This window comes from Adiantum capillus-veneris, chromosome 23 (assembly GCF_014529385.1).
Source record: "Adiantum capillus-veneris isolate H3 chromosome 23, ASM1452938v2, whole genome shotgun sequence".
Taxonomy (NCBI): domain Eukaryota; kingdom Viridiplantae; phylum Streptophyta; class Polypodiopsida; order Polypodiales; family Pteridaceae; genus Adiantum; species Adiantum capillus-veneris.
This window is the reverse complement of record NC_140953.1, coordinates 80,282,323-80,426,501: the sequence shown is the minus strand read 5'-3', so window position 1 is coordinate 80,426,501 and position 144,179 is coordinate 80,282,323. Positions and strand designations below refer to the sequence as shown.

Here is a 144,179-nt window from a genome sequence, read left to right as displayed (position 1 = left end):
AGCCGGTGTAGAAAGCTTCTTCGAATGTTTGCATGTGGAAGCTAGGCAAAAACATAATTCTTTGGTACAAGAGATGTAACACCTTTGGTGAAGGTTGCAATGAAAGATCATACATCATATCCGTCACTGTGTCGGCCGTCGATAGTAGACTCGAGGTCGTGGCTTTATCTGGCGCGAACACTTCAATGCATGCTAAGAGAGTCCTGCAGATTTTCTTTAGCATCTGACACGAAAGGTCAGGAGAGCCAGTAAAGAGTTTGATGGTGCCCGTTAGGGTTTTCACCATGTAGGCTTTACCTATTCTCTCTCCTTCCTTTGGTCCTGGCATCCTTGGGTAATTAAGCCAATTTGGCTTCTTTTCTGCAATCCTGCCATGCTCTTTCCAGCTTCTGACTCTTGGCACCGGGCAGAAGGTTGCATCCTCCCGAATCTCCTTTGGAGCCTCTACCAAGTAGATGAGGTAGGCTGGGTATTTGTTTAGCCAACCTTTCCTCCATCTAGGTTGAGAATCTACAATCTTCTTTGATTGTTCATCCTTCGTGATGTCGCCTTCATAAAGAGCGACATACTGCTCCTCCTCTATTCTCTTTTTCGTCTTTATCACTTCAAATTTCATGAGAGGGAAAGGCAGGCTTGGTTGCATCCACTCTTCGTGGAGCACTTTTGTGTCTAAACCTTGAAGTCTAATGGAGATGAGGAGTCTCCTTTCCCATTCCATTTCCGCCTTGGCACTTTCCTCTGTTGACTTTTCTATTTGGTCCTGGAGCCTTTGTTCTTCTTCTTCAGAGATTTCTGAAGTCGAGGCCACTTCTTGAACTGGGGCTGGATCTTCGATTGTGGTTGCCTCTCCGGTTTCTGGTAGCTCTATGGCTGCTCCCCCTGCTTCTTCTTGTGGTGTCTCTGTTTCTCTTCTTTGTTGCTCTTGGAGGTCTTGGAGCTGTTTGCGGAGGGCCTCATTTTCTGTCCTTAGTGTTTGGTTTTCTGATGTGAGCCTCTCCTCTGCAGCCAATGATCCCTCTGCCATGTGCAATCTTTGCACTTGCTCTAACCTCAGCTCTCTTTGCAGACTTCTTACCTGCTCCTCCAGAGCTGGTACGAGGGCTCCCTCTTGTTCTGTTCCTGCTCTGCTAGCTCTAGGGGTGGTCCTGAGTCTCATGATTGTCCTTTCTTGAAGTTCGACTCTTTCCCTTAGCTCAATGAGCTCATCCTTGGCTGCCTCCAGCTCATCTTCTATTCGCTCCTTTGCTTCCTGTGAGCTTGTTACCTCTCTTGAAGCTTCAGCTAGTTGGAGTATCAAGCCGTCTCTCTCGTTTTCTGCGTCGTAGAGTGATGCTTTATGACTTTCAGATTCAGTCATAGCATTCTCTAACTTCTTCTGCAACTCTGCTTCCTTTTGTTTTGCTGTCTCAAGTGCTACTTCCTTTGCTCTGGATCTTTCTTTAATCTTGCTGAGCAGTTCATGCACCATGTGCATGTCTTTTTCATCTTCATCTGTCAACTTGACAGCTCTTTCTGCCACCACCTCCAATGGCTTCGGCTCGACCATTTTTTCTTCACTCTCCATTGTACCCTTTTTCTTTTCTTTCGTCCCTTTCCGATCATCTTGTTTCCGTAGGGATATCCCATAAACTGCCTCCAGGGCCTCTTCTTCACTGTATCCGATCGCAACCAGATCCTCATAATCATCTTTCTTTTGCTGAACTGGATCTATCCTCTTTTCCTTGGTCCCGGCCTCCGGCTTTTCCATAATTTCTGTTTCTATTTCTATTGTGGTTTCCTCCACAATAATTTCCATCTTCTTCGGGCTTGGTACAACAATAAAAGAGGGCTGATTGTCTTCAGTCATCTTGGCTTTCCCTTTGTTTGCTTGCCCGTCTTTCTCTTTAGGTTCAGTAGACTCATCTATTTTTTTCTTCCCCTTGTCGTCCTTTTGCAGCTCAGCTTTTAAAAGCTGTACTTCCTCTTCGGTATAAGGTTCGACAGGTTGTTGCTCCAGTATGGCCTCCGACTCCTCATAAGCTCTAATATATTGATCATATTGATCAACATGTGGCCTGGCTGAGCTGGTTCCGACTTTACTGGGGTCTGGCACCCACATTTCTTCGAAGTCCCCCTTTAGAGCTCTTTCCGCTCTAAACTGCTCCACCAGCCTTTCCATTCTTGCGGCTTTTTGACTTTTGGTTTGCTTGGGATCGGCCTTCTTCTTCGCTTTCTTCTTGAGCGGCTCGTCCACGGCCTCCTCAGGTTCTGAAACTATTTCTAGTTTTCGGCGTGCTCTTGTGGACGCCCTCTTGGCTACTTCTTGCTGTTCTTCCTCCTCATCGGCTTCTCTAAACCACTCATTTTGGGAGGGAACCTGTGGCCCTTGATCCCTAGCTCCAATAGCTTCATAAGCTATTCTTGTTAGGATTTCTCCTCCTCCTATGTACTTTGGTTTCTGGTTGTGCATGGCGATTACTTGCTCGTGGATGTATTGAGCATAATTCACCTCTTTTGGCACGTTGCTCTTCAGTGCCCATGTGATGGTTGTGGCAATGGCATGGGGTGGTGTAGTATACTTCTGCGGTCTTTTGCTGCACACATGGAAAAACTGGTTGTATAATCGGCAAAGGGTTGCCACTCGTTGATCTGCCATATCTCCGTAGGTTGTATTTTGTTTCTTTGATCCATAGACCTCTATGGCTTCCCTTCTTTCTCTGACAGAACTCCCTTTGTTGTGCAGCTTCAGTGCATCTGCAATGAGCTGTGGAGTGATCTGTACTTCAACTGTTTCTCCATCCATGGCTGTCAACGTGGCTTTCCCATCCTTCTGAATGGATGTTGCCAACTCATACACTCTTCTTGTGTCTACACCTGATGGTCTCGAGGTGAAGAACCTGTGTAAGTCAGCCTTTTCCAGGTATCTGCTTATGTTCTCTGATCTGCTATAGTCCACTAATTCTCGTGGGATCATAGGTACATCGACCGATTGCCCTTGAGGATCTCTGAAAGTCCCCTGGTAGATCTTTATTCCTTCTTTTTCTAGTACTGCTTCCTCCATCCAAGTCTTGGTTGGCTTGAGGGTTTCTGTTGGAATATCAAAAGGTTCTGCTTCTGCAAGAGCATCCTTGATGGTTGGTCTTTTTCTCTTAGTTGCCGATGACTTAGCGGAATCCATGGATCCTGTAACTCCAATTTCAGAAGTTAGCGTCTTTTTAGTACTGAAAGCCGAAATGAAGCTTTTAACTATTCAAATGACTTTGAAAATTGAAACATGAGCTATTCAGGGCCTAAGAATGCAATGTAGGTGAAAAAATATGCAAACTTGGCTCAAAAACATGCTTGAGACATCATACGCGTATGATGTCTTTTGTGTCAGAATGACTTCATATTGGTTGTGCTTGTAGGTGATAGTGTATACATGAGTGTCATATGCTTGGATTTGAGTTTGGATCCCATTTGGTCAAGTTTTGGCCAGTTTACTCCAGTTCAGGCTCTTGGCAAAATTTTGAAAGGGAATTGGATTTTACGATCCAAATTGGGTAAAACTTGGTGGATTACTTTCAAATGGCCTGTGGAACACTTCTGTTTGGTGGTTGAAGCCCTGAGGTGCCAAAATCACATAGTGAGACATCATACGCGTATGATGTCTTTTGGTGCATTTTTGGACCAATTTTCTCTATAAGCTTGGATTTGGCTTTAGATAGGCTTATTCAGTGGATTTATGAAGTTTGGATAGATTTTGGGCTAAAAATGGCTCTGGAGACATCATACGCGTATGATGTCTTTTTCATCAATTTTTCATGGGATTGGTTCTGTGGACTCTCCATGTGCTAGTGAAGGACTGTTTATACTCAAATCTTGGTTTGGACTTGAATATGTTGGATTTGGGACAAAATAGGCTTTGTATGAAGGATTTTCTCTTAATTGGGCTAATGGGGTGATCCACTTGACCAAATGGTTCCAAACTTCATATGTAGCATGTATTAGATATATATAATGGATGTATGATGACAAATGAGCATTTTTGGCTCTTTAAGTGCAAATAGACATCATACGCGTATGATGTCTTTTGTGTCAAAATGGTGCTTTTTGGTTCCAGATAGCTTGTAGATGTGTTAATCAACAATCCTACAAAGTTTCAATGAGTTTGGAGTTATTTTGACAAAATTAGGACCAAAAATCAATTTTATGGCCTACTTTGCGTCTTTTTGGTTTTCCTTGGGTTTTCTAACTCCAATTCTCATGATACTTGGTTCATAGGATGTGATTAACATGTGGAATGAGGCTATGCACTCAAATGTTGAAATGGATGTGAAAATCATGCTGTGAGACATCATACGCGTATGATGTCTTTTCTTGAAATGTTGGTCTTTTTGTGCAAAGAATGCTTTGTGCTAGTGCCCTAAGCCCTGCTAACTAGTTTTCAACTTAAAAAGTCATCAGTTTAGCTAAAAAGCCCCCTTATAGGCATTTCAGTCTCCGAAGTCGTCTTTTTGCCTTGGAGTTGAATTTCTTCAACTTTTCTTCTTGAGAGTTGCATTTCCAGCTCATTGGATATGTTGTGAAGCCATCCAATTGGTTGAACTTGACTTTGGCTCCCCGTTCTCCATCTTTCTCCATTTGGTTGCCCGAAAGCGTCTTTTTCACCATCGGTAAGTGAATCAGCTTTCTTTTGGGTTTTGCTTGCAACATAAGTCATCCATGTATAGTTGAAACTGCTTGTGAAGTTTCATGTCATTTGGTCGTCAATTTTAGCTGTTATGCCAAAATGACGCTTTGTGTGTCCGCAGTCGAATCTGTTGTTCCGACCTACTTTTGGTGATCCAATCCTGGAGATACTCCATGGTTGCATTGCCCTCGATGTTGTTAAGCTTCCTGAGAAGTTTTGTGTCGTTCCGACAACTTTTTTCTGTTTGCCTCTTGCAGGCTCTGTTGACCTAGGGTTTTTCCAGTCGTTCTTTCTCGAGCTTTGAGTGCTAGAAACTCATCCTCTATGTTAGGGTAACCCACCTCTAAGTTCTTGCAAAGTTTGGTTAGGCGGTTGTGCCCCTACCTAGCGTTCTTCCCCATTCCCTGTCTGCTCTTGTTTCTTGGTTTTGGTGAGTTTTCGCGACAAAAGTTAACGATAAGCATCAAAAGCTTATGGCAGCGAGTCTACCTCTCATGTCTGGTGTCCTCTGAGCTCTCGTAGCAGTCGTAGAAGGCGGTAGAAGGCCGGATGCTCCTGTGTGCTCTTTGCTCTCTCCAAGAAGGTAATAGTGGAAATGAGCTTGATAGTGAAGTGAAAAATACTTAACTTCGGGCTTCCCGGATCACTTGTTACCAAATTTGACATGTGCTCCTATCTCGTCGTGAAATGCACTTTAGGATTTGAAATTCCTCAATTTGGACTCCATTTGACCTGTTTCTGAGAAATCTGTCCACTTTGCCAAAATTCTGTCATTTCGGGCTTTCCGCAACTTTTTCAGAATTGTACCCAATTTTTATCCTGGGTTTCCCTTGTCATGAGGATCATCACCATCTATTCTTTTCTTTTTTCCGATCTCATTTCACCTGCTTTTTTATTTTTCTTTTATTTTTATTAAGAAAATCATAAAAAATAAAGGAAAATAGCAAATTGAAGCCAAAAAATTCCAAACATACATGATAAATAGCTGGTAACCCTGTGTATATGAATATACACTTCTTTGTGATTTTTGGACTTGGATTACCACTTTTTTCCACTTTTTAGCTCCAAAAACACTCTTATTTAGTGATATTTACACATCTAGAGACCCAAATTCATCATTTGATCTCTTCTTGTTGCAAAACAAGGTATATAAGGGCATAAATATTATCAATATCCGCAATCAAACATAAAAAATTGCAAAATCATGTAAGACACTGCCTTGTAATATAATTTTTGTTTTTCTTTGTTTTTCCCGCTTGTAGCTGCTTTGTAGCTCCTGTATACCTCCCCCCCTCCTAGTCTGAGTCCTCCCGGACGACTATGAAGTGTCTGTGGGTGAAGCATTGTAGTTGTTTTGGTCATAAGTTCCCAATGCAATTGTAGAGCGACGATACAACATTCTTTCCAATAAAGCTGCTCTTTGTTTGATTGAAGGATTGGTGGTCGGGTTTTGGGTTGGTCTTGGCACTTCGGTAGTAGAATCAGTAGATGGATTCTTCGTTACCTTGTTGTCTTTTTTCACAATCCAAATCTGCTTCCGCTTTGCTTGTGCTTGCCACAAACTCTTTGCGACCCAAACCTGCTTTGTTCTGTGTGTTGATTTCCTCGCCTTGAAATACCTAGGAGTTTCCGTTGATTGTCTTGAAGGGAGTTCCTGTTTATAAATCTTTGGGATCCAAATTTGCTGGCTGTAGCTTTGTGCTGTCATGAACTTCTTTGGAATCCAGATCTGTTTCACTTTCCTTGATTGTCGGGGATCACTCTGTTGTCTGGTATTGAAGACTCTGTTTGTTTTTTCTGGCACCACCTTTTTTGGTCTCCATACCAATGTTGACTCCGTTTTATCCCAAGTTTGAGCTGTTATATTATTGCTTGTCTTCCTTATCCACTGTTGAGAATTCCTCGTCGAAGAGTACTCCGGTTGTATAGAAACTTTTGGTTGCCATTGCTTCTTCTTTTCCTCTGTTTGTTGTTTGCCCTTGTCCGTGGATTCTTCCTTTGGAGTTGGCTCTGCTCCTTTGGTGAACTTAACTGATTGACTTTCACCTTCGTATTTGATAAGCACTGATTTAGAACTCCAGTCAATCATTGCATTGTATTTTTTCTGCCATGGTTGTCCTAGCAATAATGGATGTTGTGTAGCTTGGTCTTCAACCACGTAAAACATATGAGGATACACATATTGGTTAATCTGTATATGTAAAACTGTGCATCCGACAATTTTGATTGCATTCTCAGAGTAACTTTTTAACTCTTGCTTGGCAGTTTGTAGTTTAGTGTCATTTGTCAATTGTCTATACAAACTGAGTGAAAGTAGGTTAGCTTGAGCTCCTGAATCCAATAGTGCTCTGGCTTTGATTTGGTTGGTTCCTACTTTGCATTCAATGATGGGTTCTTCTTTGTCATTATCCATTTCTGTTATACTAACTGCGTTTATTCGCATTGCTCCTTCATTGCGCTGTTTCTGACGCAGTAGTCTTCTTTTCTCCATTCTTTCCTTCGCCTCGGCTTGCGCTTCCTCCACAATCTTTTTCTTTTTCTGGACACGCAGCTTTTCTTGATGTATTTTGAGAAGCATGTCTTGTGTTAGCGGCAACAGATACTTTTTCACTCTGCATCCACTAATCCAATTGGGCATTTCTTCTCCGTCTAATGTAGCAAGCTTGACGGCTCCACTTGGTGATAGATCTTTAATCACCAGAGGTCCCATCCCTCGCTTTTTAAGCTTCTTAGCATGCTGTTTCAGAGTGTAAACTAGGACATAGTCCCCAACTTTAAACTCTTTAGTCCGCACATGCTTATCAAAAAATTCCTTTTGTCGCTTTTTTTGAGCGTAGATAGAAGCTACTGCTTTTAGGCGAAGCTCATCTAGCTTTTCCAGGTCATCTATTCTATCAGAGAGCTCGTGCCCTGTCCACTCTAGATCCTTAGCCACCCTTAAGGTTGAAATCAAGAATTCTATTGGTAAGATAGCATTTAGCCCAAAAACCATGTTATATGGGGTCGTTCCTATGGATGTTTTATACGCCACCCTATATGCCCATAATGTTGAATGCAACTTTTGGTCCCAGTCAGTTCCGACTTAGATACAATCTTCGTGAGGACCGTGCATATGGTTTTGTTTGTTGCTTCAGCTTGTCCGTTTGCTTGTGGATGATACGGGGCTGATTTCCTATGGATTACCATGAATTCATCTAGAAGGATCTCTATCACTTCATTTATGAAATGTGTGCCTCGATCACTCACAATTTCTATTGGCAATCCATATCGTACAAAGACGTATTCATACAGAAATTGTGCCGTGGTCCTGGCATCTGCTTTTTGAGTTGCCTTTGCTTCGACCCACTTTGTTAGATAGTCTGTAGCCACAATGATGTATTGTGCATGAGTCTTATATGCAGGAGGTGAAATGGGTCCAACATAATCAATCCCCCATTTTGCAAAAGCTCTTGCCCCCATCATTGGTCTAAGCGGCATATCATCTCTTTTAAGTGGTACTTTGGTCCGCTGACAGTCATCACACCTTTTAACGTATTCCTCAGCGTCCATATGTAATGTTGGCCACCATATTCCTGCGGCTAAGACAAGTTTTGCTGTCTTATCACCTGAGAAATGGCCTCCACCTACTCCTCCATGAGCTTGCTCTAGGATTATCACATACTCAGACTCTGATGCGCAAATCCTAAGCTGGTTGTCTTTACCTCTCTTATAGAGTTGATCTCCTATTAAAGCGTAATCTCTAGCTTCTGTCTCTACAGATTTCTGACGAGCTTTTGACGTTCCTTCTGGGAAAGTTCTATTTGTGAGATATTCAACAATATACTGACTCCATTCTGGAGCGATCATTATCTGATATAATGTTGAATACTCGGCTGGCGGTTTTGATGAACATACAATACATACTGTGACATATTCATGTACGCTTTCTTTCATTCCTGGCCAATAGACTCCCAATTGTAACAAATTCCTATATGTGTTCCTTCTTGAACAATGAAATGCACATTCCTGAACATGTGCTTCGCACAGATATATATTATATTCCTCAGGATTGATGCATAGTCGTAAAACATGATCATTTCCCAATTGATACAACCTTCCTGCAATCAATTGAAGATTCTTGGATTGCTGAATAGCAATATGTTTCAGGTTGTATTCTCTTCTATCGAACTCTCCTCCATAGGTTAATAGGTCAACGACATTTTGAGACCACTTAGGTATCATTTCTATGTTGAACAAGTACGCGTCTGGCATGTCGTCATCTACTCCTATAGGGTCTTCTCCATTCGTCAATCGCGAAAGATGATCAGCTCTAAGATGTGTTTTTCCTTTCTTTACTACTACCGTGAAGTCGAATTCCAGTAAGATAATGAACCATCTCACTATTCTCCCGGTATTGCATGGTTTATTCACTAGGTAGAGCAAGGCTTGGTGATCCGTAAAAAACACAAACTTGTTGGCTAGAAGATAATGCCGAAATTTCTTCACAGCATAGATCATTCCTAATCCTTCTCGCTCTGTTGTGGTGTAATTCTTCTCTGCATTGTTGAGCTGTCGACTGGCGTAACAGATAGGAAAATCCATGTTTCCTTCTTCTGGCTGAGCCAGAATACATCCTATTGCATATGCCGAAGCATCTATATGCACATGGAATATCTTCTTCCAATCTGGTGATTTCAAGACTGGAGCAGTAATGAGTGCCTCTTTCAATTTCTTGAACGATTCCTCACACTCCTCTGTCCATTCAAAGTTCACTATTAGCCTGTAAAGTGGTTGACCTATTATAGCGTACATGTAAATGAATCGTCTATAATATCCACAATGTCCCATAAAGCTCTGTACTTGTTTCGCATTGGTTGGTCTAGGCATATCCACTATAACTTTTATCTTCTCTAAATCCGTGGATATTCCGTTTTGTGAGACAATATGTCCCAGAATTCTGCCCTGTCGGACCATAAACACACATTTCTCAGGATTGAGACAAATGCGATATGTCCTACATTTCTCAAATACTTTTCTTAGGTGTTCTAGATGCTCATCTCTCAGTAGAGAATGTACACATAAGTCATCCATGTAGATTTCTAGAAACAACCTTAAGTATTCTTTTAAAGCATGCGTCATCAGCCTCTGGAAGGTTGCGGGAGCATTGGTTAGACCAAAAGGCATAACCCGATAAGCATAAATTCCCCACTCCGTTGCAAAAGCTGTTTTATGTTGATCTTCCAGTGCTATGGATAGCTGGTTATATCCTGAAAAACCATCAAGAAAGGAGTATGCTGTTTTCCCTGATACACGCTCTAGAACATGATCAGTGATCGGCAGGGGATAATTGTCCCTGATTGTTGCAGCATTCACTTTCTTTAAGTTGACACACACTCGGAGTTTTTCGTTCTTCTTAGGTACTACCACAATCGGAGATACCCAATCAGTGTGTTCAATCTCGTATATGAATTCAGCTTCCATTAGCTTATCTATCTCTTCCTTGATTCGCTTAGCAAAAGTATCATTATATGTGTATGGTCTCTGTCTGCTAGGCTTTGCGTCTTGTTTCAGTGGGATTGAGTGTTGGCATATCGATGGGTCAACTCCCTTTAAGTCCTTATAAGACCATGCAAACACATCCCTATACTCTCTGAGAAGACTCAAAAGTCTCTCTTCCTCGCTTGGAGACAAATCTGTGGCTATGTACACCGGTCTAGGCGTCTCACCTGGAGCTGCTAAATCAACTTTTTTTGCATCCTCCGGTCCGTCATAAGATTCGTTCTCCTTCCTCTCTCGAATAGGTGGGGTTAATATCACCTTCCTATCCTCTATTGTGAATTTCCTATAGTGAGAGGGAACATCCATGTTTTCCTTGATTTTGACGTTTTCGTCCTCTCCACTCTCAATTTCAGTCGTCCAAACTTCCTTCAGAGTTTTCTTGAGCTCTCTGTACTTGTTTCTACGTTCTAACTTGGACTCCGTGTATTCTCTGTTGCGCTTGTTCTTTTCTGATTTTTCTGTTTCAGTTTTCGTTCCATTATTTTGAACTTGATTTCTTGAGCCTCTTTTGTCTTTTCGTAAGCTCTTTTGATCACTGCCTCTCATTCTTCCAGAAATCTTATCCTTAACACAATCTTCAGCCTTTACTAGCATTAGGAATTGATTTTTTCCTCTTATTCTAGGCATCGGATTGGTTCTAACCCCTTTTGTTTTTTTCTTTGCTCTATAGTGTTTCTGGCGTTGTTTAGTTTGGTTCGGAAAATCATAAAATCGGACATCCGTTATAGTTTCTTCGTTTCCGCTTGAATTGTCCGTTGACTCGTTGTCTGCTTCATTTCCCCACTCTGGATGATTGGGAATGTCGTGAAACACCTCTTCTTCATCTTCCTTTTCCAGTGTATCGTTCTTTTCAGTTTCTTTTTCGAGCACAGTTCTCAACATGAAATACGGAACCACGTCGTACCCGTCCTTGTCGCAAAATTTCGTTGTGGGACCATCCGGAATTGCACAAACATCTAGGGTTGCTAGAATGTGTGTCCATTCTAATGGTTCAAACGTGTCCTCTGGAAAGGGTTCTCCTACATAAGTTTCGTCTTCGATAGCCCTTTCTAAAACACATTCTTCTCGTTTCAGACTTCCACATTTCGAAGCTCCACACATCCATAACTCCTTGGGTTTACCTAACCAAGCTGGAAATTCGGATCCCGCCAAAGTAGCTGAATCAAACTCCTCTACCGGTGTTCGGTTCACATCTTTGTAGCTATGGTCTTTCAGGTTCACACGTGTAGTGGTTTCCATATTTCTCAGGTATATGTGATCGTAGCCCCAATCCTGGACCATTTTCAACTGTCTCATGAATGGTCTTCCCAGTATGATATCATAGTTATTCTCCTTGCCAAAATCGACAATAGCGAAAGTATGTTCGTATTCAATGCCGCAAGAAGTCACTACAACTTTCTCTAATAACCCCATAGGTTTCTCCATGTGTCCATCTGCTAATTGGAGTTTCAACCTAGTCTTCCTTATTGCTGGTTTCCCCCATTTTTTCCAGATTTCTTTTGTAGCTATGGCTACCCCAGCTCCGCTGTCTAGTATTGCCATTGTGTTCACTCCTTGGAATTCAACTGGTAAGGTTGTATTCCCCTCTTCACCTTCGCAATACTCTCCGACCTTGTTTAAGGGTACAGGCTTAGCGTTCTTTTGTGGCTTGCTCAGCTCCTCAATGCTCTCTTGCAATCTCGATGTTGGATCTTTTATCCCGAATTTCTCCAAGCATTTTCCTACAGTGGTCCACATATGTGGTCTTAGCCTCAAAAGCTCAGCTAGAGTGATAGTGCATGTCACTGGTGTTGACAAAATCTCTATCAATCCTTGCGAGTCCATGACTTTTTCTGATGAGATTTTCGTGAGGGAAGTGCTCTAATCTCGGATTTTGCTTCATACTCTCCTAAGTATGAAGGTAAGGTTTTCAGTGAATGAGGTTTGCTCTCCATTGTTCTAACAGAGCCCCCATCTCCCCAGTAAGATTGCAGATCCAAGTCTACTTGAGATCCTGCCTCAAATTCCACTATGGGAGGATTCCTGATGTCCTTTTCCCAATTTGTCTGATTAGCTTGGCAACTTAGCTCGTTTGCAAAGTTTGCCTCTCTCACTTGTTTCCAAAATTCATTGTAATCCTCATCTTTTCCGTAAATCCTCTGTATGACTGGATGAGAACTCTCTATCTCCTGATCGGTTGTGTTCAATACTATGCGGTCATCCTTTTGTGTATCTTCAGGCTTTTGTGCACTAGGAGTCTTTTCAGCTACCCGTGAAACGATAGTCTCTTGCTGAATTGGGTTTTCCTTTCCACAATTCATTGTTTCTTTTGGTGGTTCTAATAAGGCTTGTGCAGTCTCGATCATTCTCTGGCACATTTCGAGTCTCTGCTTTTTCAATTCCGCGTTTGGGTATGTCATCCACCTCTGTTCTTGTGTTTGGTTGTTCCTTAACCTAGCTTCGTAAGCTCTCATCAGTGCGTCCAATGGTTCGTGTACCTTGTCTACTAGCACTGATCCCCCGGAGCTTAAGCTCGTTGTTTCTTTGATACTCTTTTGTTTCGTTCTTTCCGGGCTCATCTCTCGTTTCCCGTTTTGACTCTCAAGTTTTTCTAATCTAGCTTTAGTTTGCTTTAGTTCCTCAGCTAGAATAGCGTCTTCACGTTCTTTTCTCAACTTCATGCGTGCTTTTCTAGCTTTCCATGTGTTTTTCTGACTCCGCGGTCCTTGACTAACTACGTCAGTCGCTAACTTTCCATTCTCAGGTTCTCTAGTGGTTTTCTTAGCTTGAGCTCTAGTAACAACTTGCGTTGGTATCAGAGTTTCATTTTCAGACCCACTGCTGGTAGGAATAGTTTCTAGCATATTCAATGTCGTCTTTTGCACTTTGTTTGGATTCTTTGAACAATCCTCAATGAAGTGAGTAACCCCACACTCAGTGCAATAACGCGTTAATTCTAATGATTTCCGTATGTGGGCAAACATTCATCAGATGGTCACCTCCACACTTGTAACAAGGTCCTAGTGCTGGTCTTGGTCCCGCTTGATTCGTCCTTTGTGGATAGGATGGTCTTTGTCCTGTTAACCCTCCATGAGCTATGAACATCAAGGTTCTTGCGTCCAAATTGTATCTCTCTTCATCAGAAGCACTTGTAATTGTTGGTATTCCAACATTCCCCATCATGCCCCATGGTTCTGGTTGTTTTGGTTCTTCTGGTGGGTAATAAACTGTCGGAGACATGTGTGCACCCGATTCTTCATAATAGGCTTGAACAGGCACTAAGGCTTGTTCTTCTTGATTCTCTAAGGTTGGTGCATATCTAATGCCCACTGGTCTTGCTCCTGGTAAAGGTGGTTGTTGTCCCAATACCGGTTGCGGTCTTTCTATCCCCATAGGTCCAGGTACATTTCCCGTTGGGTATCGAGGTACTGGATGTATTTGAGGTGGTGCTAATTGAGCAGGAGGTGCATACTGGCGCTCCCTTACATACCCTTTGTTGTAATAACACTCCTCTGTTGGATGATTTGTCCATTTTTGTTCAATAGCACACCATTTAAGTGTTTTTGGCAGTGGTTTTTGGTATGGTGCCATCCTTTTTAGAGCATCTTCTATCATTTGCTCTACATTTGGCATGGTTGTTGTTTGAACATTCTTTTTAGTGGTAGTCTCGCTCGCTATGGATGAGGAGCTACTAGATGAAAAATTTGTATCCGCTGACACCTCTCCATAAACCGTACAGTTATCCACTAAGTACAATGCCTCCCTCGTTACTTGCTCGAAACTTGTACAAGCTTTCAAGTGCAAGTCCTTCTTGAGAGTGTCGTTCCTCAGTCCCTCAATAAAGAGAACAGATAGTCTGTCATCTTGTGGTCGTTCACGTACTGGACATCTCTCAATGTATTGTTTGAAGCGAAGTGAAGCTTCCTTCACCTTTTCGTGTTCTCTCTGTTTAAAAGCATATATTTGTGAGACCGTATTGTGCTTAATCCCTCGTTTTGAGAATTCCTCAGCAAACTCTCTTAGCAAATGGTCAATGTCATAGAATCCCCCAATGTTCATTGGTTGAAACCATGTCAATGCGGTACCTTCTAGAGTAAGACCAAATCCCTCGTATTGTGTATGGAAATCTGTTATCTGCTCAGCTCTTAAGACTTGCTTAAAGAGTGACACATGTGCATACGGATCTCCTGAACCACCATACTTCTTTGGCATACACTTGGCTACTTGAGATGGTCTCATACGTCTATGATCTGCTACCAATCTCATTGCTCCTGTGTCTCGGCTAAAGCTTTCTCTAGCATCATAGACTTCATGGGTTACCCTTGTCGGTTCCCCCGCCCTGAATCTACTACTAGGAGGTAAATGTGATGGTTCAGCTTCAAACCTTGGACCTGGAGTGGTATAGGTGGGGATTGGAACTGCACTACCTCGATTCGTCTCCATTGACTCTCTGGAATGTAATGATCCCATTGGTCCGAGCTTCGAGTCCCAAGGTTGATTGAAAGAGTCAGCAACCTGAGTTCTTTGTCCTCCTGTTGTCATTGAGTTTTGCACTCCATTTGTTGGTGCTGGTCTATGTGAGCTAGAAGTAACATAATACTTATGTAGTGGTCCCCCAAAGTATGTATATCCTTCTAATTCTTTCTTGCCCATTGTTGAGTATTGCCTGCCATACTTATCGTAAGCGGCAATTTTCACTTCCGATCCCTCTGTGTAGGTAAAGACATAGAGTTTTTTTTGGTCTGTCAACTCTCCGGTGTAGGGTTCTTCACATCTATAATAGAGATCTTGCTCCCCATTATTATATTTGTACAGCCCCACATAGATGTTATCAGTGTTGATCCTTGTAGTTTCATTCTCTCTTCTTAACCTCGCATTAGGGAAGTTCATTATTGGTGCTTTCTCCTCGAGTTCTTCATCTATTTTGGCTTTGGTGCCCATCAATCCCCACTTGTCCACAATGTTAGGGTTTAGGACTACCAAGTACATGGTACCCTCGTCATCTAGATATCTATCTCCGCTATAGCTCACAGGCACTAAGTCCTTGAACTCACTAGGTCTATCTTCTATCTTTACACAATAGCGGTCCATTCCATCTTTGTAGATCTTGGCACCTTGCTCATTGTCGTACTGGTATTTTATGAACAATAGCTTCATGGTGGCGGAAGGGTTTGATGATCCTGCTGCCATATTTTCTCTGTTGTTCAGCTTCAAGTGTTCCAAGTTTTCGGTGAAAATCTCGTAAGATCTCTCCGAAGAAGTATCAGAAACACTTCCTTCAAAGATCGGCTCTAATGGTTGCACCCAACTTTGGTTTACACTTCCCTCGGTTGATATGACACTTGCTGGTTCCCCTTGTTTTGGTTGATTATTCCGGAGATTCCTGCCCGATCTCAAATTCATCAATTCCCCTAAAGGACTGTAACTTTTCCTTCTCGGCAATTTGTTTTCCCCAAGTTTTTGTGGTCAGAATTGATCCAAACTGATTGATACTTGGTCAATTGTTTAATCTTGTCAGTCGGACAACTTCTGTTTCATCAAGTGAGAATTTTGTTGCAGTTATGCTGAAAAAGACATTATACGCGTATGATGTCTTTTTTCACAGATTTGGACTATTTTGGTTATGCTCACTCTCAGTGACCCCTTTATGCTCTGTTCACTCACAAAATTCAGTTTGAACTCTGCTTGAGCAAGTTATGGCTAGTTCAGGCTTTTCTTGGCAATTTTCTGCTTTTGACTTGTTTTCTGGGTCAATTGTGATCCAAATGGGATGAAACTTGAAATATAACCTCTAGACAGCTATTACAATGGATCTGGGTTAGCAAAGTATCAAAATATGTCCAAAATTAGGTCAAAGACATCATACGCGTATGATGTCTTTTTCATCAATTTGGGTCCAAACTTGATATTTATGCTTTCTACAGTGTTTGTAACAATCTTGTCAGGTCAGATATCAAAAATAAGCAGTGGAAGTGCCAAAAGACATTATACGCGTATGATGTCTTTTTTCACAGATTTTGACTATTTTTGGTTTTAAGCCTTCTCCAATGTTTATAATTGAGTTTCAAGTGTTTTTGTCAGGTTTGAATGTAAAATCAAGATCTGAATCCAAAATTTCCTATTCCTTGCGTTTCTTGGACTCCGACTTGTCTTTTTGGGTTTCTTTGAGTGTAAATGCTCTTGTTTTAAGTTGATCTTAGGGTAAAACCCCCCTTCTAAACACTCTGGCAATGTCAAATTTTCAATTTTAGTCTCTGTTTAGGTCCTAAGACATCATACGCGTATGATGTCTAAAGTTGCAGATTTCCAGTTTTTCAACACAGAACTCTTCCAATAGCTCTTTTAAGTGCTCAGCAACAATCAGTTACACAGAAAATTTTTCTGAACTTTGCTTATTGCATATTTCACTACCAAAGAGACTTTTTCAGTGATCTAACATGCAATCAAACACATCAAGCAAATAGAACACCAATTGATAGCTCTAGATCAGGATCAAATCAGGCCCTACCTAAGCTACTTCTAATCATAAAATGGATTTTTTGCAATTGAAAATATAAAGAGATTTACTACCACACCAGGAGTAGCAAATGCTTTTTATGTCAACAACCACTTAAACACCATCAAAAACAATCTAATCTAAGCTAAACTAAAAATACTGTCAACACGGAAGACCCAGGAATACCCCACTTCCTAGTATCTCTCGAGACCTTCGGAGTCCACCACTCCTAGATCTTTTCTAACTAAAGTATACAAAATAGTTTATACGACTCACCTCGTAGGATTAGTCTAAGGTCACCTACTTAGGGCTCTCGTCCCCGGCAGTGGCGCCAAATGTTAAGGCGGTTACGCCGCTAGCGGAAGCTAAATAGCGAGAACTCAACCAACAACAGAATTTGTTAGACGAGGACGGAGCTTGACCCGCAGGCGCATGGAAACAACTAGGTGGGTGTCAAATCACCTACTCGACCTTCTAATGACAATCACTACTAAGGAAATCAAATCTAAGTTCTAAAATACGCAAGTGACTGAAATCCGTACTACGAACGAATGCTATACGAAACAGGATCTAGAATCATCGAATCGATCTCAAACTCAAGGGGAAGTCTATGCACTAGGTAAGAACAACACCCTAAAGACTTGAACTGCAAAATCAACCTATAACCACTCCATGTGGTAAACGCGTATGAAGACAGGCCGAAAAATACAGGTGACCGAAACTTGACCCCGATGGTACTAATGTGTAGCTCTACTCGTTGTGGTTCTATAGATATGCTGCACACTCTATTCCGACACACGAGTTGGAAGAAAACTCACACCGAAGCTCGTAGGAACTTACCACACGTAGAAGCCGATAGCGCGCACTCTTGGTATCTGTGCGTAGCTCTCACCGTTGCTAACACAATGGCGGTGTCGCTTCTCCAATGGCAGCCCCGTAGCTCGTGTAGCAAGGAGATAAGACTCTCTCTCTCTCTCTCTTAGACACAGTCACGACGCTCAAAAACTCACTTTGATTAATAATTGAATCCCCCTTTAGGTTACAAAACTTTGGCTTATATACCTCAGCCTTGGAGGTGAAAACATCTCTAATTATTTACATCAGAAGGTGACATTACGTCGGAATTACAAGCTGGAAACTCAATTGAGTCCCGTTACTTAATGAATGGCTCAAATCAAAATTAATGTCGGAAAGACATTTATTACAATCAATGGTTACAAAATGATGGGTGGGTGTGAGCAAAAATGTGGGTGTGATCCTCTGCTGGCTCAACACTCAGCCCAACACAAATGGGGCAAATAGTTCACATAGTATTGAGGAAATACACAAGATACAACCACAAAGTTAAGCAGAGGCTTCACTCATCGAAGAAGATTACACAAAAAAGCGGCAGAAAATCTGTGAGGAATTTGACAAAATGGATAGCACCATTGCGTCCGGAACGGCCAAAAACCCCACCCTACAATGTCACAGTGCTCAAATCCGATCTCGGACGACCTCGGATGAGCTGTTTAGGGCCAAAAAATGCTCCAAAATGAGCAAAAATTGAGCTGCGGGTATTGCTCCTCTTCTCCACGTTTTTTCTTGTCTTTCTCTCAGGTTTTTTAGTGTCCACACTTCACTTTATCCCTTGGGCACCTTTGGTCTTTTACTTGATCTCAAACGGACCCCAAACAAGCCAAAAAGTGGCCTCGCAATGCATAGTTGTCACCCTGCAGCATCCATCCGCATACCTGGCACTCAACTTTTTCCAGTAATGCATCCCACAATCGCGTGAAGTGGCCCCCAAATGCAATTCTCATGATGACCTTTTTGCATAATTATCACAAGAAAACACCCACGTTGTGTCCGTACTTATCCACGTGCAAGACTTGATCCCATCTGATCTCCTGACGCCACTAGATGCCATCTAACGCACCTGCTTACCTCATGGCGTGGGCCCGTCGATAGCTTCCTCGAGAAGTTTTACACGCTACAACTCCTCATTATTATAGAAAAAACACATTGGTACTCTTGATAGTGAAAATCGTGTTACCCTATACATGTGGTAGTGATGTGTGTGAACACACTAGGACCGCCGCGGCATTTTTTCCCTGTTTAGGAGGTTTTTTTCCCCGTGCATTGTATATACGCCCATCACTCTAGGGCTATCAATTTTTCCATTTCATACTAAGAAACACACTCTCAATTGTGTGCCTTGAGCTTCCTTCGTCTTCTCCAAGCTGTGTGTGTTTCTCTGCAACCCTAATTCCAACAATTGGTATCAGAGCAAGTCACGTCCTCCCGGGCTTAGTCGCTACCTGCTCTAGCACATGCCTGCTCACTTTCTTTGATTTCAGTGAGCTTTGGCAAGCGTTCGCAGGTCGACAAATATTTTGGGTGAGCTCGAAGAGCTCGGTCTACTCAGAATTTTGATTTGGGCTCATTTCGGCCTCCGTTTCCACTACACGCAGTACTGAACATGCTATTTCATCATTTTGTGCAGAATTTCTGTCAGTGCCGTTTTCTGCATAACAAGTGCCTTATAGTCTTCTATGGTTTGTGCTATATAGCACAGATTGTTCCCGCTCCATTTCTCCTATTTTCGGGCAGTTTTCACATTAGTTGCAACATTTGCCATCGCTGACAACAACAACACAGATGTGTTCAAGATGTTTGTTGTTGAGGACAGGTTGGATGGGGACAACTACCCTATGTGGGCTTATATGATGCAACATGTTCTTGTGTCAAAGGGTGTCTGGAACATTGTGCAGGGCATTGATGTACGTCCTGGTTCTGAGGATGTAAGCGATGTTGAGGATGTTGCAGGTCCTACTGCAAGGATTGCAGCTGTTAGAGTTGTTTTGCCTACAGCAAAACAAGCTCATTGGGATGTTAAGGATGCGCAGACTCATGCATTGATCGCATTGTCTGTGAAGCGCACCATTGTTCCTCACATCCGTTCAGCAAAATCTGCAAAACAGGCTTGGGATATTTTAGCAGGTCTTTATGCAAGCCGCAATGAGGCTAAAATTGCTTTGCTGCGTAAAGAGCTAGAGTCGAAGATTATGCATGAGGAAGATGATATGGACACTTTCCTTGCTAGTGCCAAGGATATCAATGAGCATCTTATTTCTGCAGGTGAAGTCATTTCAGACAGTATCCTTGTGCAGACTGTTCTTGATGCCTTACCAGATTCTTACCAGACTTTTGCTAGTACTTGGAGACTTATGACCCAAGGAAATCTAGAAGTTGTCAAGTTTGATGCATTATGCACATTGCTGTTGCAAGATTCACTTTCCAGAAAAAACCGGACTAGGCAGGGTGCAGTTGAACAGGCTTTTATTGCTTCTCAAAGAAAGGGTGGTAACAGCAATGCAGCCACTTCTTATGGTTCTGCTACGAGTGGCAAAAATTCTGTTCCTAATGCTTTTGCTGGCAGCAATTCGTCTGGAAATTCTGGTGATAAGGGCAAAAAGAAGATGCGTTGCCATTATTGTAAAGCCAATGATCACTTGATCAGTCATGTCCTAAGTTGAAGGCCAAAGAGGCTAAGAATAAAGAGGGTGGTTCCACTGCAAATGCTGGTTCCACTACAAATGCAGCCATTGTTGAGTCTTCTGTGAAAGGAGACTGTGTTGCTAATGTTGATGCAGAATGGGCTTCTAGCGTAGAGTGCACTTACAATCCTGCTGTCCATGATGCATGCTTGTCAGTTACTGCAGATTCACATGTGTGGTATTTCGACAGTGGTGCTACAAAGCGAATTACCTCACATCCTGAATTGTTTACCTCTCTCGAGTCAGTCCCTCATGGGAATTCAGTCACTTGTGCCAACAATGCCTCTTATCCAGTTCAGGGAGTTGGAAAGATTGTGCTCACTGCTGCTAATGGCAGTTCCTTCACACTTGTTGATGCACTTTATGTACCTGGGATCAAGAAGAATCTCTTGTCTGTATCTGCACTTGCTAGACTTGGACTTGTAGTCAAATTTGTGGATGACAGATGTACAGTTCGTGATCTCAGTTTCGGTGATGAAATTGTTGCATCTGGGCTTTTGTGCCGTGGGCTGTATAAGCTCACTTTGTATGACAAGTGTGGACAAAATTTTGCAAATGCTGTTGTAGATTCAAGGGCTATTTTAGATGCAAAACTTTGGCATGCACGTTTTGGTCATCTGAATTTTGCCAGTTTGCTGCGTTTGCAGAAATCTGATATGGTTGCTTCTTTGCTGCCTCTTGAAGCACCTGTCAAACATGTTTGTGAAGGCTGTATTTTGGGTAAGATGCAGCGTTCTAAGTTTCCAAAGGATGGTTCAGTTCGGGCCACATGCAGGTTGTGCATAGTGATGTTTGTGGGCCCATGCAAACTCCGTCCTTGGTCAATTACCTGTACTTCGTGACTTTCATTGATGACTACTCCAGGCATGCATGGGTATTTCCGCTTAAAGCGAAGTCCGAAGTTTTCATGTGATTCAAACAATTTTTTGCTATGGCTGAAAATGTCTCGAAATGTACTATGGGCACCCTCCGTTCCGATCGAGGGGGGGAGTATATGTCTCATGAATTTAATGCATTTCTGGCTAGTCGTGGGATAAAACACCAATGTACAGTGCCTTATACGCCTCAGCAAAATGGTGTTGCTGAGAGGAAAAACAGGTCACTAACGGAAATGGCACGATGTATGGTCAAAAGTCAAGCTTTACCGCATTCTTTTTGGCTTGAGGCCATCACGTGTTCCACTTATGTACTTAACAGGTGTCCTACGAAATCTTTGTAGTCTGTTACTCCATATGAAGCATGGCATGATAGAAAGCCTTCTATTGAGCACATGCGTGGTTTTGGCTGTTTGGCATATGCTTTGGTGCCACAAGTGCAACGCAGAAAATTGGATGATAAGGCTATCAAATGTATTTTTGTTGGTTATAGTGTTGAAAGCAAAGGTTACAGGTTATATCATCCGCAAACAAAACGTATTCTGGTTTCTCGGGATGTAGTGTTTGTGGAAGATTCTGTTCAGCCCTTGTTGTCATGTACTAGAGACAGTAATGTAAGCTCACAGGACATTTATGACACTTTGTTGCCTCTTTTCAGTGGTGGAAATACGAATGTAAGTTCCAATGAGGCAAATGTACAGCCTATGGGGGTTTCTTAAAATGTTTTAGATCAGCCTATTACTGATGCAGATGTACATGATGTACTTGATAAGGAAAGGACTGAAAATGAGCAGGCTAGGGGTATGCCAAAATGGCTGGTGCACACTTTGTGTGACAGTAAATTGGATGCACCTTTATCTAGTCGTACTCCTTCAGGCTCTCGCCATGCATCTTATGCATCAGATTGTTATGCTTTGGCTATGTCTAGCTTACATGTTGTTGAGGAGCCTCTGTCTTTTTATGAAGCACAGAATTCAAAAAATTGGATGGCTGCCATGCAATTAGAATATGATGCACTTATAGAGAATGACACATGGACTTTATGTGATTTGCCTCCTGGCAAAAAGGCCATTGGTACGAAGTGGGTTTACAAGTTCAAACGCAAGCCAGATGGTGAGATCGATCAGCATAAGGCTCGAATTGTTGCAAAGGGTTATGCACATCAAAAAGGCATATATTATGAAGAGACTTTTGCTCCCACTTGTCGTATGACTACTGTGCGTTTTCTATGTGCATTGGCAGCTCATTTTGGTTGGGATGTACATCAATCAGACATTTTTACTACTTTCTTGAATAGTGACATATTTGAGGAAGTTTATGTAACGCAGCCTCGCGGTTTTGTCATAAAAGGACAAGAGGACAAAGTGTGCAAATGTAACAAGGCTTTGTATGGGTTGAAGCAATCTCCTCGTGCTTGGTATGAGAAAGCTGACACTCATTTGGTCAAACGAGGCTTTCGTAACAGTCCAACAGAAAGCACATTGTATGTAAAGCATGAGGGTGATGTACTTCTCATTGTGGTTCTTTATGTTGATGATTTGTTGATCACTGGACCAAATGAGAGACATATTGCTGAATTTAAGGCTGATTTGAATGCTACTTTCAAGATGAAAGATTTGGGGCTGTTGCATCATTACTTGGGTATACAGTTTAAGCAGTGTGATGGTGGTATTGCCTTGTGTCAGAAAAGTTACATAGAGACATTGCTATGTAAGTTTGGACTTGAGGATTGCAAACCTATTGCCACTCCCATGGAAACAGGTTTGAAGTTGAGTCTACATGATGATGGTGATCCTACTGATGTCACTCTTTACCAAATTGTTGTTGGCTGCCTCATTTATGTATGCAACACGAGGCCGGATATTCAGTTTGCAGTCTCACAAGTCAGCAGATTTATGCATAGCCTAGGGTCTAAGCATTGGCAGGCTGTCAAGAGGATTTTCCGCTACCTTAGTGGCACTTTACATCTTGGCTTGTTTTATCCCAAGGGGGGATCATTGCCGCCAGACTTACATGCTTTTTCGGACTCGGATTGGGCTGGTTGTTTTGACACGCGAGTGTCCACATCAGGTTTTTGTTTCATGCTTGGAAGTTCATGTATATCATGGTTGAGCAAGAAGCAACCTACTGTGGCCACTTCGAGGTTTGAGGCTGAGTACAGGGCAGTCTTCACAACTACGGTTGAGTGTGTATGGCTCAGACGCCTTATGGCTGATTTGGGTGTTGGACAGGACACTGTCAACACTATCTACACTGACAGTCAGAGCGCATTGGCAGTTGCGAGGAACCTAGTTTTTCATGCTCGCACAAAGCACATTGAGGTGCATTACCACTATGTCAGGGAGAGGCTCTCAGCAGGAGAGATCAGCTTGGCTTATGTGCCAACACTGGACAACCTTGCAGATCTTTTCACAAAGGCATTGTGTTGTGAGAAGCTTGAAGCTTTCCGCAAAGCTTTGGGCTTACTTCCCTTTGTGGACTGATCCTGTCCTCAGGGCATGGCACTTCCCTTTACTCATGTGCCAGTTCTCGTTCACCGCATCACTCCAGGGGGGATTTGTTACCATATACATGTGGTAGTGATGTGTGTGAACACACTAGGACCGCCGGGGCATTTTTTCCCTCTTTAGGAGGTTTTTCCCCCGTGCATTGTATATACGCCCATCACTCTAGGGCTATCAATTTTTCCATTGCATACTAAGAAACACACTCTCAATTGTGTGCCTTGAGCTTCCTTCGTCTTCTCCAAGCTGTGTGCGTTTCTCTGCAACCCTAATTCCAATAAATCGATGTACTATGTACACTCTGTCCTTCATGTACACATGTGGGCCCCATGCAACCACCTTGCTCTGGAAAATGGGCAATCCTTTATTCGGTGCAGCATGCATGTGTATGTACATATGTGCAATCACTACGTCCAAAAAACTCCTAACAACGTGTGACACATTCTAAATCATTTTAATTAACAATGATCCAAATACAACAATTTGGTAAAAAGGTCATGGCAACGAATGAATCCTTTAAGGACCAAGACTGAAGTTTATGTATGTCGCCATCCAACAAGACACGTGTATTAGAACACACTCTGGCATTGTGGGAAGATAGGTATGATACAGCCTCAGTTGCTTGTTATCACTGTCTATCCCCAAAAAAAACCCGCACACTAAAATGACATCACATTTTATTCAGGATATTGTACATCATTTTTGGCATTTCGAGCAAGATATGGTTTGGTCCTAGCCAATGGTGCTTTATGATTATCTACAAGGGAGTCTTGATCTTGTTTTTTACGGATCATTTTTCATTGATAGCTACCCTCTTGGTTGGGTCTGTATAGACATGCATCCTAGCTATGAGTTTATATTTGAAATTCATGGTATTAGCTTTTTCCTAAAACACATACTGCTCATGAGATATTGGTTATCATTGGAAAGTGTTATAAAGGCAAAAATTACCATCATAGAGTTAGCAACTTATCCTATGTTCATTGAAGACATCATATAAAATATGATTTATATGATTAACAAAAAAAAACCCCGGTGAAATACTTCCAGCTCTTTGGGCAGGCGCTTGAGGACCACTCTGAGTGCCAGGCTGTCGATGTGGCCCATGTCGTCGTCGACCACGTTCCTGCTACCATCCCTCCTCCGCTAGAGCCCCAGGCTTAGAGGGTGGCTTTGCATGCATGCGTTGTGTCTCTGTCTGTGGTGGCTGCTGGCCAGCCCTTGCAGGCTGGGGCTGAGTCTGTGGTGTAGGTCGAGGCCTCCTCCGTGGATAGGCCTTCGCAAGATGGCCCATCTATCGAGAAATGAAGCACTGGTTCGGGAGGCCCGAATACTCCACGCTCTGTCTAAACCAACCCTCACTCATTCGAGGCAAAAGAATGACCTTTGAGAGCATGCGAGTGTCCCTAACCAGAATGCAAACTGAGGGAATGCCAGCCGCCTTGGCAGCTACTGATGCTGCCGTGCGAGGTATCTCTAGGACAGTCCCAATCGCTGAGCCTATCGTGGACAAAAGTGGTAGGTACTCCCTCTGCAAACCAGGAAAATAGATGAAGATGGGGATGTCTGCCTCCTCTACCAGAACATCCGAAGCAGGTTCAAAACCATGTCTCCACTGTCGAAAGTGGGCTCGAGCTGCTCGGATGATCAATGGACTCATGGCGATGACCTTGGACGCCGTCTCAGAGGTCTCAAACTCGATCTGATAGTAGCCTCGTCCAAGTATTTGTATGTCCAATATCTTGCCCACCTCTGCGAGAAGGCGGGCTTGGAGAAGGTCACGCAGTTCTCCTCTACTGGGTCGAGTGTCGAGAATCTTGTAGATGACAGAAGTCGCTTGCAAGCACTCTACCTCTGCGGCTAGGCTCGCTTGCTTTGTCGGTGAAAGAGCAAGTCGAATGGTGGGCTTAGCGGGGTCGAGCGAGGGGGCTTCGGACGAGTCCCTCTGTGGCGGAGCTGGAACCTCCATCTGTGTCTGCTGTTGTAGCAGAGAAGAAATGGAGAAGAGTCGGAAAGAGTAGTTCCTCTGCAACAAACCCCGACGAGCACTGCCTGGAAATCCAGCACTGTGTGAGCTAGTCAAAAGAACACCTTCGGGGAGAGAAAAAGGTTGAAAGTGAAATGGGTGGCGGGGGGGGGGGGCAGTGGCTACAAGCAGCGAGAAGCGTGCGGCAGCAACATTCCATGTGCAGTAGGGGAGGTGGCGCGAAGGCATCAGCGAAAAGGAGGGGGGGGGGGGGGGGGGGGGGGGGGGGGGCGAAGACAACAAGCGAAGGGGGGGGCGCATAGGCAATAGCAAGTCGTTCAGCAGTCTGTCCCTCTTCAGTTATTTCATTTTGGGCTAAAACTAAACAAGGTCCCCGCTTCTTGTCCTTCAATACCGTCTGCAGAGAAAGAGAGAGAGAGAGAGAGAGAGAGAGAGAGAAAATCCAACATAGCCCCAACCAAAAGTGAGAGAGAGCTTCTAAACCTCCAGAGATTCATTCCCCCCTTGTTCTTCTCTCCTTCACATTCTTTTCTCCTTTGTTGCTTCAATTCCAGAGAGAGAGAGAGAGAGAGAGAGAGAGAGAGAGAGAGAGAGAGAGAGAGAGAGAGAGAGAGAGAGAGAGAGAGAGAGAGAGAGAGAGAGAGAGAGAGAGAGAGAGAGAGAGAGAGAGAGAGAGAGAGAGAGAAGAAGAAGAAGAAGAAGAAAGCCCTTCCCTCACGTTTGCTCCCCCCCCCTCGTTGCCCTATTGCATGCCCTCGAGTCTCCTCTCCTTCAAGCCCTCGACCTCCTTCTTGCTCACCATTTTCCCTTCCCGTTGCTCTCTTCTGCAATACCCTACCCTTCTTCCTTGCTTCCTCCTCATTTTTTTTCTTTTCTCTTCCTGCATGTTTTCATGCAATACCCCTTCTTACCATATAAAGCACCCCCCCTTCCCCTATTTTAATAAACGACAGTGCCGTCGTTGTGGGAACAGGGGTGATGATGTGGCAGGGCAAATTTCAAACAACACAACTTTCGCCGGGATTGATACCAAATAGGGACGCCTCGCCGAGCTCGTCACTTCTGGCTTCATGGCCATGCACGTTCGAGCACTACAACAGCCAGCGCGAGCTCCTTTGTCTCTTCTATCGCTGCTTGTGATGCCCTTGCCATGTTCTCCCTCATTTTTTTTTCTCCCCATCCATAGTTGTGTTCACCCCTGGACCCCCTTTGAGTGGCCATTTGGCGGGCGGCCCTTCCTTGGGCTCTTGGTGGTTATGGGTGTCCAATACACCTCCCAATGGGCACCACACTTAGCATATACGTTAACCAAGGCATTGCCTTGCACGACATCCTTTCATAGCAGCCTCGAATGACAATATCATCGCAAATTTTGTTGTTCATATCCACGTCTTGCAAGGATAGTGCCACATGTCCTTAAGCTGCAAGAATAGGTGATTTTATTTTGAGATAGGCCTTTGATTCTCGTATCTGCTTGAGCCATAGCCATAATGGGCATAACCTCGCACTGCGCTCCAAGAGACAGCATTGTCGAACTCAAAGATCATCAAAAACTTCACGTGCTTCCGTACGGGCACTACATTTGGCAAACACATCGATCAAAGCACTGCTAGGCACAACACATTTAGCATATCTCTCGGCCAAAGCATTGCTAAGAACAACTATTCCCAACCGAGCATCGCCAAATCACAACACATTTGGCATACATTCTGACCACCATTGTGCTGAGCACAAGTACCGCCTATTTATCCAGCTATCAACACACTGCAGAGATGGCATTCCGGACAAACACTCACTGAGGCGACCAAACTGGTACGGATTCTGGCCCCCATGATAACTTAAACTGCCAATAACTTGGTAGCCAAAACTCCGATTGCCGATATGAAAATATCGACGCGCTCCACAAAATGAGCACTTCAAGCCCATGCATTCATATCAACTTCGACCCTTCATCAGTAGCTGCCCAATCCGGTACGGATCTATAAACCATCTCGACTTTAAACTGCCATAACTTCCTTACCGTAGCTCCAATTGACGAGCCGTAAAGACAAGCATGGAGAGAACGTCAAACAATACAAATTTAGCCTATAAAACCACTTTCTGGCAGCATCACTGCAGCTAGGCTTGCAGGCAACAACTCCATTTCTAGGCACCAAAGCCCACATTTTGAGTACATTTCAATCATCCTATTGTCATATCAGACCCTAGCATAAATCACAAGTTCGGCAAAACTTGAAGTTGCCTGCAGATTCCCATTTTTCATCATGTGCTCACAAAGCGGCACTACATCCACCTCCTCTCCACATCCTCCCGTATGTGCCAATCATTATTCCAACTTTGAACCAAAAACCTATAAACATATAAGCATTGCCCCACTGTGAGCATGCTTTGAAAAATTTTCCAACCTGTGGCCTTATTTGAATATTCCCTCCTCCAGGATCATAGGGAAACACAAAAATTTCTCAGGAATAGAGTATAAACAAGAATTAACCCATAAACCATCATAAAAAACCGCCTGGATCATATGGCATATAAGTCAACCGCCCCAAATCATGCACATATCCATGTCCAGCCAGATCAAATGGCATATCAATCAATTTCCCCTGACAATGCATATAATTGTTTCCTCTTGGATCAAAAGCTAGCTCAACATCCCCTACATCATAGGGTAATAGAAAATCCCATACAACAACAGACATCACTAGATACTTCCATATCCCTTGTGCAACTGGCTCATCCAATTGTTGATCATCAATCACGGGTAGGAGGATTGGTAATTCACCTTCACCCCCTCTAGCATCGAAATTCCGATCATGCGTATTTGGATACATCAAGTCTTTGGAAAAATCTTGTTCATCGGACTCCCTAGATGCATCAGAAAACATTCCCCTAGTTTGTATAGGTCCAAAATCCAATAGAGAATCATCCAACAACTGCATAAGGTCATCATCAACCACATCATAAACGTGCTTATGCATGAAACCAAACTGCTCGGTACCCTTTGCATTTGTAATTGAGAAGCCTTCCCAAGCTTCATCCAATACATCTGCTATAGGCTGCTCATCAAGTTTCTCCCCCTCACCCAAATATCTTTGAACTTCTGTAGCACAAAGCTCAGCATGCACATTGAAAATTGCATCTACTGTCCTGTCCATATCATCGGCACAATGCAACCAATCATATGCAACACCAAGAGATTGCACTTCTTTGTGCACCCCGGCCCTCTGAATAAGCATCATCAACATTCTGCCATAATGTGAGCACTGTGTCACAAAATCTTGATAAAGAAGGAGTCTGCACCCCCTCTAAATCATCACCATGTGGATCTTCAAGCACATACCCTTGCTCATCCAAGCCCTCAAAATCTGGTGTATCCAAACCCTGTAAATGTGATATACATAAGTCCTATAGATGCTCATGTACATCCACACCCAGTGAACCCTCATGTGTGTACAGACCCTCTGAATCCTCATGCTTTTCTCGACCCTGTAAATCTTCAACTTCAGCCATTAACATGGAATCTGCAATTCCAAGCTTTGCATAGACAACTTGGAGAACCTCTTCATCATCTTTATCCTGTAATAGCCTATCATCCTCAAGCAAGCATTCATCAATAGCAATTTCCAGCTTAGCCCTAATCTGCTTGCAAACCTCTGCACAGATATGCAAAATAATACAATCCTCATCATCTTCATACATGCTTGGATCCCATCGTTCTCGGATGACAACAACTTTAAACTTGCTCCAAGTATGTAGATTTTGTTGCCGAAGCTCTTGGACTCTCTCAATAAAATCTGGGATCACAAACCTATCGAATTTTAGAATCTTATTCTCTTTTGGCACTCCATGTAGCTCCAACTCCTTGTCATAGCACTCCAAGTATCCTACTAGATCATAACCATCAAAAATCCCCCGCTGATAGAAAACTGAGCGTTTGGCATTTTCAAGGGCCAATTGCTGCAGCATCTCTCACTTCCAGTTATCTGACGCTTCAGATTCCCTATTTTCCATTACTCGCTCCCATACTTGATTCTTTTTTGTGTTATCCTGCTCTTGAAATCCACCCAATTCACTTTTTGCAGACTGCTGCAATTCTCGATTCTCAATTTTGAAATTGGTACCCAAATGTTGGTTCATATTCTGTACTTGACTTGCATATTGCTGTTACAAAATAGTAGCCATTAACCCCATAATTTGCTGCATCTCTTCCTCTTGGCTTGTCGACATGGCTAGCTCCATCTACCCCGGTCAAATTCGCGTCGTGTTCACCAAATTCATCGGAGTGCGCGTCTCTCCAAGGTCGACCGGGAAAGCGTCGGGCTTCTGACTGTAGACGGAGAAGCAGCCGAGGTGTAAACCAAGGGAAACGAGTGTAGTTAGGATCGATTTTAGTGTTAGTAAGAGTATATAGTGACACTTAGAGAGCAATTGTAGAGCTATAGCCATAATAGGCATAACCTCACACTGCACTCTAAGAGACGACATTGTCAAACTCAAAGCTCATCAAAAACTTCATGTGCTTCCGTAGGGGCAATACGTTTGGCAAACACAACGATCAAAGCACTGCTAAGCACAACTATTCCCGACTGAGCATCACCAAATCACAACACATTTGGCATACATCTTGACCACCATTGTGTTGAGCACAAGTACGCCTGTTTATCCAGCTATCAATACATTGCAAGAGATGGCATTCCGGACAAGATGCTCCTTGACCGCTTATTGCCCTATTACGTGCACTGCATTCCAGAACCTGGTCAAAAGCCAAAAAATCCCAATTGGCACACTCATCGAGGCGACCAAACTGGTACGAAACTGGTCCCGGGAAAACTTAAACTGCCAATATCTTGGTAGCCAAAACTCCGATTGCCGATCTGAAAATAGACGCGCTCCACAAAGTGAGCACTTCAGGTCCATGCATTCCTATCAACTTCGACCCTTCATCAGCGGCTGCCCAACCCGGTACGGATCTGCAAACCATCTCGACTTCAAACTGCCATAACTTCCTTACTGTAGCTCCAATTGACGAGCCGTAAAGATAAGCATGGAGAGCACGTCAAATACTACAAATTTAGCCTGTAAAACCACTTTTTGGTAGCATCATCGCAGCTGGGCTTGCAGGCAACAACTCCATTTTTAGGCCCCGGAACCCACATTTTGAGTACATTTCAATCATCCTATTGTCATATCAGACCCTGGCATGACTCACAAGTTTGGCAAAACTTGAAGTTGCCTGTAGATTCCCGTTTTTCATCACGTGTCCGCAAATTGGCATGACAACGGACTTCTTTTCTCATACTTCAGCAATTCAACTTATGTATTACAGTACTCAATACACTTTGTACATGTTTACTTTATTCCTAGGTGGTTGATGTGAATGTGCCTGTGAATCTACTATATGGAAACACATTTATCTCTCACTTGCAACACTAAACCGCATTAACCAATTTCTTCAGCGAAGGCCACCAAACAGGACTAGTTCCAAGAAATTGACACGTAATGGCCGTAGCAGGTGATACAGTGGTTCTTACGCAGAATCTTGCACATGCAGCCATGGTTTCACTGCCCTACGCATCATCCTCAGCACCACAACCTTGCCCAACGAACACCAAGCCGTTCTTCTATGGCGAGCATCAACTTCCTTTTGCCAGCTCCTGCTTCCAGCGCTCTCTTGGCAAGACGTTCGAGGCCTCCATCCAAGCTCGCTCCGTGGTACATTTCTCTCTATGCCTTGTTGTAAAATTTGGACTGCGTGCAGAGATTCTCTCGCGTTGTTTCAGGATGCTAGCATGGAGAGCATGGGAGTAGTCAAGCACCCGTGCTGACACAAAAAGCATTTTGTATCTAAAGAATCACCTGTTTGACAAAATGCATTTGAGCACTCTGATGTGTGGCAGTTTTGCTTGTAGCAAACAGTATATGTTCAACTTCTGGTTGTCAATATGTTATTGCAGAGACCTGTACCTATCCGCATCATCTCCGTTGGGAAAAACCGTAAAGATGGTGTGGACACTGTAATCCAGTCTTACCTTGTTAAGTTGAGGAGATATTGCAAAGTGGAGGATGTGCAAATTCAGTCTAATCCTTTACGCACAAGGTATCCTTTACTGTACCCGTAATCTACATGTTGCTACAGTGGCTTTTCTGATGCATAAACTCTTTAAAGATGAAGCATTGGTAAAGTGATGTGATTGCTCAGGTAGAAGGAGAAGGCGCTAGAGTTTTACGGAGCATTTCACCCAAAGATTGTGTAATCTTTTCAGCTTATGCTATCATTGATGTCAGTTAAAGTTAACGTATAATTTGAAAATGGTGAATCAAATTATATATGGTAGTGGTGGGCATGTTTGCACTTTAAGATGCCATAATAGGTTATTGTTAGCAGAAGACACAAGAGAGAGAGAGAGAGAGAGAGAGAGAGAGAGAGAGAGAGAGAGAGAGAGAGAGAGAGAGAGAGAGAGAGAGAGAGAGAGAGAGAGAGAGAGATAGATTTTATTATCATCCTTGGAGGTCAAATATGACCTATGGGACCAAAGTTACATGTGATGTAGTATGTGTATGGTTGATGAGTGACTCTCGATGCTCCAAAATTGTGGTGATGAGAGTCGCAATGGAGAGCCACACTATGGTTGGGAGAGGAAAGTGTGTAGGTCTAAGTTATGGCTGAAAATGTGAGAAGCAAGTTCGGATGTGACCAAAAGCTGAGCATTCTAGTAGTGTGTGGTACTCAGACTCTCGAACTTGCATTGAGCAATACACATGCGCCATGAGCCATCCTTTTTCTGTACTAGGAGCATCGGGGAGCAAAAGGGTGAAGAACTAGGTTGGATCAACCCCTTCTCTAATAACTCCTCAACCTGGCCCAATCTCTTTTTGCTGCGCCGCGCTAACCCTATAGGGAGGTCTATTTGGTGGGCTACACCCTGGCACCAAATCTATCCGATGGTCCTCAAGTCTCTCTGGCGGCAATTGCGATGGTAATGAATGAGAAAAACAGTCACTAAACTCTCGCAAAAATGCTGACCTTTCTTTATCTAACACAAATAAATTTGACTGACAATTATCTGAGACATCACGTGCAAAGATCAAGTACATAGAAAGATGATTCTTTATTACAGAAGTGATAGCCCAAGCAGATTCAATAGGGACAGACTCCCCTTGATCTTTACATCCAAAACATGAGTTTTGCCTCTATGTTGAGGGGTGATCGTCTTGCCGAAGGCATCCAGCACGCCATGCACTCTGAACATCCACGGAATTCCAAGTAGCGCATCACACCCTTCCAATGGCATGATATAAAATTCTTTTGTGTCTATATATGATTGAATATGCAGATGCAGCTTTGTTGGAATTAGGGTTGCAGGAAAACACACACTGCTTGGAGAAGATGAAGGAAGCTCAAGGCACACATCAGAGAGTGTATTACTTAGTGTGCAATGGAAAGATTGATAGCCCTAGAACGAATGGTCATATAATATACAATGCAGGGGAAAAAACCTCCTAAACAAGGAAAAAATGCCCTGGCGATCCTAAGTGTGTTCACACTCATCACACCACATGTATATGGTAACAAATGTCCCTTAGAGTGATGCGGTGAACGAGAGCAGGCACATTAGTAAAGGGAAGTGTCATGTCGTGAGGACATGATCAATCCACAAAGGGGAGTAAGCCCAAAGCTTTGCGGAAAACTCGAGCTTCTCACGAGACAATGCCTTTGTGAAAAGATCTGCAAGGTTGTCCTGTGTTGGCACATAAGCCAAGCTATTTCTCCTGCTGAGAGCCTCTCCTTGACATAGTGGTAATGCACCTCAATGTGCTTTGTGCGAGCATGAAAAACTGGGTTCCTCGCAACTTCCAACGTGCTCTGACTGTCAGTGTAGATAGTGTTGGTAGTGTCCTGTCCAACACCCAAATCAGCCATAAGGTGTGAGCCATACACACTCAACCATAGCTGTGAAGAGTGCCCTGTACTCGGTCTAACAACTAGAAGTCGCCACAGTAGGTTGCTTCTTGTTCAACCATGATATACATGAACTGCCAAGCATGAAACAAAAACCACTTGTTGACACTCGCGTGTCAAAACAACCAGCCCAATTTGAGTCCGAAAAAGCATGTAAGTCTGGCGGCAATGATCCCCCTTTGGGATAAAACAAGCCAAGATGTAAAGTGCCACTCAATTAGTAGCGGAAAATCCTCTTGAAAGCGTGCCAATGCTTAGACCCTGGGATATGCATAAATCTGTTGACCTGTGAGACTGCAAATTGAATATTCGGCCTCGTGTTGCATACCAAAATGAGGAATCTGACAGCAGTTTGGTAAAGAGTGACATCTGCAGGATCATCAGCATCATGAAGACGCAATTTCAAGCCTGTTTCCATGGGAGTGGCAATAGGTTTGAAATCCTCAAGTCCAAACTTACTAAGCAATCTCTATGTAACTTTTCTGACACAAGGCAATACCACCATCACACTACTTAAATTGTATACCCAAGTAATGATGCAACAGCCCCAAATCTTTCATCTTGAAAGTAGCATTCAAATCAGCCTTAAATTCAGCAATATGTGTCTCATTTGGTCCAGTGATCAACAAGTCATCTACATAAAGAACCACAATGAGAAGTACATCGCCCTCATGCTTGACATACATTGTGCTTTCTGTTGGACTGTTGCGAAAGCCTCATTTGACCAAATGAGTGTCAGCCTTCTCATACCAAGCACGAGGAGATTGCTTCAACCCCATACAAAGCTTTGTTACATTTGCACACCTTATCCTCTTGTCCTTTCTTGACAAAACCACGAGACTGCGTTACATAAACTTCCTTAAATATGTCACCATTGAAAGCAGTAACAATATCTGATTGATGTACATCCCAACCAAAATGAGCTGCCAATGCACATAGAAAACGCACAGTTGTCATACGACAAGTGGGAGCAAAAGGCTCTTCATAATCTAAGCCTTTTTGCTGTTCATAACCCTTTGCAACAAGTCGAGCCTTATAGCGATCAATCACACCATCCGGCTTGCGTTTCAACTTGTAAACCCACTTTGTACTAATGGCCTTTTTGCTAGGAGGCAAATCACATAAAGTCCATGTGTCATTTTCTATAAGTGCATCATATTCTGATTGCATGGCAGCCATCCAATTGTCTGAATTCTGTGCTTCATCAAAAGACAGAGGTTCCTCAACATCATGTAGGCTAGACACAACCAAAGCATAACAAACTGATGCATAATATGCATGGCGAGAGCCTGAACGAGTACGACTAAATAAAGGTGCATCCAATTTTCTGTCACGCAATGTATGCACCAGCCATTTTGGCATACCTCTAGCCTGCTCATTTACAGCCCTTTCCTCATCAAGTACATCATGTACATCTGCATTAGTAATAGGTTGATCTGTAACATTTTCAGAAACCCCCTTAGATTGTGCATTTGCCTCATTGGAATTCACATTCGAACTTCCACCTTTGAAAAGAGGCAACAAAGTGTCATAAATGTCCTGTGAGCTTACATTATTGTCTCTAGTACATGACAGCAAGGGTTGAACAGAATCTTCCACAAATACATCCTCCTGTGAAATCAGTATACACTTTGTTTGGGGATGATACAACCTGTAACCTTTCCTTTCAATACTATAACCAACAAAATTACATTTGATAGCCTTATCATCCAATTTTTTGCGCCGTGTTTGTGGCACCAAAGCATATGCCAAACAACCAAAAACACGCATGTGCTCAATAGAAGGCTTTCTATCATGCCATGCTTCATATGGAGTAATAGACTGCAAAGATTTCGTAGGACACCTGTTTAGTACATAAGTGGCACACATGATGGCCTCAAGCCAAAAAGAATGCGGCAAAGCTTGACTTTTGACCATACATCGTGCCATTTCCGTAAGTGACTTGTTTTTCCTCTCAGCAACACTATTTTGCTGAGGCATATAAGACACTGTACATTGGTGTTTTATCCCAAGACTAGCCAGAAATGCATTAAATTCATGAGACATATACTCCCCCCTCGATCGGAACGGAGGGTGCCCATAGTACATTTCGAGACATTTTCAGCCATAGCTAGAAATTATTTGAAGCACATAAAAACTTCGGACTTCGCTTTAAGCGGAAATACCCATGCATGCCTGGAGTAATCATCAATGAAAGTCACGAAGTAAAGGTAATTTCCCAAGGACGGAGTTTGCATGGGCCCACAAACATCACTATGCACAAGCTGCAACCTGCACGTGGCTCTAACTGAACCATCCTTTGGAAACTTAGAACGCTGCATCTTACCCAAAATACAACCTTCACAAACATGTTTGACAGGTGCTTCAAGAGGCGGCAAAGAAGCAACCGTATCAGATTTCTGCAAACGCAACAAACTAGCAAAATTCAGATGACCATAACGTGCATGCCAAAGTTTTGCATCTGAAATAGCCTTTGAATCCAAAACTACATATGGAGTAATAGACTGCAAAGACTTCGTAGGACACCTGTTTAGTACATAAGTGGCACACATGATGGCCTCAAGCCAAAAAGAATGCGGCAAAGCTTGACTTTTGACCATACATCGTGCCATTTTCGTAAGTGACCTGTTTTTCCTCTCAGCAACACCATTTTGCTGAGGCGTATAAGGCACTGTACATTGGTGTTTTATCCCACGACTAGCTAGAAATGCATTAAATTCATGAGACATATACTCCCCCCTCGATCGGAACGGAGGGTGCCCATAGTATATTTCGAGACATTTTCAGCCATAGCCAGAAATTATTTGAAGCACATAAAAACTTCGAACTTCGCTTTAAGCGGAAATACCCATGCATGCGTGGAGTAATCATCAATGAAAGTCACGAAGTAAAGGTGATTTCCCAAGGACGGAGTTTGCATGGGCCCACAAAAATCACTATGCACAAGTTGCAACCTGCATGTTGCCCTAACTGAACCATCCTTTGGAAACTTAGAACGCTGCATCTTAACCAAAATACAACCTTCACAAACATGTTTGACATGTGCTTCAGGCAAAGAAGCAACCGTATCAGATTTCTGCAAACGCAACAAACTGGCAAAATTCAGATGACCAAAACGTGCATGCCAAAGTTTTGCATCTAAAATAGCCTTTGAATCCAAAACTACATATGGAGTAATAGACTGCAAAGATTTCGTAGGACACCTATTTAGTACATAAGTGGCACGCATGATGGCCTCAAGCCAAAAAGAATGTGGCAAAGCTTGACTTTTGACCATACATCGTGCCATTTCCGTAAGTGATCTGTTTTTCTTCTCAGCAACACCATTTTGCTGAGGCGTATAAGGCACTGTACATTGGTGTTTTATTCTACGACTAGCCAGAAATGCATTAAATTCATGAGACATATACTCCCCCCTCGATCGGAACGGAGGGTGCCCATAGTACATTTCGAGACATTTTCAGCCATAGCCAGAAATTATTTGAAGCACATAAAAACTTCGAACTTCGCTTTAAGCGGAAATACCTATGTATGCCTAGAGTAATCATCAATGAAAGTCACGAAGTAAAGGTGATTTCCCAAGGACGGAGTTTGCATGGGTCCACAAACATCACTATGCACAAGCTGCAACCTGCACGTGGCCCTAACTGAACCATCCTTTGGAAACTTAGAACGCTGCATCTTACCCAAAATACAACCTTCATAAACATGTTTGGCAGGTGCTTCAAGAGGCGGCAAAGAAGCAACCATATCAGATTTCTGCAAACGCAACAAACTAGCAAAATTCAGATGACCAAAACGTGCATGCCAAAGTTTTGCATCTGAAATAGCCTTTGAATCCAAAACTACATTTGCAAAATTCTGCCCACACTTGTCATACAAAGTGAGCTTATACAGCCCACGGCATAAAATGCCAGATGCAACAATTTCATCACCGAAACTGAGATCATGTACTGTACATCTGTTGTAACAGACTTGGACACTCCAAGTCAAGAATCAACCGCGACAGCACCAAATAACCACTTCAAAACAATTCACAGATCACAATAGATTTGCACTGGCCCGGCGGAGTTCCGTGCCTAGAGATATTGGCCCCAAAGACTGGCGCCCCTTTCGGTATTTCTTTTTGTATTAATCAATCATCAAAGTACAAGAGAGCTGTTAGGGTTTCACTCTCAGACTCTGTGTCCAGATGCTCTGAGAAGTGAGGCCCTCACCACTAATTTAAAGGTTACAAGGGATGCCCAAAAGCAGAGCCCCAAAAGCTTTTAAAATAAAAAACAATTGCTCTCTCTCTCTCTCTCTCACAGAGAGTCAAAACATGAAAGCAAAAGCATTCTCTCTCTCTTTCTCATTTAAGTAGAGAAAAAGCGAAATTTGCGTCGCTCATCATTTTCCAAATTTTTAAAAAAATAAAATAAAAAAATAATCCGCCTCCGCGATTTCCGGAAATTAGGGTTTCTGGCAGAAATTAGGGTTTCTGTTGTCCGCCACGTCATCACTTTGTGACATACCCCCCACTTGAAAGCATTGTAATCGACCGCGATTACACCTGCAAAACCGACAAAAGCCATAAACCGTCTTAGCAGACACTGACTGTTAGTACCTACGTACTAGGAACACACATCTAGCACATGTACAAAATCGACAGTCACATCACACGACATCACAGGACATCACCAGACATCACAGGACATCACATGACATTCAACATTCATTCGGATCTTAGACCATGATTTATCGGCAATGTAGCTAGCAATCACATCTAGGTCCAATCGGGACCTCATCGATGTCCGATTGACTAACCCCTATTGCAACCATGTCTATTCGAGATCAATCAGACCAAAATGCTGCAGTCATTTCGTCTACCAGTTCCTGCACTCACAAGAAGTCAAGAACAAATCAGTATCATAATCAGGAATTCCATTTCATAAAGTCATCCAGCAAAATACTGTCAGCTCTCAGTATCCGTGAAGCTCAAAGAGACATCAGTGACTTTAGTATCAAAATCGAGGCATCTGTTGACAAAGGAGTGGAGTGACTCCCCTCTTGTGCATCCCACTGCACCAGATCTCCGGCCAAGCTGAATTCTGGGTTCCGTTTGGAGTAGACTATGCTAAACCAAAACATCGAGGTAAAGTTTCACAATCCGAGGAGTATCTGCTAGGTCCTCCTCCTCCATCCACTTCGCATCAAGTGCAGGAAAGTTCTTGAACTTAACCAAGAACTGCCTTCGGACTTTACCTTTCTTCGTATCATTATGTGCCAAAATCTGTTCAGGAACAAGGATCTCCTCGTTTTCTTCCACTTTGGGTTGCTCATCAGGCTCCCCATCATCAGGCACATCACCTTAACAGGTTTCAAGAGACTCACATGCAATGCATTGTGAATCCTCCAAGTATCTGGCAGTTTCAATCGGAAGGAGACATCATTTATCTTGTCAGTAATCTGGAAAGGTCCGTAGTATCACATACTAAGCTTTGGAAAAAGCCTCTCCTTTCCCTTTTTCTTTCGTAGGCGTGCCTTCTCAAAAGGAAGAGCACCCAATCATCCTCCTTCAGTTTCAAGTCGCGACGATGGCGATCCGCTGCCTTTTTCTGTCGTTCTTGAGACTCCTGCAAAGTCTCGCGAACCTTGGCAAAAGCCGTATCCAAATCTCGCGAATATTCATCCGCTTCAAATTTCTAATCTTTCGTGCTCAGGAAGGATGGAACCTTCGCAGCAGTTTCAACAATCTCACATGGCATCTTCCCCGTCGAAGAGTGTATCGTGTTATTGTAGGCAAATTCCACCAAAGGTAAGTTCTTTTCCCATTGAGTCTTCTGATGCGAGATACAAGACTTCAATAAATCTAAAATCACTGAATTGGCAATCTCAGATTGCCCGTCAGTCTGCAAGTGGAACGATGACGAGAACTGCAACCGCGTGCCAATGTTCTCCCAAATTGCCTTCCAAAACAAACTCATAAATCTGGGGTCTCTGTCGGAGACAATCGTCTCAGGCGTGCCATGTAATCGGAAAATCATCGTGATCATTCTGTATTCTCGGGAGATTAAAAGAAAATGAAATCCATTTCAATATTTTCCCAGGGGCGGGTGGGTATGGGTAAAGGCTGTAACAATCCCTGTGCCTTATGCCTGTCAAACTTGACCTTCTGGCATACCAAGCAACTGTGCACAAACTCTTCCACATCCTTCTTCAGTCTCCGCCAAAAGAAATCTCTCTCTCTACCCCTTTCATGGTGGTAGCAATGCCGCGGTGACCCGTAAAAGGTGGACAGTGGCAATCAGTCATAACCTTTTCCCTCAACGGCTGTGTAACGCACAACATAGTCTTTTTCATCAAGTAGCCTTCCCGAAGGGAGTATCCCGCTACTGTCTCCCCATCCCGTATCCGTGTAAAAATATCTGCAAAATCTGTATCTGTGGCACACTGATCGACCATATCCTCGAAGCTCCTATGATGTATCGCGGAAATAGCCAGAACCAACGGTTTCCGAGACAAAGCATCTGCCACCACATTCTTCTGTCCCTGCACATGGACAATCTGGAAGTGAAACTGTGACAAGATGTTCGCCCACCGCATCTGCTTTTCCGAAAGCTACTTCTGTGACAAGAAGTAGCGCAAACTCTGATGGTCTGTAAAGACAGTAAAATCCGCTCCGAGTAGGTAATGCCGCCACTGAGTAAGAGCATGGATAACCGCCAAAAGCTCTTTCTCATAAATCTGTGTTGTCATCTCCGGCCTAGAGAACAAACGGCTCTCGTAAGCTATGACATGGCCTTCTTGCATCAAGACCGTACCCAGACTACGACCACAAGCATCACAAAATACTTCAAATGACTTCTGCAAGTCCGACAAAGTCAAAATAGGTCCCGTAGTCAATTTCTCTTTCAATGTCCGAAAGGCAGTCACCTCTGTGGGTCCCCACGAAAAAGGTACTCCTTTCTGTGTCAAGGTATGCAAAGGGGAAGCAACCTCTGCAAACTTTCGTATGAACCGCCTGTAGTACGAACACAGTCCCAGGAAGCTTCTAGCTTCATGGACATTCCTCAAATCGGGCCAATCACGGATAGTCTCTATCTTGGCCGCATTCATTTGCACTCCTGCTGTTGACACAATGTGTCCCAAAAAATGTATCTCTGGTAGAAAAAATTCACTTTTCGTAGCATTAATCACTAATGTGTGATCTCGTAATGCCTGAAAGACTTGAAGCAGATGATCTCTGTGTTCTGCCTCATTCTTGGAGAAAACAATGATGTCGTCAAAGAAAGTGCCAACAAATAGTCTGTACTCTCGAAAAATCCTGTCCATCATCTTGTTAAATGTCGCAGGAGCATTGTTTAAGCCAAAAGGCATCACCAAAAACTCAAATAACCCAAAAAGTCGTCCGAAAAGCTGTCTTGTAGACATCTCCTGGCGCTATCCTGATCTGATGATATCCACTCTTCAAGTCAATCCTGCTAAAGCACGAGGATCCCTGTAACCTGTCGAGTATATCATCGATCCTAGGAATGGGAAATCTGTTCTTGATGGTGATTTCGTTGAGAGTGCTATAATCGATGCACATTCTCCAAGATCCGTCTTTCTTCAAAACCAACAACACTGGAGAGCAATACGGTGAAGTACTAGGCTGGACAAGACCCTTTTCCAAGAGGTCTTTCACCGAGTTCATAATCTTTTCATTCTGTACTCTGCTGACACGATAAGGTGGCCGATTCGGTGGCGTGCTTCCAGATATCAGATCAATGGTATGATCTTCAGGCCCTCTCAAAAGCAATCGGCATGAGCGTGGAGAAAAAAAAATCTTGGCGTTCTTTTCTTCAGGTCAAAACATATTCAACCTTTATCCATCGTTCAGTTCTCCCAAAAGAATGAGTAAGAAAACTAAAGTTCATCAAGTACAATCTCTAAGCCCTTCATTTATCAAAGTCGCTTTCTCGGCCGGTAGTCAACCACGGCGTAGTTCTTGTGGTACCAAGGGATCCCGAGTAGAACGTCACTCGCGTGCCCTGAACACCCCTGTCGTTGCAAACGAAGTTTGCCAATGCTCGGTGTAATGGCAACATCCCATCCGGGTGCCAGTTGAACTACCTCCGCCTGTGGCGTCAGTCTGTCGGGCGTAGTTCCAAATCGAGCCGCCAATTCCAAGTGAAAAGAAGTTGGCCTTGGCTCCTTCAAAAGAGCTTCCTGATCCTTCGCTTTGCCCGGAAAGCGGCAAAGTTTGTACTTTCATTCATTAGATTCGGTGCAAGTCCCACGCCATGCGGTACCAGTTCTGCTTTTCTATCTGCCTTTTCTGCCACATTCCTCAGCTGCTCTCGAACTCTCAGATCTGTTGTCGTTTTTATCATTCTGTTCTTTCTGTGCCTTATCAGGGCACTCTGCGGAGATATGTCCATGTTCCCCGCATCCAAAGCACTTCCCCTCTCTGATGAAGCGAGCTCTCTCCTCAGGAGTAAGCTTGGGTCGTGCATCCTTTTTTTTCTCTGGGTTGCTCTTTTTCATTCTACTTTCATTCCCAGAAGTCTGTTCGGCTCGTTGTGTCATGGCCTCATCTGTGGGGTAGGTCAGACTGCCAGAGTGAATGGCAAAGCCCCGCTTCGCATGACTCATCAACTCCTGAATAGAAGCTGACTTCTGTTCCAAGCAGTGATCTCGGATCTCTGTAGGTAGACCCAAGGTAAACCGCTCAATCTGTTCTCTGAATGAGATCTTCTTGAATGAAGAGGCGGGTAGAAAAGAGCTCCAGAATCTTTCACAATAAGCATTGATTGTATCTTTCTTGGTCATCCGAAGATGGTTCCAAGCAGCTCGTATATCTCGCTCAAACTCTTGAGTCAACCAAGAAGAAATAAAAAGCCTCTTGAATTTCAGCCATGTAACTGGCACAGTCTTGCTTAATAGAAGCGTGGACCACCAAGTACGAGCATTCCCCTTAAAGTAAGAGGCAGCTCTCCGAATCTTGGAGTGCTCTGAATAGCGTCCTCCCGCGAAAGCGATGTCAAACTGCTGTATAAAAGACAAAGCCTTCGAAGCATCTGAGTCTCCTGAAAAGTATCAAACTTGATCGAGTGGCCACCTTCCTTAAACTCTCGGACTTTCTTGCTTTTATCTTCGAGAAAGTCATACTGGTTGGCTTTGTAAAAATTCTTCTTGTTCGCATAAAACTTTCCGTCATCGGAATCTGAGCTGTCTGTAGACGAGTCCTCAGTAGAACTGTCAGTCTCTGGGCGAGATGTAGCCTTCTTTGCCTTTTTCTTGCCCTTTCCGAAGCTTTGTGTCTTGCTTCGCTTTTTGCTTTTTCTGTCTTCTTCGCTCGAATCCGAGGAGTTAGAAGAACTGTCAGAAGAAGAAGAAGAAGAATTGGGTAGGTCTTCAAACTTGACGCACTTCTTCAATTTCTTTGCCTTGTCAAATGTCGACCGACGACCTAAATATCCCGGGAAGTCAATGCCTTTCTTCTGCTTTTTGCCGTGCTTTTTGGCTTTCTTTTGCGTGTCAAAGAGCTGAGCAATCCGTGCATCAACTACATAGTACATTCTCTAGTTCCTTCTCCGTATATTTCTTGGAGGCAGAAGGTTTTTTTTTGAGAGCGGGTTTCGGGAGTGTTGTTGTGGTTCTCTGCCACTCCATCTGTATCTCTTCCAAAGAGGTCTGGTTCATATATTTTGCCATCTTCGGATCCTTGGCAAAATTGAGTATCATCTTTATTGCATCGCCGATCAACTGGCGACGCTCTATCTCTCGCCGCTTCGCCTGAGTAGGCCAAGGCGGGCCATACTCTCTGCCTGAATCTTCGTTGTGATCCCAGCCCGCATCTCCAGATGCAGAGGGAGTCGACTGATCATTGCCTGAAGCCATAGGTGCCGCGGAAAAAAATTTCGGGGATCGGATTTCCCGTAAAAGAGAAATCGGCCGTGCTCTGATACCACTGTAACAGACTTGGACACTCCAAGTCAAGAATCAACCGCGACAGCACCAAATAACCACTTCAAAACAATTCACAGATCACAATAGATTTGCACTGGCCCGGCGGAGTTCCGTGCCTAGAGATATTGGCCCCAAAGACTGGCGCCCCTTTCGGTATTTCTTTTTGTATTAATCAATCATCAAAGTACAAGAGAGCTGTTAGGGTTTCACTCTCAGACTCTGCGTCCAGATGCTCTGAGAAGTGAGGCCCTCACCACTAATTTAAAGGTTACAAGGGATGCCCAAAAGCAGAGCCCCAAAAGCTTTTAAAATCAAAAACAATTGCTCTCTCTCTCTCTCTCTCACAGAGAGTCAAAACATGAAAGCAAAAGCATTCTCTCTCTCTTTCTCATTTAAGTAGAGAAAAAGCGAAATTTGCGTCGCTCATCATTTTCCAAATTTAAAAAAAAAAAAAAAAAAAAAATAATCCGCCTCCGCGATTTCCGGAAATTAGGGTTTCTGGCAGAAATTAGGGTTTGCAGGAATTTTAGGGTTTCTGGCAGAAATTAGGGTTTCTGCTGTCCGCCACGTCATCACTTTGTGACATCTGTCATCCACAAATTTGACTACAAGACCAAGTCTAGCAAGTGCAGATACAGACAAATGATTCTTCTTGATCCCAGGTACATAAAGTGCATCAACAAGTGTGAAAGAACTGCCATTTGTAGCAGTAAGCACAATCTTTCCAACTCCGTGAACCGGATAAGAGGCATTGTTGGCACAAGTAACTGAATTCCCATGAGGGACAGACTCAAGAGAGGTGAACAAATCACGATGTGATGTAATGTGCTTTGTAGCACCATTGTCAAAATACCACACATGTGAACCTGCAGCAACTGACATGCATGCATCATGGACAACAGGATTATAGGTACACTCTGCACTAAAAGCCCATTCTGCATCAACGTCAACATAAGAGTCTCCTTTCACAGAAGACTCAACAATAGTTGCATTTGTAGTGGAACCAGCATTTGCAGTGGAACCACCCTCTTTTTTCTTAGCCTCTTTTGCCTTCAACTTAGGACACTGCTCGATCAAGTGATCATTAGCTTTACAATAATGGCAACGCATCTTCTTTTTCCCCTTATTACCAGAATTTCCAGAGGAATTGCTGCCAGCAGAAGCATTAGGAACAAGTGATTTTCCACTCGCAGAAGAACCATAAGAAGTGGCTTCATTGCTGTTACCACCCTTTCTTTGAGCAGCAATAAAAGCCTGTTAAACTGTACACTATCTAGTCCTGTTTTTTCTGGAATGTGACTCTTGCAACAGTAATGTGCATAATGTATCAAACTTGACAACTTCAGGATTTCCTTAGGTCATAAGTCTCCAAGTACTAGCAAAAGTTTGGTAAGAATCTGGTAAGGCATCAAGAACAGTCTGCATAAGGGAACTGTTTGAAATGACTTCACTTGCAGAAATATGTTGCTCATTGATATCCTTGATACTAGCAAGGAAAGTGTCCATATCATCTTCCTCATGCATAATCTTCGACTCCAGTTCTTTACGCAACAATGGAATTTTTGTCTCATTGCGGCTTGCATAAAGACAACCCAGGATATCCCAAGCTTGTTTTGTAGATTTCGCTAAACGAATGTAAGGAGTAATGGTGCGCTTCACAGACAACGCAATCAACGCACGAGCTTGCGCATCCTTTACATCCCAACGAGCTTGTTCTGCAAAACAACTCTAACAGCAGCAATCCTTGCAGCAAGACCTGCAACATCCTCAACATCGCCTACATCCTTAGAACTAGGACGTACATCAATGCCCTGCATAGTATTCCAGAGGATCTTGAACACATCTGTGTTGTTGTCAGCCATGGTAAATTCTGCATGTGATGTGGAAATTGCCCGAAAAGAGGAGAAACAAAGCGAGAACAACACATGCTATATAGCACAAACAGTAGAAGACTGTAAGGGACTTGTTATACAGAAAACGGCACTGACAGAAATTCTGCACAAAATGACGAAATAGCGTGTGCAGTACTGCTTGTAGTGGAAACAGAGGCCGAAATGAGCCCGAATCAGAAATCTGAGTAGACTAAGCTCTACGAGCTTACCTGAAATTTTTGTCGACTTGCGAACGCTCGTCAAAGCTCACAGAAATTGGAGAAAGTGAGCAAGCGTGTGCTAGAGTTGGTGGCGACTAAGCCCGGGAGGACGCAAACTGCTCTGATACCAATTGTTGGAATTAGGGTTGCAAGAAAACACACACAGCTTGGAGAAGACGAAGGAAGCTCAAGGCACACAACAGAGAGTGTATTACTTAGTGTGCAGTGGAAAGGTTGATAGCCCTAGAATGAATGGGCGTATATACAATGCACGGGGAAAAAACCTCCTAAAGAGGGAAAAAATGCCCCGGCGGTCCTAAGTGTGTTCACACGTATCACTACCACATGTATATGGTAAAAAGCTTTCCAATAATGTGAGTAACACACTCTTGAGTGGCCAAGACATGCCAACCTTGCCTCTGCCATGTACCCCATCTCTTCAGCTCTGATGCCCAGCTTCATAGCTAACTCTAGTGAGATAAAGTTTGCTTTGGCACTTGGATCAAAGAAGACGAGTGCCGTCTGATCTCTAAATTTACCCCATGCTCTGCATAACTCGTTGGCATCTGTACTGGGCCTGTCACCCACCATACCTGGCACCAAACCTACCGTGGGTTTAGGCTTCTTGCCTTTTTGGTCCTCTTTATCATTTGAGTCAGCTGGTTTTTTCCTTTGTGGACAATTGGTAGCAAAGTGACCAGGCTGCTCGCATATAAAGCATTTATTTTCAGCCATTAGAACCTTCTTTTTCTCGAGCGACTTATGCACAAAAGGCTTCCTTTACTGTTTCTTTGCCTGCGCTCCAGAAGTCTCAGTTGAGTGCTTATCTTTATTGGCCTTTTCTGACCCCTGCGACGCTTCAAGAGCTGTTTTCACAAAGAGCTTCTTCGCTGAATTTTTCTTCTGTTGCCCTCCTTTCTCCTTGCTCGGAAACCCACTATCCTGTCCTTTCAACAAGGCAAGACCAGTGTTAGCAACTTCCATGAGATGGGTGAGGGTAGCCACTCTGTTCTTAGTACAATAGTCTCGAAGCCCTATAGGCATCCCACAATAGTACTTCTCTATCTGCTTTGTCAATGGCACAAATATGTAGGAGGTCACTGAAAGTAACGCTTTACAAAACCTCCGATTATACTCCAACAAGCTCTTGCATGTAGTCGAAGTAAGCTGGTGCCAATTTGTCATGACGTCGGCTTCAAATTCATTTGACAACCAAGTAGATGCAAACATTTGCTTGAAGAGACCCAAGTGGCGGGTGCCTTGCATTAACAATGTCGTCCACCATGTAAGTGCATTGTCTTTCAAGAAAGTGACAACTTTCTTGACCTTAGAGGCCTCTGTAAAATTCTCTCCTGCATAAGCTGCATCAAACTGCTAAAGGAAACTAAGAGCCTTTGCCTTATCCTTGAAGCCGTTGAAAGTGCTAAACTTTACAGCTGCACCACCTTCTTTGTAAGCTTTCTTCTTTTCCAGTGCCCCCAAATTGTCATAAGGAATTGTCTGCAAGATGGGCATTGTAGTAGGAATCATCGGCGCATCTTGGCCACTAACATTTTGCGTCATAGGTGCCATATCTGGCTGCTGTCCAGAAAAAGAAGCCATGTCAAAATGACCCTGTGGCACCCTAAACTGGCCCTGGTTGCTCTGAAAACCTTGGTGCATGCCGATGCTACCATACATGGGGTTTGGCACCATGCCTTGCATACCCCCAAACACTGTTCCTGGCATGTATGGCTGACTTCCAGGCGCATAACCAGCCATACTCTGGACCACAGATCCACCCCCGAAATACCAAGGATGTACCGTCGGTGGTGGATAAACTCCTGGTAACTAGTTCCCTGTCCATTCAAGACAACATGCGGGCTCTGGAAGGTGGCGGGCTGAACTGGCAAAGCATGTGGAATAGGCATCCTAACCACCTGTTGCAGGAGAGGAGGAACCTGTTTTGGAGCCCCTGACTCCGCAACATGCGAATGCTTCCTATCCTACTGGGACGCATGAAGTACTTGGGCTTGAGCCTCAACAAGCTCTGTTCGCGGTGTAGGTTGCCTATTTTGTCGTGGCACTGGTGGCGCTTGCAAGAACTCCATAAACCTTGGGTTCTACATCAGTTGCGAAAACACATTCACCCCGGCAACTAACTGAGTCCTGAACGCATCATCCTCAAGTTGCCCAGTCGTAAGGCCCTGTACTGGACCAACATTCACATCAACAAGAGGAGGTACATACAAACGCGCCCTGAACTCCCGCCAATCTCGAACACCATAGGAGTTTCTTGTCTGTCCTTCGAAGAGGAACCCTCTTCCATAATGCCCTTCCCTTTGTCGGCCATAGTGTAATCCCGCGTTCCTGTACTCTATGTCTTCACCCAAAACAACCAAGGCTCACTTCTTGAGGATAAAGTGATTTAAGTCCCGGCAACGGAACCATGAAACCGGCCCGTAGGGCGGTGGACTTTGGCTTTCACCCGAAATTCTTTACTTTAGACACACATAGGAAAGTTATCTTGTGACGGGAATTAACACTTAAAGCACACACACAGCTAGGAAGCTAGAATGCTCCGAGTATACGGCGACAACCTGTAGGCCCCAAAATTGGCACCCCTTTCGGTATCTCTTTATCCTTTAAGAGGGTAAATTATAAGAAGAGTCCTGGGAATTCTTTACCTGTATCCAGCTAGATACCACTTGTTCAGGCGAAATTTCGACAGCATAATAGTCCCAAAACTTGCCCGAAACCAATTCCCTTGCTGGAACTCATTTCCACTGACATAAACCCTCTGACTTCTTGTAATGTGCAGCGGAAGTGAATGTTGAACTTTGCTCAAGGTGAGTGCTCCAAATTGTGCTCAAGGGTTCCTTTTACTTACGGAATGGAGAGCCTTCCGTTCTTTAATGAGAGAGTGCAATGGACACAAACAAAGTGAATGGACACTGTGAGTGAAGGTGCATGAGACTGAGAGATAGAGAGAGAAAAGGATACGACTCCAGAATATTGTCAAACCCTCCTCCGAAGGTCCCACTCTCTATGGCGAGAGCGGTCTACTTATGATTGCACAAATCTCTACAATGCTTGGACTTGCTGACGATGTCGACGACAATGAGGACGACGACGAGACGGGTGAAATCTGAAAATGCTAAGGGCCGAAATCTGTAAATCTTTATCTGCTGAATTCTGACTCTATGTCGATGACGATGTCAATGACGACAATGCGACGACGATGCGCTGAAAACGCAGATGCTGAAATCTGCGTTTTCCGGGCTGAAACTGTGAACTTTGCGGGATTTGACCGTGCGGCGAGGATCTGCTGCGGGAAGGTGAGATCTGCGAGGTTCGGGGGTTCTTCTGCGGGTACTGACTGCAAAAAACTGAAAACGCTCTGAGTCTAATGGAGGTTCTGTCGCGAAGGTTTGCAAAAACGCTAGGCTGAAAATGTTCCTGCTTCGGTGAATCTGCTAACGCTGGGGCTTTTGCTTCTTGCTATCGCTAGGAATCTGCAAGATCAAAAACGCTGGCTGATCTGGTCCAAAAACGTTGGCTGATATGGTCCAAAAACGCTAGGCCTCTGTGGAGTTCTGCTGAGAAGTTGCCTGTTGAGCAAGGTGCTCTTGCTGCATCTTCTGCCAGAAAGGGCTAACTTTGGTTTGCTTATATATTATCTTAGCAAAATTGCCCTACCCAGTTTCCAACAAAAGTCACTTAAAAATAATAAGTGAAAAATGTCAAAAATAGGGAAAATAGGTTTAATGCACTGGAAAATTCCCCTAATGGATTTTGATGGGAATGCTTATGATCATGCTGTGTGCAACCGGAGGATATGCATCTAATCTAAGTGACTGGTCATGCACGGTCTGCGAATAGACTCACAAAAGTGCCAGATCACTTCCTATTCTAGACTGATTTGACTGACTGAACCCTGGTCATGCCGTAGCTTGTCCACGGACACGTAGGGTTGGATGTGCCACGTGACACTTCTGTCCAAAAACAGTAAATTCAGCACGCTGTATTTACTAGTTTTTGCCCTGTTTTCAGCCCTAAACAGTCCCTGAACTGTCCTCTATTAGTGGGGCAGTGTTCCCAATGGTTCTTGCATCGGTATGGCTGAAAAACAGTCCAAATTCAGCACATAACCAGCGCTGAAAACGTACCTGTATGGTGAGGTTATCACCCTCACCGGTGCCTGCTTTTGGAGCAGCAGTTAGCTACTCTTGTTCCTGCTCAGGGAGGCTCTTGCCTCAACAAAAACGCATAAGACCTCACAACTGTACATTTGTCAAATGAAGAGCCCTCTTGTGGGGCATCACATTATTGCATGTAGGGAAGAGAGAGAGCAATGTGAGGTGTGCAAGACACGACTTCTTGCACCACACGTACATGAGAGGGAAAGCTTGCAGTCAATAGCTCTTAACCTGTGACAAGCTTGCAAATGAAGCCTTTCCAGCTAGAAATCGAGTGCCCTCTTCTTCTGCATGAGGAAAGTGTAACAAACATGGGCATCCCAAGTCTAGATTCTGTCGCGACACGAGAGAATCATTTAAGATACTTCACAACTTTAAAGTCACAGTTCAATTTGGTCAACACGGCCCGGCGTAGTTCCTTGCCAAGAGAGTTGGCCCCAAGGACTGGCGCCCCTTTGGGTATTTCTTTTATATCAATCTTTGAGCAAAGTACAACTCCCGCAGGGTCCTGTGCTCTTAGACTCTACGTCCGGATGCTCTGAAGAGTGAGGCCCTTAGGGCTCTTTTATTCTTACAAGGGATGCCAAAAGCAGAGCCCCCAAAAGCAATTAAACTCAAAAGCAAATAATCCCTAAAGCAATTTTCTCCAAAAGAAACTGATCCCAAAAATTTGCCCAGAAAAAGCATCAGTGCAATTTGCAGAAATCCGTACAACAGCCACGTCAGCATGTCAGCGCGATATGCGGAGATCCGTACTGTTGTCCGTACTGCCACGTCTGCAATCAGCGTGTGTGTGTTTGGCTAGGGGCCTGCCACGTCACCAGTTTGTGACATACTGTCACAAATTGATGACGTGGTACTGCCACGTCAGCAATCAGCGTGTGTGTGTTTGGCTGGGGGCCTGCCACGTCACCAATTTGTGACATACTGTCACAAATTGATGACGTGGCTGCCCAACACACCTTGCACAAGCCGAGAAGATGCAGCAGTGACACGTGGCAGTTTTTCAAAATTTGTGCTGGACATGCTGATGTGGCACACTGTACAGATTTCCGTGAATTGCGGCATTGTTTGCGCTGGGCTACTGACGTGGCAGGGTGTATGGAAAGCTAGCTGCTTTTTGTACGCAATTGAAGAGAGAGAGAGAGAGAGAGAGAGAGAGAGAGAGAGAGAGAGAGAGAGAGAGAGAGAGAGAGAGAGAGAGAGAGAGAGAGAGAGAGAGAGAGAGAGAGAGAGCTCTTCTGCTTTATTTTAAAAAGCTATTTTAAGGACAGCTTTTGGAACTTGCTTTATTTTACAAGCAAGAGAGAAAAGAGCCTTTGCTTTATTTTTGGGCTTTTGATTTTTAGCTTTTGGGCTCTGCTTTTAGCATCCTTTGTAATCTTTAAATATGCGAGCAGGCCTCTCACAACTCAGAGGATCTGGACGCAGAGTCTGAGTGTGAACGCTGCCCGCACTCTTGTACTTTGAACACAGATCAATACAAAAAGAAATACCGAAAGGGGCGCCAGTCTTTAGGGCCAATATCTCTAGGCACGGAACTCCGTCAGGCCACTGTCGAATAAATTGTGAACTGTGAATTGCTTTGAAGTGGTTATTTGGTGCTGTCGCGGTAGATTCTTGACTAGGAGTGTCCAAGTCTGTTACAGTGGTATCAGAGCACGGCCGATTTCTGTTCTACAGGAAATACGATCCCAATTTTTTTTTCCGCAGCACCTATGGCTTCACGCAAAGATCAGTCGACTCCCTCTGCATCCGAAGATGCGGGAAGGGATCACAACGAAGATTCAGGCAAGGAGTATGGCATGCCGAGGAGTATGGCCTGCCTCGGCCTACTCAGGCGGAGCGTCGAGAGATGGAGCGTCAACGATTGATCGGCGACGCAACAAAGATGATGCTCAATTTTGCGAAGGACCCAAAATTTGCAAAGTATATGAGCGAGACCTCTTTCGAGGAGGTGCACGCACAGTGGCTGCAGACTACAGAACCACCCAAGAAACCTCCTACCCCCAGGATGTACACAGAGCAAGAATTAGAAGAGGTGGTTGATGCACGAATTGCTTAGCTTTTTGATGCGCAGAACAAAGCTGAAAAGCATGGCAAAAAGCAGAAGAAGCGTGTTCGATTTGAAGGAGTACCCAGTTCTTCTTCTTCTTCTTCTTCTTCTGACAGTTCTTCTAGCTCATTTGACTCGAGCAAAGAAGACCGAAAAGGCAAAAAGCGAAGCAAGAAGCCGGAAAGGGCAAGAAAAAGGCAAAGAAGCCTAAATTTTGCCCCGTGAGTGACAGCTCTACAGAGGACTCGTCTACAGACAGTTCAGACTCTGATGACAACAACTGTTATGCAAAGAAGACGAATTTTTATAAAGCCAACCAGTATGACTTTCTGGAAGACAAAAGCAAGAAAGTCCAAGAGTTCAAGGAAGGTGGACAGTCAATTAAATTTGACACGTTTTCTGGTTATAGAGATGCTTCGAAGGCTTTGTCTTTTGTACAGCAGTTTGACGCTTTCGTGGGAGGGCGTTACTCAGAGCACTCTAAGATTCGGAGAGCTGTCTCTTACTCTAAGGGGAATGCCTGACCTTGGTGGTCCACGCTTCTATTGAACAAGACAGCGCCAGTTAAATGGCTGAAATTTAAAAAGCTTTTTATTTCTTCTTGGCTGACTCGAGAGTATGAACGTGATATACGAAGTGCTTGGAACCATCTTCGGATGACCAAGAAGGATACAGTGGACGCTTATTGCGAGAGATTCTGGAGCTCTTTTCTACCTGCCTCTTCATTTAAAAAGATCTGGTTCAAGGAACAAATTGAGCGGTTTACCTTGGGTCTACCTACAGAGATCCGACATCACTACTTAGAAAAAAAGTCAGCTTCCATTCAGGAGTTGATGAGTCGTGCGAAACGGGGTTTTGCCATTCACTCTGGCAGTCTGACCTACCCCACAGATGAGATCATAATGCAAAGAGCCGAACAGACTTCGAAAAATGAAAGTAGAAAAAGAAAGAGCAACCTAGAACAGAAAGAAAAGGATGCACGACCCAAGTTACTCCTCAAGAGAGGGCTCTCTACATAAAGGAGGGGAAGTGCTTTGAATGCGGGGAAACTGGGCATATCGCCGCGAAGTGCCCTAAAAAGGCACCGAATGAACAGGATGAAGAAAGGCCAGAAAGTTCTAAAGCAGCTGAGGGACGTGGTAGAAAAGGCAGATAAAAAGCAGAACTAGTACCACATTGCATGGGGCCTGAACCGAATCAAATGAATGAAAGTACAAACTTTGTTGGGCAAAGGGAAAGATCATGAAGCTCTTTTGAAGGAGCCAAGGCCAACTTCTTGAATTGGCGGCTTGATTTGGAATTACACCCGATAGGCTGAGGCCACAGGCGGAGGTAGTTCGAGTGGCATCCGAACGGGATGTTGCCATTACACCGAGCATTGGCAAACTTCGTTTGCAATGACAGGGGTGTTTAGGGCACGCGGAGTTTTACGTAATTGCCTTGGAAGGTTGTGACGTTTTACTCGAAATCCCTTGGTACCACAAGAACAACACCGTGGTTGACTACCAGGCCGAGAATGCGACTTTGACAAATGAAGGGCTCAAAGATTGTACTTGATTTCTTTACTCACTTTTTTTGGGGAGAGAACTGAACGATGGATGAAGGTCGAATATGTTTTGACCATAGGGAAAACCAATACAAAATGGGTTGGTGGTACCGAGCTTTGGAGGTGGCCAGAGAGATTATTGCTATGGACATGCGAATTTGGTCAGCGAATCTGAGTCCTGTTGTGGTGTAGCTTCACTGGTATCACAAGCTGGTTGTAACCAACTTGGACACCGCAAGTCTAGATTCTGTTGCGACACAAAAGAGAATTCACTTCAAAATAATTCACAACTTTAGATCACAGTTCAATTCGAGACGACACGGCCCAGCGTAGTTCCGTGCCTAGAGGTATTGGCCCCAAAATCTGGCGCCCCTTTCGGTATTTCTTTTATATTAATTTTTGAGCAGAGTACAACTTCCGTTGGGAACCTTCGCTCTTAGACTTTGCGTGTAGATGCTCTGAAGAGTGAGGCCCTTAGGGCCCTTTTATTCTTACAAGGGATGCCAAAAACAGAGCCCCAAAAGCAATTAAACTCAAAAGCAGCTTGATCCAAAAGCTTTAAACTTAAAAGCAATAATCCCCAAAAAGCAATGGGCTCCATAAACTGTCAAAAAGCAGTCAACGCAATTTGTGGAAATCCGTACAGCCTGCCACATCAGCAGCTGTTAGCACAAAAGGCAGAAATCCGTTCTGTCTGCCACGTCATCATGCCAACGCCAAATTCCAGAAATCCGTACTATCCACTACCACGTCATCAGTTTGTGGACACCCCAAGTCTAGATTCTGTCGCAACACAAAAGAGAATTCACTACATAATAATTCACAACTTTAGATCATAGTTCAATTCGAGACAACACGGCCCGGCGTAGTTCCGTACCCAGAGGTATTGGCCCCAAAACCTGGCGCCCCTTGCGGTATTTCTTTTATATGAATCTTCGAGCAAAGTACAACTCCCATTGGGAATCTCCGCTCTTAGACTCTGCGTCCAGATGCTCTGAAGAGTGAGGTCCTTAGGGCTCTTTTATTCTTACAAGGGATGCCAAAAGCAGAGCCCCAAAAGCAATTAAAGTGGCTTGATCCAAAAGCTTTAAACTTAAAAGCAATAATCCCCAAAAAGCAATGGGCTCCATAAACTACCAAAAAGCAATCAACGCAATTTGTGGAAATCCGTACAGCGTGCCACGTTAGCAGCTGTAATGCAAAAGGCGGAAATCCGTACTGTTTGCCACGTCAACATGCAAGCGCAAATTCCGGAAATCCGTACTGTCTACTGCCACGTCATCTATTCGCCTGTTCGTACTGTCTGCTGCCACATCATGAATTTTGTGACACTGGTTCTCTACTCGTGATGGATTGCATGCTTCGAGTAACAATTTTGGGTCTCTTCAGTATGTCAAATGATGATGAGAGTACGTGTTTCCAGCCAATGGGCTTCCTTCGTGTCCACCATGAGCCCCTGAATCACGCCCTCTCACTCTCCCCCTGCCTAGCCCTCTCTCCCTCGCCCCTACCCAACCCCAACCCCTACTTCTCTCGCCCCTAACCCCCCCCCCCCCCCCCCCCCCCCCCCCCCTCTCACCCACTCTCGCCCTACCCACTCTCTCTCTCTCTCTCTCTCTCTCTCTCTCTCTCTCTCTCTCTCTCTCTCTCGCCGCCGCTACCCACCCCCTCACCACCCCTCGCCCCTACCCACCCCCACCCTCTACTTCTCACGCCCCTACCCACCCCCTCACTCACCCCGTCTCTAGTCCCTATCCATGTCACATGCACATCTAACCCTATGTGCATGTGGACAAGCTATCTCAGGTCTAGGGTTGGGGCTAGCCTAGGAAGTGTTCTGGCACCTTTGTGAGCCTGTCTGCGGGCCGTGCATGCCCAGGCACTTAGAGTAGCTGCATATCCTCTGATTGCACAACCTAGTACCACCCAGCATGTGCATTGTCCAAGCAGTACACCCAAATCCCTTGGCAGTTTGGGGACAGTGAAACCGGCCTGTTTAATCCAATAAGGGCGGTAGACCTTAGACTTAAACCTTATTTGCTTTCACCCATTTAATTTGTCGCCCACTTTACCTGTACTTTCAAGACACAACAAAGGGGAAAGGGATACAGGCTGCTAGATTGCACCTGTATGAGAAAACCACACCAGATTGGCCCCTAAATAGGCGCCCCTTTCGGTATTTCTTTATTCTTTAAAAGAGGGAATAAACGTTGTGGTTCCCTACAAGCTGCCCCGCACAACCTTGGCTGGATTTCAACTGTTCTGGCCTGATTTCGGCAGCATAACTGTACTAGGACCCTTCACAGTCAGTATTCCCACGCATTGGATGACTTTCCCGACGCATACGGACACTTTGCTAAACCTGGCGAGAATCTGCAGCACGCTGAATTCTCTGTTTTCTGCCCCGAAAATGCGCTAGATCACCTGTATAGCGGTCCCCTCGCGTCCCTGAACCTCTTGGGGGTATTAGGGTCCGTTTAGGGCCAAAACCCTAAACCTGCAAAAATACACAGCAGGCTGTAATTCACTGTTTCGGGCTCCGTTTTGCTTGCCGGTCGCATCCGCAGCAAGTCCGGAGCTCCCGCACCTGTAGGGCTACTTGCCCTTTGAATCGGACGAGATTTCGCACGTGAAACCTCTCCGAATCACCTGTACCTGCGGGGTATTAGCCGCTAGCTAATCCAGCACCTGTGCAAGAGGCTCTTGCCTCGGCAATCGCGCATGAACCCACACAACTGTACATTAGTCAATTGAAAAGCCCACTAGAGGGGCATAACATACTGCCATCGGGGAGAGAGAGGGCAATGCGCAGCGTGCAGGGCATTACTCCTGGCACCGCACTGTACATAAGAGGGAAAGGAAGCACTCCATAGCTCTCAACCTTTGACAGAAACTGCAAATGATCCCTCTCTTCTTCAAATTCAGCGCCACTTCTTCATGCACGAGGAAAGTGCACAGAAATGTGCCACTTGGCACATTTACATGCCATTTCCCGTTTCGGGGTTGCCACCTAAAAATCTCCCGACCAGTTGCCTAGTTGACTTCACGGCAGAGTAATAAAATGTTCCCCTCGTCATTCCGGAGGTAATGACGCGAACACATTTTCAGGTCCCAAAATAGCAGTTCCCTAAATTTTAGGAGCTACTGCCATTGTATCTTTCTAGGTCATCTGACCCTCTTTGTACACTGCAGCCACACCAAGAACTGAAATGTAGCCTCTGTAGCAAAGGATTCCACTTTGGCTAGTCAATGACCCCACTTTGGCTAACCATAGTCCTTGTCCAACCTTAGTGCTCTCTTGCCCTCGGGCCTGGACTCCCTCTGAACAGTTCCACACTAGCTATGCAATGCAAAGGATTCCACTTTGGCTAGTCAATGACCCCACTTTGGCTAACCATAGTCCTTGTCCAACCTTAGTGCTCTCTTGCCCTCGGGCCTGGACTCCCTCTGAACAGTTCCACACTAGCTATGCAATGCAGGGCAGCTAGATTTTCCGATGGGTGTTTCCAAAAAGTGAAAATAAATAAATAATAAGAAAGAAATCAATAAAAAGGATAGATAGTAGTCACATGCTGGTGACATACCCCCCCTCTTGAAATCTCAAACGTCCTCGTTTGCATCTATGTCATATATGCTCGGTGTATTCAACGCTCGTCGACACATGTACGACACATACATGCTCATTATCAACCCTGGTGTATTCAACACTCGTCGACACATGTACGACACATACATGCTCATTATCAACCCTGGTGTATTCAACACCTCGTCGACACATGTATTGCCTGCGTGTGAACCCTGTCCCAATGACATAGTGGTAGCTTCACACTCTGCCATTGCTTTGAGTCATTAACTTTCCAATGACAAAATGGTAGCTACGCATTTTGCCAGTCTTTTAGTACACGTGGGAACCAGTAACACTTTCGAGCATACCCAAACCGGAGTTTAAGAATGCAGTTACACATGTACCCTTTAATAGAAGCAATTACTGTATCCTTGACAAACTGACAAGAAATACTCACTTCTATAGCACTAACCAAACTTTTGGACTTTCCATAAGAGCAATTGCCAAACTGACAATCTGTACAGCTCTAACATTCATGTAACATGTACTTGATTTGAGCTCATTATAAATACCATGTACATCATTTGTTTCAGAAGCCATTGTCACATTGACAATCCATGTAGCTTTCAAACTGAAGGGGTCAAGGTAGGTTGCAAATCGAAGGCTTCAAGGTAAAGTGATAACACAGTTGGTGACTCTGCAAGTTCACCTTCTTCCATCCACTTAGCATCCATTGGTGGATAGTTTCTGAACTTCACCAAGTAACGCTTAGCAACCTTGCCTTTCACTTTTCTTTCTTTATGTGCCAAAATCTGTTCCGGGACCAAGATCTCGTCAAGTTCCTCGACTTCCGGCCGATCTTCAGCTATCTGTTCCGGGACCAAGATCTCGTCAAGTTCCTCGACTTCCGGCCGATCTTCAGCTGGCATATCTTCTGGCACATCACCCACATAGGGTCTGAGAAGACTCACATGAAACGCATTGTGAATCTTCCAACTCTCAGGCAATTTCAGCCTATATGCAACATCATTGATTATGTTGCATACTTGAAAAGGCCCATAGTAACGCATGCTGAGCTTTGGAAACAGTCTTTCCTTGCCCTTCATCTTCTTTAACCTTGCCTTTTCAAAGCGTAGAAGCACCCAATCACCAAGTGAAAATACCACTTCACGACTGTGACGATCAGTTGCTTTCTTTTGCTTTGCCTGAGTCTTTTCCAAGGCCACTTTGACCTTCTTGTACATTTCATCCATGTCCTGAACATACTTATCTGCTTCAAATATCTTGTCCTTTGTATGCAGTATGGGAGGAACTTTCTTGCCACCTTCAACTATCTCAAAAGGTGCCTTGCCAGTTGATGAATGCACTATATTATTGTATGCATACTCCACCAATTGCAAATACTGCTCCCACTTTCCTTTATGCTTTGACACATAGCACTTCAGCAGATCCAGGACAGTAGAATTTGCCTCTTCTGATTGCCCATCTGTTTGAGGATGAAATCATGAAGAGAATTTGAGCGTGGTGTCCATATTCTCAAACAAGCCTTTCCAGAACAAACTTGTCATGCGTGGATCACGGTCGCTAACAATCGATTGTGGTATGCCATGATACTTAAAAATATTGCCCATAAACAAGCGTGCCATCTGATCTAGCTTTATCTCCTTCTTGACAGGAATAAAATGAGCCTGCTTGCTGAATCTGCAAACGATGGTCCAAATACCATCGTTTCTTGTCTGCGTTCTCGGAAGATCAAAGATAAAATCCACAGCAATACTTTCCCATGGTTTATCTGGAATAGGTAGTGGTTGCAATAACCCTGGTGCCTTTTGCCGGTCAAACTTGACCTTTTGGCATATTAGGCATTCTCGCACAAAGGCATCCACATCTCTTCTCAATGTAGGCCAGTAGAAGAATGTCTCAACTGCTTTAACTGTAGCATCGATACCACGATGCCCTGCATACGGTGGGACATGACTCTCTTCCATAACTTTGCGTCGCAATGGCTTTGTGACACACAATCTGCCATGCATCATCATGAACCCATCTTTGAGAAGATAGTGTTCATGACGTTGTCCATCCATTAGCTGCTCGAAGATCCTTGCAAAATCTTCATCATTTGCATTTTGTTCCCTCATATCATCAAGTTCATGATGATAAGGAATTGACACAGCTGAAATTTGTGGCTTCCTTGACAAGGCATCAGCCACAACGTTCTTCTTGCCTTCCACATGCACAATCTGAAAATGGAACATGGACAAGATATTTGGCGATCGCATATGCTTCTCAGATAACTTTGCCTGTGTCAAGAAGTATCGCAAGGTCTGATGATCTGTTTGGACAACGAAATCTGCACCTAGCAGGTAGTGTTTCCAACTTAAGAGCGCATGAATCACGGCCTGCAGTTGTTTTTCATAGACTTGCATAGTCTTTTCTGGCGCTTGCAAGATTCTACTCTTATAGGCTACTACCCTGCCATCTTGCATTAGCACTGCACCAATGCTACTACCGCTGGCATTGCACTGAACCACAAATGACCTCTTAAGATCTGGCAACACAATGACTGGATCTGAAGTCATCTTTTCCTTTAAGAGATTAAAAGCTGAAATCTCTTTCTGTGTCCATCTAAAGGTGATTGCCTTCTTTTGAAGAGCATGTAAAGGTGAAGCAATCTCAGTGAAATTTCGGATAAACCTTCTGTAATAGGAGCATAGTCCCAAGAAGCTTCGGACATCGTGCACCGTCTTCAAATCTGGCCATGACAGAAGTACAGAAGTACACCGGCTTTTTCATTACAGAAGTAATAGCAGAAGCTGATACAGTGGGAATAGACTCCCCTTTAAGCTTTACATCCAGAATGTGAGTCTTTCCCCTACTTTGTACAATGATCTTTTTGTTGTAGGCATCCATGATTCCCTGTACATGAAACAACCAAGGAATACCTAGCAACACATCACATCCGTCCAGTGGCATGATGTAAAATTCTTCAGCATCTACATAGGACTGGATATGTAGGCGCAATTTTCCGATGATAGGTGTCACAGCCTCTGTATGGCCAGGACATGCCATACCTGCCTCTGCTGTATACCCCATCTCTTCAGGACTGATTCCCAACTTTGAAGCCAATTCTGGGGAAATGAAGTTGGCTTTGGCACTTGGATCAAAGAAGATAAGGACTGTTTGATCCCTGACCTTTCCCCATGCTCTGCAAAGCTCATTTGCATCTGAATTTGGCTTGTCGCCCACCATATCTGGCACTAGACCAGCCATGGGCCTCTTTCCTTTCCTGTCCTCCTTGTCTTCAGAATCAGCTGGCCTTTTCTTTTGAGGACAATTGTAAGCAATGTGGCCAGGCTGATCACAGATAAAACATTTGTTCTCTGACCTCAGGACCTTTTGCTCTTCCGACTTGCGAGGAAAACGTCTTTTCCATTTCTTTGTTGGTCCCTTTTCTGATTCAGCCGTAGCTTTGCCTTTCCCTGCGTTGGCTGGCTCCTCAGTCCCTTTCGGAGCCTCCTTGGGAACGTACTTCGCTGAATTTTTCTTGGTTGATCCTTCCTTGACGCCATTATTAAATTCACAATCTTCTCCCTTGAGCAAACCATTGCCAGTGTCTGCTACCTCGATGAGCTGCGTCAAAGTAGTGAGTTTGGTCTTCGTGCAGTACTTTCTTAATCCTTTGGGTAGGCCACAACAGTATTTTTCAATCTGTTCTGTCAATGGCACAAACCTATAGGAAGTTATTGGAAGTAGAGCTTTCCAAAACTTCCGATTGTAGTCATCCAGATTCTTGCAAGTGGCAGCATTAAGCTGGTGCCATTCTGTCATGACATCTGCTTCAAAGTCATCAGATAACCATGCTGTTGCAAAAATCTGCTTGAAGTAAATCCATGTGGACGGAGCTTGCCCTTGAAGCAATAAAGTTGTCCACCATTGTCCCGCATTCCCTGCCAAAAAAGTGGCTACCTTGCGGACCTTTGAAGCCTTTGCAAAGTTTCCCCCTGCATAGGCCTTGTCAAACTGCTGGAGGAATGAGAGAGACTTCTTCCTGTCATCAAACCCTGTAAAGGTCGTGAATGTCACACCTTTGCCACCTTCTTTGTACGGAGTTGGCCTCTCCAACGGCGTTAAGTTGTCATATGGAAGTGACTGAAACATGGGAACATTGTTAGGGGTCATCTGTGTTCCTTGACCGCTATTAAGTTGACCTGGAAATGCCATATTTGGCTGTTGATTTGTAATTCCAGCCATACCAAAATTTGCTTGTGACATCCCAAATTGGCCCTGAGTGCTTTGAAACCCTGGTAGCATGTCCGTGACACCATACATGGGGTTAGGCATCATTGTTTGAGCACCCCCGAACACTATTCCTGGTGTGTAAAACTGATTTCCAGGTGCATGACCAGCCATGCTCTGGAATACCGATCCACCTCCAAAATAGCCAGGGTGTACTGAAGGTGGTGGGAAGACTTGTTGCATAGCCTGTAGGTTGCTTCCTTGCCCATTAGAACCAGCTATAGGCTGCTGAAAAGTGGCTGGCTGAACTAGTACAGCTTGAAATACTGGCATCTCAGCCACCTGTTCTTGCACCTTAGGCAAAGGTTGTGGAGATTGCATGTTCTCCGTCAAGTGTACAGGTGTTTCCATTGACTCTGCAGTATGAATCACCTGTGTTTGAGCCTTAACAAGCTTTTGAATATGATCCAGCGACCCAACTTGCTGAGATAGAAGAGGAGGTTGCAGAAAGGCTAAAAACCTTGGGTTTTGCATTACTTGTGTGAACATAGCCACAGTAGTAGCCAACTGGGTCCTTAATATATCATCATCCGTCTGTGGTGGTCTTGAAGACTCACCCACTTCATGTGTCTGTTGACCTTGTGAATAGGAAATCTCTTCAGTCACATCATCTGGTTTGTCAGCCATAATTGCAATTCCCTGTGTCGGATCTATGATCCCCTGTGTCTTCAAGCCCAAACTGACCAAGGCTCACTTCTATGGGAAAAAGTGATTTAATCCCGTCGATGGAACCATGAAAACCGGCCTGTTTAATCCAATAAGGGCGGTAGACCTTAGACTTAAACCTTATTTGCTTTCACCCATTTAATTTGTCGCCCACTTTACCTGTACTTTCAAGACACAACAAAGGGGAAAGGGATACAGGCTGCTAGATTGCACCTGTATGAGAAGACCGACACTAGATTGGCCCCTAAATAGGCGCCCCTTTCGGTATTTGATTATTCTTTAAAAGAGGGAATAAACGCTGTGGTTCCCTACAAGCTGCCCCGCATAACCTTGGCTGAATTTCAACTGTTCTGGCCTGATTTCGGCAGCATACCTGTACTAGGACCCTTCACAGTGAGTATTCCCACGCATTGGATGACTTTCCCGACGCATACGGACACTTTGCAAAACCTGGCGAGAATCTGCAGCACGCTGAATTCTCTGTTTTCTGCCCTGAAAATGCGCCAGATCACCTGTACAGTGGTCCCCTCGCGTCTCCGAACGTCCTCGGGGTATTAGGGTCCTTTTAGGGCCAAAACCCTAAACCTGCAAAAATACACAGCAGGCTGTAATTCACTGTTTCGGGCTCCGTTTTGCGTGCCGGTCGCATCCGTAGCAAGTCCTCGAGCTCCCGCACCTGTAGGGCTACTTGCCCTTTGAATCGGACGAGATTTCGCACGTGAAACCTCTCCGAATCACCTGTACCTGCGGGGGATTAGCCGTAAGCTAATCCAGTACCTGTGCAAGAGGCTCTTGCCTCGGCAATCACGCATGAACCCACACAACTGTACATTAGTCAATTGAAAAGCCCACTAGAGGGGCATAACATACTGCCATAGGGGAGAGAGAGGGCAGTGCGTAGCGTGCAGGGCATCACTCTTGGCACCACATTGTACATAAGAGGGAAAGGAAGCACTCCATAGCTCTCAACCTGTGACAGAAACTGCAAATGAGCCCTCTCTTCTTCAAATTCAGCGCCACTTCTTCATGCATGAGGAAAGTGCACAGAAATGTGCCACTTGGCACATTTACAGGCCATTTCCCGTTTTGGGGTTGCCACCTAAAAATCTCCCGACCGGTTGCCTAGTTGACTTCACGGCGGCAGAGTAATAAAATGTTCCCCTCGTCATTCCGGAGGTAATGACGCGAACACATTTTCAGGTCCCAAAATAGTAGTTCCCTAAATTTTAGGAGATGCTACCATTGTATCTTTCTAGGTCATCTGACCCTCTTTGTACACTGCAGCCACACCAAGAACTGAAATGTAGCCTCTGTAGCAAAGGATTCCACTTTGGCTAACCATAGTCCTTGTCCAACCTTAGTGCTCTCTTGCCCTCGGGCCTGAACTCTGAACAGTTCCACACTAGCTATGCAATGCAGGGCAGTTAGATTTTTCAAGGGGTGTTTCCAAAAAGTGAAAATAAATAAATAATAAGTAAATAAATAAATAAATCAACAAAAAGGATAGATAGAAGTCACATGCTGGTGACAGACAGTTAGTTGCAGGCATTTTTATTTATTTATTTATTTATGATGCCATTTTTACAAGGTCGTAGTCGTCGTTATCGCCATCCTCGCCGACACAGTGTCAGTATGCAGCAGCAGACCAGGGTTTCCAGATTTCAGCATTTTCAGCCCTAGCGTTTTCAGTTTTCATCCATCCTCGTCGTCGTCATCATTGTCATCGACGTCGTCGGCAAGTCCATTGCATCTAGACCTTTGTACTAGATTTGTGCAATCTATAGCCTAGACCTCTCTCGCCACAGAGGGGGGGGCTCTTGGAGGAGGGTTTGAGAACCGTCTGGTGTCGTATTCTTCTCTCTCTCTCTCTCTCTCTCTCTCTCTCTCTCTCTCTCTCTCATTCTCAGCACTTTCATTCACAATAGCATTCACTTTGTTTGTGATCATTGCATTCTTTCTCTCTAAGAAGAACGGAAGGTTCTCCCTTCCATAAGTAAAAGTAACCCTTCAACACAGTTCGGAGCACTCATCTTGAGCAATAACAACATTCACTTCCGCTGCACCTTACATTGGTATCAAAGCTTTTTGGCAGTGTTTTGTATCTCTCAAGGAAAAAACCACAAGAAATTTTTTGCTTGTTGCGGTCGCACATAACCCAAGCTCCCTTGGGCATGTGAATTCCTAATCATGTTTTTGAAGAGTGACAGGTAACCCAAGAAAGAAGGGCTTGTCTAGCCTCCCCATGTTCCTCTTTTCACTCATTGAGAGCGGACCGTGCACTTAGCGGCCGGCCAATAAAAAGCAACTTTGGTGTGAGCGCAAGGCCGCCAAGGGGTGCGCCCGCGGGAAAGAGTCGAGCTCGGGTAAGAGAAAAGCATTCTCAAACAACGATTGCAAGCTAAGAACCCAAGAACCTCAAGAACCCAAGTCCCTCAAGAACCCAAGTACCCAAGATCTCAGTGTATGGTCATCACCCAAAGCGGAATGGATACTTTGCGTGAAGGTGATGAGAGTGGAGTTGGAGAAGACGAAGTTTCTACACTAGGAGGATTGTTCTCCAATCCTCCCCCATCCCCATCTACGCCACGGATTGTACCAAATCCTATGGAGGCTTTGGTCAAGTCGATGATGGACATGATGCTACAACAAGAGGCGCAACGCGTTGCCATGGATCTCGACCGCGAAGAAAGAAAGGCAGCCTTGGAACGTGAGCATGAGCAAGCGCGCGTGGCGGCTGGAGAAAGAAAGGTAGCCTTGGAGCGTGAGCATGAGCAAGCACGCTTGGTGGCCGAAGAAAGAAAGGCAGGCATGGAACGTGAGCGTGAGCAAGCGCGCTCGGCAGCCGAAGAACGAAGGGCAACTATGAAGCTTGAGCGCGAGCAAGCGCGCGAAGCTCTACGATAGCGGCCGAAGAGTACACTCAGCGCCAACCCAGAACTCACGGGTACAATGGGGGTGTCGAGGCCCAGATGTGCAGGGATGGTGCAGACGTGCTGTGTATATCACTACTCTAGACAACCACGCTGGACCATATATGAAGAGATGATAATGATGACCCCACAGCTACTGCTCATATGTACAACCATAAAGAGCCACCAACTGCTCATAAATGTCAGCCATCTAAGTCTATCTCCAAACTGAGTGGTGGTGGTGACCTGGCCACGATGTCCACTAGACCACCGTCTGTATCCCTGCCACGTGTCACTGCCCAGCCCAGAGAGTCCATACAGTGTGAACCAGACCAGACCAACTGTACTAACTGTGTGTCCTATGAAAGTGACACTGTAGCTTGCTACAAGCGTTTTCAGTTTCAGCCGCTGATTGCAGATTTCAGCATGTGCGTTTTCAAGGCATCGTCGTCGAGTCGTCGCCACCGCCATTCTCGCCAACAGAGTGTCAGTATGCAGCAGCAGATCAGGGTTTCCAGATTTCAGCATTTTCAGCCCTAGCGTTTTCAGTTTTCAGCCGTCCTCGTCGTTGTCATCATTGTCGTCCACATCGTTGGCAAGTCCATTGCATCTAGACCATTGTACCAGATTTCTGCAATCTATAGCTTAGACCTCTCTCGCCATAGAGATGGGGGCCCTTGGAGGAGGGTTTGAGAACCGTCTGGTGTCGTATTCTTCTCTCCCTCTCTCTCTCTCATTCTCAGCACTTTCATTCACAGTAGCATTCACTTTGTTTGTGATTATTGCACTCTCTCTCTAAGAACAGAAGGCTCTCCCTTTCGTAAGTAAAAGGAACCCTTGAGCACAGTTAGGAGCACTCATCTTGAGCAATAACAACATTCGCTTCCACTGCACCTTACAATCCACCCTACCCTTGCCCCAACCCACCCCCTCTCCATCTCTTGTCCCTGCCCACCCCGAGCCCACCCCTCTAGCCCCTAACCACCCCCTAGCTCACCCCCTCTCACCCTAACCCATACCCATCCCCACATCCTCGCCTAGTTCCTGGAGATGTTCCAATTGTGCCCCTTGTCGGGTCCTCGTGGATAGAGCCCTAGTCTCCCAATTGCTTGCACGCTTGCATTCGGCATCTGCTTATTTTGATGTATTGGATTACCTCCGTCTTGTTCAGCTTGCATGTCTGAATTGGCTCATATTTCTTCAGTGTTCTCTGTCACCAAGACGGTGAGTGGTCTTGTGGCGGGCAAGCTGTAGCAGGGCTACAGTGTCACTGGCACAAGCCGGGCAGTTATAGTTGGTCTGGAGTTCGCACTCGACGGACTCTCGCGTGGGCACTGACACGTGGCAATGATATGGGTGGACACCGTGGCCAAATCACCACCACCGTAGTTTGGAGATAGGCTTAGCTGGATTGGGATATTTTGCTAGCCGTTGGTGGCTCTTTATGATACATATATATGTGGTTGGTTCCAGCGTGGGATATCATATCATCATCCACTTTGTATGGTCTAGCGTCTTGAGTCCACCGCACGCACGTCTGCACCCTCCTTGCGCATTGGAGCCTCGACACCCCCATTGTACCCTTGAGTGCTGGGCTTGGAGCTGAGTGTGCTGCTAGCCAGAGTTTGTATGGCTCTATGAGTTTGTTGAGTTCCACCGAGTTCAAAGTCAATTGTTGTGCTTTGAGTTGTTGTTTCATTTCTATGTGATGTTTTCTTTGTGTTGAAGTGAGGTTTCTCGCATACAGCACTGAGGAGCACCCACTGTAGAGAGCACGACAAACACACTTTCCCTGCTAAGGGGGGGTCAGTTTGGGTGAAATTGTTGCACATCTGTCCCCACCCGAATCCGATCGACGCAGTGAATGGCTCGTTGGATTCCTCTAACCTAAATCTACATGCATGTCATGCCAAATGCCCACCGTAATGTAATAAAATCTGTCAAAATGCATCTACAAAAACAATTTATGCAAGAGGGTTCCAAAACTGGAAAACCTAATCTAATGGACTCGTCCAGACATGCAGGTCCTGCGAACAGGTTCACAAAATTGATGGTACTAATCCTCCTAGGATCCTAGACACTCCTATCTAGAAAGAAGGGGAAAACTGGCTCTGGAACTTGACGAAGTATGTCCATGTGGCACACAGAGCCATGTCCATGTGACATGCCATGCGTCATCATTTGCGATCTCTTCTCTGAATTTGTCTTTTGCCGATGGGTTGCTATGTCATCACTTGAGAAGAAGAAGAAGAAGAGAGTTTTAACTTCGTAGGAAACTATCCCAAGAGACCTTAAAGATCTAGCCGACGAGGAGAGAGAGAGAGAGAGAGAGAGAGAGAGCCTTTGCAGAGAGAGGACTTGGCTAGCTACTATGGGTCATGATCCGTTATGTACTTGCTGTCCTTTGCGACTACTTGAGTCACCTGCACACTGTCTTTGGTCATGCTCAGCTTCCCATGTAGTGTGTCTTGCAGTTTGCTTTCTACTCAGCAGAACAGGTGTTCAGCATGGATTTCTCACTTTGGGATCTGTCTCATGGTTGATGCCGATGCCCGGCCCGCATCTTTTCTACGAGGGCGCAGCCACAGATCCAGCCTTCATGCTTACCTCGACTGGTTATCGGCGAGGGACTTTGGCTATGATACCACAGATTGCTTGGCAGGGGGATTCTCAGACACGTGACGAAGTTTTTTCAGTCATCACTAGTATTACACTATGGAATGTTTGGAGAGCTCGTTGTCTTCACATTCTAAGTGCGGCTCCACAACTCCTTCAGGATATCCTCACTGCCATTTGGCTGGACATCATTCACACCCCATTTGGCAATGGGATTCTTCCTCAGGTACATCTCGAGCAGCCGAGGCTCGCCGATTTGCCTTCCTTCGGCGTTGGGCTCGATCCCCACTCTTCTTCACACTGACAGGTGGTTAGATTACTTGGCATTATGCCCCTCCTCAGTGGTTTCTCCTCCACTCATCACACCGACCACCATGAGATTGTTCTAGTCGAGTAGTCATTATAGTGGCTCTCCTCCTTACATTCAGCTTGTACACTCCACGTGATAGGCTATTTTGGCATCCGCTGGGGATTATATTGTACTCGGTAATATATAGCCCTGACTTTTTCCACAAAAAGAAAAGAGAGAGAGAGAGAGAGAGAGAGCCTTTGCAGAGAAATGCTTCCCACTCGATGCCTATGCGGCAGCTGGCTGAATTCGCCCCAAGGAAACACCAGCTCCTCGAAACAGTGTTTCCCTTTCCCAGAAACGGTGAGAAACATTTTGGTGGTTTTGACGAAGCTGAAACACGTCGTGCAACTATGCTGATAAGCTACAGGAAGATTGAGGATGCAACTGATGCGTGGCATGAAAGAGAAGCCAATTTCCAAAAAAGGAAGATCAAGCTGTGGATACATATGCATGACAATTTTCTTGGCTTTGGGATCGGTCGTGTCCTACCTTGCAAGATGAGGTCCCTCCTTGTATGCTGAAGGCACATTCATAATAAACTTGAAAGATGATTTGAAAGTGAAGGCTGAACTGAAGAGATCACAAATTCTCGAAGAGTCTGTGAAGACAAAGAAGATCAAGGCCCCTTGGGCCCTCACTTTACCCCATGCTTTACAGAGCTCTATAGACTCGTCATCCCTTCTCTCTCTGGTAGCTTTAGAAGTTTATGCTTTGTTGTCCTTCGTAGTAGTACATTGGCCAAAATGCAGCACTGCTCACGACGTCTGAAGCACATTCCTTGCTTGTACCGGCCTAAAATTGTAGCTCTGAAGTCTTCTTGACAGACTTTCTCCTTGCAAAACCCTTGTTCCTCTTGCTACCTTGCTTCTGCTCCTTGCCCGGTGACTTCTCATTTGAATCTTCAGTCTCGAACATCAACTTCCCTGTGAGCAATGCGTAGCCATCAAGTGCATGGGCCATCATCCTCATGTTGAAAGCTTGCTGCTTTAGGTAAGAGCAGAAGGAATTGTTTCCTAGTGCAGACTGAAAATCATAGATTCCACCGAAATGGAAATCTATGCTGCGGATTTCCACTCAAACAAAAATGTATGCCTAATCAAGCGAATATCTGATGGTCTTTAGTAAGAGCCCAGGGGAGAACATGTGTCATCGGCTTATTAAGATATAGAGGAAACATTCCTAACATTCGAGTTCTTGTTGCCATTTTCACCAGTATCACTTTATAAAAGCCTTCCGAACCAAAGAATATGCAATTGATGGCCTGGCATTTAGAAGAAAATCCACCCACTGTACCAAATCTTGTGCAGAAGGCACTTTGCTCCAAAAAAAGAAAGGCATAGCACTCAAAGCATGTCTCATTACAGGATCCAGGAAGTCTTGCAGGGGTATCAATGACGGGTAGTACCTTGTCCGCCGACCCACGCGAAGTTTCCAAAATCCTCCTGGCAATACTCCTTGATGCTCCATAGCATATCCTAAAACAATTGAATTTCCATTGATTTTTGTCGTTTGTAGACTGAGTGCTGATTGGAATGCATTCGATAAGATGAGTGTTTACCTAGGACCTCCCATGAGACTTTTCTCTGTACAGCGGCTTTTAAGTTTCAAAGATCCTGACTGAAGTTTTGCCACAAAACCTGGAAGTACTTCAGCACTCCATAGGGATATGATAGTACTGTGTACTGTGACTGTCAAAGTTTAGCTCTACGGAAGTCGGCGTGAGAACCGCAGTCCACTACTCGAGGAATGAGCACACTAATTGGGCATGAATTACACAGCAAAGTAGCGATGAAGAGCACCATCTACTGAAGAAACCATGTAAAAATTAAGGTCATACACCCACACCCCCACACACACGCACACATTCATTCGATGAGTTTGCTGGTTTTTAGAAGAGAGAGAGAGAGAGAGAGAGAGAGAGAGAGAGAGAGAGAGAGTTTGCGGGGTTTCAGTTCTGCGAGTGAGTTGAGGGAGGGGTAGTTCCATTTTTGGTTTATGCTAGGCATCGCGGTAAGTGGTTGTCAGTAGGAAATTTTTATTGCTTTCAACGTTGTTCCGTGGTCTCCATCGAATGTGATTTCGGTGTTGGTTTGCCTTAATTTGGTACTCGGTGCTTATTTTACCGGCGAAGAAATCCTACGGCAGTCTCGAACGAGCTCTTTTGTGCTTTTTATGCATGCAGGTGGTTCTCCTCGATGAGCGAGGAGAGCAGCTAACGTCAGAGCAATTCGCGGCTCTCATAGAAGAAGCAGGGAGCAGGGTAAGAGTTTAACTAAAAGCTTCAGGTTGGATTTTCGTCGTTTTTTTTTGTCATGTGTGTATATATATGTTCTGGGCCATAGTTTAAAGTGTGTCGTGCAGTTTATTAGACTGGGAATCGTAAAAACTATGGGATATACGGATTGTAATTTGTCAAGAGGCTTACTTTCAACACGTTTCATGTGCACATGTGCGTGTACATGCCTTGATCGTTGTTCGTTCTTTGCAGATCCCTACGGCATTGGTTTTTTGTATAGGTGGTCCGTATGGTCATGGACCCGATGTCGTCCAGCGGTCTAACCGGAGTGTCCGCCTGTCATCCATGGTGCTCAACCATCAGGTGGCCTTGATAGTCCTGCTCGAGCAAGTATACAGGCAAGTTGGGTTTCTGAGTAGTTGTAGAAGGGGAATGCGTGGCTGTGAAGGGCTCGAAGACCTTATCTGTAATGTCTCTGGGCTTCAGGGCATGGACCATTTTGCGAGGAGAGAAGTACCACCACTGAGGGAGAGGCAGGCACATCCCTGAGTTTTGAGACATGAAGATGGAAAGCCTAAGCGAGAGGTTTTCTGTAACTTGCGGTAGGATGCCGCGGATGCTGTTCAAGGAGAGGATATGGTAGCGACTATTTGGCTGAATGGAGCGTGTGCAGTGGTGTTGGAATTGCACCCATGGGTGGTTGTAGAAAGTACAATTGTGCATCATTGCAAACTCTCTTTTGTGTATGGTCATCTTCTGAGAGGGTAGCATGGCCCTAGCCCCTCTCTAATGTATGAAGGAGCTGTTTTTCTGATTCTTTGGCAAGCTGTGTATCTCAGTGAGCTCTCTTCTCTCCCGCAGTTATAGCTAGACACCGTTCCATCTTTCACGCAATTTTCCTTGGCGCACAGGGTGGTGTGAGGAACGAGAGAAGTATGGTCGTAATAGATATAGTTTACCCAAAGCTAGTGGCATGATGTGGACGTGCCGGAGTGGTTATCGGGCATGACTAGAAATCATGTGGGCTCTGCCCGCGCAGGTTCGAATCCTGCCGTCCACGGCTTTTTCTGTTATAATATATATAGCATGTTATTTTTGTTGGGCAGCAGCAGACAAAAGTAATGTTTATATTAAAGTGTACTGCAATTCATTGCATCGAGTCAGGATGGCCGAGTGGTCTAAGGCGCCAGACTCAAGTTCTGGTTCTCGTGAGAGAGCGTGGGTTCAAATCCCACTTCTGACAAATGTCTTTGTGTTTTATGAAACACGCGTTTTTTCGAATTGTCCCGTAGATTGCTGATAGAGTATATCCAACGATAACACAGCATCATCTCTGATGGTGTTTGAGGGGTTCGCGTCGGGCACATGGGAGCTGAGGGTCGTTTATCTTTTTTCTTATCCACCTTTTTAAGCAGCATTGCCGAGCTGGACGTCGTTGGTGGAATCTCTACCTCGAGTATGAAGTGTTGATGAGCCTTGTCAGAAGGTAAATGACCGACAGAATCTTCCCAGTAAATGTTAACAAGGAACGACATTACATAACAAATGATGTTCACAAATGAGTAGCCCTACACCTTCAATTGGATGATGTAGGCAAAGCATTCGTGAATGTGAGAGAGAGAGAGAGACAAATTCCTACTTGACGGAGGAAAGGAGAAGGAAGGCATAGACGTGATGTGTGGCGGGTTCTTTTTGTATTTATTGTCTTTCCTCTTTCGCAAATGTGAGGCCCCAACTTCCAAGATCTGTGTAACCACTTTAGACTAGACAAGGTAGTTGACAGAATATTGTCACGAGAAAAAGTTCAGTTAAATATTATGTCAACTACCTTGTCAAGGCTAAATTGGCTATTCAGATCAGGTTCTAACAAACTCATGTACTGATCTTACACATAACCGTTCATTAATGTCATAGAATTTTTCATTGGGGGCTCAAAGTTTTGTTGTCATTCAATTATTTCCCTATGGAATCAATTTAACTGAATTTTTTCTTGTGACAATATTCTGTTAACTACCTTGTCAAGTCTGAAGTGGTTACACAGATCTTGGAAGTTGGGAGCTCACAGTTCTGTTGTCTTTGCTTTTAAAAGCGACAAAGACGTGAACTACACCAAATGTTTCTGGTGGCATTTGCACCATCACATCCATGTGCCTGGTATGACCTTCACATCCTTATGGTCAAATCGCCTGAAATTTACTATAAAGCGCACAATCAAAAGGCCTCAACAATGGACACTAACCCCGCAGAGTAAATGTATTGCCGACAGCCTTGTTAAGATCATGAGCCTGGATGAAAACAATGCAGTAGCCATGTTTAACACTGTGATGGCAGATCCGTCTCAACGGTTTACCGCAGAGCGTCCTCTTGGTGGAGAAAAACCTTATCGACCTCAACCTCAAGAGTACTATTTAGGATGTTGTCACAATGAACTCAGGAAGCAATGGTCAATTTAAAAAGCCCCATAAAACGCCCAAGTATGTAAGACATACCAATTTGTAAACCCAGACAACCAGCGTAAATTTGTGCATCAAAGTAGACCTAGGCACATATATACATCTCAACATGTGAACCCAAGACAAGGTCCACCGACTATTTTGTACAAAATTAACCAAAGTAAAAAATATTTTATAAAAAACATAGACTAACGTGTTGGCTTAAGAGCAAACCCAGACATTGTCCACCAAAGAAGCATGCGTTAAAAAAATTACTTGAGTAGCTTAACTCACCTCCAATCCAGTAACCCGATCCCATGCGACATGGAAGAGCCAATTTAGACTTGACAAGGTAGTTGACAGAATATTGTCAGGAGAAAAAATTCAATTAAATTGATGTCATAACGACTGCACCATCATCCTAGCAGTGAGCAATCTTTACGCACTGGTCATGAAAAGACCAGAGCCATGCAGCCTCATCATCCGAGCATTTTCGCAAGGGAATACATGCAAGCACCTTGGATAACATCCTTCACTACAGTTAAACTGTCCATGTGATCTGGATTAGATAATATATCCTGCAAAGCGTCCATAGCTTCCAGAGCATACTGATCATCCACTGCAAATTGCAGAGGAGAATACTGAAATTCATGAGGTCCTTCGAAAATTTCGGGTTGAAAGGCTGCCCTCTGATGAGATTCCCCGAAGGGAAGATGAAAAGCTTTCTGAAGGATATGAATCTCTTGGTTGCGTACAGGGCCTACAATTCATGTGTACAACCCATCAACATTAAGCACCAAATCGCTAAGCCTGGGTTTACATATTGATATGTCTTACATACTCAGGCATTTTATGGGCCTTTTTAAACTGACCATTGCTTGCTCAGTTCATTAGGAGAGCATCCTAAATAGTGCTCTTGACTTTAAGGTTGATAAGGTTTTTCTCCACCAATTGTTAGTGGGTGAGGCAAGCACCAAATGTTTCTGGTGGCATTTGCACCATCACATCCATGTGCCTGGTATGACCTTCACATCATTATGGTCAAATTGCCTGAAATTTACTATAAAGCGCACAATCAAAAGGCCTCAACAATGGACACTAACCCCGCAGAGTAAATGTATTGCCGACAGCCTTGTTAAGATCATGAGCCTGGATGAAAAGAATGGGGTAGCCATGTTTAACACTGTGATGGCAAATCAGTCTCAAAGGTTTACCGCAGAGCGTCCTCTTGGTGGAGAAAAACCTTATCAACCTCAACCTCAAGAGTCTATTTAGGATGTTCTCACAATGAACTCAGGAAGCAATGGTCAATTTAAGACCTAGGCACATATATACATCTCAACATGTAAACCCAAGACAAGGTCCACCGACTATTTTGTAAAAAATTAGCCAAAGTAAAAAAGATTTTATAAACAACCTAGACTAACATGTTAGCTTAAGAGTACCAGACACTGTCCACCAAAGAAGCATGCGTAAAAAACATTACTTGAGTAGCTTAACTCACCTCCAATCTAGTAACTTGATCCCATGCGACATGGAAGAGCCAATTTAGACTTGACAAGGTGGTTGACATAATATTTTCAGGAGAAAAAATTCAATTAAATTGAAGTCATAACGATTGCACCATCATCCTAACAGTGAGCATTCTTTACGCATTGGTCGTGAAAAGACCAGAGCCATGCAACCTCATCATTCAAGCATTTTTGCCTTTGATACGCAAGGGAATACATGCAAGCACCTTGGATAACATCCTTCACTAAGTTAAACTGCCCATGTGATTTAGATTAGATAATATATCCTGCAAAGCATCCATAGCTTCCAGAGCATACTGATCATCCACTGCAAATTGCAGAGGAGAATAATGAAATTCGTGAGGTCCTTCAAAAATTTCGAGCTGAAGGGCTGTCCTCTGATGAGATTCACCGAAGGGAAGATGAAAAGCTTTCTGAAGGATATGAATCTTTCGGTTGCGTACATGGCCTACAGTTCATGTGTACAACCCATCAACATTAAGCACCAAATCGCTAAGCCTGGGTTTACATATCGATATGTCTTACATACTCAGGCATTTTATGGGGCTTTTTAAACTGACCATTGCTTGCTCAATTCATTAGGAGAGCATCCTAAATAGTGCTCACGACGTTGAGGTGATAAGGTTTTTCTCCACCAATTGTTAGTGGGTGAGGCAAGCACCAAATCGCTAAGCCTTTTCTCAGGTCATCTTAGATTCCAATGCGGTACATAAATTGTGGGTGATAGACTCCCTCTGGTATGGCATAGCTACTAACAACCAAAACCTTTCAAGACTAATCGAGGGTGTTGATTTCAACATTCTCTCATACATGAGTTTGCCCATTGTGACATAGTAAGAAACTTGTGGCATCTACTTGTATATTTAGCTGCCAGGGTTTACACTCTCTACGTTATTTTGTGTGGGGTGAAAGTTGCTTTAGTGTGATGGTGAACATTGCCTCATATACTCATCAATTTTGACATAATTTTTTTTTACTTTCTCTTATTAGTCTGGGTTTACACTCCAAGTTTGCGGTTTGCGTGAGTTCTAACCCCATGATCACAATAATTGAATAGCCGTAGGTGAAAAGGGTATTTGATGGTCTGTTGGTTTGTCAAACTGGCCCAAGCTTCAAGTTAGGAGAGCACAACAAATGACAACTTGTACCACATCCACGATTGTGGTAAGCTTTTTCATTTAGTCTATTCCTTCTGTGTTTGGGTTTACCTATCATGGGATTGCATTTCCTCTTGCCTGGGCTTACATGCTTGAAACCTCGTGTGCATTGCTCTCTCTCTCTCTCTCTCTCTCTCTCTCTCTCTCTCTCTCTCTCTCTCTCTCTTTCCAAGCGTAGCCCATTTAGGTGAGGATGCATGGTTTTCCTGCTTTGGTTTACATCCCTCTCTCTCTCTCATGTCATTTTTTCTCGGGTTTACCTGTCACTACTTCGGTTTAGCTGCATGCATTGGCTATTCTCTCTCTCTCTCTCTCTCTCTCTCTCTCTCTCTCTCTCTCTCTCTCTCTCTCTCTCTCACACACACACACACACACACACACACACACACACACACACACACACACACATTGATAAATCATCCAATGCTTATATATTCTAGTTAGATAACTGAATGAGCTCTTTTGACCTTGTGTTGCATCTTGGCTTGGTAGATACTTTGAGTGCCATCAACTTTGATGGACCAATTGGCATGTTGCTTCAAGTCTTTTCTGATGGCTAGGAATATCCTCAAATCCAAGCAATAAAGGGTGTTTGTCATCAACTCCACTTTAACCAATTAATAGTTTTTTATTTGCATTTTCTTGAAGAATTATTTTTTATTATTGAGATGATGACCTAATATGGGCTTATGCAAGTAAGTGCCTAATCTCGACATTGCCTATTTATCTACACAAAGCATAACCAATTTATCATAATAAGTGGTGGAAGGCAAATACTCAATTGATTGACTGGAGATGATGATTGATTCGGATGAAATGTCTGTTCATGTTATTTTAATTGTTTCTTTCATGTTTGGTGTATAATTTTATTGTAGAATGCTTAATTTATCGTAATATATGAGAGATAAATCTTGAAAGTGTTTGGGGAAGAACATGAAGCTAATAGATGTCATAAATGTTTATGGTCATTCAAGATGTAAAAACCATTACTACTCTGAGTGAGAAAGGAGAACACTAAGGAGAAAAATCAGAGAAGCATAAAAGTCAAAAATTGCACGTAACACTTAAACGTACACAGTCCATGTGTTAGAATGTAAGCATTGTTTTCTCTGTCACTAATTGTTTGTGTTTGTTTTTGCTTTCACCTCTCTTAACATATGTTTCCTCACATTATAGTGGTGATACTTCATTTGCAGTTGCGCACATGGGTGCAAGGGATGTTGTCTTTGTGGGAAAACTTCCTTGGATGCCATGGTTTTGAATCAAAATTGTCTTTGTATAACATTGAATCAGAGTTGGCTTTGAGGTGAAAGTCATGACGAGGGAAACATTTGTCATGGAATTTGTGGCCAACCACATGGAGAAGTTCGATCGAGATGAAGAGGCAATAAAAAGAGATATCATGGGTAATGTTGAGAAATCCAAAGATCAAGAAAAGCAATGAATCCCTAAATTCCTCCGAAGATGTGGCTCCACGAAGAAGGAGGACTAAACGATCACCAACTCCTCCCAAGAGGAAATGATTAACCCATAGTCCTTCTCCTTGTCACTCCAAAAGGGAAGAGAGGAAACCAAGGAATAAAAGGGCAAGAAAGAGGTCACCCTCTTCTCCTTCTTCTTCACCTTTCTCCTCTACGGATGAAAGCTATGGCTATTGTCCTAGATAATATAAGAGGGAAGGACATCGCAAATCTTTCCCTGCATGGTGAAGGTTACAAAAGCTCAAGAAGTTCAAAGAGGGAGGAAAGAGTATCTCTTTTCTCACCTATGATGGCACCTTTGGTGCTACCGACAAAGTATTGGCCTTCATCGAACAATTTGATGCGGCCTTTGGAGACGAGGGCTTCACGGAGTCCTCCAAGCTATGCCATGTAGCTATGCACTTCCAAAAATCGGCTCGTCAATCGTGGGCTATCTTTCGTGGCAATGGCGAAGCCCCAAAGACATGGAAAACTCTACGAGTTTCCATCATGAAGCAATTCCTTGCAAGCGATGCAAAGGACAAAGTGCTCACTGAATGCCAGAGTTTGAGACTTCTCTCTTATGAGTCTATCCATAAATATGTGGACAAGTTTTGGGATTTACATCTCAAGGCTACTATCTTTCAAAAGATAGACTTTGCTTAGCAAAAGCAACAATTTTGTGCGGGATTACCTGAAGAGATGGCCGAGTATGTCAACTCTTAACGGTTCTATTAGCGAAGTAATCCACCATACCATGGTTGCTTCATGCATTAATTTCCAACAAGGGGTTAGACGGAATGTCAAGCCCATGGAAAATAAAGACAAAAGTGATGCAAAGGGAAAAATTAATGCCCAAAATTTTTCCCAAGGCCATTTCAACAACAACAACAACAACAATGGGTCCAAGGAGAAAGGAGTTTACAAAGGTAATTTAATAAACTCTCTCTTGAAGAGCTTGAAACTTTTCGCAAGCATCAAATGTTTTAAGTGTGGGGAGCAAGGACAGTTTATCGTTCTTGCCCCAAAAGAAATGCTTGCAATGAGACTCCTAGAGCTTCCACTATCAAAGCTCCAAAAGAGGATGCTATCCTAGGGCTACCATGGTTCAACCCCATGGCTGCCAACATGAAGTTCCCGGAAAGGAGAATATACTTCACCTAAATGGGAAAGAACATGTATATAGATTCTAATGAGTTTGGTCGTACTATACCACTTGTAAATCCCCTTGCTCTTAATAAATGAATGAAGAGCTCAATTTCTGCGTACATGATTTTTATCAACGAGTCCCTAAAAGGCCCTAATGTTTCATCAAAGGTGAATGGTAGGAATCAAGAAGAGTTTGAGTTGTCTAACTTTCTAAAAGGATTCCAAGATGTGTTCATCGATGATATCCCTATGGACATACCTCCAAAACGAGGGGATGATGACCATAGAATTGAGCTCCTACCAGGAAGCTCGCCGCCTAATAAACCTCCTTATCAAGTTTCACAAGCTCAACAAGAGAAGATCATGAGGCAAGTACAAGAATTGGTAGACAAAGGGATAGTGAGGCCTAGCTCCTCTCCCTTTTGTTCTCCAGTCCTTTAAGAAAGATGGTACATACCGCATATGTGTGGACTATCGCGCACTAAACCATATCACTATCAAAAACAGATTTTCCGTGCCTCGGGTAGAAGATCTGTTTGATAAGCTACAAGGCTCTACCTGCTTCAGTAGGATTGACCTTAAAAGTGGCTACCATCAAATAAGGATAGTGAATGAAGATATCCTAAAGACCGCGTTTCGTACAACGTTTGGCCTTTATGAATATCTAGTCATGCCTTTTGGCTTAGTTAATGCACCAGCTACATTCAATCGATTAATGGAGAAAATTTTTAGATCCTATTGTAAATTAACTGGAGTGTTCTTTGATGATATCATCATCTAATCCAATTGCTTGGAGGAACACAAGCAACATCTCCAAGTGATTTTTCAAGCATTAAGGGAGAATAAGCTTTTTCTCAATCAAAAGAAAAGTGAATGTTTCCTGCAAGAGATTCAATACTTAGGTCATATTATCTCTCGAGATGGTATCCGTATGGATCCATCAAAGTTGGAGGTAATAAAAGCATGGCTTAATCCAAGGAATCTACATGAGCTAAGAAGCTTTATTGTCTCTCAAAGCCATTTGAGGTCCATTGTGATGCTAGTGGCCATAGCATATGAGAGCCGAAGGCTCAACATGGATGAGCGGGTCTCACACTTTTATGAGAAAGAGCTATTAGTTCTTCTACATGTCCTAGACACATGGAAGCACTATCTATTGGGGACTCCATTCATTTTACAAACAGACCATCAAAGTCTCAAGTACTTCATGACGCAAACAAAGCTTCCCGACAAACAAAGGAGGTGGGAAAATTTTCTTTCGCAATTTAATTTCCACATTGCTCACATTGTTGGTAAGCACAATCAAGTGGCTAATGCACTTTCACGACGACCAAAAGTTAATGTTGTGTCAATAGCAACTCACAATGATATATCTTCTATGATAGATGAGTATGCTACTGACCCTAACTTTAAAGACATAATGTCAGCCCTTGCTTTGGGAAAGAAAGAGGAACCATTCACCTTGCAGGATGGTTATCTTCTCCATGTCAATAGTCTATGTGTTACCCACTCCCTTCGTGAGAAAGTCATGTATGAATCCCATGCCCCTCCCTATGCGGGATATAGAGGCATTCAACCTACTCTTTGAGGAGTAGAGTCGTACTTTTATTGGCCTACCATGAAAGTGGACATACAAGAGTATGTTTCAAAATATGTAGTATGCCAAAAGACCAAGTATGATAGAGGGAAGCAACTTGGATTACTCCAGCCATTGCCAATTTCTAATTCACCATGGGAGAGTATATCCATGGATTTTATCTTTGGATTACCCAAGTCTATCCATGGGAATACGGGAATATGGACAATAGTCGACAGGTTTAGCAAGCAAGCATACTTTATCCCTATCAAGAAGACTATTAAGGCACACCAAATGGCAACTCTCTTCATATCACATATTTTCAAACACCGTGGATTACCAACATCCATCGTGTCAGATAGAGATCCTAGAATGACCAGTAATTTCTTGAAAGGTCTCTTCGAAAATCTAGGTACAAGATTGAATTTCTCTTCAGCCTATCACCCACAAACGGATGGCCAAAGTGAGATAGCCAATCTTATGATTCTTGATCTACTAAAGACCTATGTTACAGAAGTAGATCAATGCTCCGGGCCATCAAAAGTATTATGCTAAACTAACAAAAAGATACTATGGTCCTTTTCAAATTTTGAAGCCAATCAATGAGGTGTCTTATCAACTCAAGTTGCCTAACCATTGGCTCATACACAATTCTTTTCATGTGAGCCTACTTAAGCCCTACAAAGGAGAGCCTCCAAATGAACCAGTTATTGAAGACCCTCCTGAAATCGAAGACCAAGAAGAGGTGCTACAACCCGAAGCTATCCTTCGGCATGAAGACAAGGTACTACGACATGGTAAGATTATTTGACGGTATCTTATTAAGTACAAAAATTATTCTTTTGAAGATGCTAGATGGATGCAAGGAATCCAGCTTAAAGATGGATGACATGAGAGAGAGAGAGAGAGAGAGAGAGAGAGAGAGAGAGAGAGAGAGAGAAAAGAGAGAGGGATGTAAACCAAAGCAGGAAAACCATGCATCCTCACCTAAATGGGCTACGCTTGGAAAGAGAGAGAGAGAGAGAGAGAGAGAGAGAGAGAGAGAGAGAGAGAGAGCAATGCACACGAGGTTTCAAGCATGTAAGCCCAGGCAAGAGGAAATGCAATCCCATGATAGGTAAACCCAAACACAGAAGGAATAGACTAAATGAAAAAGCTTACCACAATCGTGGATGTGGTACAAGTTGTCATTTGTTGTGCTCTCCTAACTTGAAGCTTGGGCCAGTTTGACAAACCAACAGACCATCAAATACCCTTTTCACCTACGGCTATTCAATTATTGTGATCATGGGGTTAGAACTCACGCAAACCGCAAACTTGGAGTGTAAACCCAGACTAATAAGAGAAAGTAAAAAAAAATTATGTCAAAATTGATGAGTATATGAGGCAATGTTCACCATCACACTAAAGCAACTTTCACCCCACACAAAATAACGTAGAGAGTGTAAACCCTGGCAGCTAAATATACAAGTAGATGCCACAAGTTTCTTACTATGTCACAATGGGCAAACTCATGTATGAGAGAATGTTGAAATCAACACCCTCGATTAGTCTTGAAAGGTTTTGGTTGTTAGTAGCTATGCCATACCAGAGGGAGTCTATCACCCACAATTTATGTACCGCATTGGAATCTAAGATGACCTGAGAAAAGGCTTAGCGATTTGGTGCTTGCCTCACCCACTAACAATTGGTGGAGAAAAACCTTATCACCTCAACGTCGTGAGCACTATTTAGGATGCTCTCCTAATGAATTGAGCAAGCAATGGTCAGTTTAAAAAGCCCCATAAAATGCCTGAGTATGTAAGACATATCGATATGTAAACCCAGGCTTAGCGATTTGGTGCTTAATGTTGATGGGTTGTACACATGAACTGTAGGCCATGTACGCAACCGAAAGATTCATATCCTTCAGAAAGCTTTTCATCTTCCCTTCGGTGAATCTCATCAGAGGACAGCCCTTCAGCTCGAAATTTTTGAAGGACCTCACGAATTTCATTATTCTCCTCTGCAATTTGCAGTGGATGATCAGTATGCTCTGGAAGCTATGGATGCTTTGCAGGATATATTATCTAATCTAAATCACATGGGCAGTTTAACTTAGTGAAGGATGTTATCCAAGGTGCTTGCATGTATTCCCTTGCGTATCAAAGGCAAAAATGCTTGAATGATGAGGTTGCATGGCTCTGGTCTTTTCACGACCAATGCGTAAAGAATGCTCACTGTTAGGATGATGGTGCAATCGTTATGACTTCAATTTAATTGAATTTTTTCTCCTGAAAATATTATGTCAACCACCTTGTCAAGTCTAAATTGGCTCTTCCATGTCGCATGGGATCAAGTTACTAGATTGGAGGTGAGTTAAGCTACTCAAGTAATGTTTTTTACGCATGCTTCTTTGGTGGACAGTGTCTGGTACTCTTAAGCTAACATGTTAGTCTAGGTTGTTTATAAAATCTTTTTTACTTTGGCTAATTTTTTACAAAATAGTCGGTGGACCTTGTCTTGGGTTTACATGTTGAGATGTATATATGTGCCTAGGTCTTAAATTGACCATTGCTTCCTGAGTTCATTGTGAGAACATCCTAAATAGACTCTTGAGGTTGAGGTTGATAAGGTTTTTCTCCACCAAGAGGACGCTCTGCGGTAAACCTTTGAGACTGATTTGCCATCACAGTGTTAAACATGGCTACCCCATTCTTTTCATCCAGGCTCATGATCTTAACAAGGCTGTCGGCAATACATTTACTCTGCGGGGTTAGTGTCCATTGTTGAGGCCTTTTGATTGTGCGCTTTATAGTAAATTTCAGGCAATTTGACCATAATGATGTGAAGGTCATACCAGGCACATGGATGTGATGGTGCAAATGCCACCAGAAACATTTGGTGCTTGCCTCACCCACTAACAATTGGTGGAGAAAAACCTTATCAACCTTAAAGTCAAGAGCACTATTTAGGATGCTCTCCTAATGAACTGAGCAAGCAATGGTCAGTTTAAAAAGGCCCATAAAATGCCTGAGTATGTAAGACATATCAATATGTAAACCCAGGCTTAGCGATTTGGTGCTTAATGTTGATGGGTTGTACACATGAATTGTAGGCCCTGTACGCAACCAAGAGATTCATATCCTTCAGAAAGCTTTTCATCTTCCCTTCGGGGAATCTCATCAGAGGGCAGCCTTTCAACCCGAAATTTTCGAAGGACCTCATGAATTTCAGTATTCTCCTCTGCAATTTGCAGTGGATGATCAGTATGCTCTGGAAGCTATGGACGCTTTGCAGGATATATTATCTAATCCAGATCACATGGACAGTTTAACTGTAGTGAAGGATGTTATCCAAGGTGCTTGCATGTATTCCCTTGCGAAAATGCTCGGATGATGAGGCTGCATGGCTCTGGTCTTTTCATGACCAGTGCGTAAAGATTGCTCACTGCTAGGATGATGGTGCAGTCGTTATGACATCAATTTAATTGAATTTTTTCTCCTGACAATATTCTGTCAACTACCTTGTCAAGTCTAAATTGGCTCTTCCATGTCGCATGGGATCGGGTTACTGGATTGGAGGTGAGTTAAGCTACTCAAGTAATTTTTTTAACGCATGCTTCTTTGGTGGACAATGTCTGGGTTTGCTCTTAAGCCAACACGTTAGTCTATGTTTTTTATAAAATATTTTTTACTTTGGTTAATTTTGTACAAAATAGTCGGTGGACCTTGTCTTGGGTTCACATGTTGAGATGTATATATGTGCCTAGGTCTACTTTGATGCACAAATTTACGCTGGTTGTCTGGGTTTACAAATTGGTATGTCTTACATACTTGGGCGTTTTATGGGGCTTTTTAAATTGACCATTGCTTCCTGAGTTCATTGTGACAACATCCTAAATAGTACTCTTGAGGTTGAGGTCGATAAGGTTTTTCTCCACCAAGAGGACGCTCTGCGGTAAACCGTTGAGACGGATCTGCCATCACAGTGTTAAACATGGCTACTGCATTGTTTTCATCCAGGCTCATGATCTTAACAAGGCTGTCGGCAATACATTTACTCTGCGGGGTTAGTGTCCATTGTTGAGGCCTTTTGATTGTGCGCTTTATAGTAAATTTCAGGCGATTTGACCATAAGGATGTGAAGGTCATACCAGGCACATGGATGTGATGGTGCAAATGCCACCAGAAACATTTGGTGTAGTTCACGTCTTTGTCGCTTTTAAAAGCAAAGACAACAGAACTGTGAGCTCCCAACTTCCAAGATCTGTGTAACCACTTCAGACTTGACAAGGTAGTTAACAGAATATTGTCACAAGAAAAAATTCAGTTAAATTGATTCCATAGGGAAATAATTGAATGACAACAAAACTTTGAGCCCCCAATGAAAAATTCTATGACATTAATGAACGGTTATGTGTAAGATCAGTACATGAGTTTGTTAGAACCTGATCTGAATAGCCAATTTAGCCTTGACAAGGTAGTTGACATAATATTTAACTGAACTTTTTCTCGTGACAATATTCTGTCAACTACCTTGTCTAGTCTAAAGTGGTTACACAGATCTTGGAAGTTGGGGCCTCACATTTGCGAAAGAGGAAAGACAATAAATACAAAAAGAACCCGCCACACATCACGTCTATGCCTTCCTTCTCCTTTCCTCCGTCAAGTAGGAATTTGTCTCTCTCTCTCTCTCACATTCACGAATGCTTTGCCTACATCATCCAATTGAAGGTGTAGGGCTACTCATTTGTGAACATCATTTGTTATGTAATGTCGTTCCTTGTTAACATTTACTGGGAAGATTCTGTCGGTCATTTACCTTCTGACAAGGCTCATCAACACTTCATACTCGAGGTAGAGATTCCACCAACGACGTCCAGCTCGGCAATGCTGCTTAAAAAGGTGGATAAGAAAAAAGATAAACGACCCTCAGCTCCCATGTGCCCGACGCGAACCCCTCAAACACCATCAGAGATGATGCTGTGTTATCGTTGGATATACTCTATCAGCAATCTACGGGACAATTCGAAAAAACGCGTGTTTCATAAAACACAAAGACATTTGTCAGAAGTGGGATTTGAACCCACGCTCTCTCACGAGAACCAGAACTTGAGTCTGGCGCCTTAGACCACTCGGCCATCCTGACTCGATGCAATGAATTGCAGTACACTTTAATATAAACATTACTTTTGTCTGCTGCTGCCCAACAAAAATAACATGCTATATATATTATAACAGAAAAAGCCGTGGACGGCAGGATTCGAACCTGCGCGGGCAGAGCCCACATGATTTCTAGTCATGCCCGATAACCACTCCGGCACGTCCACATCATGCCACTAGCTTTGGGTAAACTATATCTATTACGACCATACTTCTCTCGTTCCTCACACCACCCTGTGCGCCAAGGAAAATTGCGTGAAAGATGGAACGGTGTCTAGCTATAACTGCGGGAGAGAAGAGAGCTCACTGAGATACACAGCTTGCCAAAGAATCAGAAAAACAGCTCCTTCATACATTAGAGAGGGGCTAGGGCCATGCTACCCTCTCAGAAGATGACCATACACAAAAGAGAGTTTGCAATGATGCACAATTGTACTTTCTACAACCACCCATGGGTGCAATTCCAACACCACTGCACACGCTCCATTCAGCCAAATAGTCGCTACCATATCCTCTCCTTGAACAGCATCCGCGGCATCCTACCGCAAGTTACAGAAAACCTCTCGCTTAGGCTTTCCATCTTCATGTCTCAAAACTCAGGGATGTGCCTGCCTCTCCCTCAGTGGTGGTACTTCTCTCCTCGCAAAATGGTCCATGCCCTGAAGCCCAGAGACATTACAGATAAGGTCTTCGAGCCCTTCACAGCCACGCATTCCCCTTCTACAACTACTCAGAAACCCAACTTGCCTGTATACTTGCTCGAGCAGGACTATCAAGGCCACCTGATGGTTGAGCACCATGGATGACAGGCGGACACTCCGGTTAGACCGCTGGACGACATCGGGTCCATGACCATACGGACCACCTATACAAAAAACCAATGCCGTAGGGATCTGCAAAGAACGAACAACGATCAAGGCATGTACACGCACATGTGCACATGAAACGTGTTGAAAGTAAGCCTCTTGACAAATTACAATCCGTATATCCCATAGTTTTTACGATTCCCAGTCTAATAAACTGCACGACACACTTTAAACTATGGCCCAGAACATATATATACACACATGACAAAAAAAAACGACGAAAATCCAACCTGAAGCTTTTAGTTAAACTCTTACCCTGCTCCCTGCTTCTTCTATGAGAGCCGCGAATTGCTCTGACGTTAGCTGCTCTCCTCGCTCATCGAGGAGAACCACCTGCATGCATAAAAAGCACAAAAGAGCTCGTTCGAGACTGCCGTAGGATTTCTTCGCCGGTAAAATAAGCACCGAGTACCAAATTAAGGCAAACCAACACCGAAATCACATTCGATGGAGACCACGGAACAACGTTGAAAGCAATAAAAATTTCCTACTGACAACCACTTACCGCGATGCCTAGCATAAACCAAAAATGGAACTACCCCTCCCTCAACTCACTCGCAGAACTGAAACCCCGCAAACTCTCTCTCTCTCTCTCTCTCTCTCTCTCTCTCTCTCTCTTCTAAAAACCAGCAAACTCATCGAATGAATGTGTGCGTGTGTGTGGGGGTGTGGGTGTATGACCTTAATTTTTACATGGTTTCTTCAGTAGATGGTGCTCTTCATCGCTACTTTGCTGTGTAATTCATGCCCAATTAGTGTGCTCATTCCTCGAGTAGTGGACTGCGGTTCTCACGCCGACTTCCGTAGAGCTAAACTTTGACAGTCACAGTACACAGTACTATCATATCCCTATGGAGTGCTGAAGTACTTCCAGGTTTTGTGGCAAAACTTCAGTCAGGATCTTTGAAACTTAAAAGCCGCTGTACAGAGAAAAGTCTCATAGGAGGTCCTAGGTAAACACTCATCTTATCGAATGCATTCCAATCAGCACTCAGTCTACAAACGACAAAAATCAATGGAAATTCAATTGTTTTAGGATATGCTATGGAGCATCAAGGAGTATTGCCAGGAGGATTTTGGAAACTTCGCGTGGGTCGGCGGACAAGGTACTACCCGTCATTGATACCCCTGCAAGACTTCCTGGATCCTGTAATGAGACATGCTGACTCTTGATCCACTGTGGGGTGGTATTAAATACCATGACCTTGGTTTTACCAAGGTTGACAGACAAACCACTTTCATGGGCAAACCTATGCAAAGCATCCAAGTGACGTTGCATCCCCTCCGGAGAGTCGGAGATCAACACAATATCATCAGCATATAACAATAGTGGAATCCATGTTCCTGCCAGTTGTGCACATCTATCACCATCTCTCTCAATGTAGTCAGAAACCTCATCCACATACATACCAAACAGAGTAGGAGATAGCGAGCAACCCTGCTTCACCCCAATAGTGGAATGAACCGCTATAGATAGGCCCTCTATGGTGCATACATGCCCCACTATTGTGCCATGACCCCCCAAATGAGCTCTGTGGGTACTCCCATCTCCTATATCTACACATCAATCTAGCTTTGGGTACTGTGTCAAATGCTTTGCGGAAGTCCACAAACCTGCAATAGATCCGTCTCCCATGTGATCTACCCTCCTCAATGATGGCTCTGAGTGTCAAGATATGGTCAAGAGTAGAAAAACCTCTCCTGAATCCTGTCTGCCCGGCTACGCGTATCCCCTCTCTCTCTCCCATCTACTCAGCTGCTGCTCAAGAATGGATACATACAGCCGTGCCAATGTGTGTCCGATCATGATAGTGCGATAATTCCCAGGCTCCATAGGTCTCATGACTTGAAGATAGGTACAACAGTAGATAGGCTCCTAGTATCAGGCAAGCCCTCACACATAGCACGGTTAAACATAACTGCTAGGAGCTCTGCTAGTAGATCTCTGGCATGCATGAAGTGCTCAACCACTAAGCCATCATGATCATATGCTCTCCCAGTCCTCATCATGTCAATGGCCTTCCTCACCATCTCAGCGGTGAAAAAAGCACATGTGTGGGGGCATGGATGGGGGGGGGGTCGAGAAGGGGCGGCTGTCCAATAACTGTGTACAGAGATGACACGTATTGGCCCCAGGCCTCTGTAGAGGTAATGCCGGGGGTGGGGGGGGGTGGGGGGGGGGGGGGGGGGGGGGGGGGGGGGGAGGGGGGAGGGTGTTCATGAAAGAGCCGCCATGCCTCATGTGAGTCCTGACTCAAGAATAGCTGGTATAGATCCTGCTCTAGGCGAGGCAAAAATGCCCTCTTCTTTCGCCACACTAGGCGTCGGAAGTCAATCTGTGACTCTTTGTCTAAGTCTAGCTATGGTCTCGTAACATTCCTCATCATACCAGCTGTTCAGGGCCATGCTCCCAGAACGGCGTCTCTGCTCAGGCTGTGTGTGGGTATGCCTCTGCTGTTGCATCATGTAACGTCTGTGTCAAGATAGTAGTAAGCTCCTCCAAAGGTCGCCCTGGCTTTTCTGTACACAAGCGTCTGTAGATCCCATCTATGTATACAGAGTCCGTCTCCTGCGTGAAGGTGTAGCGAGTAGGAGCTGCTGCCTATGGCCTTATGACCTGTGTGCTACACTAAACTCGAAAGAGATGGTCAGTGACACAAGAGCATGGTCCACTGCCACACCAACAGGTCTGGGTCCAACCGTGAGGTCCTGGATACTAGAGATGAGATGAGACTGTGCCATGACATAATCCACTGTGCTAGCTCCATGTCTGTGTGGAAAGTATGTAAAACCCCCCGCAGCGGGAAATCTCTGTAGGCCATTCAAGATGACCAATCCATGTGCAGTCCCTATGTTTATCAACTGTCGTCCATACTCAGTATGCTCCCCATCCTGTGATAGTCTGGATAGGCCCGTCTCTGCAACATCCAGCTCTCTCAGCATCTCCTCTGAAGTATCATAAAAAACTGTCTGATGATGGGCAATCCTAGCATTGAAATCCCCTAGAATGATGATGTCACCAGCTCTAGAGAACTCCCAGATGTCATCATCAAAAATACAAAAGGGGGACTGTCCTCTGGGTGGTGCATACGCTGACATACTCGGGGGGAAGTTGCAAATAGCAATGTAAAGATATCTGTCTGTCTCTGCTCTCAATCTCACCCACATGTACCTAGCTTGCTCATCCCTGCGAGCTATATGTATCAATGGCTGCTGCTACTCCCTGAATAACACTGTCACTCCACATGAACGCCACCCTTTGTGCTCTGATCGTGTCTCCTGTCTACAAGCGGTCTCCCATCTGTATCCACTAATGTGAGGCATAGACTGCCCAGGGACCTGATGTGTCTTAGAGTAGAAGATGATATCTCTCCCACTAAAATTTTCCTCAAAAGCACCCACATTTAGACGCATAGATCCATTACAATTCCAAGTAGCAACTTTGAGTGTGGTCCCATAGGTCTCACACCGTCATGTAGAGCGTGGCTCCAATATCACCATTCTTCCATCTCAGTAAAAAGCAATCTTACCTTTATTCCTTACCGCTCTAATCTCTGGCATTACCTTCTGCATATGAGCTATTTGTGAGAGGGTAGGTCATCCCCGAGGAAGATGCCCGTTTTCTTAAGAGTTGGTCTCTTCTTCAAAAAGTCATTCGCTTCCATGGAGGGAAAACGAAGGATGAGTGCCCTTTCTTTCGAGGTTTCCCCCTTCCTCCCATTTTTCTTGTTGCCCACTCTCCAAGCTCTTGAGTGCATCGGCTCATAAACCCCCATCAAAGCCATGAGTTCTTTTACCTCTTCGAAGTTCGTCCACATTATCTTTGTCTTTAAGACCGCAAATCCTCACATGTAGAGAGCGCACACGCCTTCTTTGCTCCTCTTCAAGTGTCAGGTTAATGATGGTGGGTGTGGACATAGTTGTTTCCTTGCTTTTTCCTTTCTTCGCAACCTCAGTCCACTTCTCGGCTTCATCTGCCTTCTGTTGAGTCTTTGTAATAACGTCCACCCAAGAGGTCGTCATTTCTTTGTGCTTCTCTTCCCCCTCTTTGATGGCTCGCACTTGCTCTTTGATCGTGTTTAACTCTTCTATTACTGAAGGTTGCAATTCTCCCTCTTCAAGTGTATTTCGTGATCGTGCCTCTGCGAGCTCCCTCTTGAGTGACGCAACCTCTTCGTCTTGGGCCGTCACACGATCTCCCAATGTAGCTATCTTGCTTTCTTGGGCCAACACGCGTTCATCGAGCATTTTTATTGTGCCCAATAAGTTGCGGTTGATCTTGCTAATTGTTTCGGTCATTTCTTGTTTGCACTTTTAAATTGCATCCTCGAAAGGGTCTAGCTAATCATTCTGTTTCCTCATGCTTGGTCGCCGCAAAAAACGGGAGGGAAATTTGCGATGGTAGTAGGAGACCGCCCTACATGCACCACATTATGCATACATGTTCTCCCCACTTTAAGCATACATGGCATTCATTTGCCTTTCTTGCAATTTCTGCAAATCAAAACAAATTCCCGCTTTCTGCACAACTGCCAATTTTGCAATTCTGTAAGTTCTGCAAATTCTGAAAATTCTAATTTTGCTTGCAATTACTGTTTTCCTGCCGGGCTGAGAAAGCCGTTTGGAAATGAATAAACTCGTGTGGGAACCTGCACCTGCCGGGGCGGGGGGGGATGCTGGGCAGTGGGGGGACGCACGCGAAAACGGGGGGGGGGTTATGCGGGGGGTGGGCTGCAGGTTACGCGCAAAAAGGACGCGCAAGGGGGTGCAAGATACGCACAAGGGGTGGGCTGCAGGAGAGAAAAGAAAGAAAGAAAGAAAGAAAGATTTTTAACGTCTATGTCAGGCCGAAATCGGCCTATGAGACACATCAGATGTACATGGTGTGTATGTCATCCGTCTATCGGAAAGACAAATGAAACAAAACTGATACAAAACTGAACTGAATGTAGGTAGTGGAGTATCTGAGGAGGCATGGAGCTCTATCTCTAGGGGGTATATGCATGTCTATATGCTCAAGGTAGTACAATCATGAGAATGCATCAAGCTATCTAGCTCCATCCTGTACTAATGGGGGGATGTAAGATGTGGTACATGGGCGGGTCTGGTGCCAAGGCTACCTGGATGAAAGCTGTCGGGTCGGCCCTCATCTGAGAGAGAGAGAGAGAGAGAGAGAGTTGGTTGACCTATGTACAGAACTTAAATTTGAGAAAATTATAAAGACCAGCATCGCCAGTGTTTGTCATTCAAACCACTTCACTAAAGACAATACTATCATCATGAGCATCGCTGAAATTTACACCAATAACAAGTATAGCAAAATGACAGGTGCATCATAAACTACTAACAAATTAACACAGCACGACCTTGCAGTAACTCAGCCAATTATCACCATCTAAATCACACCCTTGTTTGAAGCATTCAAGAGACTCTTTTGAATAACAGCTTCAGAGGCTCATTGTTGATGCAAGCAAGAAGTGCAAAAACACTTTCCTGCTTCAAAGAAGAGCCAAAACAGTTTCCTTCTTGAAAGATAACAGCAATGTGCCAAGCTGCACAGCCATATGGCCTTCTAGGCCTCCTCAGATTCCGTGTGGACTCCCACCCTGAGCCATGGCACCCATGATCTGCTATATGCACCCTAACTGCTAAAGACATTTGTGCTCCATTGTCCTGCTCCAGCACACGATCCCCACCTGCCATGAGTGCTCCATTGTCCTGTTTCTAAAGATGACGCAACACCTTTCCCCTCTCCCCCCAAATTCTAATTCTGATGTACAAAGATGACCTAATGGTGAGGAAGAATCAAGACTTCAAATATTGCGTTTTCTCCTCGCCAAATCTTGTACAGCTATTTTTGAGCTCGTCTCTTCCTCTATAAAGTTGTGCCCAACTAGCCTTTAACTTCACCAGCTAAACTTCAAACTATGAAGGGCGTGTTCATCTGATTTGTGATGTACATTCACCCCCCAAGAAAGGTGATACCACTGGTTTCAATTAGTTAAGAAATCCTTCAATCTCTGCAGCCAGCGCACATACTCTCGCTGCTCCTTGTCGCACATGTAGTCCATCATTTGCCAAGCGACTTTCGAGGTAAGCCCTTTGGCCTTGAGAAGTTCATGAAAAGCTCGCTGAAGATTCTCACCTAAGTCCCTGCAACACAACCATTCCAACAACAATGAGGCTCTGAATGCACAGAAAGTCTAATGCATTTCCTGACTTCTTCAACTAGGAGTAAAATCACCTACTCAAAAACGGGACCACCGTAGGGCTCAGGTGCGCCTTCGGAATCTGTGGGATCTGCTTCATGTAGCAAAGCATCCTCGATCATCACTTCGCTTGCCCCCCTCACAAAACTGCAGTCCAGCTCTAGCCGTATATTGTCACCTTTGCGGATACATAAACTCAAGTGAAGGACCTCAACAATCTCCTCCTCTCCCTCGTTCATGGTAAACTTATGCTTGTTGTAATGATGCTGATGCCTGTGCTGCAACCGCTGCTCATCTGGTTCATCCTCATCCTCAGGATATTGCTTTTCCAGCATGCACAAGATCTCAATCTTCTCCTTGCCTGTTGTTCTGGTCAACACAACCTCTTCCATCCCTGCTTTGTCTGTCAACACAAAAGGACCAACCATCTCCTCCTGTTTTGACAGAACAAGTTTAGAATTCTGAAATCAGCACAACCAACAATTTGTCACAGTGAATGAAACAGATCTCAAAAACTAAAACCATAATTTTTTCAAGAGTCATACCTGCAAGGGCCAGAGCTAAGAGTCACAAATAAGCTAACCTTTTCACGAACATTTGTACTAGCTCTATGGTTTGCCTGAGGCGCTTAATAGTAATCCTGGAATGCAGCTCCCATTTGCAAGTGAAAATTGTGGTATTTCTCAAGTTAAATCACTTAGGAAAGTCAGATCAAGGCCGAGGATCATGGCTTGATTGAATGGAAAACAGATTCCTAGCTTACCTTGCCAGATCACCATTCAATCCAATCTACAAGTGTCACAGTCATTTTCGGCAAATGGTTTTTCCATAATTGGAAATCTAGCCATGCATGATGCAATCATCTTGAGACCCCAGACAAAATCGATACACACAGAGGATGATGAGAGACATGTCTCTCCTCCTCAGAGTGATTGAAAAAGTTTCTCCGACATTGAATCGGTTATAAGAGTTCTATGCATGCAGCCAGTGGTTATAGTCCAATCATGCCTATGTATGGTGATGAGCCAAAATTGCCTGTAGCTACCTGTCAAACATGGCCAATGGAATCCAGAATCGGATCACGGGCCTTCATGTGTTGATCTCAAATGTATGAAGTCTCTATGAGAAGATAGAATCGCGAGGGCAGCCAACGCTGATGGAAACGCTAGCAGTAAGTAGCCCAAACAATAACCGCTGATGTGTCACAAGTTGGTGACGTGGCTCCTTGGTAGAATGATGGGGGGTTAGAACAATACAAAAACTCCAACTTTGGCCGAAACCTAAAAACCCTAGAACCTGCAAAAATGATGGCATTGCAGAATTCTGCATATTGCACTTACAACATTATTGTCACAAACGGGAGTGCATACGAATAATCAACAAGCTGAAAATGAATAATCTCACTCAAAAGAGATGCGGAAGAAGTTATCACTTATCTGGGTTATATCATTTCTGCAGAAGGCGTCAAGCTAGACCCCGCGAAGGTGGAACAGGTACATAACTGGGATTTGCCCAAAACTGCATATGATGTGTGTTCTTTTCTTGGTTTATGTCAAGCATATAGTTCGCACATAGAGAATTTTCCACACATTGCCGCACCTATGACAGATGTTTTGAAAGGGGTAAAGACTCGCCGACAGCGCGTGGATTTGCCTGAGGCAACCGTTGAGGCTTTCGCAGCTCTCAAGGTTGCGGTGACAGAAGCGCCCTGTCTTATCCTTGCCTCCTGAGATGACCTCTTTGAGGTATGGACGGATGCGAGCTGTCACCAGCGTGTGACTACTATCTATCCTTTTTGTTGATTTCTTTCTTATTATCTATTTACTTTCACTTTTTGGAAACACCCCTCGGGAAATCTAACTGCCCTGCATTGCATAGCTAGTGTGGAACTGTCCAGAGGGAGTCCAAGCCTGAGGGCAAGAGAGCACTAAGGTTGGACAAGGACTATGGTTAGCCAAGTGGGGTCATTGACTAGCCAAAGTGGAATCCTTTGCTACAGAGGCTACATTTCAGTTCTGGATGTGGCCACAGTGTACAAAGAGGGTCGGATGACCTAGAAAGATACAATGGCAGCATCTCCTAAAATTTAGGGAACTGCTATTTTGGGACCTGAAAATGTCTTCGCGTCATTACGTGTAGTTTGACATGGGGATCATTTTGTTACTCTGTGGCCAAGTCAACAGAGGCTGCAGGTGAGATATTTTTAGACCCGAGGGTCTAAAGCGGGAAAATGCACAAATGAGTGACACTTGGCACTCTGAGGCCAGTTTACTACTTATAGAGAAGGCAAAAACGTGATTTATAGCTGAGAGGCTCATTCTTTGGCAACTCTCTGTCACAGGTTAAGAGCTATGGAGTGCTTGCTTTCCCTCTTATGCACAGTGCGGTGCCAGGAGTGCACAGTGCGGTGCCAGGAGTGATGCCCTGCACGCTACGCACTGCCCTCTCTCTCCCCTTTGGCAGTATGTTATGCCCCTCTAGTGGGCTCTTCATTTGACCAATGTACAGTTCTGTGGGTTCATGCGCGATTGCCGAGGCAAGAGCCTCTTGCACAGGTACTGGATTAGCTAGCGGCTAATCCCCCCGCAGGTACAGGTGAATTCGGAGAGGTTTCACGCCAGAAATCTCGTCCGATTCAAAGGGCAAGTAGCCCTACAGGTGCGGGAGCTCGAGGACTTGCTACGGATGCGACCGGCACGCGAAACGGAGCCCAAAGCAGTAAATTACAGCCTGCTGTGTATTTTTGCAGGTTTAGGGTTTTGGCCCTAAACGGACCCTAATACCCCCAGGAGGTTCGGGGACGCAAGGGGACCGCTGTACAGGTGATCTGGCGCATTTTCAGGGCTGAAAACAGAGAATTCAGCGTGCTGCAGATTCTCGCCAGGTTTTGCAAAGTGCCCGTATGCGTCGGGAAAGTCATTTAATGCGTGGGAATACTGACTGTGAAGGGTTCTAGTACAGTTATGCTGCCGAAATCGGGCTGGAACAGTGGAAATTCAGCCGAGTTTGTGCGGGGCAGCTTGTAGGGAACCGCAGCGTTTATTCCCTCTTTTGAACAATAAAGAAATACCGAAAGGGGCGCCTAAGTTAGGGGCCAATCTGGTGTCGGTCTACTCATACAGGTGCAATCTAGCAGCCTGTATCCCTCTCCCCTTTGTTGTGTTTTGAAAGTACAGGTAAAATAGACGACTAATAATGGGTGAAAGCTAAATCAAGGTTTGAAGTAAAGTCTACCGCCCTTTTTGGATTGAACAGGCCGGTTTCATGAGCAATGTCGCCATTGGCGCTATGCTTCAGCAACATGGTCGTCCAGTTGCTTTCCTTAGTCAAAAGCTCAATAGTGTAGAAAAGAACTATTCAGTTTATGATAAAGAACTTTTGTATGTCATTCACTCTCTTAAGTATTGGAAGCATTTTCTTTATGGTAGAGAGTTTACAATTCGCACAGATCACCAAGCCCTCAAGTGGCTCCGATTGAAACCGGCATGTTCAATCCAAAAAGGGCGGTAGACTTTACTTTAAACCTTGATTTAGCTTTCACCCATTTAATTTGTCGTCCACTTTACCTGTACTTTCAAGACACAACAAAGGGGAGAGGGATACAGGCTGCTAGATTGCACCTGTATGAGTAGACCGACACCAGATTGGCCCCTAACTTAGGCGCCCCTTTCGGTATTTCTTTATTGTTCAAAAGAGGGAATAAACGTTGTGGATCCCTACAAGCTGCCCCGCACACAGTTGGCTGAATTTCAACTGTTCCCGCCCGATTTCGGCAACATAACTGTACTAGGACCCTTCACAGTCAGTATTCCCATGCATTGACTGACTTTTCCGACGCATACGGGCACTTTGCAAAACTTGGCGAGAATCTGCAGCACGCTGAATTCTCTGTTTTCAGCCCCGAAAATGCGCCAGATCACCTGCACAGCGGTCCCCTCGCGTCCCCGAACCTCCTGGGGGTATTAGGGTCCGTTTAGGGCCAAAACCCTAAACCTGCAAAAATACACAGCAGGCTGTAATTTACTGTTTCGGGCTCCGTTTCGTGTGCCAATCACATCCGTAGCAAGTCCTCGAGCTCCCGCACCTGTAGGGCTACTTGCCCTTTGAATCGGACGAGATTTCTGGCGTGAAACCTCTCCGAATTCACCTGTACCTACGGGGGATTAGGTGCTAGCTAATCCAGTACCTGTGCAAGAGGCTCTTGCCTCGGCAATCGCGCATGAACCCAAACAACTGTACATTGGTCAAATGAAAAGATCACTAGAGGGGCATAACATACTGCCATAGGGGAGAGAGAGGGCAGTGCGTAGCGTGCAAGGCATCACTCCTGGCACCGCAGTGTACATAGGAGGGAAAGCAAGCACTCCATAGCTCTTAACCTGTGACAAAAATCTGCAAATGAGCCCTTCTCCTCTCTAAAATCAGCGCCGCCTTCTCTTGCATGAGGAAAGTGCACCAGAAGGTGCCACTTGGCACATTTATAAGCATTTTCCCGTTTCGGGGTTGCCGCCTAAAAATCTCCCAACCAGTCGCCGAGTTGAGTTCACGGCAGAGTAGGAAAATGTTCTCCTTGTCATTCCGGAGGTAATGACGCAAACACATTTTCAAGTCCCAAACTAGCAGTTCCCAAAATTTTAGGAGATGCTGCCATTGTATCTTTCTAGGTCATTTGACCCCCTTTGTACACTGCAGCCACACCCAGAACTGAAATGTAGGCTCTGTAGCAAAGGATTCCACATTGGCTAGTCAATGGCCCCACTTTGGCTAACCATAGTCCTTGTCCAACCTTAGTGCTCTCTTGCCCTCAGGCCTGGACTCCCTCTGGACAGTTCCACACTAGCTATGCAATGCAGGGCAGTTAGATCTCCCGAGGGGTGGTTCCAAAAAGTGAAAGTAAATAGATAATAAGAAAGAAATCAACAAAAAGGATAGATAGTAGTCACACGCTGGTGACATACCCCCCTCTTGAAATCTCAAACGTCCTCGTTTGCATCTATGTCGTACATGCTCACGGTCAACACTGATGTATTCAACACCTGTCGACACATGTACGACACATACATGCTCATTGTCAACCCTGGTGTATTCAACACCTCGTCGACTCATGTATGTGAACCCTGTCCCAATGACATAGTGGTAGCTTCGCACTCTGCCATTGCTTTGAGTCACTAACTTTCCAATGACAAAATGGTAGCTGCACATTTTGCCACTGTCTTATAGTACACGTTGGATCCCGTAACACTTTCGAGCATACCCAAACCGACAGTTTAAGAATGCAGTTACACATGTACTCTTTAATAGAAGCAATTACTGTATCCTTGACAAACTGACAAGAAATACTCACTTCTATAGCACTAACCAAACTTTTGGACATTCCATAAGAGCAATTGCCAAACTGACAATCTGTACAGCTCTAACATTCATGTAACAGGTATTTCATTTGAGCTCACTTTAAATACCATGTACATCATTTGTTTCAGGAGCCATTGTCACACTGACAATCCATGTAGCTTTGAAACTCAAGGGGTCAAGGTAGGTTGCAAATCGAAGGCTTCAAGGTAAAGTGATAACACAGTTGATGACTCTGCAAGTTCACCTTCTTCCATCCACTTAGCATCAATTGGTGGATAGTTTCTGAACTTTACCAAGTAACGCCTAGCAACCTTGCCTTTCACTTTCCTTTCTTTGTGTGCCAAAATCTGTTCAGGGACCAAGATCTCGTCAAGTTCCTCGACTTCCAGCTGATCTTCAGCTGGCATATCTTTTGGCACATCACTCACATAGGGTCTGAGAAGACTCACATGAAACGCATTGTGAATCGTCCAACTGTCAGGCAATTTCAGCCTATATGCAACATCACTGATTATGTCGCACACTTGAAAAGGCCCATAGCAACGCATGCTGAGCTTTTGAAACAGTCTTTCCTTGCTCTTCATCTTCTTTAACCTTGCCTTTTCAAAGCGCAAAAGCACCCAATCACCAAGTGAATATACCACTTCACGACGGTGACGATCAGCTGCTTTCTTTTGCTTTGCCTGAGTCTTTTCCAAGGCCACTTTGACCTTCTTGTACATTTCATCCATGTCCTGAACATACTTATCTGCTTCAAATATCTTGTCCTTTGTATGCAGTATGGGAGGAACTTTCTTGCCACCTTCAACTATCTCAAAAGGTGCCTTGCCAGTTGATGAATGCACTGTATTATTGTATGCATACTCCACCAATGGCAAATACTGCTCCCACTTTCCTTTATGCTCTGACACATAGCACTTCAGTAGATCTAGGATAGTAGAATTTGCCTCTTCTGACTGCCCATCTGTTTGAGGATGAAATGACGAAGAGAATTTGAGCGTGGTGCCCATATTCTCAAACAAGCCTCTCCAGAACAAACTGAAATTTGTGGCTTCCTTGACAAGGCATCAGCCACAACGTTCTTCTTGCCTTCCACATGCACAATCTGAAAATGGAACATGGACAAGATATTTGCCCATCGCATATGCTTCTCAGATAACTTTGTCTGTGTCAAGAAGTATCGCAAGGTCTGATGGTCCGTTTAGACAACGAAATCTGCACCTAGCAGGTAGTGTTTCCAACTTAAGAGCGCATCAATCACAGCCAGTAACTCTTTCTCATAGACCTACATGGTCATCTCTGGCCCTTGCAAAATTCTGCTCTCATAGGCTACTACCCTGCCATCTTGCATTAGCACTGCACCAATGCTACTACCACAGGCATCACACTGGACCACAAATGACTTCCTAAGATCTGGCAACACAATGACTGGATCTGAAGTCATCTTTTCCTTTAAGAGATTAAAAGCTGAAATCTCTTTCTGTGTCCATCTAAAGGTGACTGCCTTCTTTTGAAGAGCATGTAAAGGTGAAGCAATCTCAGCGAAATTTCGGATAAACCTTCTGTAATAGGAGCATAGTCCCAAGAAACTTCGCACACCGTGCACCGTCTTCCAATCTGGCCATGACTTGATCGCTTCAACTTTTGCAGGATCCATTCTGACACCATCCTTTGAGACAATGTGTCCCAGAAAGTGAATCTCTTCCAGAAAAAATTCACTTTTCTTTGCATTGATGAGCAACCTATGACTGCGTAACTCTTTGAACACAATGGCCAAGTGATGCCTATGCTCCTCTTCATTCTTTGAGTAGACTATCATGTCATCAAAGAATGTACCAACAAACTGCTGGTGTGGACGGAAAATTCTGTCCATCATCCTATTGAACGTAGCAGGAGCATTTGTGAGACCAAAGGGCATCACTAAAAATTCGTAAAGGCCAAACGTTGTTCTAAAAGCAGTCTTGTACACATCCTCTGATCTAATGCGGATCTAATGGTACCCACTCTTTAGATCTATCTTGCTAAACATAGCTGCTCCTTCTAATTTGTCCATAATATCATCAATTCTAGGTGTAGGGAACCTATTCTTGATGGTATTCTTGTTCAGTGCACGGTAGTCTATGCACATACACCATGAGCCATCCTTTTTCTGCACCAACAACACTGGAGAACAGAATGGAGATGAACTGGGCTGAATCAGCCCCTCTTCTAACAGCTCCTGTACTTGGCCCATTATCTCTTTCTGCTGAGCCGCACTAACCCTGTACGGAGGCTTATTTGGTGGGCTACTGCCTGGCACCAAATCTATCGCATGGTCCTCGGGTCTCTCTGGCGGTAATTGAGACGGTAATGAATCCGAAAAACAGTCACTATACTGTTGTAAAAACATTGACCTTTCTTTATCTAGCACGGATAAATTTGATTCATCACAATCTGACACTTCACGTGCAAAAACCAAGTACGCAGAAAGATGCTTTTTCATTACAGAAGTAATAGCAGAAGTTGATACAGTAGGAATAGACTCCCCTTTAAGCTTTACATCCAGAATGTGAGTCTTTCCCCTGCTCTGTACAGTGATCTTTTTGTTGTAGGCATCCATGATTCCCTGTACACGAAACAACCAAGGAATACCTAACAACACATCACATCCGTCCAATGGCATGATGTAAAATTCTTCAGCATCTGCCTCTGCTGTATACCCAATCTCTTCAGGTCTGATTCCCAACTTTGAAGCCAATTCTGGGGAAATGAAGTTGGCTTTGGCACCTGGATCAAAGAAGATAAGCACTGTTTGATCCCTGACCTTTCCCCATGCTCTGCAAAGCTCACTTGCATCTGAATTTGGCTTGTCACCCACCATATCTGGCACTAGACCAGCCATGGGCTTCTTTCCTTTCTTGTCTTCCTTGTCATCAGAATCAGCTGGCCTTTTCTTTGTAGGACAGTTGTAAGCAATGTGGCCAGGCTGCTCACATATAAAGCATTTGTTTTCTGTCCTCAGGACTTTCTTTTGCTCTTCTGACTTGCGACGAAAACGTCTTTTCCATTTCTTTGCTGGTCCTTTTTCTGATTCAGCTGTAGCTTTGTCTTTCCCTGCGTTGGCTGACTCCTGAGTTCCTTTAGGAGCCTCATTGGGAACGTGCTTCTTGGCTGAATTTTTCTTGCCTGATCCTGCCTTGACGCCAGTGTTAAATTCACAATCTTCTCCCTTGAGCAAACCATTGCCAGTGTTTGCTACCTCGATGAGCTGCGTCAAAGTAGTGACTTTTGTCTTCGTACAGTACTTTCTCAATCCTTTGGGTAGGCCACAACAGTATTTTTCGATCTGTTCTGTCAATGGCACAAACCTATAGGAAGTTACTGGAAGTAGAGCTTTCCAAAACTTCCGATTGTAATCATCCAGATTTCCGCAAGTGGCAGCATTTAGCTGGTGCCATTCTGTCATGACATCTGCTTCGAAATCATCAGATAACCATACTGCTGCAAAAATCTGCTTGAAGTAAATCCATGTGGACGGAGCTTACCCTTGAAGCAATAAAGTTGTCCACCATTGTCCCGCATTCCCTATCAAGAAAGTGGCTGCCTTGCGGACCTTTGAAGCCTCTGTAAAGTTTCCCCCTGCATAGGCCTTGTCAAGCTGCTGGAGGAATGAGAGAGCCTTCTTCCTGTCATCAAACCCTGTAAAGGTCGTGAATGACACACCTTTGCCACCTTCTTTGTACGGAGTTGGCCTCTCCAGCGACGTTAAATTGTCATATGGAAGAGACTGAAACATGGCAACACTGTTAGGGTTCATTTGTGTTCCCTGAGCGCAATTAAGTTGACCTGGAAACGCCATATTTGGCTACTGATTTGTAATTCCAACCATACCAAAATTTACCTGTGGCATCCCAAATTGGCCCTTAGTGCTCTAAAACCTTGGTAGCATGCCCGTGACACCATACATGGGGCTAGGCATCATCGTTTGAGCACCCCCAAACACTGTTCCTGGCGTGTAAAACTGATTTCCAGGTGCATGACCAGCCATGCTCTGGAATACCGATCCACCTCCAAAATAGCCAGGGTGTACTGAAGGTGGTGGGAAGACTTGTTGCATAGCTTGTAGGTTGCTTCCCTGCCCATTAGAACCTGCTATAGGCTGCTGAAAGGTGGCGGGCTGAACTGGTACAGCTTGAAAGACTGGCATCTCAGCCACCTGTTCTTGCACCTTAGGCATAGGTTGTGGAGACTGCATGTTCTCCGTTAAGTGTACAGGTGTTTCCATTGACTGTGCAGTATGAATCACCTATGCTTGAGCCTTAACAGGCTTTTGAATATGATCCAGTGACCCAACTTGCTGAGACGGAACAGGAGGTTGAAGAAAGGCTAAAAACCTCGGATTCTGCATTACTTGTGTGAACATAGCCACAGCAATAGCCAACTGGGTCCTGAATATATCATCATCCGTCTGTGGTGGTCTTGAAGACTCACCCACTTCATGTGTCTGTTGACCCTGTGAAGAGGAAACCTCTTCAGTCACATCATCTGGTCTATCAGCCATAATTACAATTCCCTATGTCTGGTATATGATCCCCTGTGTCTTCAAGCCCAAACTGACCAAGGCTCACTTCTATGGGAAAAAGTGATTTAATCCCGTCGATGGAACCATGAAACCAGCCTGTTCAATCCAAAAAGGGCGGTAGACTTTACTTTAAACCTTGATTTAGCTTTCACCCATTTAATTTGTCGTCCACTTTACATGTACTTTCAAGACACAACAAAGGGGAGAGGGATGCAGGCTGCTAGATTGCACCTGTATGAGTAGACCGACACCAGATTGGCCCCTAACTTAGGCGCCCCTTTCGGTATTTCTTTATTGTTCAAAAGAGGAAATAAACGTTGTGGATCCCTACAAGCTACCCCGCACACACTTGGCTGAATTTCAACTGTTCCGGCCTGATTTCGGCAACATAACTGTACTAGGACCCTTCACAGTCAGTATTCCCATGCATTGACTGACTTTCCCGACGCATACGGGCACTTTGCAAAACCTGGCGAGAATCTGCAGCACGCTGAATTCTCTGTTTTCAGCCCCGAAAATGCGCCAGATCACCTGTACAGCGGTCTCCTCGCGTCCCCGGACCTCCTGGGGGTATTAGGGACCGTTTAGGGCCAAAACCCTAAACCTGCAAAAATACACAGCAGGCTGTAATTTACTGTTTCGGGCTCCGTTTCGCGTGCCGGTCGCATCCGTAGCAAGTCCTCGAGCTCCCGCACTACTTGCCCTTTGAATCGGACGAGATTTCTGGCGTGAAACCTCTCCGAATTCACCTGTACCTGCCAGGGATTAGGTGCTAGCTAATCCAGTACCTGTGCAAGAGGCTCTTGCCTCGGCAATCGCGCATGAACCCACACAACTGTACATTGGTCAAATGAAAAGCCCACTAGAGGGGCATAACATACTGCCATAGGGGAGAGAGAGGGCAATGCGCAGCGTGCAGGGCATCACTCCTGGCACCGCAGTGTACATAGGAGGGAAAGCAAGCACTCCATAGCTCTTAACCTGTGACAAATATCTGCAAATGAGCCCTTCTCCTCTCTAAAATCAGCGCCCTCTTCTCTTGCATGAGGAAAGTGCACAAGAAGGTGCCACTTGGCACATTTATAAGCATTTTCTCGTTTCGGGGTTGCCGCCTAAAAATCTCCCATCCAGTCGCCCAGTTGACTTCACGGCAAAGTAGGAAAATGTTCTCCTTGTCATTCCGGAGGTAATGACGCAAACACATTTTCAGGTCCCAAAATAGCAGTTCCCAAAGTTTTAGGAGATGTTGCCATTGTATCTTTCTAGGTCATCTGACCCCCTTTGTACACTGCAGCCACACCCAGAACTGAAATGTAGGCTCTGTAGCAAAGGATTCCACTTTGGCTAGTCAATGACCCCACTTTGGCTAACCATAGTCCTTGTCCAACCTTAGTGCTCTCTTGCCCTCAGGCCTGGACTCCCTCTGGACAGTTCCACACTAGCTATGCAATGCAGGGCAGTTAGATTTCCCGAGGGTTGTTTCCAAAAAGTGAAAGTAAATAGATAATAAGAAAGAAATCAACAAAAAGGATAGATAGTAGTCACACGCTGGTGACACCGGTCTATGCCTAGTGCACATTGGAGTGATCGCCAAGCACGATGGTCACAATTTTTTGAGCAATTTGGAAGTTTGATTGAGTATGTGCCTGAAAAAGCTACCCCTGTTGCAAATGCGTTAAGTCGCAAAGAACCAATCCTTGCTCTTGAGTCAAGATCCACAGTTTTTCTTCAGGGTGCCAAGCAACTATCTCATTTGTGATGGGTGGTTGTATTTTCGTCACCGTCTATGTGTGTTGCCCTCTCCCGGGACAACCATATTGCATGATGCACATGACTCTCACGAGTGGGCAAAGGGAATGAACACCACTCTCCCTAAAATGCGAAAAAAATGTGTTTCGTTATGTCATACAATGCACTATTTGTCAAAAGGTTAAAGCTCCTCGGGATAAGCAGCAAGGCCTCTTGCTTCCGCTGCCTATTCTCGATGGACCTTTTCAAGATATTTCCATGGATTTTGCGACTAACCTTCCACCTAGTTTGCATTCAAGAAACACTCAATGTTTGACAATTGTTAATCGTTTCAGCAAGTTTTGCATGTTGATTCCTTGTAAGGCCATAGTCACCCCACAAGATGTAGCACGGTTGTTCATAAAACATTGGTAACCCCTCTGTGGTTTGCCAAAATCGATTGTTTCAGATAGAGATGTTAAGTTCACGTCCAATTTTTGGCACGCACTCTTTGAAAATTTTGACACTAAGTTGAATTTTTCATGGGCTTTTCATCCGCAATCAAAAGGTCAAACAAAGATTTACAATCAGTTGGCTTTTGATGTTTTAAAGTCATATGTACATGATTAGCAGTCTCATTGGGAGCTCTATCTCCCATTGGTTCAGGCTATTTTGAATGACTCTTTTTCCTCTGCCATTGGTCGAACTCTGTATGAGGCAGCTTTTGGCCGTCCGTTCCAATCATTTTTGACTCGCTCGATCAGTCAAATGCCTGATGCCAATGCTGAAAGTCAGTCGTTGGATGAGATTTTTGAGAGTGTGAAGCTTCGACTAAGCAAGGCTCAGGAGTCTTACTCATGACAGGCTGATAAGCACCGTCAGGATGTTTCAATCAAGGAAGGCCATTGGGTGTATTTAAGAATCATGAAGCAACGTCTTAAGCAAGTTGAAAAGAAATGTCGTAAGTTGTCTTTTAGAATGTATGGTCCATTTCCTATCATGAGGTTTCAATGAAATTGCAATTGCCTAACTCATGGTCAATGCACAACGTTTTCCATGCTTCTTGGTTGAAAGTGTTTCAGGGAACACCTCCAAAGGACATTTTAGAAGAAGAAGAACCGGAGATCATCGATGAAGCTAAAGTCATGGAGCCGGAGCAAGTGTCGTTGCATCGGTTTCGCCATGGTTCAAAGAAGCAAGTGAGACAGTACTTTTGAAGTTCAAGAATCGAGGAACCCACAAGGCAATGTGCGTTAATGAAGAGTTTTCAAAAATTATCCCGAATTGTTGGCAGCCTACAAGGAATCCATGCAAATCGGTACCAGTACCTCACTTTAAAAAAGTGCTCGTCACGTACACATCTAACCCTATGTGCATGTTGACAAGCTACTTCATGACAAGGGTTCAGTTAGCTTAGGAAGTGTTCTGGCACCTTTGTGAGTCTGTTCACACGCCGTGCATGTCCAAGCACTTAGAGTAGATGCATATCCTCTGGTTGCACACAGCATGATCATCAGCATTACCATCAGAATCCATCAGGAGCATTTTACAGTGCACAGAACCTATTTTTCCTATTTTAGCCATTTTTCACTTATTATTAATAAGTGACTTTGTTGGGAAACTGGGTAGGGCATTTTTGACAAGGAACTATATAAGAAACCTAGCGCTAGCAGTATCTGGCAGAAGAGGCAACAGATAGCATCGAGCAGTGCACCTTCTCAGCAAGACCGGCAAGGGAACCTAGCATTTTCAGCCACCAAAGACCAGCCAATGTTTTTCCTCAACTGCAAAACAAGCCCAACGTTTTGCAAGTTGCAGATCAGCCTGGCGACAGCAGATTCCATAGCGTTTTTGCAGCAGGTGACTCATCAGCCCTAGCATTTTCGAAACAGCAGATCAGCCCTAGCGTTTGCAGTTCCTTGGCGACAAGACCCATTTTTGCATCAGCATTTTCAGTTTTCAGCAGTCCGACTCCGCACCGCAGCCCCCAAACCTCGCATGTCTCACCTTCCCGCAGCAGATCCTCGCCACACGGTCAGATCAGCCAAAATTTGCAGATTCAGCCCGCTATTGGCAGATTTCAGCATCTGCGTTTTCAGCGCGTCATCGTCGCATCATCCTCATCGCCGTCGTCACCGACATAGAGTCAGAATTCAACAGATACAAGATTTGCAGATTTCAGCCCTTAGCGTTTTCAGATTTCAGCCCATCTCATCGCCGTCGACATCGTCGGCAAGCCCATTGCATTTAGACCATTGTATGAAATTTGTGCAATCAATAGCATAGACTTCTCTCGCCATCGAGAGAGGGGCCCTTGGAGGAGGGTTTGGTAAGAGGATTGGATTTCCCCGTAGCAGAGAAATCGGTTGTGCTCTAATACCACTGTTACAGACTTGGGCACCCCAAGTCGGGTGTCACGTGCACATCTAACCCTATGTGTACATGGACAAGCTACTTCACGGCAAGGGTTCAGTTCAGTTCAGTCAGCCTAGATTAAGAAGTGTTCTAGCACTTTTGTGAGTCTGTTCGCAGACCGTGCATGTCCAGGCACTTAGAGCAGATGCATATCCTCTAGTTGCACACAGCATGATCATCAGTTTACCATCAAGAGCATTTTTACAGTGCATAGACCTATTTTCCCTATTTTAGCCATTTTTTACTTATTATTTTTTAAGTGACTTTTGTTGGGAAACTGGGTAGGGCAATTTGACTCAGCCAGTATATAAGAAACCCTAGCGCTAGCACTTTCTGGCAGAAGAGGCAGAAGACCACCGTCAAGTGCACCTTCTCACAAGAACATCAAGAAGACCCTAGCGTTTTCAAGCAACCAAGATCAGCCAGCGTTTTGCATTGCAGATCCAACCCGGCAACAGCAGGACACAACAGAAGCCTAGCGTTTTGCTACAGACCTCAGATTCAGCCTAGCCTTTTTACATCAGATTTTCAACATGGCGTTTTGCAGATTTCCGGCGTGAAGACATTCTCTGCATCAGCGTTTCCAGTTTTCAACACCTAGACTCCACACCGCAAGTCCCAAACCTCGCAGATCTCACCTTCCCACAGCAAATCCTTGCCGCATGGTCAGATCCACTGAAGTTTGCAGATTCAGCCCCGAAAACGCAGATTTCAGCATCTGCGTTCTTAGCACGTCATCGTTCCATCGTCATCATCGCCGTCGTCATCGACATAGAGTCAGAATTCAGCACATAAAGATTTGCAGATTTCAGCCATTAGCGTTTTCAGATTTCAGCCCGGCTCGTCGCCGTCCTCATCGTCGTCGACATCGTCGGCAAGTCCAAAGCATTGTAGAGATTTGTGCAATCAATAGTAGACCGCTCTCGCCATAGAGAGTGGGGCCTTCGGAGGAGGGTTTGACAACATTCTGGTGCCATATTCTTCTCTCCCTATCTCTCAGTCTCAGCACCTTCATTCACAATGTTCACCACTTTGTTTGTGTTCATTGCACTCTCTCACTAAAGGAACGGAAGGCTCTCCCTTTCGTAAGTAAAAGGAACCTTGAGCACAGTTCACAGCACTCACCTTGAGCAAAAATTAACATTCACATCCGCTGCACCTTACATCGGGAATCTAGCACGACACACGAGAGAATACTTAAAATACTTCACAACCTTATCACACCTTAAATTAGAGTTGACACAGCCCGACGTAGTCTTGTGCCCAAAGGTATTGGCCCCAAAATCTGGCGCCCTTTTCGTATTTATTTTTATATTAATGCTTGAGCAAAGTACAACTCCCACGGGACCTCTGCTCTCAGACTCTACATCCAGATGCTCTGCAAAGTGAGGCCCCAAGGGTCTTATTTATTCTTACAAGGGATGCCCCAAAAGCATTCGGTTCAAAAAGCAATAATCCCAAAAAGCATCTGCTTTCAAAAGCCAGCGCTTGGACTACAAAAAAGAACCAACGTAATTTTCGAAGATCCGTACAACCTACCACGTCATCTGATCCGGGGAGTCCTGCCACGTCATCATTTTGTGACACTTGACGTGGCAGTCTGTACAATCTGCCACGTCAACATGTCAACGCATTTTACAGCAATCTCTTTCAAGGTTCAAGCAGGTTTTGGGCCCCACAACCGGTGCTTCATAAGTTCTTCAAGTTAGTCTGTTCAGTTTCTCTTGTCCACTCGGCCATTTCTCTTCCAGTTGGTCATGCCACGTAATCACTTTGTGACATTAAGTAGGCAGCCGGTCACTTTTTAACAAAAGTGTGAACCTAGACAATCTCAATACAACTAAGTGAGCTGAAAATTGATGCTACACAGTCACATCCCAAGCATCACCGGATGCAATTCTCAAGCACAAATGCAATGCAAACACACATTCCTCACGGGAAAGTGTCTGCTTTTCCAAGAAAACACTTAAAAATATCCCGCTTTTTAGGAAAAGCTTCTCATAACCCATCTTTATTCTTGTGCTTGCGTCTTTACGCCTATTCCTTTTTCTAGTTCAAATTTCCGGCCACACCAATGGAATATTCCCTTTTCGATGCTCCCGTCACGCGTCACGTGACGCATCAAGAATATCCGTTTCCCAGTCTCTCCCATCGGACTAACGATACAACCCCTTTGCGATGCTTAATGTCACCCATCATATGACACATTAGAGTTGTCCGTTCCTGATGGCTTTTAATAATTCCAATGGATCTACACCTCCTAACCTTATGGTTCAAGTGCACACATTTGAATATCTTGATTTCAATAAATAGAAATTACTCAAAAAATAAGAAAATAGTCCATTTAGCAACATCCCTCTAGCTTCTCAACAGTTGTCCTCAACTATAGTACCTTACATATCCTTCTAGAATCTCGGTATAAGATGCTAATTCTTGCTCGGTCATCCATTGAGCGTCTAAAGTAGAATAATTCTTAAACTTTACCAAATACTTCCGTGTAATCTTCCCGGATTTGAGTGGCCGCTCTTGATGATGAATGATCTGCTCCGGTTGGAGTATTTCTTCCGTTTCCTGAACTTCTAGAGGTTCCTCAGCAATAGGCTAACTTGGAGGTGGTCCCACATATGGCCGAAGTAAACTAACATGGGAAGCATTGTGGATCTTCCAATTAGATGGTGAGTCTAATCGCAACGTCACATTGTTCACTTGGTCAACTATCTTAATCAGCCCATAATAACGATTGGAAAGTTTTACCACTTCCCCTTTATGAGTCGCTTGTTTCTTCAGTCCTGCCTTCTCAAACTTGAGTACGACCAATTGACCGACTGTTAAGTCCAGATTCCTTCTGTGCTTGTCCGCAGCTTTCTTATGTTTTTCTTGAGAGCTCAAAATTGCTCTCTTAACGTGCTTGTAGGCCGTGTCCAAATGTAACAGACTTGGACACTTCAAGTCAAGAATATACCACGACAGCACCAAATAACCACTTCAAAACAATTCACAATTCACAATAAATTTGGACTGGCCCTGCGGAGTTCCGTGCCTAGAGATATTGGCCCCAAAGACTGGCACCCCTTTCGATATTTCTTTTTGTATTAATCTGAGTTCAAAGTACAAGAGTGGTTGGGTCTCACTCTCAGACTCTGCGTCCAGATGCTCTGCAGAGTGGGAGCCCACGCCACATATTTATTTACAAGGGTTGCCAAAAGCAGAGCCCCAAAAGCTTAAAGTCAAAAGCCCCAAAAAAAATAAAGCAAAGGCTCTTTCTCTCACAAGCTCTCTCTTGAGCTTGTCAAATTAAAGCAAAAGATTCTCTATTGCGTAAAAAAAGCAAATCTGCCGCAAAAAAGCAATCTCCGCAAATTTCGACGCGATTGCCAGGATCTGCCGTACAGTGCCATGTCATCATATCTGCGCATTTTCTGGGATCTGCCCATGCTACCTTTAGGGTTAGGGTTAGGGTTAGTGTTAGGTTAGGACAAAATTAGGGTTAGGGTTTTTTGGCAACATTTAGGGTTTTTGACCATTAGGGTTAGGATTTCAGCAGTACAACCATGTCATCAAAACCCTAATAATCGGGCAACCACGTCATCACTTTGTGATATACCCCCCTCTTGAAAGCATTGTAATCGCCCTCGATTACGCTTGCAAAACAGAGAGGCCATAAACCATCTTAGCAGACACTGACTGTTAGTATCTACGCACTAGGAACGCACATCTAGCACATGTACCAATCGACAGTCACATCACACAACATCACAGGACATTCAACATTCATTCGTATCTTAGACCATGATTTATCGACAATGTAATTAGCAATCGCATCTAGATCCAGTTAGGACCTCATCGATATCCGATTGATTAACCCCTATTGCAACCATGTCTATTCGAGATCAAGTAGACCAAAATGTTGCAATCATTTCGTCTATCAGTTCCTGCACTTAAAAAGAAGTCAAGAACAAATCAGTATCATATTCAAGAATTCCATTTCATAAAGTCATACAGCAGAATACTATCAGCTCTCGATATCCCTGAAACTCAAAGAGACATCAGTGACTCTAGTATCAAAATCGAGGCATCTGTTGACAAAGGAGCAGAGTAACTCCCCTCTTGTGCATCCCACTGCACCAGATTTCCGGCCAAGCTGAATTCTAAGTTCCATTCGAAGTAGACTATGCTAAACCAAAAGCCTCGAGGTAAAGTTTCACAATCTGAGGAGTATCTGCTAGGTCCTCCTCCTCCATCCAGTTCGCATCCAATCCAGGATAGTTCTTGAACTTAACCAAGAACCGCCTTCAGACTTTACCTTTATTCTTTGTATCCTTATGTGCCAAAATCTGTTCAGCAACAAGGATCTCCTCGTTTTCTTCCACTTCAGGTTGCTCATCAGGCACATCACCTTTAAAAGGTTTCAAGAGACTCACATGAAATGCATTGTGAATCCTCCAAGTGTCAAGCAGTTTCAGTCAGAAGGAGCCATCATTAATCTTTTCAAAGATCTGGAAAGGTCCGTAGTATTGCATACTAAGCTTTGGAAAAAGCCTCTCCTTTCCCTTTCTTTCTCAGGAGTGCCTTCTCAAAACGTAAGAGCACCCAATCATCCTCCTTCAATTTCAAATCGCGACGATGGCGATCCACTGCCTTTTTTTGTCGTTCTTGAGATTTCTGCAAAGCCTCGCGGACCTTGGCAAAAGCCGTGTCTAAGTCTCGCGTATACTCATCCGCTTCAAAAATCTTATCTTTTGTGTTAGGAAGGGTGGAACCTTCGCAGCACCTTCAACAATCTCAAATGGCGCCTTCCCCGTCGAAGAGTGTATCGTGTTATTGTAGGCAAATTCCACCAAAGGTAAGTACTTTTTCCATTGAGTCTTCTGATCCGAGATATAAGACTTCAATAAATCTAAAACCACTGAATTGGCAATCTCAGATTGCCCATCAATCTGCGGGTGCAACGATGACGAGAACTGCAACCACGTGCCAATGTTCTCCCAAATTGCCTTCCAAAACAAACTCGTAAATCTAGGTCCCTGTCGGAGACAATCGTCTCAGGCATGCCATGTAATCTGAAGATCTGGGCCACAAACAATCTCGCTAAGTGATCCGGCTTGACTGTTTTCTTTACTGGAATGAAATGAGCCCGTTTGCTAAATCAGTCAAAAACAGTCAAAATACCATCGTCACCACTCTGTGTTCTCGAGAGATCAAAAGTGAAATCCATTGCAATACTTTCCCAGGGGCAGGTGGGTATGGGTAAATTGCAATCCCTATGCTTTATGCTTGTCAAACTTGACCTTCTAGCATACTAAGCAACTGCGCACAAACTCTTCCACATCCTTCTTGAGTCTCAGCCAAAAGAAGTATCTCTCTACCCCTTTCATGGTGGTAGCAATGCCGCGGTGACCCGTAAAAGGTGGACAATGGCATTCGGTCATAACCTTTTCCCTCAACGGCTGTGTAACGCACAACATGGTTTTTCTCATCAAGTAGCCATCCCGAATGGAATATCCCGCTATTGTCTCCCCATCCCATATCCGTGTGAAAACGTCTGCAAAATCTGTATCTGTGGCATACTGATCGACCATATCCTCGAAGCTCCTATGATGTATCGCGGAAATAGCCAAAACCAACGGATTCCGAGAAAAAGCATTTGCCACCACATTCTTATGTCCCTGAACATGGACAATCTGGAAGTGAAACTGTGACAAGATGTTCGCCCACCGCATCTGCTTTATCGATAGCTGCTTCTGTGACAAGAAGTAGCGCAAACTCTGATGGTCTGTGAAGACAGTAAAATCCGCTCCGAGTAGATAATGTCGCCACTGAGTAAGAGCATGGATAACCGCCAAAAGCTCTTTCTCATAAATCTGTGCTGTCATTTCCGGCCTTGAGAACAATCGACTCTCGTAAGCGATGACATGGCCTTCTTGCATTAAGACCGCACCCAGACTACGACCACAAGCATCACAATATACTTCAAATGACTTCTGCAAGTCCCGCAAAGTCAAAACTGGTCCCGTAGTCAATTTCTCTTTCAATGTCTGAAAGGCAATCACCTCTGTGGGTCCCCACGAGAAAGGGACTCCTTTCTGTGTCAAGATATGCAAAGGGGAAGCAACCTCTACAAACTTATGAATGAACCGCCTGTAGTACGAACACAGTCCCAAGAAGCTTCTAACTTCATGGACATTCTTCAAATCGGGCCAATCACGAATAGTCTTTATCTTGGCCGGATCCATTTGCACTCCCGCTGCTGAGACAATGTGTCCCAAAAAGTGTATCTCTCGTAGGAAAAATTCACTTTTCTTTGCATTAATCACTAACTTGTGATCTCACAATGCCTGAAAGACCTAAAGCAGATGATCTCTATGTTCTACCTCATTCTTAGTGAAAACAATGATATCGTCAAAGAAAGTGCCAACAAATAGCCTGTACTCTCGAAAAATTATGTACATCATCCGGTTAAATGTCGCAAGAGCATTGGTTAAGCCAAAAGGCATCACCAAAAACTCAAATAACCCAAAAGTCATCCGAAAAGCTATCTTGTAGACATCTCCCGACGCGATTCTGATCTGATGATATCCACTCTTCAATCAATCCTGCTAAAGCACGAGGATCCTTGTAATCTATCGAGTATATCATCGATCCTAGGAATCGGAAATCTGTTCTTGATGGTGATTTTGTTGAGAGCTCTATAATGGATGCACATTCTCCAAGATCTGTCTTTCTTCAAAACCAACAACACTGGAGAGCAATAATACGGTGAAGTATTAGGCTAAACAAGACCCTTTTCCAAGAGGTCTTTCACTTGGTTCATAATCTCTTCATTCTGTGCTCAGTTCACGCTGTAAGGTGGCCGGTTCGATGGTGTGCTTCCAAGTATCAGATCAATGGTATGATCTTCAAGACGAGCAGGTGGTAACTAGCCTGGTAGGCCCTCTAAGAAGCAATCGGCGTGAGAGTGGAGAAAATCTTGGCGTTCTTTATTAAGTTTAGACATATTTGTCCTATCCTTATCACTCAATTCTTTCATAAAGATCGAGTAAACAAACAGACTGAATTTCATTAATTTAGAAATGGTCGAAGTCGATACAATAGGGACAGACTCGCCCTTCGGTTTAATGTCAAGTACAATGGTTCTGCCCTTCTCTGTAGTCAATGTCGCTTTCCTCGCCCGATAATCGACCACGGCGTTGTTCTTGTGGTACCAGGGAATTCCCAAGAGAACATCACAACCTTCCAAAGGCATTATGTAAAAGTCTTCATGCCCCAAATACCCCGACAATGCAACCGAAGTTTGCCAATGACAGGTGTAATGGCTACGTCCCTGCCGGGTGCCACTAGAACAACCTCCGTGTTACCATATACATGTGGTAGTGATGTGTGTGAACACACTAGGACTGCCGGGGCATTTTTTCCCTCTTTAGGAGGTTTTTTCCCCCGTGCATTGATATATACGCCCATCACTCTAGGGCTATCTATCTTTCCATTGCACACTAAGTAACACACTCTCTATTGTGTGCCTTGAGCTTTCTTCGTCTTCTCCAAGCTGTGTGTGTTTCTCTGCAACCCTAATTCCAACAATTGGTATCAGAGCAGGTCACGTCCTCCCAGGCTTAGTCGTGAGTTGCTCCAGCACACGCCTGCTCACTTTCTCCGATTTCAGTGAGCTTTGGCAAGCGTTCGCAGGTCGACAAAAATTTTGGGTGAGCTCGAAGATCTCGGTCTACTCAAAATTTTGATTTGGGCTCATTTCGGCCTCCGTTTCCACTACAAGCAGTACTGCACAAGCTATTTCGTCATTTTGTGCAGAATTTCTGTCAGTGCCGTTTTTTGCATAACAGGTGCCTTATCGTCTTCTACGGTTTGTGCTATATAGCACAGGTTGTTCCCGCTCCATTTCTCCTATTTCCGGGCAGTTTTCACATCAGGTGCAGCATTTACCATGGCTGACAACAACAACACAGATGTGTTCAAGATGTTTGCTGCCGAGGACAGGTTGGATGGGGACAACTACCCTATGTGGGCTTATATGATGCAACATGTTCTTGTGTCAAAGGGTGTCTGGAACATTGTGCAGGGCATTGATGTACGTCCTGGTTCTGAGGATGTAGGCGATGTTGAGGATGTTGCAGGTCTTGCTGCAAGGATTGCAGCTGTTAGAGTTGTTTTGCCTACGGCAGAACAAGCTCGTTGGGATGTTAAGGATGCGCTGGCTCATGCATTGATTGCGTTGTCTATGAAGCGCACCATTGTTCCTCACATCCATTCAGCAAAATCTGCAAAACAGGCTTGGGATATTTTAGCAGGTCTTTATGCAAGCCGCAATGAGGCTAAAATTGCTTTGCTGCATAAAGAGCTGGAGTCAAAGATTATGCATGAGGAAGATGATATGGACACTTTCCTTGCTAGTGCCAAGGATATCAATGAGCAGCTTATTTCTGCAGGTGAAGTCATTTGAGACAGTTCCCTTGTGCAGATTGTTCTTGATGCCTTACCAGATTCCTACCAGACTTTTGCTAGTACTTGGAGACTGATGACCCAAGGAAATCCTAAAGTTGTCAAGTTTGATGCATTATGCACATTGCTGTTGTAAGAGTCACTTTCTAGAAAAAACAGGACTAGGTAGCGTGCAGGTGCAGTTGAACAGGCTTTTATTGCTTCTCAAAGAAAGGGTGGTAACAGTAATGCAGCCACTTCTTATGGTTCTGCTGCGAGTGGCAAAAATTATGTTCCTAATGCTTCTGCTGGCAGTACTTCATCTGGCAATTCTTGTGATAAGGGCAAAAAGAAGATGCGTTGTAAAGCCAATGATCAATTGATCAAGTCGTGTCCTAAGTTGAAGGCCAAAGAGGCTAAGAAGAAAGAGGATGGTTCCACTGCAAATGCTGGTTGTACTACAAATGCAACCATTGTTGAGTCTTCAGTGAAAGGAGACTGTAATGCTGATGTTGATGCAGAATGGGCTTTTAGCGCAGAGTGCACTTACAATCCTGTTGTCCATGATGCATGCTTGTCAGTTGCTGCAAATTCACATGTGTGGTATTTCGACAGTGGTGCTACAAAGCACATTACCTCACATCGTGAATTATTTACCTCTCTCGAGTCTGTCTCTCATGGGAATTTAGTCACTTGTGTCAACAACGCCTCTTATTAGTTCAGGGAGTTGGAAAGATTGTGCTCACTGCTGCTAATGGCAGTTCCTTCACACTTGTTGATGCACTTTATGTACATGGGATCAAGAAGAATCTCTTGTCTGTATCCGCACTTGCTAGACTTGGACTTGTAGTCAAATTTGTGGATAACAGATGTACAGCTCATGATCTCAGTTTTAGTGATGAAATTGTTGCATCTGGGCTTTTGTGCCGTGGGCTGTATAAGCTCACTTTGTATGACAAGTGTGGACAAAATTTTGCAAATGTTGTTGCAGATTCAAGGGCTATTTCAGATGCAAAACTTTGGCATGCACATTTTGGTCATCTGAATTTTGCCAGTTTGCTGCCTCTGCAGAAATCTGATATGGTTGCTTCTTTGCCGCCTCATGAAGCACCTGTCAAACATGTTTGTGAAGGTTGTATTTTGGGTAAGGTGCAGCGTTCTAAATTTCCAAAGGATGGTTCAGTTCGGACCACATGCAGGTTGCAGCTTGTGCATAGTGATGTTTGTGGGCCATGCAAACTCCGTCCTTGGGCAATTACCTGTACTTCGTGACTTTCATTGATGATTACACCAGGCATGCATGGGTATTTCCGCTTAAAGCGAAGTCCGAAGTTTTTATGTGCTTCAAACAATTTCTGGCTATGGCTGAAAATGTCTCGAAATGTACTATGGGCACCCTCCGTTCCGATCGAGGGGGGGAGTATATGTCTCATGAATTTAATGCATTTCTAGCTAGTCGTGGGATAAAACACCAATGTACAGTGCCTTATACACCTCAGCAAAATGGTGTTGCTGAGAGGACAAACAGGTCACTGACGGAAATGGCACGATGTATGGTCAAAAGTCAAGCTTTGCTGCATTCTTTTTGGCTTGAGGCCATTATCTATGCCACTTATGTACTTAACAGGTGTCCTACGAAAGCTTTGCAGTCTATTACTCCATATGAAGCATGGCATGATAGAAAACCTTCTATTGAGCACATGCGTGTTTTTGGCTGTTTGGCATATGCTTTGGTGCCACAAGTGCAGCGCAAAAAATTGGATGATAAGGCTGTCAAATGTATTTTTGTTGGTTATAGTGCTGAAAGCAAAGGTTACGGGTTGTATCATCCGCAAACAAAACGTATTCTGGCTTCTCGGGATGTAGTGTTTGTGGAAGATTCTGTTCAGCCCTTGCTGTCATGTACTAGAGACAGTAATGTAAGCTCACAGGACATTTATGACACTTTGTTGCCTCTTTTCAGTGGTGGAAATACGAATGTAAGTTCCAATGAGGCAAATGTACAGCCTACGGGGATTTCTGAAAATGTTTTAGATCAGCCTATTACTGATGCAGATGTACATGATGTACTTGATGAGGAAAGGGCTGAAAATGAGCAGGCTAGAGGTATGCCAAAATGGCTGGTGCACACTTTGCGTGACAGTAAATTGGATGCACCTTTGTCTAGTCGTACTCGTTCAGGCTTTCGCCATGCATCTTATGCATCAGATTGTTATGCTTTGGCTGTGTCTAGCTTACATGATGTTGAGGAGTCTCTGACTTTTGATGAGGCACAAAATTCAGAAAATTGGATGGCTGCCATGCAATCAGAATATGATGCACTTATAGAAAATGACACATGGACTTTATGTGATTTGCCTCCTGGCAAAAAGGGCATTAGTACGAAGTGGGTTTACAAGTTGAAACGCAAGCCGAATGGTGAGATCGATCGCCATAAGGCTCAACTTGTTGCAAAGGGTTATGCAAAGCAAAAAGGCATAGATTATGAAGAAACTTTTGCTCCCACTTGTCGTATGACTACTGTGCGTTTTCTATGTGCATTGGCAGCTCATTTTGGTTGGGATGTACATCAATCAGACATTGTTACTGCTTTCTTGAATGGTGACATATTTGAGGAAGTTTATGTAACGCAGCCTCGCGGTTTTGTCATAAAAGGACAAGAGGACAAAGTGTGCAAATGTAACAAGGCTTTGTATGGGTTGAAGCAATCGCCTCGTGCTTGGTATGAGAAAGCTGACACTCATTTGGTCAAACAAGGCTTTCGTAACAGTCCAACAAAAAGCACGTTGTATGTAAAGCGTGAGGGTGATGTACTTCTCATTGTGGTTCTTTATGTTGATGATTTGCTGATCACTGGACCAAATGAAAGACATATTGCTGAATTTAAGGCTGATTTGAATGCTACTTTCAAGATGAAAGATTTGGGGTTGTTGCATCATTACTTGGGTATACAGTTTAAGCAGTGTGATGGTGGTATTGCCTTGTGTCAGAAAAGTTACATAGAGACATTGCTATGTAAGTTTGGACTTGAGGATTGCAAATCTATTGCCACTCCCATGGAAACAGGTTTGAAGTTGAGTCTACATGATGCTGGTGATCCTGCCGATGTCTCTCTTTACCAAACTGCTATTGGCTGCCTCATTTATGTATGCAACACGAGGCCAGATATTCAGTTTGCAGTCTCACAGGTCAACAGATTTATGCATAGCCCAGGGTCTAAGCATTGGCAGGCTGTCAAGAGGATTCTCCGCTACCTTAGTGGCACTTTACATCTTGGCTTGTTTTATCCCAAGGGGGGATCATTGCCGCCAGACTTACATGCTTTTTCGGACTCAGATTGGGCTGGTTGTTTTGACACGCGAGTGTCCACAAGTGGTTTTTGTTTCATGCTTGGCAGTTCATGTATATCATGGTTGAGCAAGAAGCAACCTACTGTGGCCACTTCGAGTTGTGAGGCTGAGTACAAGGCAGTCTTCACAGCTACGGTTGAGTGTGTATGGCTCAGACACCTTATGGCTGATCTGGGTGTTGGACAGGACACTGCTAACACTATCTACACTAACAGTCAGAGCGCATTGGCAGTTGCGAGGAACCCAATTTTTCATGCTCGCACAAAGCACATTGAGGTGCATTACCACTATGTCAGGGAGAGGCTCTCAGCAGGAGAGATCAACTTGGCTTATGTGCCAACACAGGACAACCTTGCAAATCTTTTCACAAAGGCATTGTCTCGTGAGAAGCTTGAAGCTTTCCGCAAAGCTTTGGGCTTACTCCCCTTTGTGGACTGATCCTGTCCTCAGGGCATGGCACTTCCCTTTACTCATGTGCCAGCTCTCGTTCACCGCATCACTCCAGGGGGGATTTGTTACCATATACATGTGGTAGTGATGTGTGTGAACACACTAGGACCGCCGGGGCATTTTTTCCCTCTTTAGGAGGTTTTTTCCCCGAGCATTGATATATACGCCCATCACTCTAGGGCTATCTATCTTTCCATTGCACACTAAGTAACACACTCTCTATTGTGTGCCTTGAGCTTCCTTCATCTTCTCCAAGCTGTGTGTTTCTCTGCAACCCTAATTCCAACACTCCGCAAGTGGTCCCATCCGATCGGGAGTGATCTCGAGCCGCGCCGCCAATTCTGGTGAAATGAAGTTGGCCTTGGCTCCTCCATCAAAGAAGATCAGGGCCTCTTGGTCTTTCATTTTGCCCCAAGCTCGGGAAAGTTTTGTACTCTCGTCCATGGTGTTGGGATCGGTACCCACACTATCTGGAACCAGTCCTGTTTTCATCTTCCCTTTTCTCCCACGTTCCTCAGTTGCTCTCGAACTCTCAGGCCTTTCGTAGTCCTTGCCATTTGTTCTTTCTGTGCCTTTTTAGGGCACTTCGCAGAGATATGTCCATGTTCCCCGCATCCAAAGCACTTTCCCTCCCTGATGAAGCAAGCTCTCTCCTAAGGAGTAAGCTTGGGTCGTGCATCCTTCTTTTCTGGGTTGCTCTTTCTCTTTCTACTTTCATTCGCTAAAGTCTGTTCGGCTCGTTGTGTCATGACCTCATCGGTGGGGTAGCTCATACTCCCAGAGTGAATGGCAAAGCCCCATTTCGCATGACTCAACAACTCCTGAATAGAAGCTGACTTCTGTTCCAAGCAATGATCTCGGATCTCTGTAGGTAGACCCAAGGTAAACCACTCAATCTGTTCTCTGAACGAGATCTTGTTAAATGAAGAGGCGGGTAGAAAAGAGCTCCAGAATCTCTCGCAATAAGCGTTCACTGTATCTCTCTTGGTCATCCGAAGATGGTTCCAAGCAACTCGTATATCGCGTTCATACTCTTGAGTTAGCTAAGAAGAAATAAAAAGCTTCTTAAATTTCAGCCATTCTTGTTTAAAAGCGTGGACCACCAAGTTCGAGCATTCCCCTTAAAATAAGAGACAGCTCTCCGAATCTTGGAGTGCTCTGAGTAGCGTCCTCCCTCGAAAGCGATGTCAAACTGCTGTATAAAAGACAAAGCCTTTGAAGCATCTTTATATCATGAAAACGTGTCAAATTTAATTGATTGTCCACCTTCCTTAAACGCTCGGACTTTCTTGCTTTAATCTTCCAAAAAGTCATACTGATTGGCTTTATAAAAATTCTTCTTGTTCGCATAAAAGTTGCCGTCATCAGAGTCTGAACTGTCTGTAGACGAGTCCTTTGTAGAACTGTCACTCACTAGGCGAGATGACCAAAAGAGTCGTCCAAATTCTAATTTAGGACAAAAGCCTATAATTTTAAGTAGGCTTTATTCACATTATATTTAAAATGGGTAAGGACACTCTTTTATAAAGCTCTAAGCATTTGGCACGTCCAGAAACTTACTTTCAAGATCTAAGTTTCATTTGCATTTGTCAACTCTAAACACTCCCATTTTTCAGCACACAAAAGACGAGAAAACTTAGGGAAAAAGGTTATTGATAAAATCATAGAAAAATAACCTCAAACAGACAAAGCAATCATCTTTTGAGTAGGAGGCTGGAATGAAAAATGGAAATAGGTGGAGGTAAAGGAGCGAGAGGAAATAGAGGAAAGTGAAGAGAGCAATACCATCCATTAAATTGGAGACAACGGACTTTGTGGTATGTGTAACATCTTCAACACAAGAAACGGATGATATACGAATAATATCTAGGTGCCCCATTGTTTTCTCTCTCTCTCTCTCTCTCTCTCTCTCTCTCTCTCTCTCTCTCTCTCTCTCTCTCTGTGTGTGTGTGTGTGTGTGTGTGTGCGCGCGCTCTTTCAAAGAGAAGCAAACCTTGACGTCTCCATTGTCATACAGAAGTTTGTGCTTGGCCTGTTCAATTTCAGACTTAAGCAGCTCCACAAGGTACCCATCAGCTGCGCTGCGAGTGGCGTAAGAGCTACGACAGAGCAGTCCATTTGCGCTCGTACTTGTGGTGGGTCGGCCCTGGTTAAGGCCAGCATGTAGCAATTGCTTGCGAGAACTATACCTCCATAGAGAAGCCCTGCGAGGCAGAAACCGCGCGTACATACTCCAAGCACTCGCCAATTCTTCAAAATTGACGTCTCAAGGGTTTTACACTAGCCTAACACCCAATGAAAAGGCATTCCCTTAGGACTAAGACCCCTGTCACACTGGGGCGTCTGCCTCTCTCTTTGAAAGTGGCCGAGCATGCTGCGGTCAACTCCAACACGTCGTCTCTCTTCGTCCATGAGCTTTTGCAGATGGCCACTGCCTTGTGAAGTTGGCTGAGGGTGCAAGCCCATCCTTTTGACAAAGGTTGCACGCCAAGTTTCCCTTTTTCCTCTACAAATGAGAGGCCGCCACCTCTGCATGGCCAGCATTTCCCTGTCCCAGTGTGACAAGGGCCTGAATAACACATTGCATTCAAGAGAGGGGGTGAGGGGATCCATGGTGTTGAAGGTCAAGACAATTGTAGTCAAAGATGTCCCACAAAAAACTAAATCCAACCACAAACTAAAACCTAGACAAAGGGGCAACCCATGTTTACTTTGAATATGAGCTTACAAACACAGGCATGGATACATATATTGCTTGTCAGGGTTTTTCCCTATTACCATAAACATATGGTAGTGTTGTGTGTGGACACGCTTAGGACCATTGGGGCTTTTTTTCCCTCACTAAGAGGTTTTTTCCCCCGTGCATTGTATATACGCCCATCACTCGAGGGTTGTCTTATATTTCCATTGCACACTAAGTAATACACTCTATGTTGTGTGCCTTGAGCTTCCTTCATCTTCTCCAAGTTGTGTGCATTTTCCTACAATCCTATTTCCAACAATTGGTATCAGAGCAGGTTGCGTTGTCGAGGGATTTGTGTTCAAAACGTGAGCCAACAGGCGTCGGGCCTATGATTGTGAGAGGTACAAGCGATGTTGAGGATGCTGCAGGTTTTGGTGGCAGAATTGTTGCCGCTAGAGCTGTTTTGCCTACGGTTGAGCAAGCTCATTGGGATGTAAGAGATGCACAGGCTCATGCATTGATTGCAATGTCTATGAAGCGACTATTACTCCTCACATTTATTCAGCTAAATCTGCAAAACATACTTGGGATATTCTGGTTGGTCCTTATGCAAGTCGCAATGAGGCTAAAATTGCATTGTTGCGTAAAGAGCTAGAGTCGAAGATTATGCATGAGGAAGATGAAATGGACACTTTCCTCGTTGGTATGAAGGATATTATTGAGTAACTTATTTCTACAGGCGAAGTCATTTCTGACAGTTTCCTTGTTGCGTAAAGAGCTAGAGTCGAAGATTATGCATGAGGAAGATGAAATGGACACTTTCCTCGTTGGTATGAAGGATATTATTGAGTAACTTATTTCTACAGTCGAAGTCATTTCTGACAGTTTCCTTGTGCAAACTATTCTCAATGCTTTGCCAGATTCTTACCAGACTTTTGCTAGTACTTGGAGACTTATGACCCAAGGAGATCCTGAAGTTGTCAAGTTTGATGCGTTATGCACACTGTTGTTGCAAGAGTCACTTTCCAAAAAAAGGGGCTAAACAACGTGCAGTTTAATAGGCCGTTATTGATGCTCAAAGAAAAAGTGGTAACAGCAATGTAACCACTTCTCATGGTTCTTCTACGAGTGGTAAATCACCTATTCCTAATGCTTCTGTTGGCAACACTTCGTCTGGTAATTCTGGTGAAAGGGCAAAAAGAAGATGCACTGCCATTACTGTAAAGCTAATGATCACTTAATCAAGCAGATGTACAATTCCATATACACCTCAACAAAATAATGTTGTTGAAAGGAAAAATGGGTCGCCTACAGAAATGGCACGATGTATGGTCAAAAGTCAAGCTTTGCCATTCGTTTTGGCTTGAGGTCATCATATGTGCTACTTATGTACTTAACAGGTGTCCTACAAAAGCTTTGCAGTCTATGACTCCATATGAAGCATGGCATGATAGAAAGCCTTTTGTTGATCACATGCGCATTTTTGGTTGTTTGGCTTATGCTTTGGTGCCACAAACGCAACGGAAAAGATTGGATGATAAGGCTGTCAAATGCATTTTTGTTGGTTATAGTGCTGAAAGAAAAGGCTACAGGTTATACCATCCGCCAACAAAGAATATCTTCGTTTCACACACAATGTCGTGTTTGTGGAAGATTCTGTTTAGCCCTTGTTGTCATGTACTAGAGACAGTAATGTAAGCTCACATGACATTTATGACAATTTGTTGCCTCTTTTCAGTGGTGGAAGTTCAAATGTAAATTCAAATGAGGCATATGTATAGCCTATGGGGGTTTCAAAAAATGCTACGGATTAGCCTATTTCTGATGCAGATGTACATGATGTACTTGATGTGGAAAGGGTTGAGAATGAGCAGGCTAGAGGTATGCCAAAATGGCTGGTGCATACTTTGCATGACATTAAATTGGATGCACCTTTTGTCTAGTCGTACTCATTTAGGTTCTTGCCATGCATCTTATGCATCAGATTGTTATGCTTTGGTTGTTTCTAGCTTATGTGATGTTGAGGAACCTCTGGCTTTTGATGAAGCACAAAATTCAAAAAATTGGATGGCTCCCATGCAATCTGAATATGATGCACTTATAGAAAATGACACATGGACTTTATGTGATTTGCCTCCGAGCAAAAAGGGCCATTGGTACGAAGTGGGTTTACAAGACGTAATCCAGATGGTGAGATTGATTGCTATAAGGCTCGACTTGTTGCAAAAGACTATGCACAACAGAAAGGCATAGATTATGAAGAGAATTTTGCTCCCACTTGTCTTATGAATACTGTGCATTTTCTATGTGCATTGGCAACTCATTTTGGTTGGGATGTACATCAATCAAACATTGTTATTGCTCTCTTGAATGGTGACATATTTGATGAAGTTTAACGCAACCTCACGGTTTTGTCAAGAAAGGACAAGAGGATAAAGTGTGCAAATGTAAGAAAGCTTTGTATGGGTTGAAGCAATCTCCGCGTGCTTGGTATGAGAAAGCTGACACTCATTTGGTCAAACGAGGCTTTTGTAACAGTCCAACAGAAAGCACATTGTATGTGAAGCGTGAGGGCGATGTACTTCCCATTGTTGTTCTATATGTGGATGATTTGCTGATCACTGATCCGAATGAGACACATATCGCCAAATTTAAGGCTGATTTGAATGCTACTTTCAAGATGAAATCTTTGGGGTTGTTGCATCTTTACTTGGGCATACAGTTTAAGCAGTGTGATGGTGGTATTGCCTTGTGTAAGACAAGTTACATAGAGACATTGCTATGTAAGTTTGGACTTGAGGATTGCAAACCTATTGCCACTCCCATGGAAACAGGTTTGAAATTGAGCCTTCATGATGTTGGTTGTCATAATAATCAATATCTAATTCTCCTAAATGATTTTCTCATATTAAACTGATCATTTAATGTGGGGAAGTGCCAAGGGAGAAAAAGCTAGAATATTGGTTAAGTTAGCAGACCGGCCACAGTAGGGATCCAAAGGAGGGAAAATAGGGATCCAAAGGGGGGGCCATCTGCAAAAGAGCCATGTGAAACAACGGGCTAAAAAGACCCTAAGGTTCAGCCCATTAAGACTTCCAAAATGCTAAGGTTCCAAAATTCAAAGGTTGTGTCCAAAGGTCAACCTTAGGGAAAATTGGATGCTTAGTGTGTGTGCCCAAAAAGTCTTTCTGCATCCCTACATGGGAGGTGGCGAGCCCCAAAGCTAGGGGATGAGAGAGAAAACCACACACACACACACAGGCTCCCTTTACACAAAGGGAATGAGGGACACATGTCAGCTCCCTAGGCCAGATGCCCACAAGGTGTGCCCAATTCCTATTGGAAGACCCTTGAAGTGGACCAATGAGAATTAAGCTAGAGTAAATCTAGTTTAATTAATTTAAAAACATTTAATAAAAGAAACCAATAAGAATTAAGTGTCCTAGAAGACTATTGGGCAGTCTCCCAAGGGGTCCAATGAGCATTCAGAAGCCCCATGGCTTGCCTGATTCCTATTGGCCAGGAGGCAAAGGGGTCCAATGAGAGTTTAGTTTAATTATTTAATTATCTAAAGCTCTCACAAAAGGGGAAAGGGGGACACATGTCAGAAGGCTATCACTTATGCTGCTTAATTCCTATTGGCTTGACCTGGGGAGGTCCAATGAGGAAAAAGCCAGCCTAACTTAGCAGCTAGGGCTCGCCCAAGAGAGAGGGGGGGCTGATTTTTGCTGGGCATTCACTCTCACACTCTCACACTTGACCATGTGTGAAGGAAAAACACTCTATCTCCTCCCAAGCTTTAATGGAGAGCTCATCACCTACTCCAAGCTTGTGAGATAGAAGCCTACATCAACACTCTCTTGGCATGTGGATGCAAATCCAACCAAGAGCCAAGCTTCAATGCATGCTCATCTTCTCTACCAAGCTAATTACTAAGCTAAGCTATGCTAATATGAGTGATTATGTGAGGAGATGTACTTCTTTCTCGTAAGATACTTCTTTTTCCTCTCAATCTACTCTCATACCCTGCTAGCTCTCACCATCTTCGAAGGTGTGTGAGGTCTTGGGTCTGAGAACGGGGATAATTCAAGTTGTGTTTGATTAAGTGTTTTGCTTGGTGTATGAAGCTTCCATCTTCATTGCACTAGCTAGTCTTGAAGGAACACAAAGAATTGTATTGTACAATGTCTCTCTTGATGGGAGAAACCATAATACAAAGCCTTTTGGAGGGGGGACCGGCTCCATGCAAATCCGGTCCTCAACTGTTGTCAATAGTTTAATTGCTCTCTCTTTTGAAAGTATTGTCGATGCTATCTAACTAGGTGTTATGCTTTTTGTTGCTCTCTCCACCCAAGCACTCTTGTAATTATCATTAGGAATCTATTCTAATGAAATGCCCACTATGTTCATGCTAATTTCCGCTACAAATAAGATTCTAGGCCATTAAATGTTACATTGGTATCAGAGCTCAAGGTTTCTCTTTTCTTGATCAAGAAGGGAGGTCCTCAAGCTAGCTACAAATGGTTGGTATTATTAATTGCCTGTGAGTAAGTAGAATAGGGATTTTTCAGCCTTGCAGTGCGCCTGCCTTTGTGCAGTTAACGGGGCATCACCGTCGAGAGCTATGGTCTTAATAGTGGAGTCCTACGGGGCTTGCCTACGGCTTAACCACTATTGAGCTATTAGAAGCTTGACAGGAGCCGGTGCTGTTTTGGTGTCGAAAGACCCTCTCTTCTATTCCTTGCAATTAATGGTATTCGAGCCGCGGGTACAGTAGCTTGAGTGCTTTTTCTAAAGGGGTAAAGAGGAGTAGCAACTAGGGCTTGAAGTGCCAAAGTACACCTAAAAAGTTTACACCTAAAAATTGTTAGAATGGCTGACAATATTAAAGAGAGTGAAATTAATGTTGATAACTTTGATTTTGCTCATGAGCAAGCTACTAATGATGCTTCAATGCTTGTTAATTATCTTGTTTCTAGGCTTCAACAAGCCATGGGCAATCCATCTCTCCAAAGTGAAGTGCAACGGCAGCTCCGTGCTCACGGGATTCTCCAAGCTCATCACCATGACGAGAGAACACCTAGGAAGCCTCCTTGTGAGACTACCAAAAGAGGTCTCTCTCCGATTCGGGAAGAAGAAGAGAATCCATATGAAGGGCTCAAGAACTTACTTCTTGATGATGCATCTCCTTCCCAAAGGAGAACTCAAGAGCCTCCACCGAAGGAACGAGAAAGAAGCGAGTCTCCCGCCACCTCGGCGGAGATGGCTCCACGAAGACGGCGGGCTAAACGCTCTCCATCACCACCAAAGCGGAGAAGACCATCACACTCTTCTCCACGCCATAATTCAAAGAGGGATGATAAAAAGCAAGAGAAGAAAAAGGCGAGAAAGAGGACACCCTCTTCTCCATCTTCTTTATCCTCTTCCTCTTATGAAAGCTATGGTGAAGACGACAAAGATCAAGACAAGAAAAAGGCGAGAAAGAGGTCACCCTCTTCTCCACCTTCTTCAAATTCTTCATCTTCTGAAGAAAGTGATGGTGCAACTTTTGAACCATCAAAAAGAAGAGGCCATAGGAAATCCTATGCCGCATGGAAGAGGTCGTCCAAGCTGAAGAAATTCAAAGAGGGAGGGAAGAGCATCTCTTTCCTTACCTATGATGGTACCTTCGGTGCTACAGACAAAGTTTTGGCCTTTATCCAGCAATTCGATGCGGCGTTTGGAGATGAGGGCTTCACGGAGTCCTCTAAGCTACGCCATGTAGCTATGCACTTTCAAAAGTCCGCCAGACAATGGTGGTCTAGCCTACGAGCCAACGGTGAAGCTCCACGAACATGGAAGGCTTTAAGAGCTTCCATTATGAAGCAGTTTTTGGCCACCGATGCCAAAGACAAAGTACTCACCGAATGGCGAAGCTTAAAGCTCTCTCCCAATGAATCCATCCACAAATATGTAGACAAGTTTTGGGACCTACAACTCAAAGCCACTGTCTTCAAAAAGTTGGATTTTGGAGAGCAAAAGCAACAATTTTGTGCGGGCTTAACCGAAGAAATGGCGGAGTATGTCAACTCCCAAAGGCCACGTACCATATCGGCGGTAATACACCATACTATGGTGGCCTCGCGAATCAATTTCCAAACGGGGGGTAAAAGAAATAATAAGCCCCCGGAAAACAAAGGTACCAATGAGCCTAAGGGGAAGGACAATGTCCAAAAGTCTCCTAAGGGCAATTCCAACAAAGCTAAAGAGAAGGGAGTTTACAAAGGAAAGAATAAACTCTCTCCTGAAGAGCTTGAGCGTTATCGTAAAGATAACCGGTGTTTCAAGTGCGGCGAACAAGGGCATGCGTACCGCGCTTGTCCCCAAAAGAACAACCGCCAAGATCCTCCTAGAGCTTCTTTGGTTGAAATCCAAGAGGAGGAGATTCACCAAACTCACCACAAAGGATCTCCTCTATGCCATGCTTGGGGAAAGGTAAGAGAACATGATGCTTTTATTCTCTTTGACCCTGGTTCTACTCACAATTTCATATCTATGGAGTTAGCCACCAAGCTAGGCATACAATCCTACGAGATGGGAGATATCCTACCCGCAGACAGTGCCTTCAAGGGGCAAGAAGCTTCAGTCACTCCCTTAATCGGGAAATTGAGGCTTCATGTCCAAGGCTATGTGGACAAAGAGGATTTCTTTATCTCTCCTCTCAAGCATGAGGATGTAATCCTAGGGGCACCATGGTTTGACCGTTTGGCTGCCCATGTTAAATTTCCTGAAAGGAGAATCTCCTTTAAGTTCAGGGAAAAGGACATGTATATAGATGCTAGGGAGATGGGTAACACCATCCCCATTGTACATACACCAGCTTTCAACAAGTCAATAAAGAGCTCTATTTCCGTGTACATGATTTTTGTTAAAGATTCTCAAAATGAACCTAATGCTTTAGCAAAAGAAAATAAAAGCAACCAAAAGGAATTAGAGTTATCCAATTTTCTCAAGGGGTTTCAAGATGTCTTTATTGACGACATCCCTTGTGAGTTACCTCCTAAACGAGGTAATGACGATCATGCAATTGAACTTCTTCCAGGAAGTTCACCGCCTAACAAACCTCCTTATAGAGTTTCTCAAGCTCAACAAGAGGAGATTATGCGGCAAGTGCATGAGTTAATTGAGAAGGGCATGGTTAGGCCTAGCTCATCTCCATTTTGCTCACCTGTGCTATTAGTGCAAAAGAAAGACGGCACATATCGTATGTGTGTCGACTATAGAGCACTAAATAGGATCACTATCAAGAATAGGTTTCCCGTTCCACGGGTAGAAGACCTATTTGATAAGCTACAAGGATCGACCTACTTCAGTAGGATTGACCTAAAAAGTGGCTATCATCAAATAAGGATAGTTGATCAAGACATTGTAAAGACCGCATTTCGTACTACATTTGGTCTTTACGAATACATTGTCATGCCTTTTGGCTTGACTAATGCACCAGCCACATTTAACCGCTTGATGGAGAAGCTGTTCAGACCTCATCGAACCTTCACTGGAGTGTTCTTTGATGATATTATCATCTACTCTAATTCATTAGAGGAACATAAGCAACACCTCCAAGTAATATTTCAAGTTTTAAGAGAGAATAAACTTTATGTTAATCGAAAGAAAAGTGAATTTTTCTTGCAAGAGATTCAATATTTAGGTCACATTATCTCTCAAGATGGAATCCAAATGGATCCATCCAAGTTAGAGGTAATAAAAGGATGGCCTAAACCAAGGAATCTTCATGAACTAAGAAGCTTTATAGGTATGTGTGCATACTATAGACGCTTCATAGAAAAGTTCTCACAAATTGCGGGACCATTACATGACCTAACAAAGAAAAATGTTAGGTATACGTGGTCTGCTAAGGAGAACAATGCTTTCGAAAAGCTTAAAGAAAAGCTTATCTCTCAACCTGTGCTTACACTACCGGATCTCTCAAAACCATTTGAGGTCCAATGTGATGCTTGTGGTGATTGCCTTGGGGCTGTTTTGCTCCAAGAAGGGCACGCCATAGGCTATGAGAGTCGAAGACTCGACCCTGTTGAGCAAGCTCTAGGCATATACGAAAAAGAACTCCTTGCAGTTCTACATGCCTTAGACTCATGGAAGCACTATTTATTGGGGACTCCTTTTATTCTGCGAACGGATCACCAAAGTCTTAAGTACTTCATGACGCAGACCAAGCTCTCCGACAAACAAATGAGGTGGGCAAATTTCCTTTCGCAATTTCATTTTCATATTGCTCACATTGCTGGCAAGCATAATCAAGTAGCCGATGCACTCTCAAGACGATCGAGAGTGAATGCGGTTTCCATAGCAACTCACAATGATCTATCTTTAATGATAGATGAGTATGCTATTGATCCCGATTTTAGAGATGTGATTTCAGCCCTTGCCTTAGGAAAGAAAGAAGAACCATTTACTTTACAAGATGGCTATCTTCTCTATGGCAATAGACTCTGCGTTACTAACTCACTACGTGAGAAAGTAATGTATGAATCTCATGCTCCCCCATATGCGGGGCATAGAGGGATTCAGTCTACCCTAAAGGGAATTGAAACATATTTCTATTGGCCTACCATGAAAGTGAACATACATGAGTATGTTTCCAAATGTGTGGTATGTCAAAAGACAAAATTTGATAGAGGGAAGCAACTTGGATTGCTTCAACCCTTGCCAATTCCTAATTCACCGTGGGAGAGCATATCCATGGATTTTATCTTTGGATTGCCTAAGTCTATCCATGGGAATACGGGAATATGGACGATAGTAGACAGGTTCAGTAAACAAGCTCATTTTATACCTGTCAAAAAGACTATCAAAGCCCATCAAATGGCAACCCTCTTCATTTCACAAATTTTCAAGTACCATGGCTTGCCAATGTCCATAGTGTCGGATAGAGATCCTAGAATGACCAGTAATTTCTGGAAGGGTCTCTTTGAGAATTTAGGAACAAGGCTAAACTTCTCTTCGGCCTATCATCCACAAACTGATGGCCAAAGTGAAATAGCTAACCTAACTATTCTCGATCTACTAAAAGCCTATGTAACGGAAGTAGATCAAAGATCCCAATGGGAGAAGTACTTACCCTTAGTAGAGTATGCTTACAATAACACTGTACATACTTCTACAGGAAAAGCACCTTTCGAGGTAATTGAGGGAAGATCAAAAAGTCCCTTGCTACTTAAGGTACATGGGAAGATCTTCGCTGCAGATGAGTATAGCCGAGACCTACAAGAATCTTTCCAAAAGATTAAGGATGCTATCTCTATCTCACAGCAAAGGCAAAAGGCTGCTGCTGACAAGCACAGAAGAGCCCAAGCCTTTAAAGAAAACGATTGGGTCTTGTTAAAGTTTCCCAAGGCTCGCTTAAGGCACACGACGGGCAAGAATCCTACGGGCCACCAAAAGTACTATGCTAAACTAGCAAAAAGGTACTATGGTCCCTTCCAGATTCTTAGGCCAATCAATGAGATGGCCTATCAACTTAAGTTGCCCAATCATTGGCTCATACACAATGCTTTTCATGTGAGCCTCTTAAAGCCTTACAAAGGAGAGCCACCTCAAGAACCAACTATTGAAGACCCACCGGAGATCGAGGACCACGAGGAGGTGCTGCAGCCCGAGTCCATTCTCCGACATGAAGACAAGGTATTAAGAGGCGGTAAGACTATCCGACGATATCTTATTAAGTTTAAGAATTATCCTTTTGAAGATGCTAGATGGATGCAAGGCATACAATTAAAGGATAACCTAAACCTTGTCAATGCTTACAATGCTTCCCAAGAGTAAGCAAATGTACAAAATGTTAAAAAAATGAACAAAAATTTTTGTCTTATAAGACTCTCTTTTTCTTTATTTGTGCACAAAAATAAAGTAGTATGCATGCTTAGATCAAGTTTGTGGAGACGACGTCTCCCAAACACCAAGTAGAGCTTGTCACTCTACTATGGAAGACTGATAGGACTAATGTGCAGACATGCTTGCGGCAGCCTCAGGCTCTCAAGCGCCAAATGGACTAGTCATCCATTATGGAATGATGTCGTAGGGTAACATAGGGATCCTCTACCCGCTAAGAAAAGGACTCATGCATATGCTTTATCTTCTCTACACCATAGTCGAGGACGACTATGATTTCAAGAGAGAGGTAATGTCATAATAATCAATATCTAATTCTCCTAAATGATTTTCTCATATTAAACTGATCATTTAATGTGGGGAAGTGCCAAGGGAGAAAAAGCTAGAATATTGGTTAAGTTAGCAGACCGGCCACAGTAGGGATCCAAAGGAGGGAAAATAGGGATCCAAAGGGGGGGCCATCTGCAAAAGAGCCATGTGAAACAACGGGCTAAAAAGACCCTAAGGTTCAGCCCATTAAGACTTCCAAAATGCTAAGGTTCCAAAATTCAAAGGTTGTGTCCAAAGGTCAACCTTAGGGAAAATTGGATGCTTAGTGTGTGTGCCCAAAAAGTCTTTCTGCATCCCTACATGGGAGGTGGCGAGCCCCAAAGCTAGGGGATGAGAGAGAAAACCACACACACACACACAGGCTCCCTTTACACAAAGGGAATGAGGGACACATGTCAGCTCCCTAGGCCAGATGCCCACAAGGTGTGCCCAATTCCTATTGGAAGACCCTTGAAGTGGACCAATGAGAATTAAGCTAGAGTAAATCTAGTTTAATTAATTTAAAAACATTTAATAAAAGAAACCAATAAGAATTAAGTGTCCTAGAAGACTATTGGGCAGTCTCCCAAGGGGTCCAATGAGCATTCAGAAGCCCCATGGCTTGCCTGATTCCTATTGGCCAGGAGGCAAAGGGGTCCAATGAGAGTTTAGTTTAATTATTTAATTATCTAAAGCTCTCACAAAAGGGGAAAGGGGGACACATGTCAGAAGGCTATCACTTATGCTGCTTAATTCCTATTGGCTTGACCTGGGGAGGTCCAATGAGGAAAAAGCCAGCCTAACTTAGCAGCTAGGGCTCGCCCAAGAGAGAGGGGGGGCTGATTTTTGCTGGGCATTCACTCTCACACTCTCACACTTGACTATGTGTGAAGGAAAAACACTCTATCTCCTCCCAAGCTTTAATGGAGAGCTCATCACCTACTCCAAGCTTGTGAGATAGAAGCCTACATCAACACTCTCTTGGCATGTGGATGCAAATCCAACCAAGAGCCAAGCTTCAATGCATGCTCATCTTCTCTACCAAGCTAATTACTAAGCTAAGCTATGCTAATATGAGTGATTATGTGAGGAGATGTACTTCTTTCTCGTAAGATACTTCTTTTTCCTCTCAATCTACTCTCATACCCTGCTAGCTCTCACCATCTTCGAAGGTGTGTGAGGTCTTGGGTCTGAGAACGGGGATAATTCAAGTTGTGTTTGATTAAGTGTTTTGCTTGGTGTATGAAGCTTCCATCTTCATTGCACTAGCTAGTCTTGAAGGAACACAAAGAATTGTATTGTACAATGTCTCTCTTGATGGGAGAAACCATAATACAAAGCCTTTTGGAGGGGGGACCGGCTCCATGCAAATCCGGTCCTCAACTGTTGTCAATAGTTTAATTGCTCTCTCTTTTGAAAGTATTGTCGATGCTATCTAACTAGGTGTTATGCTTTTTGTTGCTCTCTCCACCCAAGCACTCTTGTAATTATCATTAGGAATCTATTCTAATGAAATGCCCACTATGTTCATGCTAATTTCCGCTACAAATAAGATTCTAGGCCATTAAATGTTACATTGGTATCAGAGCTCAAGGTTTCTCTTTTCTTGCTCAAGAAGGGAGGTCCTCAAGCTAGCTACAAATGGTTGGTATTATTAATTGCCTGTGAGTAAGTAGAATAGGGATTTTTCAGCCTTGCAGTGCGCCTGCCTTTGTGCAGTTAACGGGGCATCACCGTCGAGAGCTATGGTCTTAATAGTGGAGTCCTACGGGGCTTGCCTACGGCTTAACCACTATTGAGCTATTAGAAGCTTGACAGGAGCCGGTGCTGTTTTGGTGTCGAAAGACCCTCTCTTCTATTCCTTGCAATTAATGGTATTCGAGCCGCGGGTACAGTAGCTTGAGTGCTTTTTCTAAAGGGGTAAAGAGGAGTAGCAACTAGGGCTTGAAGTGCCAAAGTACACCTAAAAAGTTTACACCTAAAAATTGTTAGAATGGCTGACAATATTAAAGAGAGTGAAATTAATGTTGATAACTTTGATTTTGCTCATGAGCAAGCTACTAATGATGCTTCAATGCTTGTTAATTATCTTGTTTCTAGGCTTCAACAAGCCATGGGCAATCCATCTCTCCAAAGTGAAGTGCAACGGCAGCTCCGTGCTCACGGGATTCTCCAAGCTCATCACCATGACGAGAGAACACCTAGGAAGCCTCCTTGTGAGACTACCAAAAGAGGTCTCTCTCCGATTCGGGAAGAAGAAGAGAATCCATATGAAGGGCTCAAGAACTTACTTCTTGATGATGCATCTCCTTCCCAAAGGAGAACTCAAGAGCCTCCACCGAAGGAACGAGAAAGAAGCGAGTCTCCCGCCACCTCGGCGGAGATGGCTCCACGAAGACGGCGGGCTAAACGCTCTCCATCACCACCAAAGCGGAGAAGACCATCACACTCTTCTCCACGCCATAATTCAAAGAGGGATGATAAAAAGCAAGAGAAGAAAAAGGCGAGAAAGAGGACACCCTCTTCTCCATCTTCTTTATCCTCTTCCTCTTATGAAAGCTATGGTGAAGACGACAAAGATCAAGACAAGAAAAAGGCGAGAAAGAGGTCACCCTCTTCTCCACCTTCTTCAAATTCTTCATCTTCTGAAGAAAGTGATGGTGCAACTTTTGAACCATCAAAAAGAAGAGGCCATAGGAAATCCTATGCCGCATGGAAGAGGTCGTCCAAGCTGAAGAAATTCAAAGAGGGAGGGAAGAGCATCTCTTTCCTTACCTATGATGGTACCTTCGGTGCTACAGACAAAGTTTTGGCCTTTATCCAGCAATTCGATGCGGCGTTTGGAGATGAGGGCTTCACGGAGTCCTCTAAGCTACGCCATGTAGCTATGCACTTTCAAAAGTCCGCCAGACAATGGTGGTCTAGCCTACGAGCCAACGGTGAAGCTCCACGAACATGGAAGGCTTTAAGAGCTTCCATTATGAAGCAGTTTTTGGCCACCGATGCCAAAGACAAAGTACTCACCGAATGGCGAAGCTTAAAGCTCTCTCCCAATGAATCCATCCACAAATATGTAGACAAGTTTTGGGACCTACAACTCAAAGCCACTGTCTTCAAAAAGTTGGATTTTGGAGAGCAAAAGCAACAATTTTGTGCGGGCTTAACCGAAGAAATGGCGGAGTATGTCAACTCCCAAAGGCCACGTACCATATCGGCGGTAATACACCATACTATGGTGGCCTCGCGAATCAATTTCCAAACGGGGGGTAAAAGAAATAATAAGCCCCCGGAAAACAAAGGTACCAATGAGCCTAAGGGGAAGGACAATGTCCAAAAGTCTCCTAAGGGCAATTCCAACAAAGCTAAAGAGAAGGGAGTTTACAAAGGAAAGAATAAACTCTCTCCTGAAGAGCTTGAGCGTTATCGTAAAGATAACCGGTGTTTCAAGTGCGGCGAACAAGGGCATGCGTACCGCGCTTGTCCCCAAAAGAACAACCGCCAAGATCCTCCTAGAGCTTCTTTGGTTGAAATCCAAGAGGAGGAGATTCACCAAACTCACCACAAAGGATCTCCTCTATGCCATGCTTGGGGAAAGGTAAGAGAACATGATGCTTTTATTCTCTTTGACCCTGGTTCTACTCACAATTTCATATCTATGGAGTTAGCCACCAAGCTAGGCATACAATCCTACGAGATGGGAGATATCCTACCCGCAGACAGTGCCTTCAAGGGGCAAGAAGCTTCAGTCACTCCCTTAATCGGGAAATTGAGGCTTCATGTCCAAGGCTATGTGGACAAAGAGGATTTCTTTATCTCTCCTCTCAAGCATGAGGATGTAATCCTAGGGGCACCATGGTTTGACCGTTTGGCTGCCCATGTTAAATTTCCTGAAAGGAGAATCTCCTTTAAGTTCAGGGAAAAGGACATGTATATAGATGCTAGGGAGATGGGTAACACCATCCCCATTGTACATACACCAGCTTTCAACAAGTCAATAAAGAGCTCTATTTCCGTGTACATGATTTTTGTTAAAGATTCTCAAAATGAACCTAATGCTTTAGCAAAAGAAAATAAAAGCAACCAAAAGGAATTAGAGTTATCCAATTTTCTCAAGGGGTTTCAAGATGTCTTTATTGACGACATCCCTTGTGAGTTACCTCCTAAACGAGGTAATGACGATCATGCAATTGAACTTCTTCCAGGAAGTTCACCGCCTAACAAACCTCCTTATAGAGTTTCTCAAGCTCAACAAGAGGAGATTATGCGGCAAGTGCATGAGTTAATTGAGAAGGGCATGGTTAGGCCTAGCTCATCTCCATTTTGCTCACCTGTGCTATTAGTGCAAAAGAAAGACGGCACATATCGTATGTGTGTCGACTATAGAGCACTAAATAGGATCACTATCAAGAATAGGTTTCCCGTTCCACGGGTAGAAGACCTATTTGATAAGCTACAAGGATCGACCTACTTCAGTAGGATTGACCTAAAAAGTGGCTATCATCAAATAAGGATAGTTGATCAAGACATTGTAAAGACCGCATTTCGTACTACATTTGGTCTTTACGAATACATTGTCATGCCTTTTGGCTTGACTAATGCACCAGCCACATTTAACCGCTTGATGGAGAAGCTGTTCAGACCTCATCGAACCTTCACTGGAGTGTTCTTTGATGATATTATCATCTACTCTAATTCATTAGAGGAACATAAGCAACACCTCCAAGTAATATTTCAAGTTTTAAGAGAGAATAAACTTTATGTTAATCGAAAGAAAAGTGAATTTTTCTTGCAAGAGATTCAATATTTAGGTCACATTATCTCTCAAGATGGAATCCAAATGGATCCATCCAAGTTAGAGGTAATAAAAGGATGGCCTAAACCAAGGAATCTTCATGAACTAAGAAGCTTTATAGGTATGTGTGCATACTATAGACGCTTCATAGAAAAGTTCTCACAAATTGCGGGACCATTACATGACCTAACAAAGAAAAATGTTAGGTATACGTGGTCTGCTAAGGAGAACAATGCTTTCGAAAAGCTTAAAGAAAAGCTTATCTCTCAACCTGTGCTTACACTACCGGATCTCTCAAAACCATTTGAGGTCCAATGTGATGCTTGTGGTGATTGCCTTGGGGCTGTTTTGCTCCAAGAAGGGCACGCCATAGGCTATGAGAGTCGAAGACTCGACCCTGTTGAGCAAGCTCTAGGCATATACGAAAAAGAACTCCTTGCAGTTCTACATGCCTTAGACTCATGGAAGCACTATTTATTGGGGACTCCTTTTATTCTGCGAACGGATCACCAAAGTCTTAAGTACTTCATGACGCAGACCAAGCTCTCCGACAAACAAATGAGGTGGGCAAATTTCCTTTCGCAATTTCATTTTCATATTGCTCACATTGCTGGCAAGCATAATCAAGTAGCCGATGCACTCTCAAGACGATCGAGAGTGAATGCGGTTTCCATAGCAACTCACAATGATCTATCTTTAATGATAGATGAGTATGCTATTGATCCCGATTTTAGAGATGTGATTTCAGCCCTTGCCTTAGGAAAGAAAGAAGAACCATTTACTTTACAAGATGGCTATCTTCTCTCTATGGCAATAGACTCTGCGTTACTAACTCACTACGTGAGAAAGTAATGTATGAATCTCATGCTCCCCCATATGCGGGGCATAGAGGGATTCAGTCTACCCTAAAGGGAATTGAAACATATTTCTATTGGCCTACCATGAAAGTGAACATACATGAGTATGTTTCCAAATGTGTGGTATGTCAAAAGACAAAATTTGATAGAGGGAAGCAACTTGGATTGCTTCAACCCTTGCCAATTCCTAATTCACCGTGGGAGAGCATATCCATGGATTTTATCTTTGGATTGCCTAAGTCTATCCATGGGAATACGGGAATATGGACGATAGTAGACAGGTTCAGTAAACAAGCTCATTTTATACCTGTCAAAAAGACTATCAAAGCCCATCAAATGGCAACCCTCTTCATTTCACAAATTTTCAAGTACCATGGCTTGCCAATGTCCATAGTGTCGGATAGAGATCCTAGAATGACCAGTAATTTCTGGAAGGGTCTCTTTGAGAATTTAGGAACAAGGCTAAACTTCTCTTCGGCCTATCATCCACAAACTGATGGCCAAAGTGAAATAGCTAACCTAACTATTCTCGATCTACTAAAAGCCTATGTAACGGAAGTAGATCAAAGATCCCAATGGGAGAAGTACTTACCCTTAGTAGAGTATGCTTACAATAACACTGTACATACTTCTACAGGAAAAGCACCTTTCGAGGTAATTGAGGGAAGATCAAAAAGTCCCTTGCTACTTAAGGTACATGGGAAGATCTTCGCTGCAGATGAGTATAGCCGAGACCTACAAGAATCTTTCCAAAAGATTAAGGATGCTATCTCTATCTCACAGCAAAGGCAAAAGGCTGCTGCTGACAAGCACAGAAGAGCCCAAGCCTTTAAAGAAAACGATTGGGTCTTGTTAAAGTTTCCCAAGGCTCGCTTAAGGCACACGACGGGCAAGAATCCTACGGGCCACCAAAAGTACTATGCTAAACTAGCAAAAAGGTACTATGGTCCCTTCCAGATTCTTAGGCCAATCAATGAGATGGCCTATCAACTTAAGTTGCCCAATCATTGGCTCATACACAATGCTTTTCATGTGAGCCTCTTAAAGCCTTACAAAGGAGAGCCACCTCAAGAACCAACTATTGAAGACCCACCGGAGATCGAGGACCACGAGGAGGTGCTGCAGCCCGAGTCCATTCTCCGACATGAAGACAAGGTATTAAGAGGCGGTAAGACTATCCGACGATATCTTATTAAGTTTAAGAATTATCCTTTTGAAGATGCTAGATGGATGCAAGGCATACAATTAAAGGATAACCTAAACCTTGTCAATGCTTACAATGCTTCCCAAGAGTAAGCAAATGTACAAAATGTTAAAAAAATGAACAAAAATTTTTGTCTTATAAGACTCTCTTTTTCTTTATTTGTGCACAAAAATAAAGTAGTATGCATGCTTAGATCAAGTTTGTGGAGACGACGTCTCCCAAACACCAAGTAGAGCTTGTCACTCTACTATGGAAGACTGATAGGACTAATGTGCAGACATGCTTGCGGCAGCCTCAGGCTCTCAAGCGCCAAATGGACTAGTCATCCATTATGGAATGATGTCGTAGGGTAACATAGGGATCCTCTACCCGCTAAGAAAAGGACTCATGCATATGCTTTATCTTCTCTACACCATAGTCGAGGACGACTATGATTTCAAGAGAGAGGTAATGTCATAATAATCAATATCTAATTCTCCTAAATGATTTTCTCATATTAAACTGATCATTTAATGTGGGGAAGTGCCAAGGGAGAAAAAGCTAGAATATTGGTTAAGTTAGCAGACCGGCCACAGTAGGGATCCAAAGGAGGGAAAATAGGGATCCAAAGGGGGGGCCATCTGCAAAAGAGCCATGTGAAACAACGGGCTAAAAAGACCCTAAGGTTCAGCCCATTAAGACTTCCAAAATGCTAAGGTTCCAAAATTCAAAGGTTGTGTCCAAAGGTCAACCTTAGGGAAAATTGGATGCTTAGTGTGTGTGCCCAAAAAGTCTTTCTGCATCCCTACATGGGAGGGGGCGAGCCCCAAAGCTAGGGGATGAGAGAGAAAACCACACACACACACACAGGCTCCCTTTACACAAAGGGAATGAGGGACACATGTCAGCTCCCTAGGCCAGATGCCCACAAGGTGTGCCCAATTCCTATTGGAAGACCCTTGAAGTGGACCAATGAGAATTAAGCTAGAGTAAATCTAGTTTAATTAATTTAAAAACATTTAATAAAAGAAACCAATAAGAATTAAGTGTCCTAGAAGACTATTGGGCAGTCTCCCAAGGGGTCCAATGAGCATTCAGAAGCCCCATGGCTTGCCTGATTCCTATTGGCCAGGAGGCAAAGGGGTCCAATGAGAGTTTAGTTTAATTATTTAATTATCTAAAGCTCTCACAAAAGGGGAAAGGGGGACACATGTCAGAAGGCTATCACTTATGCTGCTTAATTCCTATTGGCTTGACCTGGGGAGGTCCAATGAGGAAAAAGCCAGCCTAACTTAGCAGCTAGGGCTCGCCCAAGAGAGAGGGGGGGCTGATTTTTGCTGGGCATTCACTCTCACACTCTCACACTTGACCATGTGTGAAGGAAAAACACTCTATCTCCTCCCAAGCTTTAATGGAGAGCTCATCACCTACTCCAAGCTTGTGAGATAGAAGCCTACATCAACACTCTCTTGGCATGTGGATGCAAATCCAACCAAGAGCCAAGCTTCAATGCATGCTCATCTTCTCTACCAAGCTAATTACTAAGCTAAGCTATGCTAATATGAGTGATTATGTGAGGAGATGTACTTCTTTCTCGTAAGATACTTCTTTTTCCTCTCAATCTACTCTCATACCCTGCTAGCTCTCACCATCTTCGAAGGTGTGTGAGGTCTTGGGTCTGAGAACGGGGATAATTCAAGTTGTGTTTGATTAAGTGTTTTGCTTGGTGTATGAAGCTTCCATCTTCATTGCACTAGCTAGTCTTGAAGGAACACAAAGAATTGTATTGTACAATGTCTCTCTTGATGGGAGAAACCATAATACAAAGCCTTTTGGAGGGGGGACCGGCTCCATGCAAATCCGGTCCTCAACTGTTGTCAATAGTTTAATTGCTCTCTCTTTTGAAAGTATTGTCGATGCTATCTAACTAGGTGTTATGCTTTTTGTTGCTCTCTCCACCCAAGCACTCTTGTAATTATCATTAGGAATCTATTCTAATGAAATGCCCACTATGTTCATGCTAATTTCCGCTACAAATAAGATTCTAGGCCATTAAATGTTACATTGGTGATCTTGCCGATGTCACTCTTTACCAAAATGTTGTTGGATGCCTTATTTATGTATGCAATATGAGACCAGATATTCAGTTTGTTGTCTCCCAGGTCAACAGATTTATGCATAGCCCAGGGTCTAAGCATTGGCAGGCTGTCAAGTGGACCTTTCGCTACTTTAGTGACACTTTACATCCGGGGCTGTTTTATCCCAAGGGAGGATCATTGCCGCCATATTTATATGCTTTTTTGAACTTAGATTGGGCTGGTCGTTTTGGCACACAAGTGTCCACAAGTGGTTTCTTTTTCATGCTTGGTAGTTCATGCATATCATGGTTGAGTAAGAAGAAACCTACTATGGCCCCACTTCCAGTTGTGAGACTGAGTACAGGGTAGTCTTCATAGCTACGGTTGAGTTTGTATGGCTTAGAGGCCTTATGATTGATTTACGTGTTGGATAGGACATTGTCAACATCATCTACACTGATAGTTAGAACACATTGGCAGCTGTGAGGAGCCCAATTTTTTATGCTTGCACAAAGCACATTGAGGTGCATTACCACTATGTCAGGGAGAGGCTCTCAGAAGGAGAGATCAACTTGGCTTATGTGCCAACACAGGACAACCTCGCAGATCTTTTCACAAAGGCATTGTCTCATGAAAAGCTTTGGGCTTACTCCCCTTTGTGGACTGATCATGTCCTCAGGGCATGACACTTCCATATACTCTATGTGATAGCTCTTGTTCACCACATCACTCCTATGGGGGATTTGTTACCATATACATGTGGTAGTGATGTCTGTGAACACACTTAGGACCGTCGAGACATTTTTTCCCTCACTAAGAGGTTTTTCCCCCTATGCATTGTATATACGTCCATCACTCTAGGGCTATCTTATCTTTCCATTGTTACTTAAGTAATACACTCTCCGTTGTGTTCCTTGAGCTTCCTTCATCTTCTCCAAGTTGTATGCATTTCCTTGCAACCCTATTTCCAACATACCCACCTTGAGATCTTGCACACCACTTTCCCACAGTTTTGGTCCCCTTACCTCCCCCTCTTAAATGCATTGTGCTACTTAGTTCGTAGGCACAATAGGCTTTGCATTCAAGGAGCTTGCACCCATTTTCTGTAGTCATTGAATAACATCATTTCAGTGTCCAAATATGGTTGAGCATGTATCATACTTTGTGCAAGTGCTGCCTATAATTGCAGCAATCACATGGCCATGTAGTGAGTGTTAGCTCATGTTGAGCTTGACGTTTTTACACAATCAAGACTTGATTAAGAGTTGTAGGGAAAAACCTAGTCCAATTGCATTTGATTGTGTTCTATTTGAGTGTAGCTAGATCCAATTAGTTGTTAGTGTTCCAATTTAATGCATTTCCGATCTAATTGGATGTAGCTATTTTCTGCATTCACACTTAATTCAATTAGGTTCAATTGAATGCAGTTTGGTTGAATTGAGTGTACTAGAGTCCAATGAATGCCCAAGGGAAGCCAATCTACCTCTCTTGAAAGCAATTTGGACCTATAGCAGATGGACCTAAACCGAAATGAGTCTTATAGGTATAATTAAATGGAGTTGGTTCCTGCTAGTGTGAAGTAAATTTAAGTGCAATTGCACACAATTGAGTCTAATCTAGCAAGATGACAACCATTTAGGGGATTTGTAATCAATGATAGGGCCATATTTTCAAAAGTTTTTGACTGCATTTGAAGGGGATCGGGGAGCACCACAGACGGAGAGTGAGAGAGAGAGAGAGAAGGAGACACACACAGGATGTGGGTGGGGAGACTCAAAAGAGTGAGCAGCCCCCTATACACTTATGCTATGTATAAGGTATACAAGTTAGTGGGCGCCCAGACTCTGGGCGACCGGGCAAGGCACAGACGCCTATACCCCAACAACCTCCCACTTAAAGGCGAATGTGCCTTTAAGCAAGGGAACCTAGTCTAAAGACTACAAAAGGCGAGAGAAAACCGCTCTCAACCGATGCCCACTGGCTGGCTGTGATCGTGTGCATCCGGCTGTCCTGCTCCCGTGTAAGTCCATACACCACTAGACGTATTGCACACGTATTGCAAGTATGTACGCAATACCTGCATATCTCCCTCGTGCACTATGCCATCATCAGTCAACAAACGACTGACAACCCCAACTGCAAATGCTCCCACTGCAGCTGCGATATCCGATCTCAAGATCAACATCTCATACATGAGACCACCGAATGCCGATGCAATGCTAGCGGGCCCTGTTAGCTCTACGGAGCATGCATCAACATATATATCCCTGGAAATAGGCATCTCTGACTGACAAGGTGTGTCAGCCACATGCATCTCCTGTCTGTCCACAAAAGACGCATCAACCTGTCGTGCAACCTCAGAGCAAACCAGCTGCTCTAGGTGTCTGCTGGAAGACATATCTTGCACAACTATATCCCCGTGCTCACTTTTGAGCATAGAAAGGAATGATTGCATAATCGCTGACGTCTCAGCCTCCTCTGCAATCATCCACTGCAAACATGACCACTCAATCTGCTGTGACTCACTAGGGCTCTCATGCTCTAACTCCGTATGCATAGACTCTTGCACAACGTCCTCCTGTCGTGACTCACTAGAGCAAGACCGCTCTACCTGTCTATCCTGCATAGAAGTATCTCGCACAACTGACTCTCTGCTTTGCTCAGTCACTAGCAAAGCATGCATGTATGACTCTGTCACCTCTCTGTGTGACTGCTCAAGTCGTGCCCCAACTGTGTGCACAACGAGCTCACTACTCTGCACTCCATGCAAAGTACCCTGCAACCCATGAGCAAAAGAGACTCGCCTGCTCTCTCGCTCTCTACCTGGCTGCGGATCACAGAGACAACACCGTCTCTCTCGTGATCCACATGCAATGGGTAACCTGTACCACTCCTGGCACCTCTCGCAATCACTAGCGAACCCAAATGCATCACAAAATCTCGCTCTCGTAGCGAAATCTGACATCCACAATCTCTAAGCTGACCAATCGAGATCAAACTCACTGTCAAATTTGGTACATAGCGCACATGTCGTAACAAGTAAGATGCACCACTCGGTAATGATAGTCTCACATCTCCTGCACCTGCTATCACATGCACCGATCCATCGGTCAAACGTACACTGCCAAGCATCTCGCTAGAATAGCTACAAAACCATGCACGATGCGGCGTGACATGAAACATAGCATCTGCGTCTAGCAACCACTGCGAAGGGAGTGCACTATCCACATGTATAGCATCTCGTGTATAGCTCGAGGTAAAAGTGACATCCCCGTCACTAGTATACTCCGACACTACATGTGCCTCAACTGTCAAAGCAACTGAGTCCATGGCATCACTACATACATCTCTGAGACTGCCATGTCTCCTACGATGTCGCATACGACGAAAACAGCATCGTCTAACGTGTCCAGAATGACCATAATACCAACATGTCACCTGTCGGCGTACTCGTGAATGTACATGTCTCACACGAGTCCGTGATGACTCATATCTATCATACATTTTATGTAATCTGCACCAAAGTGCTCTCGAAGTAGTCTCATACATAACAAGAGCATATACAGATTCCGCAAGGTGCAAAGAGAGTGTAGATAGTGCCATCTCCTCTAGCTCCTGCCACTGATCGTCAGACATGTTTGAAGGTCTACCTGCATCACCACTCAATGGTCGATGCAACCCTCACTGTGTCAATGCATCAAGCATACACTCTCTCCATGCCACAAAGTCTGACCCATCAAACACGCGCATCTGTGAGAGGTCACAATCTGATCGATCACCTGTCTCTGCCATGAGCACAATGTAGCAAACTAGAAAGCAAAACCACCTCACCAACAACACCTGGAAGCTGTCTACAAATATGGCCAGAAACACAATGTAAAACCTGTGAGACACACTCCAAAATAGAGCTCCCGCAATGTCAATACAAGCCTCGCATGCTCTAGTATCACACTGCAATCTGTGAGCTAATCACCAAGCCCACACTGTGCGGTATCGATGCATACACACGCACAAATCTCCCACCTGCAGAAAACACCGCACGCAAATGATGAGTGCAACCTACAATCTCTACCTAGATCGCATAAATGATACGCATAAAACTCTTGGGAAAATTTCGCCAGAGTTTCGACGCACAATGGCTATCAACACAAAATAACCATTTTCCTGCAAGCTCAATACAATGAGCAATCAATGCGCATCAAACTACACTCAACATACATCAACGGAGTGACCGCGCATAAGCAAACGCCAAAAGATTTGCAATTCGGAAACTTGATCAATGCGAAAACAATGCTCTCAAGAGAGCTCACCGGTACTTGAAAGTGCTCATCAAAATGCATGTATAATGGGCATCAACCATGCGCCATAACCATATGCAAACCATCCGCAAAGACCATGAATCCAAGCACAAAATCACTGCCAAAGTATCCTGTGAAAACCAGTGAAAGAAGCTCCACCTGTGTGCTCCAAAAAACTGCGTCTCTCAAGAGACCGCCTCGATGGTGTGTAAACGCCTCTGTACTTCGTTGCCCAAGTCTACCAAAAAACCCTCAAACCACAAGCTTAACACAAGCTTCAATTGCATATTCAGCTCAGAATTT

At 44.1% G+C, this 144,179-nt stretch overlaps 3 protein-coding genes and 4 non-coding genes across 7 annotated transcripts; 3 read left to right on the top strand and 4 right to left on the bottom strand.

The window, feature by feature from the left end:
- Nucleotides 1-31,021: 31,021 nt before the first annotated feature.
- Nucleotides 31,022-70,851, top strand: LOC147428056 (putative RNA methyltransferase At5g10620). The gene is made up of 6 exons (XM_086497089.1): nucleotides 31,022-31,281; nucleotides 31,524-31,666; nucleotides 31,753-31,819; nucleotides 69,921-69,998; nucleotides 70,227-70,372; nucleotides 70,461-70,851. The coding sequence occupies exons 1-6, from the start codon at nucleotides 31,069-31,071 to the stop codon at nucleotides 70,498-70,500; spliced, it is 687 nt and encodes a 228-aa protein (XP_086353215.1). The 5' UTR covers nucleotides 31,022-31,068; the 3' UTR covers nucleotides 70,501-70,851.
- A 101-nt stretch (nucleotides 70,852-70,952) lies between these two features.
- On the top strand, nucleotides 70,953-71,034 carry TRNAS-AGA (transfer RNA serine (anticodon AGA)). The gene has a single exon. It is a non-coding gene; the product is annotated as a tRNA-Ser (tRNA).
- Nucleotides 71,035-71,133: 99 nt separating this feature from the next.
- On the top strand, nucleotides 71,134-71,217 carry TRNAL-CAA (transfer RNA leucine (anticodon CAA)). The gene has a single exon. It is a non-coding gene; the product is annotated as a tRNA-Leu (tRNA).
- A 13,109-nt stretch (nucleotides 71,218-84,326) lies between these two features.
- On the bottom strand, nucleotides 84,327-84,410 carry TRNAL-CAA (transfer RNA leucine (anticodon CAA)). The gene has a single exon. It is a non-coding gene; the product is annotated as a tRNA-Leu (tRNA).
- A 99-nt stretch (nucleotides 84,411-84,509) lies between these two features.
- TRNAS-AGA (transfer RNA serine (anticodon AGA)) lies at nucleotides 84,510-84,591 on the bottom strand. Its single transcript has one exon. It is a non-coding gene; the product is annotated as a tRNA-Ser (tRNA).
- Nucleotides 84,592-84,673: 82 nt separating this feature from the next.
- Nucleotides 84,674-85,866, bottom strand: LOC147428051 (putative RNA methyltransferase At5g10620). Its single transcript, XM_086497254.1, has 3 exons — nucleotides 85,546-85,866; nucleotides 85,172-85,317; nucleotides 84,674-85,083 (listed from the first exon to the last, which is right to left on the bottom strand). The coding sequence occupies exons 1-3, from the start codon at nucleotides 85,627-85,629 to the stop codon at nucleotides 85,044-85,046; spliced, it is 270 nt and encodes an 89-aa protein (XP_086353380.1). The 5' UTR covers nucleotides 85,630-85,866; the 3' UTR covers nucleotides 84,674-85,043.
- Nucleotides 85,867-90,641: 4,775 nt separating this feature from the next.
- LOC147428050 (uncharacterized protein At2g39795, mitochondrial-like) lies at nucleotides 90,642-120,095 on the bottom strand. The gene is made up of 3 exons (XM_086497746.1): nucleotides 119,782-120,095; nucleotides 91,539-91,933; nucleotides 90,642-91,443 (listed from the first exon to the last, which is right to left on the bottom strand). Exons 1-3 carry the CDS (start codon nucleotides 120,016-120,018, stop codon nucleotides 91,284-91,286), a joined length of 792 nt encoding a protein of 263 aa, XP_086353872.1. The 5' UTR covers nucleotides 120,019-120,095; the 3' UTR covers nucleotides 90,642-91,283.
- Nucleotides 120,096-144,179: the final 24,084 nt, after the last annotated feature.

What these genes read in the sequence shown, in the direction of transcription:
- LOC147428056 (XM_086497089.1), top strand. Translation starts at nt 31,069, where the DNA reads ATGGCCGTAGCAGGTGATACAGTGGTTCTTACGCAGAATCTTGCACAT. An exon ending in GCATTTCACCCAAAGATTGT is followed by an intron (nt 31,820 to 69,920) that starts GTAATCTTTTCA and finishes TTATGCATGCAG; the next exon opens with GTGGTTCTCCTCGATGAGCG. An exon ending in CTGCTCGAGCAAGTATACAG is followed by an intron (nt 70,373 to 70,460) that starts GCAAGTTGGGTT and finishes TCTGGGCTTCAG; the next exon opens with GGCATGGACCATTTTGCGAG.
- LOC147428051 (XM_086497254.1), bottom strand. Translation starts at nt 85,629, where the DNA reads ATGCAGGTGGTTCTCCTCGATGAGCGAGGAGAGCAGCTAACGTCAGAG. An exon ending in TAGAAGAAGCAGGGAGCAGG is followed by an intron (nt 85,318 to 85,545) that starts GTAAGAGTTTAA and finishes CGTTCTTTGCAG; the next exon opens with ATCCCTACGGCATTGGTTTT. An exon ending in CTGCTCGAGCAAGTATACAG is followed by an intron (nt 85,084 to 85,171) that starts GCAAGTTGGGTT and finishes TCTGGGCTTCAG; the next exon opens with GGCATGGACCATTTTGCGAG.
- LOC147428050 (XM_086497746.1), bottom strand. Translation starts at nt 120,018, where the DNA reads ATGTACGCGCGGTTTCTGCCTCGCAGGGCTTCTCTATGGAGGTATAGT. An exon ending in ATGACAATGGAGACGTCAAG is followed by an intron (nt 91,934 to 119,781) that starts GTTTGCTTCTCT and finishes CTGTCAAAACAG; the next exon opens with GAGGAGATGGTTGGTCCTTT. An exon ending in TACGGTGGTCCCGTTTTTGA is followed by an intron (nt 91,444 to 91,538) that starts GTAGGTGATTTT and finishes GTTGTGTTGCAG; the next exon opens with GGACTTAGGTGAGAATCTTC.